We start from the raw sequence: 144,179 nt of genomic DNA, 5'->3' as shown, positions 1-144,179 counted from the left end.
ATATATATATATATATATATAGAGGACATTACCTTTACTTACTAGCATGAATTGTAAAATTAAGGAAACGGTCCCTCGTTTATAATGAGAGCATGCATATATCCTAAAAGTTCTCATGATACTAGAAATATTAAAAAATGGAGAAAACATAGGAAAAGAGCAAATGTGTGAAAATATGTATATAAAATACAAGGAATCTATCTAAATCAGCGAGTGGTAAATTCTCAATGAATGTCATCTGAAATTAAATAAAAGAAACTATGTGGATTTACAGAGATTATTATTGATGTAAAAAAAAAAAATAATAAATAATATTCAACGACAATGAAATACCACAAGTAAAGTTTAGTTTGAAAGGCCCTCAAGGGCATTCACAAACAGGTGGTTAACGAGAGAAACAAGTTGGAGGGGTAATTATGGCAGAAATTAAGATTGTGCCATGCAAATTGGAAAGACTAGCAAGTTATTGAAGCAAATGATCAATATCAAAAGCCTCTCAGATCATACGGAGTTAATCCCAGTCAGTGAAGTTAAGACGTAGAATGTTCAAGATTTTTATTTTTAGCATTTGGTGAAGGGGGGGGGGTGAGGGTAATGAAGCACAAGTTTTCATACCTCGTTTAGTGACAGTGTTGCCATATATGGGGATTTATCCCTAGATTTGGGGATTTTGGATGTCTGGTGGGGATATTCTGTACAAATATCCTTATAGAAGAAACAAAGATGAGTAAACCTTTATATTGTTGCATTTAGTTTACTTACACTTATATGATGTATAGTGAATAATTTCTATATTAGTAAAGCCTATACGATCAGAAGAAAATATATCTGTGGAAATGGGGATATTTGGGTTGTTTTGGGGATTTTTTATCATGAGTTTTGGGGATTTTTAGACTAACCCATCTGGCAACACTGTTCAGTGACGAAGCTGTCAGTAAACTCAGGAGTCAGACATCTTAGGTTTACAAGAATATACAGTGATGTTACTGTCTCTGGAACTACTTCGAGGACCTGCAGTTAAACGATCATCTCATAGCATTCATGGAATAAAAGAAAGTGAGTGAAAGGTCCATATGGGTTTAATGAAATTCAAACTTTAGCAGGGACAATAAGATTCTGGTTCTAAAACTTCCTTTGAATTCCCTGACCACATTTAGCGATGCGTGGTTCTTTTTTTAATATATGTTTGTGACGAGGCTCTTAACATAGAGTAGGCCATTAATTAAAATAAAAAAAAAACTTTGGTATTACTGTATTTATCATAGGGTAACCTTTTTTTTAGTAAAACCAACATTTCCCTATGGAAAACGGCCGTTTCGAAAATGACAATTTTGTTCCATGACAGTAAGTAAAACTTTACCAAAACCTTTACAGAGAACATGGAAGGGTGGGAAGACTTGTGAGAAATAATATTGAGTTCCGATTATTCATGTCTACTTGAGAGAGGTTGGCTTTTACGATGATAAAGCTAATTTGAAATTTAAGGTAATATTTTGAACCCATACGGAAATAATTTCATAATAGGAGGGGGCGACAAAGAATCTATTATAATTTTTAGGATAGATGGACAGATCACATACCACATGTGGTCTTCAGGGTATGTAAAACAAAGAAGGAAAGGGTAATATTTCATAACTGAAAATTAGGTTTCACTATAGAATAGTGCAATAGGAGTTAGGACATTGGAACTTGCATATTTGAATAGATCTTTCAAATTACAGTATTTTGAATCACATATAATACCGGTAGAAACCTCTATTAACCAAGTTAAGGTTTTTATAAAAAATTCCCTATTTGGTCCTTGGGTCGTCGTAGAGCATGGCGCAGAAACCTGTGTCCTCCTTGCAGTTTTGAAGTTACTTATTCAAACAGATTAAAGGGCTAAATTTTTTATGTTCTAAACCTCTTGTTTATATGTTTTCAATATTGGAATATACAGTTTATTAAAAAAAAATCCCCAATTGCTCCATGGGTTATCTTGGCACATGGCGCGGAACCTCCATCCACCTTGCAGTTCAGGTCGTGCTTCCGTATTAATTTACTTGTTCGAACAAAATGAAGGGCCCACATTTTTATTTCCTAAACCTCTTGTTTATATGTTTTCAATATTGGAATATGCAATTTAATCAGTTCCTATTATCTTTGTTAATAATGATAGGGTAAAAAATTGCTTTTGATATATTCAGTCTCATAATGGGAAATGGAGGCCTAGTCTATGGTCGAACAGAGTGCTGCGAGAAGCTGCAACCTGCCTTTTTGAATTCGCCCTCTCAAGTTTGTGTAGCAGTGGTTTTATTTAGTTGATTTTACAATATTTTTAAGTACTGTACTCTACTATGATAGAAATGTGGCATTATACATATCGTTGAATAATGTAAGTACCACTAATTTGTCTATGGTGATATATATTATAGTGAAGTCAATGATTTAGATTATTAAAATAACACCAAAACACTAGACCCACAGCTGGTGTGCTCAGGGCATCGATGTAATGCTTGCCAGAACAGAGAGCAGTGAAATAAACTTTGCCCTTGATATTTGGGTAAATTTTTAGAAAGAGGAACCAGCCCAAAATGACATAAAAATGTTTTTCTAGGTGATTTTGATGTGTTTTGCACGAATACCACCTTCATTTCCCTCGGAAATGAACGGTTTTAGACTTTACTCTATAACAAACCTAACCTAACCTAGGGCCCTCTACCCCTACCTAGGCCTAGCGGCGGGGCTGCGACCCCCTCTTAAGGCCACTGATTTTCGGGGCACTACCGAACCGAAGACAGTAAAATAACACCAAATTCTAGTTACAACCTAAACCTAAGTTTATATTTACCTTAAAAAGAAGGCCCTGGTTGGTCGATATCGCTGTCCAAAGATGAATTATCAGTTTCGGCCTATGGTCGTGCTCATGTAATTTCCCAGCTTCAATAAAAAAGTTGTTGCAACTGACCCTGTTCTTTATTGAAATTGTCTATAAACAAATATCTCGCTAAATATTGTTTGAGATATTGTTTTCGGTTACCATGGCGTCTCGACCACTCTTATATCACGCTACAGGCGTTCAATGTTTTGCGTGTGCACACTATTATCGTCTCTGTCGACAAATTGTTCGCTGTGATTGATCACTTTATGCGCGTATCCTTCAGCAAGTGTGCGATACGCTGCCCACCCATCACTAATCACAACAGAACCAGGTAAAATAAATTGTTTAAGTGGAATAAGCATCCCTGCACTTCTGTCTTGGCTTTCTTTGTTAAGAGGAATAACGAATTTTTTCTTAGAGATTCGCTGTATTCCCCCAAACAACCACACTTGGGTAAGTTGTCGACCACGATTGTATTTGCGATGTACGAAGAGCTTTTCGTCGATATCCACAATGAGGTCACGACCACCAATTTGCAGTTGGTTGGAAAACCATTGTTCTGTGACTTTGGAACAAAACGATCGCCAATCTACGCTTGTTCTACTTGACCACTTTAGGCACCGTATAATAGTGGTATGATCAAAAGATTTTCTTAACCAATGGTTTATAAACAAAGCAACTGCCCAGGGTTTCACATGAACACTGTCTTAAAATGTCCCCTTAAAAAGGCTAACCACACTATCTACTACCCTTCTGCTTATTAAACTTCCTTTGACGGCCACACGAAAATTTATACCTTGTTTCACTATATGTACAAGTTATATCACAGTGAGGACAAATTACTGCTGTAGGTAAAACCCCATGTGCCTGCAAAAATGTGATGAATTCGGAATCTTGCGAGTGATATCGTCTTATAAATTCAAAATAGTCTATATCACAACCACCACAAGTTATCTGAACGACGGCCATGCTTAGTACTGCCTGAAGCGCCAGAGTGGTAGGAATATTTAGATATAATTGGCTTTCGTTTGTTTAAAATGAGCCAATTATTTCAAAGTATCAAGTCACGTGGTGCGTGAATAAGTCACGTTGGGCAATCAAACGAAGTGTATAGGTGGAACAAAAAGAGGGGCGGAGCTATGAAGTCATTTTTTTGGCGGGAGTCAAAGGGTGAACATCTTTAAAAAAGTCCTCATTTTTTTGTAAACGTAACAAAAATCGATTACTTAATGTTCTATTCATCTCCTGGCATAACTAATGGTTTATTCCTAATCGGAAAAGTGCGATTTATGCGTTTCTGAAGTATTTATAGGTCGCTAAGCTGGTTCCTCTTTCTAAAATAATACCGATATTTGCGGGTTCTAACTTCGCGGAATTAGTCATTCGTGATACAGAGAACCGTGTAACCTATTAAGAATTCACTCGGCCTGCTTCATGCTTTTTCCCTCTACGCACAAGGCAATTTCGCAAAATCTGCCTTACTCCTGCATTGTCCCTCCTCTTGTGCATCTCCTGCTTCAGTGCTAATTCTGCAAAATGGCGTTATGTAAAAAAGTGATGTAAAAAAACTTTTACATATCCTGCATTGGTAGTGATTTTAGTATAGAGTGAGATGCATACATTACGCTACCCCACTCGTCAAACAGTCGATGCTTAAGTGGCCGGTGCACAATATCAGAGGCTTTTTTAATTTTACTTTCCTATTGTAAAATTTAGTACATTATTTGATATGCAGTACTGTACAGTAGTTAATACAACAATCACTAGCATATTACATAGTGAATACACTTACAAAATAAAAATAAAAACTATCGGTACAACAGCGTAACCGCATACATATGAATTCTACGCAGTAAGTCTTAACGCATGATGTAGCTCAGCCACCAAGTGGTTGGTGCATAGGGTAGCATACGTATCACATTTTACACTTTTCACCTTTTTTTTACATCAAAGCCTGATTTTCCACAAAAAGGGCCGAAACGGGAAATACACACGTGAAGAGGGATGATGCAAGACTGAGGCTGAGTGAGCGACAGATGGAGTTTGTGCTGTGTGGAGAAGGAAATTGTATGAAGGATGCCAAATGAAAAAGAGCGCAGACAGTTTGAAATTGTTGAGCCATGAAAGTAATTATTGCGAAACTGCAAATACATGAATTTTTATTTGATAGGTTATAAGGTTATCTGTATCGCAAATTACCGAATACGCGAAGATAGATCCAGGGCTGACTGTAATATACAGTACAGTATCAGCAAGTATTGTTCGATAGAATTTTTTTTATAAAGTATTTACTGGACACGTGTGCCAATTATTCATGTTACATGTAGTCTTTTGTACGTACAGTGCACTTGTGTGCAGTGACTGGTGTGTTCATACAGTAAAATCATACACTGTGATATAAACCATATAAAACAACATAGTGCAGTACAGTGGTACATGGTGTGTTAGTCGACCACGCGTAGGCAATGGGTAGCGAGTTGACTCGCCCTAGGGCAGCAAGCATTTGCATATTCTCTCTTTTTGTTCCTGCCTCTTTTACCTAACCCCTGCAAATAAGGACTGACTGTGATGTTGAATTGCTAGCAAAGCATGCCACGGCCAGGCAAAAACCAATTTGAACTAAGGGATTAATTAGATATTTACAATGACGCCAAAATACTAGCCAGGAGGCAAGGCATGCAGCGAAAATTATTCCTCTTGCCAGAACATGAAAACGATGTAGTAATGTTTTGAAGCGAGCTACGCCAGAACAAAAACCAATAAATAATTAACTTGGCATATCAACTCGCAGGTAAATCCCAAAGTATAGTAAGGAGGTTTTTGTAGTACAGTACCATGAAGATGGATACAAATGACTCCTTAGAAATTGGTCTTGAAAGTCTATTTCTATGTCAGGAAGTCCTGGAAAACAAAAGCTTCAGTTTTTTACGGCGTTTCATTACTACTACTTGTCTTTTATTGCGGTAACTATTTTTTTTTTCATTATAACTGGTGTTTGATGATGATGATGATGACTGGCAGAAACAAAGTTTAAAAGAATTAATTTTGATACAATATATACATGTAAGTAGTACACAGAATGTCTTGGGTGTTTCAAACATCATTGATGGTGATACCTAGCACACACAGCTTTTCAGTTATAATAGTTGACCTACCATAACTCAAAAATGGGATTTTTGCCAGAAATCCATACATACATATACCAGGGCACTTCCCCCAATTTTGGGGGTTAGCCGACATCAACAAATGAAACAAAACAAAAAGGGGACCTCTACTCTCTACGTTCCTCCCAGCCTGACAAGGGACTCAACCGAGTTCAGCTGGTACTGCTAGGGTGCCACAGCCTACCCTCCCCCGTTATCCACCACAGATGAAGCTTCATAATGCTGAATCCCCTACTGCTGCTACCTCCGCGGTCATCTAAGGCACCGGAGGAAGCAGCAGGGCCTACCGGAACTGCATCACAATCGCTCTCAATTCATTCCTATTTCTAGCACGCTCTCTTGCCTCTCTCACATCTATCCTCCTATCACCCAGAGCTTTCTTCACTCCATCCATCCACCCAAACCTTGGCCTTCCTCTTGTACTTCTCCCATCAACTCTTGCATTCATCACCTTCTTTAGCAGACAGCCATTTTCCATTCTCTCAACATGGCCAAACCACCTCAACAGAAATTAATATAATAAATGTTCCAAACACCACAAAAACATTACTGTGTACAAGTCTTATTTACTACAAATTGTTTATTGCACTATTCTATAATTATACTGGAATTTATTACATAATTTGAATAGTGGTCATAACATACCGGCTTTGTCACAAACTACAGTATGTAAGAGAGGTAGATATCATTTTTCGGCAGGATATTTGCTGTGAAACTTGCCAGACCCAGGTTTATGTATAATTTATAGGCAGGCCAGTGGCAAATAAAGTTGGAACGGAGGATTACCCACAGAGATATTCATATACAAACGTAGCCTACAAGTAAGAACATTGGTTAAATGTATGAGGCTTTGATTTATAGCAAAACTGGAATTTGCCATAAGAAATTGATGATTGCGGGTTAATTTAGCATTTTTTTTAATGGTGGGAGCTATGACATAACAATTTGAGTATCGATAGACTAAAATGTGGACACCACTTCATTTTCTAAGTTCATTGTTTACTTTTACATTCATTTTTGGCAGCAGTTCTGCTTTTTGTACAACATAATCATCAACTGGATTTTGATCCCACACCTATACAAACCTTTGGTTCATCAAGAAAATGTTTTTTTAGCAAGGTGGAACGGCCTGTGTAATCATTAATAAAGTAGTTAATGGCAAGTGGTGAGCAAGGGCAAGGAGCCACCCCACCCACCCCTCACATCTGTCAAAAGCTCTCCACTTGTGTTTTCAGCCACAACCAGCACAGATTTGGTACTGATGAGCCCATTAATAGAACGACTAATTTTATTTCTTTCAGAAAATTAATGCTGGCTATTGATTGTGACTATTTTAAAGCAAGAGTTTCATTTGTTCATGAAATGGTGGGCTTTATGTTGATTTTTGTTTAACAGGCTGTAGATCCACACGCTTACATGCTTCTTGCTAAGGCGGTGTTTGTGAGCAATCTTTCCCATGTGCCGATTTTAGGCCTGGGCGTCTGTGCAATGACAGGCATATGTTTTGAAGGAGAGGCTTCCTTCTGTTCATTGAGTGCATGTGCAACCCCTAATCCAACAATAACCACCCTAGCTCTGTACCTGGGGTGTATGCATCAGGAGTAAGGATCCCTCTGAGCTACGTTGGCAGGCTTAATTTAATTTTAAGGACACTTTTTTCCTGGCCCTATCACACATGGGAACCCTGTGCAGTGGACTGTAAAATCTGTTTGGTGTATACATTCTTAGGTATTTAGTCTCAAACTATGTATAACACATTGTCAAATCCATATTTATCAAAGCACTTGGGAAAACAGGAAATTCTTCAGCTTTTTCTCGAAACCCTTAATATCTTCAGACTTAGATATCTAGTGGGAGCTTATATAGTTTTGGGGTTTTGATAACTTGAAAGCATGTGTAACTAGTCTTCTAATGTCGACACGATTTGTTGGCTATACGATGCATAGCAATTCTCTTAAGTATATTACATGTCCAGTTGGGCTAACTTGAATCATTGCCCATATCTCACTCTAGTCTGGCTTTAATACCAGTGTAATTTAATTACTTAAGGAGTGTAATCCTTTCTCTGGGATGAGACACAGTCTATCATTCTTGCTCCTCTGATTTTTTATGTTAAGTAATTTCTTAAGTTTTACTTTGGGTAGATTGTAATAGATGGAGTTACTATAGTCAATCCTGGTAATAGCAGTTAACCATCAGTTTCTTTACAGACTTTATCCAGGTACTTGTTTTTAAAAGCAAGGATTTTTAGGTTCATATCTATCAAATCTTACTACTATTCATTTGAGCACAGAAATTAGTCAAGTGATACACCTAGGTTCTGGTGACATGTAAGGTTCACCTAGTGTCCGCTACACCCATCGGAGGTTGGAGGATCTTCGCGTTTTTGTCATACCACTGATGATGAGTTTTACCTAAGCAAAGCTTGGGCCTCCCAAGGTCTTTCAGGTATGCCCTCTGACTTTTTAAGGAGTATGAGCTAAAGCCACTGTCTCCACAACCCTTGAGTCTGGTGGTCCGAGGCCCAAATACCTCCTCCACTGTGAATGTACTTACCCCTACCCTGAGAGTGTGAAAGTGCCTACCACTCCCCTATGACAGTGTTCTCCGTTGTTCTAATTCCTATTGCAAAAGTGATGTGATTTTTCCTCGCAGGGGAGCATCATTGTCATCGGTTGTTTAGACCTTCACACCTCTGCCTTCAGAGCCTCGGGTGAGGGTTGGGATGAGGAATAAACTTGCTCATTCTTCTTCCTCCTCCTATTCATCATCCTAGTTGTCCTCTACGACTTCTGACATGCATTGTAAAGAGAGGAGGGAAGAAGAGGTAGTAGTAGTCTAAAAGGAATGTCTCCTTTCGACACACCCTCTCTTTCAGGAGGTGCACGGTAAGGGGACGGAACCACACCTACCTGTAACGGTCCCACTCCTTGATCCCCTGGAGTTGCGACTTGGGCCCCGACTACCTGGTGGTTTGGTTTCCTTATCTATCCCAATAGCCAGGTGGGACAGGAGTGATGGCCCCATACACATTTTGTTCCCCAGTTGAAGGAAGAGTTTTGGCACTTCATCTCCCTTTCTACATGAATATTGGACTCCTGTTCCTCCTCCAAACCATAATACATTGGTTGAGAGGATGGCACCACTTGAGGCTATCTTCGCACCTTCCACACACCAGTGATCAGATACAGTGAAGTACTGCACATGGCCAAGTCAATGGGGTTATCAACCCCCGGGGTCTTGTGAGAAGTAAAAGAGTATTGTGCTGTTGGGTTGGAAGGCAGTGACCTTCCTAGCACCATTCAGCAACTAGTGGGTCAACTGGGTTTTTGATGAGGAGGGATGCCTTGGTCTCCCCATTCTCAGATGCAACTTTGCTTTAGAACTCGTCAGTGTAGAGTTCGGAAAGGGAGGCCTAGTGGCTTCTCCTAGACCCTGATCAGGAAGGAGCTGTTGCACGCACAGCCCTTTCTAGCCATCCAACCTGTTCTTTCCCGGAAGTAGGGTGACAGAAGCATGTAAGAAGAGGTATGATCTGTTGCCAGCATTCCCCCTTTCTCTTACTGGGGAGATTAGGGTTTGCATGTTGTGCTTTTAGGTAATCAGACAGGCACACAGAGCCAAGTCTTGGGTAGCATCAGTCTTTCAGGATGGTTACTTTACTACCCTCTTCAGCCCTTCTGCCAGTCCCCCTTACTAATTTTACTAGGGGTTGGAGGCTGGTCCTTGACTTCTCGCCATGGAATGAGTTTGTGTCAAAGTTCATGATGGAAATAGTACGGTCCATGGCAAGTTCCAAAGTTCATGATGGAAATAGTACGGTCCATGGCAAGTTCCATCTGAGAGGAGGGCTTCATGCTTTCAGTGAATTTGAAGGACGCTTACTCTTGTGTACCAGTTCATCAGTCATTTCAAATAAACTGTACCTTCATTTCTCCCTATATGGTACGATGTACCAGTTCAGGACTCTGTGGTCAGGACTGTGTACTGCTCCTCATAGTGCAACTGATGTCCCCTAGTTGCACTTGGGTGATGAGTGGCATCACAGATCCAAGCATTGGGCTATTTAGCCCAATAGCATCAAACCAATCCATTGTAGTAGAAACTTGCTGTAAACTTAGAGAATGGATTTGTTTCAGAGTTAGAAATTGACTTCATTACATTTGGAAAAGTCAAATGAAATTCAACTTTACTGTACAACAAAGCTATAACATAGGTACTGTATATACTGCATAGTAAGATACAGTATAGAAAAATCAGATACTGAATTCACAATAGTCGTAAGGTTGAGGGACAGTAAGGCAGTAAATCCACTGCTGCCTCAGCCCCCAACCTCATTCCCCTTCCTGTTGGGTAGTGTGATTTAAGTTAGGGTTGGTAGAGTTCAAGAACTACATGTAGTAGGTGAACTGATCGATCCACATATGGAAGGTTGAGTTCAGGCCTCGAAATAATTAGAAATAACTAAAATGTCCACTTATATTGTCCTAAAGAATAGCTTTTTAACTTTTTTAACAAAAAATGTTTGACGCCTGCTAACCCCAAATATGTGAAAGGTTATACTTTATTTTCTACTGTAAATTTTAAAATGTAGCTTCATCAAAAGTATATCGATACAGATGGCTAGATTTCTTAAATTTACCAGTTCACTCACTTAACTGAACAGAAAAAGGATTAAATAGGGTGGGAATAACCGCTTATGAAATACTCTCTCTCTCTCTCTCTCTCTCTCTCTCTCTCTCTCTCTCTCTCTCATCCATGTTGTATAGTAAGAGTATTACTTAATTTAATCATTTAGTGAAGGCAGGGTTGAGATGAATGGAAGAGAAAAAATTGAAAAAAATAAAATAAACCCTTTCTCTGCTGCAAACCTTTCAATCTATTAGGATTGCATTGATGATTGAAGAATAAATACATATACTGGTTGGTCATCGTTGATTTTTCAAAGCTTTGGTGATGAAAAAGTATTCAAACCTTTCAATTCTACCAACATTTTTTTAATTCTCTTTATCTAGTTTATCTTTTATCTTTTTTATATAACTTTAGGTGTCAAAACTGTCCCTTTTTCAATCCTTCAGTACATTCTATATCCATTTTCCATCCTTCAGTACATTCTATATCCATTTATCTGAGGTGCTTGTTCCTGTGATGATAATCCCTGTTATATAACATTGATATTCTAATAATAAAAATGTTAGTCTTTTGAATTTTTCAAAGCTTTGATTGCTGGTTTTATTTTATTTACTGATGAGTTCCTTTTAATCCTTTTTAATCCTCATGTTTCATTTCAGAAATGCTGCAGGGTGATATGACGTAAAACATAATGAAGCTATAAATAACTAACTACATATGAATATGTAAGCTACTAATGGAGAGGATAAAAAAAAGCTTACCAGCATCTCTTGTGTTACTGTGGGTAAGAAAGTTATTGTTTTTAGAATATTTGTTCATGCATTTTTAGTTAATATTCATATGAAATTATCTCCATTATCAATTTCTAATTGTTCTTAATTTTCATTGCACCTATTAAAAATCTTGAAACTGTTGTATATTTACTTTGAATAATATCTACTTATTGACTAGATAGTGTATAGGCTACATTCATTTATAATATTTACTATTATAAATGTCATGGACATTCCTAGTTTGTCATTATTTTCAGTTTCATAGTTAATACATAAGAATATTTTATGTTCTTTACAGTTCATTATGCAGATTATTTTACTAAAAATATTGTCTTGATATTGAAGTGTAGGCTTCAGTAAAATATTTGAATAAGACTGATATACTGTATATGTGGAATTAACATCTTTTATTTATTTTTCAGACAAAGAAAATTAATAGCCGCCTGCTCAAAGCAGGAAATAAAACTGCACCAAGTATGATGAACTATTTCTACTGACATCAAGATGACGATCAGCATCTAGTAATTGGGGATTTACTACTGAAAGAAAATCAAGAATGTTTCTGATTTCAAAAGAAGCAACGGCGAATCGTCTCGACTGAAGTAGCCATTCTGTATTAAAATTTCTCTGGAGTATTAAATTGATCTTATGAGAAATATCATTACAGTGCTACAAAGATCTTGAAATACTCAATTGACCAGTTATTGAGATTTTAGCAGATTGTGTGTTACAATGGTTACTCCATTTATATCTCACAGGTTCATGTAACGAGTAACTGTAAATAAGTAATATAAAATTTTCAACAACGATTTTCCCAGGTTACTTCCAATGTAAATAAGTAATATAAAATTTTCAACAACGATTTTCCCAGGTTACTTCCAATGTAAATAAGTAATATAAAATTTTCAACGACGATTTTCCCAGATTATTTCTAAGTTTATCATAGTGATTATTTCTGGAAGCCATGAATTTAATTATTAAAGCTATTAACTTTTACTCAGTCCAGTAGAAAATATTTTATTCGCTCTTAATCTTTACAAAGTCGGTGCATATAACGCTATTATTAGTTAGTTTTTAAATCTATGCATCGGTGTGATAATATTTTTTTCTAGTAAATTCTAAATACCAGAAATTTAACTTGAAAATAGGTCCAAATCAACATTTTAGTTTTGTACTATGATTAATATCCAGTTTACAGTTTCCTAAGTATTATTTAATATCAAACAAGCACAATCATTTGTTTAGTTGCCTGCAAACTAGATGGTGAATACGAATATACCAAATAATAATGGATTCCTATTGCCTGTAAATAATTAGCCAGAGTTATCATAGTTGTTAAAATGATTAGTTTTATTAGTATTGTAAATTTGTTTGAAAAATTTGGGTAATGAACATTAAAAACCAATCAAGACCAACAAAGGTAAATGAGGAAGAACTTTCTCCTTAGAAGTTTGCTGCGCATGTTTGCAATTTACATTAACGATGTTGAGTAACTTGTCAATTTTCTGTTAACCTCGTAGCATACTCCTGAATCATATCATATTTGTTGAATTGTGTAAAGTACTGTAAATTTTATCTGAAGAAATTTATAATCATCTTTTTTTGTTAATTCAGATTTTCCACAATCTGTATTTTATATCCAAGTACATTAATTGCATGTGAATATAACCTACAACTAATTATTTTAACAATATCATTTCATTTTTAACTCTGTAAACTATTTTATCTCTTTTGTGACTCATCTAATTATTAGCAACTGTCATTGAATTTTCTTTTACACAATGTCAAATCTATAGTAGACCTATGTTGTCTTGAAGGTATTGGCACATATGCCTAACATAGTAGCTGTTGTACAAAAGAAAAATCTGGCACTCTTAATTAACCACCTCTTGCACTAGTTCTTTAAAGTCTCTCTCTTTTCTTAATGGGGTTGGATGCCACACACTTCTTTCACTTTTTTCAAAGTAAAACTTTTAATATGCTGGCCACACCACCACTTAATATATTCTAGCAATTAGCAGTCAGCATTTGTACAAGTACTGGTATTATAAATATACTAGAGAAGCAAAAAAAATACGTATTGATGATTTTGGCTTAATGTTCCAAAATAAATCATTAGTCTAGCAGTAGGTTCCTTGAAAGCTAGGAATCGTTTAATTCCCCATACAGATAAGGTTTGACCTAATACAATCATAGGGTAGACCCTCTGGAATATCCCTAGGCAGTTTGGGGTTCTAAGTTGTGGCATCACTTGAAAAATGTAGACAGATTTACAATAAAAGGGGAAATATTTAATACAGAATTACTTCATTTTGATAACAGGGATTAGTTATTTTGGACGAAAGATAAGTTATACGTCAAATTTCTTGTGCCTCATTTGTGATATGTTAAATGCAAGTGGGAAAAAAAGTTTTCATATATTTTTCATTCCTTTCATATACAGTAAAGTATATATTATTTCTTATGCCACCAAAAACTGTCCCTATTCTGTTATATTTTCTGAAAAAATTAGCAATATACACGTCATTACCAAAGAAGGGAAGATTAGCATTAAAAATCCAGTGTCACTATACCCAAAAATTACCACCTCGGTTATTAACATGGGTACACGTCTTCATTTGTGACCATGCCTTAACATGACTGTGAATGGCATGTTGTTTGCTTGGCATGTACAGTCTGCTCATGAGCATGCAGACTTAGGCAGTGGCAGACTGTAAGATCAAGGACATCTCTGGGTGTTGGATATTTCATCCTTAGCATGGGTTGGAGTGCTTTACCCTCAACTACTCAACCATGCCCAGCAGGTGGTAGCAAATTGTGTTGCTTCCATTGCTTCCTTCCATTCATGGAACTGATAGTTGGCTCTCTTCATTAGCTGCGGCAAACTTATCATTATTTTGGGACAAGCACTCATTTTTCCCGGTTCTTTTGATAGAACAAAAAGTATCTGATATCATTCACTTTCCTCTCTGCCGCCTTTGCTGTAGTGTAGACAGAACAATGAAAACCTCACAGGTCACCTTTAAGGAGAGTGTTCAGCCCATTCTGCTTTCTTGTACTGAAAGGGCACTGTTAGAATCAGAGCCAGTAGTGCTTGGAATCCAGGTAAGGCTCTGCACAGTTGTGGTCCTATATCTTGGGTAAGACTGTGCCTCGGCCGATACCTCGCTTTATCTCAAACTACTCATGTTCAAAAACAATTTTTTTGTAATGTAGGCTGCTGAAGTGAAATGTGTCTAGGGATTGAATAATTATACTGGTGTGATTACATGTTTGGCATGCAATACCAACCTTATGATAGCATCTTCATGATCTGACTTGAGGTTGGCTTGGTCTTTACAGAGCCGTTTTTATGACATAAGCTGACTTCATGGAATTTTTTAATCCACTACTGATGACAGGTTTTTGTCCATTAAGCAGATTGTCAAAACCCTTTCATTAGGTGTCTGCCAGAAAGCATATAGGTTCACCTTTTTGTCTTTGTTGTTTTGTGTACTTGGACCACTACTGTGGAATTGATATGTCTCGGCCTCGAATATTTACCTGTAAGCTTGCAGATGTACCACATTTCCTTTACTCCTCAGCCTTGATTAACAGGGTAAGCTATCTATCAAAGACAACATCGACAATGTGCCATCCATTGTGCTTAAGCGGTGTAATAAACTGGTGGTAATATTTTGAAACCATGACACCGAAGGTCACTACCCCACCAAACTTCATCTGTATTACTACCATTGCATCAAATAAGGTGTTGAACACTTCCCACTGGATACACATGGCAGATTAGGTTGAAATTTTCTTTTTTCCATTAACTGATAGTACTTTTTTTTTTCTCTTTTTCTTTTCCAGAGGCAAATGTTTTGATCTTCAGATTTAGTATAGCATAAACAATTCACTTAATTGGTATTTGGTCTTTCTTCAACAAATTTCATGATCTGAGTTAGTTTGTCATAGTAATTTGGTAGGCCTGCGACAATATCTGATGGCCTCATAACTCCAGTTGCAAGGTCTACTTTGACAAGCAGCTGAAATAAAATTTTCAGTACATTTGAACCACTCTGTCCAAAGAAATTTGTAACAGAAGGGTGCTTACCATTGCATTGTACTCTCTCATGGGTTGACGCATCCTTGTTGTCTTGAGTGAGTGGGTCTTTTTTTGTGTGGTTGGCATAGACACACTTATGGGTGCAGGACTGAACATCCCTTTCTGGAAGAGGATCATAGTAGTGGCGTGAGTTGTTAGCCTCCATAAAGTCTCTATAGATGACATTATATTCACCTCCAAAGAACTTTCTGTCTTGGTTTTAGCAGCTGACCAGTGTAACTACTACTCATTACTCGCATTCCCTTGTATCCAATTAGCTATGCTGGTGTTTCAACTGTTTTCCCATGTTGCAGCTCCATGGTAATCTGATCGACTAATTCTCTGAAAACTGCATCTTAACAAGTTTCTTGACGACCTTCATGGAATGCAGTTGACAAAAGGTTGGCCTTGCTGATGTAGAGCATAGAGCATGACAAGTTTCAAGATACACTACCTGAATTTAGTGCTAACAAGTCATTGTTGACAGCACATGCCCCACAGCAGGTCGTCATCACCCTTTACAATGGAGGTCTGCATTTATTTTCTTGCATGCGCCTAATGTACTAACCCTGAACATCTAAACCTTTTGTGTTTTTCTTATGAAAAATATACATTTGTTCTGGTCGGTGGTGATGCATTGGCCCCTTACAGAAAGTAGTTACTGGACTACGTATTTCCTTCCCCTCTTGCAATAATGACTTACTGTATTTTGCTTAACTGAGAATTTCATATAAACCGCTAGTATTTTACTTGTTAAAAAAGGCAGAACCAAGTAAGCTCTGTAAAGATTTTGCTTTTTAATAGGTAGATTTGCATTTTTTTGGGAGCAACTAATCCATTTATCTTGGGTAATGGGAATCAAGGAAAGTCGTGTATAGAATAATTGAATATTTATGATGGGAAACCTTGTATTTAAGGTCTCATAGTAAACTAAGCATTAGAAGGCTAATTTCTCTCTCTCTCTCTCTCTCTCTCTCTCTCTCTCTCTCTCTCTCTCTCTCTCTCTCTCTCTCTCTCTCTCTCTCTCTCTCTCTCTCTCTCTCTCTCTCTCTCTCTCTCTCTCTTTTTTTTTTTTTTTTTTTTTTTTTTTACCAAAGGTATTTGTAAGCTTAATCTCAAAACTTAAGCAGATGTTTTAGTAAATTTCATTAAAATCAGATGTTTTAGTAAATTTCATTAAATTAATTTTATTTTTCAAATTACCAGTATTTAATTATTCTGCTCATTTATAAGATTCCAAATGCTTGTTTGCTGTGAAAGGTCCTTATATTTTTCTTCAATCTAGTGAACAGGAATTTGTTTCAAAACATGAATAACAAAATTATCAAAACAAATTACTGGTTTTAAGCTTTGCATTATTCTTTATACAAAAGATGCAATTAACTGCCTCATACTATAGAAAAGAATATAGTTTATATAATTAGTAATGTTTGTAGTTTGGAGCATTTTACAAATTAAATTTATATTAGAAAATATTTTCAGTTAGTTATGGTAGTCAATAGTAGGAAACCGTTAAAGTATGAAAGCAACGTCTGCAGAATATTTAAGATGATGTCGTAAGATTGGGGTTAATGTAAAACTTCGAAATTATTCCTGAAAGGTTTGTAGTAGTTATACCTAATGAAAGGGTTAAGATTAATACAATATTTTGCAAAGTGAATACCCAGACACAGTTGGTTCTTGATACACAGGTTAAACTAAGAGATTTAGGCATTACATCTAAGGCACTAATATGGAGAGAAATAATTTATCATGATATTTGTCAACGGGAGGAATTGTTACCTATAGGAAAGCTCAATTAAAAAAAAAAGTTATGGGTTTCTTGAAACAATTTGGTGAATGAGATTTCTTGCAGTGTAGCATTTTTAAGGAGTATTTTAAAGGTTAGTACTTTTTAAAGTAAATTTACGGAATTAGAGGGGTATGTTGTGATTTGAAGTTCAATTTTAATAGAAATGTAGGTTATACCTTTTAAACCTGTCTAAGGGGGTTTTGTAGGTAGAATTGCTTTGTAAATATAAAATATAACTTCATATAAATAGGACGTGAATTGAAAATTATAGATACCAAATGCTTAAAACCAGTTGCATTTTATATACAATAAAACACTGTTTTGTCATTTATGAATTTATCAGATACAAATGTTAATCATTAAAACTCGGACATGAGATGACTGTATAACTCATAAAATGTACATTGATTATAATGATTTCAATTTGTAAATAATAGGTGCTACTCAATAATGTTGATTGCATAAGGAAAGTTTGGTTGGACAAAAATTCTTTAAAGATAAAAGAGTAAGGGTCCTGAATGATAATTTATGGCAAATAAGTAACATAACCAGTGCTAATGGTATAACTACGTAAAGGGAATAAGTAAAGGTAGAGTAGTGTTAGTATTATGTACTACTTTATTCACGGTCTATCATCATCAGATCTTGAAAGGTTTTATTCGTATTGAAAACGAGATTTGAATAGCTAATGAGAATAGACCTCTTCATCCATAACAAAAATGGCACTACTCAAGTTGAATAATCCTGAGGTTTAGCAAGGGTTGGCTATTTTTTAATATCCCCATAAGAAATGGTAAAGCTTAAGAGTTTAATTTCTCAAAACTGAAATAAAAATGCAAGACTAGCCTTACGTAAACGAGATTGATTCTCTGAACATTTGTTTATTGACCATTTTCAAAAGTATCTAATTTGATTTGCACAGGCTCACATTGTTGGTAACATTGATGCTAAAGTCAACAATTGACAGATTTTGTGCGCCTTTACATGTCTAATTAGGTATTTCTAGTAATTTACTAAGCAGAAGCTTTTCAGTGTCGAGCTCAATCATGCTAAACTGATCTTCCCTATTTATTTCAACTTTGAAAATAAGCAAAACCTTGGGCTCTACTTTTTATGGGTAATATTAAGAAATGACCTCCCCTTGCTAAACCCTAGGATTGCTCAACTTCAGATGTATCATTTCTGTTGAGTGAAGAAGTTAATTCTAATTATGTAGTGAAATATCTCGTACTCAATAATACGAATGAACCCTTTCCAGCTCGGAGTATAATGAGCCTAGAATATGACTAAAGCAGTCCAAAATGCCCATACTACTAACTGTTGACATCTAAATTCTGGACCATCTACCTTTACTAATTCAATATATGTAAACTTTATTTTGCTGTGATTATCTTTCAGGACCCTAGCTCCCGTATCTTCAAGAATTTTCGTCTATACCAATTATATAATGCAATAGACCTTATCAAGTAGCACTTATTACAGCAAAATATTTCTTATCATTTTGACTATCTAGATGTGTTCTCATATTGATTGTAATAAATCTTTTCTTATTTCAAAGCCTTTAACAGTGTGCTCATGTGGCTTTCTACAAAAAAAAAAGAAAACTGCTTCATCTCCTATATCATGTGTAACAGTTATGTGATTGTATTTTTAATATACCCTGTAAAGATATTAAACTACATTAGGCTATTCAGGATATATTTACCATATTCAAACATTGTAACAACTTGAGAACTCTGAAATAAAATGCATACTTGAAGTATTACAATCTTTTAATTTAGTTTCCCTGGTACACAAAAAGAAAACCTATTAAACAAAGAAAATGGGATAAAATTAAGAAAAAAGAATTTAAGGACACACTCGAGTATACTCCCTACGTTAAGCCTCATATGACAGAGTGTTCTCCCTAACCGGCCCCCTGCCCCTTCTAGTAACAACAAATGCCATATTCCCCACAAAAAGGGGCCAAAAGGCTCAAAAATAGTCCTTTCTCTTGACTAGCCACTTTATTCTGTGACATTAAACCCCCATATACAGTTTGTTCACCCCACTACTGAGTGATGAGAGCAGTAGTATCAATGTTTGAATGTATAAGTCAAGGTGGCCAAACTGTCTGGTATTTTATTTTAGACCAAAGTCCACTCCTTAATCCATCTATCTGTAAAGCAGGTTTTTTCCTGACCAGTCTATAAAAGTGGCTGTATTATTTCCATTAGACAATACTGTATTCCCCAAAAGCATCTTAAATTTTATTCAATCTTGAAGGTTAATAGATTTAAAATTTAGGTACAAAACTATACCTAAACATGTAATTAAAGCTAACCGTTAACACAGTATGGCTGAAGAAAAACTTTGAAATTCATTAGAGACTTTTATTGTGGAAGATTAAATGTCAAACGTGACAGGTTTCAATGATTTGAGTTCAGTTATATATTACTAGAAATACACACACTATGAAGTCAATGACATATATATGTATCAAATTCATACAACCTCATTTTCTGAAAGCTTTAAACACACTAGATTCACAGAAAACTTGATGTTTGTCATACATTAAGCTCATAATTTGACTAAGAAGGGCTCTTGGGCGAATCTCCCTTCATCAAATATGGTGCATGGACTGACAAATCATTTAGTTTTTTGTTTTTCTGGTCAGCGACCATCCTATTGAACCACTGTTGGTGCATTTGAAGCTTAGCATTTGAAGTTACTTATTTCATGATCATGTAAGTAGTGCTTTCTCTAATAAAGATAAAATTATTAATTAAAAAAGAAGGAAAAGGAAAGCCCACCAAGGCCAACCCCTTTCCCACCTAGTAACCAGACACTTAATGCAAAGTTTTCTTCTGAGGAAGCAATGTTACTAGGCCCTTGAATGCTTTCCTTTTCCTTCTTTTTTTCAATATTTTATTAATAATTTTACAAATAATGATATCAGGATTGTAATTTAAAGACTTCAGGAATAGTTTGGAGCTCTCCTGAAGTTAAATGGTAAAAAACTTGTCATTTACATTATAATTAGAGTTATGTTAATTCTTTAATGAAACGTGAAATTATACTTGGACATGAAGAAAAATATTTCTAGAATTGAAAACAAATAAAAAATCTACAGGAAGTAAGAGTCATTTTCAGGCCTTATGTGCATTTTCAAAATGATCCATTACTACAGATGCCTGAAGCTCGCTCAAAAGCAGACAAGATTCACAAATGCCAAGCTGCCTCCCTGTCTCGTCCCATCTAATGCACATGATTGAGTCAGGTAAAAGAGAAGAGCCGTGCAAGACTACTGCCCTGACCATCCTTGCTACTTCCCCCAGCAGACAGTCAGATCGGACCGAAGTACGCATTCATCTTACACGTGGACACCTGAATCACTTTAGCTGTGTAATAAGTTCTCAAATGCAAACCCTAGAAAATGCAACTGGAAAGCAAGTTTAACCTGAAACACTTAGCTAGCAACACTATTTAAAAAATAAATATCCTAATGGAAACGGTTTCCTTTTAACATGCAGATAGAGTGAGTTATTAAACAGGATTCTAACTAAATATTTACCTACAATTTGAGGTAGATTGAGTTTTATTTCAAAGCTGATATAACTCCTAATGACAAACTTAGGCTTACAACCAATATTGCAAAAAAATACAATACAGTACTCCTAAAAATACAAGCATGTCATATCATCTATAGAATGAAATAAAGTGAATCCCATTACTGTAGATACTATCCTCACCTTTAATATACTATCTTCAGCTTACAACCCTTACTATAGCATACTATCTTCATCACATAAACCCTTAATATACGGTACTATCATCATCTTGTAATTATTCGTAATACACTCCTTCCATTATAATATCTTACTGTGCTATTTTCTGCTCATCATCCCTTGCTATGCTATCACGAGCATATAATACTCCCTGACTAAGGCATCTTTAGCCAATAATCATAGATGATCCTCAATTATTCATTACATATTTTGCGCAGGTCCTGTGTAACTCAATACATCCTACAAGTTACAGTCAAAATAGTTAAGATTAAGCTACTCATAGCAATTAAAATAATTTGGTACTTTCTAGATTTTTGTCATGAACGGACTTTAGATTAACCCAAACTTAAATGAAGTTTAAAATATCTCTTTAAAGTTAAAAGAATGAACTCAGACACAGGAGGCAGACAGATGGAGATCACGTTCGCAGAGTAGGGTATTTATACTGACAACCGGAACAAGGTGAACAGATATTAAATAACATTATGTACATGATTTTAGTATGTTCGGAACACGATCGTCTCTGAGCTCCCAAATACCTTGAAAAAAACTTAACAACAAAGGCAAATATATCTTTAGAATATTAAATACTTAAATATCTATAATACCCATCAATTCACCAACACGGTGACATTTAATAATTCATTACGTTTTAATTCAGAATAAAAAAAAATTGAATATTTTTTGTAATAGAGATACACAGGACCAGAAATTATAACTTCTGTGCTAGTTAATTATTGTTACGAAAAAATATACTTATAAAGAGTGAAACATCAAACTCAAACCTCTATGAACAAAAGGACATTAGAATTTTCGATCAAATTTAACTCCTCGGTGTTTTTTTAAGACGCATTATCTCTGAAGATAGTTTAGCAAATCCCATAATTAATACCTCAAAACTTTAAAATCAAGAAAATAACTTGCTTTTTAAAAATATTTTTATATGAATTTATATAAAAAATTAAAGTTTTAAGTTAAATATATAGAGTGACTTTTTTACTAAATACATTTTAAAGTTATAACGTGGGTTATTTCATAAAATTGGGAATACCATTAATTCTACACTCTTAGAAAATACTTTTTTTGAAGAAACTCGAGTTTGAAACTTGCCAGTGGGTTTACTGACAGTGCTGTACTGTACTTGCTAAACGGATAGAGGATATCTTTCATCTTTTCATGTAGTTAAATTAATTTTCTTCACAAATCATGCTAAGTAAATTACTATGCAAAATATACCCTGATACATGAAAAACCTACAATCCTAATGTGTACCAATCTTTAGAATCCTGTAACTAAAATTTTTTCAGTGTGACTTCTTTAAGGAAACACTACCCCCCCAAACACTGACTTTCCTTGTTCACCTTGGGACAAGTTCTATTGGAAGGAATGATGTAAAAACAACCTAACTTCTCCATAACAATTTCACACCAATCACACAATACTAGTACAGCAATCAATCAATCCTTGCACTGGAATTCTTTACACTTTCCTAGCATCAAGTCCCAATATTCAATATTTACAAATTCTCATCAAAATTATATCAGGGACTGATATAAAGGGTCAAAATTTACATGGTTTTAATCAACTTCATATACTGATGTGCGATAAATAACCATCTTGAGAGAGTAAAACAATTGATCATGTATAAAAAAAGAACATTATATAACAGGGAATCCTGTGATTATCGTTTTTAACAGAGAGATTGGATTAAATTTAGGAATATAGCCGAATGCTTGGGCCTGTGTGGCAGGTGTACTTTGATGTAAAAGTTATAAGAACTTAAATGGCAGGACGGAAGAATGAAAGCAGGAAAGGTGAAGTTGAAGGCTATAAAGCTAGTGCAGCTACAGTAGGGCCTGAAGGAATGCTGCCACAGAGAGAGAGAGAGAGAGAGAGAGAGAGAGAGAGAGAGAGAGAGAGAGAGAGAGAGAGAGAGAGAGAGAGTGTGTTACCCTATTTCAGTATATTGTGGAACAAAAAAGTAATACTGAAGTAGCTAGGTTATGCAGCATCCAATTACCAATATTTTACTTTTCATTACTTTTACAGTTCTATCAATCATTTTTAATCCAATCTTATAACTCTCAATTTAATACTAAAACTACTCTAACTCGAGACAGCTCTGATGAACCCTTGAGTTCAAATAACTAAACCAATTGTATCCTCGAAGGGCGTGGGCGCAGTAGTAGGTACTTTAGTTTTTAGCGAGATTAAAACCTTAAACTGTAACTTTAAATCTTACTCTCCTTCAGTATAACAATTAGTAAATTTCTCATTACAAATAACAAATAAGGTTTGTTATTACTTTGATAAATATCTATGTTCTGAGTGCAAAGTATTTTAATCATCACTATGCTAATCAAAGCTCATGCTAGTTTCAAATCTACCAAATGAACGGAAGCTAAAATGGCTACACAAAAACAGGTAAGATATGAACCTGCCATAATCCAGTAAGATCTAATAACCTTACAATTTCAATACATTGTCAATCATAAAGACAGTTAAGGGATTAAAATGGAGTGAAGCAGATTATGAATAATTTATATTTACTGCTTTAACGAACTTTTGAGTACGACATTTCAGTCATTGTGAATTTTGCATGTGTAAAAATCCTAAAATGTCTCCTACAATGTTATGAATTTTTCTCAAAACAGGATACTGTTTAAAGACAGGCTTGTTTATGCACATCAGTATAGCACTTACCAAAAAAGCTACCCAGAAACTACTGTATCTTTAAAACACAGATCATGAGAATATGCAAACAAAGCAATTTTATGGAACTGGAACTTTCATATCTTGACCCATATAAAGAAATAAAAAATCTTTGCCGTGAAGCCAGGAAATTCTGCACTTAAAACACACAAACCTGATAAGATTCTTTGTCAACTACTCACAAACCTATTCTTCATACCAAATCAGTTTTCCCACACTTCAAACAACACACACACACACACACACACACACACACACACACACACATATCTGGACAGCTTTCACATCAATGACAAGATATTCAAAAACTTATCACACAATGTCTAAAAATGATTCTAGTGTAGTTTATCCCTTCTTTATTTCATGGGCACAAACGACACGAGACAAGAAACAGCCTGGAATTTATGAACCGAGCTGTGCACCTTTTCAGAGAGCCCAGGTATCTCGCCATAATAAAAAGCTCTGAAATGCAAGACCTAAAAATGATCCTCTTACCTAATTCCTTAAAGCACTTATGTTGAGTACACAAATCATTAATCTTTAATACAGTACAGTATTCTAATTATACTTGAACTTGAAGTTTTTATGAAAAATTTAGAAATGACAGTTACCATCAATTACACATTACTGTAACTTTAAAAGAGCATAAACATGTCTGGAGCACATTGAATTACAATCCTTTTACATTACATAGACTTTTCACTACTTACATAACATAATTCATAACAAATTTGATATTTTTTGTCATTGACACAAGTGCATAAAACTCTACTAGAAATGAAAATAAAAGTACCAAAACCTGTACATTTGACATTATAACCTCCTACAATGCAATATTCTGTAATATCTGATTTACATAAATTCTAAAATCTGATAAACCATCACAAACTTGAAGAATTTCAGGCTTTTGAGCAAGTTAATAATAAATAGCATAACACAGCCATAATATTTCTCAACTTTAGTGGTCAGGATAAAATCTGCTGACAAGACAGTGCTATCAATAAGAAGACTTAGGTCCAAAATGTTTACCAGAACAGGCTGTCGGCCTTTGACAAGTACAATACATTCAAAATAACACATTGATCTACAGCTCTAAAGCCACAAGTAAAAGAATGAACAAGTTCTGTACATGGGGGATAAAGTAAGTCTAAAAGAACAAGTGATTACTCTAGTTAAGATCAGGATCTACCTCATGAAGCTTTTAGCCCTTTTTGTGGTGAGGAATAAAATGGCAAATGCTGATGCTCAAAGAGGAAGGGGGCAGCGGGAGACTCATCTGCCATATGAGGCGAGTCTTATTGATATTTTATAACATTTCCAAATTGGGGATAAAGGAAGGATCAAGGATGGGGAGTGGGAGATCTGAAATTGCAGGTGAGCATCAGGTTGAAATAAAAGAGAACTTCTTCATAATTCAACCTTATTAGAAAACGTGTATAAAATCTCTATTTATCATATTATTCTTCAAGGTATATTCATGTAGCCCAGAGAGAGAGAGAGAGAGAGAGAGAGAGAGACGCTGTTGGTAAGTAATACAAAAGGTCCAAGGGAGGATGGGTATTGGGACAAAATTTTACAAATATTTAAGAATTAATCACACATTAAGAAATAAGAAATACAAGATACCAAACTATTCTTTATCTTTAACATCAATCAAAAGAAGGATTCTAGATAATTTTCATCCTTAGAAAAGAGAATTGTAAAAGGGAAATACATAATTTTTCATAAAAGGAAAGCAAAAGTTAAAAACCATACATGGTTCTGCCTTAGCAATATACAAGAAGTTTACAAAATATGCTTTTAATATTTTCTTATTTAAGAAACAAAAGGGGATGAAGCAAATCTCTCGCTAGTTTTATGACAAGTTTACCAGATAGCATAGGAAGAAAAACTAAGGTGCTACATATGAGCAATATACCTTGAATTCCATTGATACAGAAGTTCTCTTTTAAATATCACCCAAAAGATCAAAGTAAAATTATCAGAAATATGTATAAATCTTAAATTCATAAATTATAAACAGTTGTAAATCAAATCATAATTCACTTAGCAATGCCACATAACTGGAGTCTAAAGATTGACAAGACAACTGGAACTCTTAAAAAGAAAAAGATTGAAAAAAATGAAGCATGGAATTAACTCAATAGAAACAAGGAAACAATGAGTGACATGAAATAATCAGTCCAATAGGTGAACAAAATAACTCCTAGACTATAGCACATAACTCCAGACACAAACGATTGCTCTAAATAATTCCATAGGAAATATAGGGTTCCAAATAAACTTATAGATCACTTCACTATCCAATTAGTACCTAAGACAACCCCCTAGAAGGGTCCTAAAGACTAAAGTGTCCAGAATTACTTTCAAGACCAAAAAGGGTCATGAGTAAGTGAATGGACAAAGGAATAGGGCCCAAATAAGTCCACAAACAAAGTGGTGTCTTGAATAAACCAGTGTACGCTACAAAATAATTCTGCAAACGAGGGAATATTCAAAACGGGTAAATCAAATAAGTACCCTAAATAGCTAATTGAATTAAGAAACACATCAAACAACTTCATAGATAAAGGATTATAATATTACTGCATAGACTAATTAGTTTCCAAAATAATCTAAAAAAATAACTAGAGCCCGAATTTCCCCCCAATCCATGGCTAAAGAGTTCCTCAAATACCTCCATAGACCAAGGAGTGCTACAAAAGAAGTTCTAAGCAAATTGTAACTAAGGAGTATAATCACCAAAGCTTGGCAAACCAAGATATTACCCAATAGCCAATCTTTGCCGAGCTAAAAATTCATAAAATATGAGGAACATTTTTACACAGAAAGTGCCCAAAAAGCCTGAATAATAAAAAAAATTTAAACAGAAGTATCTGAAAAAACATCTGTAAACAATAATTGCTCACAGACAACTCCATAGAGCAAGAAATGGCCAAAATACAGTATCTCAACAGACCCAAGAACGAAGACACAAGATCTCAGAATTTACTCAAAAGGAGAAATTTTAAACCATGCTGTATCACCCCCTCACGAAATACAAGTCAAGGGAAAATTTTAAATCTCTTAAAACCAAACTGACCCTTTCAAAACTCCCAGCTAAAGAGGCCAAAAATTTCCTTACGGTAGACATAAACCTGAAACTTAGAAAAACCTTGTAAAACTTTGCAAGCCAAAGTGGTGAAGGAAAATATTTTGAATTGATGTTGGAAGATCAGAACCCTTTACATGAATTTCTTAAAAATGTTCACAACTAATAAGAAGAGTCCCAAAGAAGAAAAGCAGAGACATACTGATGTCCTTGGGGTGAATATCCCTGGAAAATAACATGAGAAATGATTACCATTATTAAGAACTACAGTAGTTATAGGTTGCTATTGGTTTTATCAAACCCTTCAATTCTCCAGATATCTTTAAATAATCTAAATTCAAATTCAATTTCAATACTTAGCTCCAGTAACCAATGGAGCAAAATGACATCTAAAGGAAACTAAGCTATGAAATAATCATTACATCTCCGAATGAGATAAATATTTTCTATATAAAAACACAACACACTAAACCTATCATGAACAGATATATAAATTAATATTGAGGCTTCTAGCAAATTTAGTATGACACAAGATAGCAAAAGAGTGAGATGGTGATCAAAGTTGTTGACGTGGTGATTCAGTGATATTTCAAGTTGCAAAAGTATAACTTAATTTTCCGCTTTGTTCTTTGTTGAAGTTTTCAAATAAAAAACTGACAGAAGCGTTTACGATAGTCAAGACTTAATTAGTATACTGTACTGTAAAATAAAAACAAATGGCACATACAGCAACATACTTTAGGATTTCTAGAAAAAGTATTAGTTTTGAAGTTGAATTCTAACAGTTAAAATGATATTTTAATTCTAAAATAAATTTTTGAATATATTTACCCGGTGAATATATAATAGCTGCTGCTCCAGCGGCTCGACAGAAAACACACACAAAAACTCGCGAGCGATCGCTATGAAGGTTGCGGGTGTGCCCACCAGCGCCAACTATCGGCCAGATACCGCATATACATGTAAACAGACCCAATTTTTCTCATCCCGCTGGGTCTCTATCGGGGAGGAAGGGGGGGCTTTTAATTTATATATTCACCGGGTAAGTATATTCAAAAATTTATTTTATAATTAAAATATCATTTTTAAATATTTAACTTAGCCGGTGAATATATAATAGCTGATTCACACCCATGGTGGTGGGTAGAGACCAGAGTTAATTAAGTTTACAGCGTATATGCTTAGAGTTTTTGACAGGTATATCATAACAAAACCCAAATATATAAAGGTACCTGGTAAGGAAGTTGACTTAGACGATTACTCTGCCTTATTAGTCTGTCTTCCTCACGAAGCCCAGCGATCCTCTTAGGATGCTGAAAGATTCCCAGGAGCTGAAGTATTAAGGGCTGCAACCCATACAACAGGACCTCATCAAACCCCTAATCTGGGCGCTCTCAAGAAATGACTTTGACCACCCGCCAAATCAACCAGGATGCGAAAGGCTTCTTAGCCTTCCGTACAACCCAAAAAACAATATTAAAAACATTTCAAGAGACAGATTAAAAAGGATATTGGAATTAGGGTAATGTAGTGGTAGAACCCTCACCCACTACTGCACTCGCTGCAACGAATGGACCCAGTGTGTAGCAGTCCTCGTAAAGAGTCTGGACATCTTTTAAGTAAAATGACGCGAACACTAACTTGCTTCTCCAAAAAGTCGCGTCCATAATACTTTGCAGAGATTTATTTTGCTTGAAGGCCACGGAGGTTGCTATAGCTCTAACTTCGTGCGTCTTAACCTTAAGCAAACATCGGTCTTTCTCATTCAAATGAGAATGAGCTTCTCGTATTAAAAATCTGATAAAATATGACAAAGCATTCTTTGACATAGGCAATGATGGTTTCTTAACTGAGCACCATAATGCCTCAGATTTACCTCGTAATGACTTAGTACGAGCTAAATAGAACTTAAGAGCTCTAACAGGACATAATACTCTTTCCAGTTCGTTGCCTACGATCTCTGATAAGCAAGGAATATCAAAAGATTTAGGCCAAGGACGAGAAGGCAGTTCATTTTTGGCCAGGAAACTAAGTTGAAGTGAACAAGTGGCTTTTTCTGTAGAAAAGCCGATGTTCTTACTGAAGGCATGAAGTTCACTGACCCTTTTAGCCGAAGCCAAGCACACTAGGAAAAGTGTCTTGAGGGTGAGATTCTTCAGGGAGGCTGAATGTAATGGCTCAAACCTGTCTGACATGAGGAACCTTAGGACCACGTCTAAGTTCCATCCAGGAGTTGCCAAACGACGTTCCTTAGAGGTCTCGAAAGACTTAAGGAGATCTTGGAGATCTTTATTGTTGGAAAGATCTAAGCCTCTATGTCGAAAGACCGAAGCCAACATGCTCCTGTAGCCCTTAATCGTGGGAGCTGAAAGGGAGCGAACCTTTCTCAGATGTAAAAGAAAATCTGCGATTTGGGCTACAGCGGTACTGGACGAGGACACAGATGCTGACTTGCACCAGTCTCGAAAGACTTCCCACTTCGACTGGTATACTCTAATGGTAGAAGCTCTCCTCGCTCTTGCAATCGCACTGGCTGCCTCCTTCGAAAAGCCTCGAGCTCTTGAGAGTCTTTCGATAGTCTGAAGGAAGTCAGACGAAGAGCGGGGAGGCTTTGATGGACATTCTTTACGTGGGGCTGACGTAACAGATCTACCCTTAGAGGAAGACTTCTTGGAAAGTCTACCAGCCATTGAAGTACCTCGGTGAACCACTCTCTCGCGGGCCAGAGGGTAGCAACCAACGTCAACCTTGTCCCTTCGTGAGAGGCGAACTTCTGCAGTACCTTGTTGACTATCTTGAATGGTGGGAATGCATATAAGTCCAGAAGAGACCAATCCAGTAGAAACGCGTCTATGTGGATTGCTTCTGTATCTAGGACTGGAGAGCAATAGATTGGTAACCTTTTGGTCAACGAGGAGGCAAAGAGGTCTATGGTGGGTTGACCCCAAGTAGCCCAAAGACTCTTGCCCACGTCCTTGTGGAGGGTCCATTCCGTGGGTATCACCTGACCCCTCCGACTGAGACAGTCTGCCAAGACGTTCAAGTCCCCCTGGATGAATCTCGTCAACAGGGAGATGCCTCGATTTCTTGACCATAAGAGAAGGTCCCTTGCGATCTCGAGCAGCGTGAAGGAGTGTGTGCCTCCTTGCTTGGAGATGTACGCCAAAGCTGTGGTGTTGTCTGAGTTGACCTCTACCACTTAGTTTCGAAGAAGCTTTCGAATATCATCAAGGCCAAGTGGACTGGTAATAGCTCCTTGCCGTTGATGTGCATGCTCTTCTGACTTGAGGTCCACAGACCCGAGCATTCCCGACCGTCCAGGGTCGCACCCCAACCCAAATCCGACGCGTCTGAGAACAACACGTGGTTTGGGTTCTTGACTGCTAGGGATAGTCCCTCTCTCAGACTGATATTGCTGTCCCACCATTTCAGGCATGCTTTTACTGGTTCGGAGACTGGGAATGATACTGTCTCTAACGTCCTGTCCTAGTTCCAGTGAGAGGCTAGATGGAACCGGAGAGGCAGAAGGTGTAGTCTCCCTAGTGAGACAAACTGCTCCAGGGATGAGAGAGTCCCTACGAGACTGTTCCAACTCCTGACTGAACAAACGTTTTCTTTTCAGCATTAGTTGGACTTCGAGCAGGGCTTGTTCTATTCGGTGGCAGACGGAAAAGCCCGAAAAAAACTGGACTGCGAATCTCCATCCCCAAATATAGAATAATCTGGGTGGGATCAGTTGGGACTTTTAGGTTGACCAAAAGTCCCAACTCCCTGGCCAGACTCAATGTCCGATGTAGATCCTGCAGACAGCGAAGACTGGACGATGCTCTGAGAAGCCAGTCGTCCAAGTACAGGGAGGCTCGGATCCCCGCTAGATGGAGGGATTTTGCCACATTCCTCATGAGCCTCGTAAACACGAGAGGAGCAGGACTGAGGCCAAAGCACAGGGCTCGAAACTGGTACCCCACATTCCTGTAAACAAACCTCAGAAACGGTTGGGAATCCGGGTGTATAGGAATGTGGAAGTATGCCTCCTGAAGGTCGAGAGAGACCATCCAGTCGCCTTCCATTAATGCTGTCAAGACAGCCTGGTAGACTTCATCGTGAAGTTTGTCTTGACAATGAACACATTGAGCGCACTTGCCTCTTACGTACTCCTGCAGTGAACATGGCTGCCTCCTGTCAGATCATTGGAGCCATCCCTGAAAGCCTTGTTTATGCATGACATAATTGTACAGCAAAACTTCAAACGCTCGAAAAAAAAAACTCCTAACAGGAGATGGACTAGCTCTGAAGTCAACCATAAAATCTTGGAGCGTCTCATGGCCAGGCGCCAGGGAGAGTCTATGAGGTTTGAGAAGTCTATCTGGGCAGAGGCAGGAACTCCCAAGCCGAGAACTTCTCCCGTGTCATATCAGACTCTCGCTCTATAAGCCAGCTTAAAAGTAGGGAAAGCAAAGGCTGTCTCCCCCAAACTCCTCCTGGTGATAAACCAGTCGCCTAGCAAACGTAAAGCTCTCTTAGAAGAGCGAGAGAGCACTAGCTTATAAAACAACGGCTTCGAAGTAGCTAGGCCTAGTGTAAACTCTGACGTTTAGGCGAACGAGGAGCAGCAGTTACAAAAAGATCCGGACAAAGATCCTTAAAAATCAGCATGATTTATTTAAAGTCCATAGAGGGCTGAGCAGCTTTAGGCTCCTCTCCGTCTGACAGAGTCCTCAAGGGAATATCAGTAGGAGGGGGAACAGCAACTTCCTCATCTGAAGGAACCTTGTCCGACAATAGCCGAGTCTCAAGCAAGGGAGAGACCTGCCGTGGTGGCAATGCTTGACAAGCAGAGTCCACACGCAAAGGAGCAACAGTAGCAGTCAAGGACGCTATGTCATGTAACTGCTTAAAGGACTGACCAGCAACAACCAACAGGTGCGGGAGGACGCTCGACGTCAACTCGAGACTGCCTTGACTGCCTAGACTGAGCAGTCAAAACAACTCTTGACTGCGGTGCTTGACGCTCAACGTCAAAACAAGTCAACTTCGCTGGTTGGCGAACGTCCTGAACGTCAACAAGAGCATGCGGCAGCGGCTGAACGTCCACAAACGGCTGAAAGTCAACACTGGACTGCATCGAGTGAGGCTCCACAAAACGTGACTGACGTGACTTTGTAACGTCAACGTCAACAGGACGAGCAAAGGTTCGTTTGGGCGGCTGACGGCCAGGATCTCGATCAGCTAAGCGGCGAGGATCATCGTGAACCTGCTCAGCAGAATAGTCCTCCATAAGCGAGGCAAGCTTATTCTGCATGTCTTGCCGTACAACCCATTTAGGATCAACGGGAATGGTTGCAGTAAGAGACGAGGGTAACGTCTGTGACTGCAAAACCTTGCCTACAAAAAGATTCTCGGAGCCTGTGTTACGCTTTTGTTTAGGCGGCGAGCAGTCTTCCGATGACTGCATAGGGTCAGAGCTGTCCTAATAGTTAAAACCAGGACGCTGGACCTGTCCTGAAAGGACTGACTTTCGCTTAAAGGGCCTCGAAACCTTGTTCCACGGTTTCTTATGCGAAAAGCCTTCGGATGACGAGGAGAAAATCGTCTCGCTCGTCTTATGGTAGGGGCGGTGTTGATGAGACACGCCTGAAACCATAGAGGGAACGTCTGTTCGCTGATCAAGTCCTCTCGAACCCATAAGTCGTACGACATTACTTCTCCCCTGGGCTTGGGAGCTTGCAAGAGGTCTCGGACTAGGCGAACGACAGGCACGAACAGACGAACCCTCGGTCGCAACACTGATAACACTTTGCGCAATATCACTTTATCACTACGATTTTCTGTTTTGCACTTATTTCACTGAAATCAAATTTTTTAACAATTCACATTAGGTATGAATAAAACTGATTTCTACCTGAAGCACGCAATTCTACCCTCATCAAAAGGTTATAATTGCGAAATCAGTCGTATAATGTAAGCACATTAATACAAGCAAAAAACAGCAAACATATTTTAAGATAAAAAGATCAGTGGCTGGGAAGGAGACTAAACACTAGTTCATTCAAAACTACGTTTTCAATCTCTCACCGAACAGTGCCTTGGGACGAGAATAAAAACTAAAAACGTTTTATCCTTTCTCCCCGTACAGAGACTAGGGACGAGAGTAAAACGTTACTCGCTTGGGACGAGAATAAAGATCGGAACGTTCTCTCTCCTCTCTCTCTCCGTCTCTATCTCTCTCTCTCTCTCTCTCTCTCTCTCTCTCTTGATTTCGCACCGAAGAGAAGAGCCCACTTACCTTTCGTCAATAAACAGGTTATTTGACCAAAGGAAAAAACTGAAAGGTTTTTCAATTAAAAAGTTCCTTTAAAATAGTATTTAAAACATTTAAGCTTTGAAAGAAGAATGAACAAAACGTCAGAATCGATTTACTCTTTCTGCAAAGTGAAACCGTGATACTCTCTCTCTATCGTAACGATAGAGCGCAAACTGCGTAGCATAAATAAACTAAACGTTAGTTCATCTTTGAAACAGTACGAAGACTATTCAAAGGAAATCTTTCATAAAATATCTACTAAAAAATATTCATTTAATAAGTTTTAAATCATTAGCTCTGTAAAAGTTATTTACGATTGAAAGGGCTCAACGTTGTTTAACTTCGGTTTCCAAGTTAGGACCGCCTACTCTCAGGAAAGGTCGCATATAAACAAATCATTAAAATTTATCTTGATGTTTATTATAAATGGAAAGCTAATCGAAGAGGCCTAATAAAGGCGGTTGAGATATAAAATATATAGAGGAAAATCTATTATTAATTTATAACGTGATAAGATAATTGCTAAAAGCCTAAAACACACTTCCGTACTAAGGGAAGGGTCGGCCATTTAAAAGTCAAAGAAAGTCCAAAAAACAATCCAAAGTCATCAAAAATTAAATCTATCCAAAAACGAGTTCAAGATTTAAGTTGAAGATAAAACACCTGCACTGCGAAAGCTCAAACCAAAAGGAAGTACTTCACCAAATATGTTGAGAAAACTCCAGGTTATACAGCGAGTATTGATACGTCTTGTCGTTAAGGCCGACAGAGAAAAAATTGGGTCTGTTTACATGTATATGCGGTATCTGGCCGATAATTGGCGCTGGTGGGCACACCCGCAACCTTCATAGCGATCGCTCGCGAGTTTTTGTGTGTGTTTTCTGTCGAGCCGCTGGAGCAGCAGCTATTATATATTCATCGGCTAAGTTAATATTTAAAATTTAACAGAATAATTAGGCACTATCAGGGTACTTGAAGCCTCATTTTAAATATATTTACACAAGAATTTTGAAAATTACTAGTTCTCCCAACACCTAAAAACCATGGTGTGCATTTTTTCTTGAAGTCACGGATCCTGAATTTCACTTGCACAGTAGAACAGAAGTTTTTTTTTGTGATTAATGGACATCACCATTACATCTGCCTTCAGTCACTTGTTAGTCTCAAACAAGCGACCAACTATTCCCTGAAAAAAGTATTTTATGAATTACCTCTCATACAATTTAGGACAAATAAAATGTTTTGATTGGCAAATGGAAACATATAATAAAAGATGATATATAAAAACTATTATAAGATGAAATTATGACAAAAAAAAAATGACAGTATTATGTTTTTCAACTCTTTCATGAAAATCATTAGAAACCAGCACATATATTTTAAAATCTATTATATTTTATATAAATAAAACATATTTGATTTCAGAGTTTGCTAAAAATAGTATTTCTGGGCTCGAACCTGTGCCGCCCAGTGAATAAGCTCCATTTAAGCACTTATTCTTAGGTAATTTACTGCTAAATATACCAGAGAAAAAATGTAAAGGAGTGCTCGGTTAACTAGCTCGCTCACCTATTGGTGTCGGTATAAAATTGGGCGTATATTCCAGAGGTCCCGCACTATTTAGATTAATCCACGACAGAGAACCCCAATAGAGGAGAGCCGTTCAACCTCACTCGGTACTACTACAATGCATCCGCTCAGAACTCAACTCCGTTTAGCACGACTTGTGCAGTAACCCGCATTTTTCAAGTGCTCTCGATTTTTGGATATTTTCTAGTGAATTATGGCTTCTTCGTCGGTTTCCCAGGAGACACCGTCCAAGTTAAGTACCAAGCTGGGTTTTACTGTGTTTTGAGCAACCTAGATCGTTTAATATTTATATTATAGGAGTTTATTCTCTTCGTTCATACCGATCTTGCTTGATTTCACTACAGTTGGTACTCCTGTTTTTGAGAGCTTTTAATTTTCACTTGCGGTGTTACTATGTGTATTATTTTTATTATCAAATATTATTTGTTATTGTGAATATTCATTATTTAGCGTTTAGAATCCTCGTGGTTCAATTTTTGGGCCGATATCATTTACGTATCGCTATGGCTGCCGACCGTGCTAAGGCGGCAATGTTATTTTAGCCATCAGGTGTGTCTTTTGCGATTTAATTATTTATGTTGCATGCCTTGCCCAAAAATTTTCTATGTGTTTATTCATATATTTAACGCTTTTATTATTATTATAATGAATATTTGTGCCATTACTCCGTTTGATCTGTCTGTTGGGGATCGTCAGTTGGTAGCCCTGCTGCCTCGTATCACGTGATCCTCCCCCACGCTCCCCCTCTAGCTAGGTGGGAGGCTAGGCTTCTCTCCCCTCCACTAAGGGACCGTTGCCTTCCCTCCTTTTAGAGGGGGTAGTTAAGTGTTTATGGACTTTGTCCTCCGGGTGGCCCGGCGGTTTAGTCTCTGTCTAGTCTGGTTGGCCACCGGTCTACAGAGTTGGATCCCGGTGTACCCTATTTTATATTCACTTTTCATTCTGGCTTATGTTATACGAAACCCTCCGGGTTCGATTGGCAGTTCTTAGTTACAGTTCCGCCCCCCTATTATTTTATAACATTTCCTATGATGATTATATATGACAGATCACTACCCCGGAGTCCCTAAAGGAATTGGTATTGAATATACCTTTATTTCCCGGCCCGGGGTCTACCCCACCCCGGGAAATCAGACACTATGTGTCTTAATTCCTTGTTTTTGCATCCTTTTTTATACTCCCGGCTTGACCGGAATGGATGGCTATACTTTAGTTTCAAGTTAGACTTATGTTTAGGCCCGGGACCCCGGTCCCGCCCCTATGTAAGAATATTATAGTTAAGCTCTAACCTTGCGTTAGACCTATGTTAGGCCCGGGTCCTCCGGACCCGCCCCTAAAAAAAAAAAAAAAAAAAAAAAAAAAAAAAAAAATTATTTTATTTTTTACAGTCTAATCTTGTGTTAGACCTATGTTAGGCCCTACTTAAAAGAATAGTACAGTTAAACTCTATTCTTGTGTTAGACCTATGTTAGGCCACTTATAGAATAGTACAGTTAGGCTCTAATCTTGTGTTAGACCTATGTTAGGCCCGGGTCCTCCAGACCCGCCCCTAATTAAGAGAATTACAGTTTCTCATATACTATTCTTTTTACAGATGGTGCATTGTCTGACGCCGGCCTGTGCAGCTGTTCTGCACCAGCCTTGTGGCCACTCCGTCTGCCGATCTCACGCCCCTTGTGGGGTTCAACTGGAAGACGTTGTGGTATGGCACCCGGATAACTGTGTGATTTGCTTCGACCTCATCACTACCCTTGGTTCTGACTCGGTGAGTCCCGTTGGCTATATTGCCTTCTTATTTTATTTACTATTAGTAAGATATCTATGGTCTTGAAGGACCATTGGGAGTTTCCCTTTTATAATTCCCACTATTATTTCAGGCATCCCCGGAGCAAAAGTCTGCGGCTCGGGCCACACTGAAGGTGTGGGTTGGTGGTTTTGCCCGGAATGTAAAGTCTAAGCGGCCGTACGTCCTATCTGAGGACTACTGCACCATGGTTTACCCCAACGCCAAGTCTTCAGCTGCTGTGGCTAGGCATGTGGCAGCTCCCATCATTGCCCACATTGATGCCACTATAACGGGTCTCATCGACCCAGAGCAAGATCCATCGGACGCCCCCGGAGGTCTGGAGGACAATGTTGCCTCCATGAACCTGGACGTCGAACCAATGTTGCTAGACGAGCCGGATACAGGTAGGGTGGTAAGTGAGGCAGGTGTGTCCGGCACTGAGATTCCTATCCTCAGCCCCGCTCTTTCTTCTTCTTCTGATCGCTCTTCCTTTCTTGGATTTTCTGGGGACCGTGATTCGTCTCAACGTTCATACCCGGTTCCCCCTAAGGATAAGTCTACTTCAAGGACCTTACCCAAAGCTCGCAAGCCTCACAAGACTTCTCATGGCTCTAAACATGGTACGAACCCGTCTTCAAAGACCTCTGGTTCCTCCTCTAAGTCTCACGACCCGGGAGTTCCTTCCGCCCCTCCTGCTGCTAGCCCGGGCCTTTCCGAATCAGCTATGCTTCGCATCGTGTCGGAGATGCAGGAAAAGTTGGTTTCGGAGATGCAGTCGAGGATGGATACGATGTTCTCTAACTTCGGTCAGAGAATTGGGGCTTTAGAGCAAGGAGCTCCGGAGAGAGTCCAAAGCTCTCTCATACCGGATGCCTCTAAGCTCCCGCCGTTTGCCAAGAACAACCCCTGGCGGATGGCTCTTCATTCCCCGTTCTCAGACGGAATGTTGACTCTGGAGGGCCTTGGCACTCGCCCTCTAGAGGACTTTGAATTCTTTCCTCCGGGTCTGGCATTTCCATTTCATGGTTATGCCAGACTTACCGAAGAAGCTTTAGTCCGATTAGACAAGGTCCCCAAAGAGACGGTCATCTTCCCGAAGGAGCAAGCCCAATCTGTTTGGGCCAGATTTTTGAATGACATCGGCTGCACTAACACCATGCTGACGCCTCATAAAAGCTCCTTTACGATGTTCTTAATGGACAAGACCACCTTGACTCCATGCGTCAATAAGGTGGCAGAGCTTGCCTTTCAATATGCTCTGGAGGAGAAGCCCTTGCCTCCCATCCGAGAGGTGGATCCAATCTCCCTCCTTCTTCCCTCAGGTATTGAGTGTTGGGACAACGTCCATACCACCTTTACCTCCGGCAAGCTTGCAGCAGACTGTGCCTCAGTCTTGTTTAGTGAGAAGCTTCCCCGTCTCCCGGAATCTCTCATTAAACAGGAATATGATTCCCGCCTACGTGTGGGCCGTACTCTAAACCTGGCCACATCCACGGAGTCGATAGCCTTGACTTACGATACGGAGAGTATTTTTAAGTCTCTCAACAAGGCTACGCTACAGTCGTTATATTATGACTTATATGACTTTGCTACTGCTAAACGCAGATGTCGCAAGCATGTTCTAGCTGAGGCGACGATTAGGCATGAACCTAATAAACTCATCCGGTCCTCCTGTTGGGGTTCAAATCTCTTCCCCGAGGATCTCGTAGAGGAAGTCTTGGCGGAGGCCACTAGGGTTAATCAGAGCCTTAAAGCCCGTTGGGGTTTGACCCCTAAACGCAAGTACGACCCCGCAAATTATCAAGCCCGGGGTAGGAAGAAGCTTAGACCATATACCTCCACCCAGTTCAGGCAACAACAGAGTGCTTCATCCAACTTCCGGCTGCCTCTTCCTCCATCTTCTGTTGCCCCTGCACAGCCTTCCACCTCTCGGGCTCCTTCGGATGACTATGTCACCGTTCTGCTACCTAAGAGCCAGCTTTCTGGTGCCTCCGCCACTTCCCCTGCCTTTAACCAGTCCTACGAGGCTCATAGCTCTTCCCAGAGTTATGGTAGAGGTAGAGGCTACCACCGTGGCTCTAACCAGAACAAAGGCAGGGGAAGAGCCTTTCGCAGAGGAAAGAACTTCCGAGGCGGACGTGGAGGCAACTCCTCAAACCAATACTGAGGTGCAGCAGGTAGGGGGGAGGCTCTATGCCTTCCGCAACAAATGGAGGTTCAGTCCCTGGGCGTTCAGTATCATCTCCAAGGGACTAGGGTGGAGTTGGATTCAAGGACCTCCTCCTCCGAACAAATTTCGTCAACATTCCACTCCGGACCTGGTCGAATTTGTCCAGGATCTTTTACAAAAGAATGCCATACAAGAAACGAAACATCTGAAGTTTCAAGGTCGGCTGTTCAGTGTCCCGAAGAAGGATTCAGACAAGAGAAGAGTGATTCTAGATCTATCCCTTCTCAACTTGTCCATTCAATGCGACAAGTTTCGAATGCTTACCGTCTCGCAGGTGCGGACCTTACTTCCCCGTGGGGCCGTCACCACCTCTATCGATCTTACAGACGCCTACTATCACGTCCCAATAGCGAGACACTTCCGTCCGTACCTAGGCTTTCGCTTAGGGGACAAAAGTTACTCCTTCAAGGTGATGCCTTTCGGGCTCAACATTGCCCCAAGGATCTTCACAAAGCTAGCAGAAGTCGCTGTTCAGGAACTCAGGAATCAAGGGATTCAAGTAGTAGCCTATCTGGACGACTGGCTCATTTGGTCAGACACCTCCCAAAATTGCCTAAAAGCCACTCACAAAGTCATCCATTATCTTCAATCTCTAGGCTTCCAGATCAACTCCAAGAAGTCCCGTCTTCTTCCAAAATCGAAGTTCCAATGGCTCGGCCTGCAATGGGATCTTATATCTCATACTCTGTGTCTTCCCAGACCCAAGAGGTTAGAGATTGCAAGAAACACCAAACGCTTTCTCAAAGACAAAGTAAGTTCCAGACGGCTTCAAGAGAAGATTCTGGGGTCCCTTCAGTTTGCCTCAGTGACGGATCTTCTTCTGAAGGCAAAATTGAAAGATATCAATCGTGTCTGGCGTTCGAGGGCGAACCGGAAGCTCCGGGACAGGAAAGTCCGCCTTCCTCCCATTCTACGGGAAAGACTTCTTCCTTGGACAAGAGCAAACAGTCTGTCAAAGTCAGTTCCCCTTCGATTTCCGCCCCCGGAATTAATCATTCACACAGACGCATCCCTATCAGGTTGGGGCGGTTATTCTCAGCTCAAGAAAGTTCAAGGTCTTTGGACTCCCTTGTTCCGCCATTTTCACATCAATGTGCTAGAGGCCATGGCAGTTCTTCTAACCCTGAAACGTCTCGCTCTTCCCAAGAAACAACACCTTCGTCTGGTCCTCGACAGCGAAGTGGTGGTCCGCTGCCTCAACAGAGGCGGGTCAAAGTCAGGGCCTCTGAACCATGTTCTAGTAGCCATATTCTCCCTAGCAGCCTCGAACCGTTGGCATCTTTCAGCTGTCCACCTGGCGGGAGTCCGGAATGTAGTGGCAGACGCCCTGTCCCGGACCTCCCCTCTAGAATCGGAATGGTCACTCGATCTAAAGTCATTTCGGTGGATTCTCTCTCAGGTTCCCGGTCTCCAAGTGGACCTCTTCGCCACGGAATCCAACCACAAATTGAGAGTATATGTGGCTCCCAATCTAGACCCTCAGGCTTACGCCACAGACGCCATGTCACAGAATTGGGACAACTGGGAAAAGATTTATCTCTTTCCCCCGGTGAATCTTTTGCTGAAAGTTCTAGACAAACTGAGATCCTTCAAGGGACAAGTAGCCTTGGTCGCACCCAACTGGCCCAAGAGCAACTGGTATCCTCTCCTGCGGGAGTTGAGACTATACCCTCACCCGATACCCAATCCGGTTCTGTCTCAGATAGTACAAACACGCGTTGTGTACGCTTTCTCAAACATTCAGAGCGCCCTAACTTTATGGACTTTATGAAGTTTGCGGCTATGCATGGTGCCAATATTGATCCTCAAAACACCTTGTTCCTAGAATCAGATAAACGGGATTCCACCATCCGTCAGTATGACTCTGCAGTTAAAAAGTTGGCAAAATTTTTAATAGACTCAGACGTGAACTGTATGAACTTGAACCTTACAGTCACTTTCTTTAGATCTTTATTAGAATCAGGTCTGGCAGCCAATACTATCACCACTATTAAATCGGCTCTGAAAAAGATCTTCCTAGTGGGTTTTAACATAGACTTAACCGACTCTTTGTTAGCTTCAATTCCGAAAGCTTGTGCCAGACTGAAACCGGTTACTCGTCCTACCCCGGTGACCTGGTTCCTTAATGACGTACTCAAATTGGCTTCTGATACCATTAACAGTTCTTGTGATTACATGCCCCTTCTCAGGAAAACACTTTTCCTAGTGAGCTTGGCTTCCGGGGCAAGAATTTCTGAATTGGCAGCCTTGTCGAGAGACCCGGGTCATATTGACTTTCTGCCTTCAGGAGAGGTCCTTCTTTCTCCTAACAAATTCTTTTTGGCTAAGAATGAAGACCCTCAAAACAGATGGACCTCTTGGAAAATTGTTCCCCTCACGCAAGATCCGTCGCTGTGCCCTGTCACTACTCTTAGGTCTTATCTATCCCGGACCTCCTCTAACTCCTCGGGGCCTCTATTCGTTAGAGAACAAGGCGGTACCATTACTATTAAAGGGATCAGGCAACAAATTTTGTATTTTATTAAACAAGCTAACCCTGACTCTTTTCCTCTTGCACATGATATCAGGGCGGTTGCCACCTCGGTGAACTTCTTTCACCACATGAATTTTACAGACCTTTCCAGGTATACAGGGTGGAAATCACCGTCAGTGTTCAAGAAACACTACCTTAAACATTTGGAAGCCCTAAAATTTTCTACAGTAGCCGCAGGGAGCGTAGTTACTCCCGAGTAACTCACAGGTTAATGCCTTGACTCTTTATCTCTCCCTCTTACCTGCCTCATTTATACCCTATTGTATTCGTTGGTCTCGCACCTGAATACTGTTATTATATTTGTAAATTTTATGCTCCTGAGTATCTGTATATATTATCACTCACGGCATTATTATACCTACCTTATTGGATTTATGTTCATATTTAAGATACCCTTATAATTGTTTTTTGGTACTCATCTCTGATTAAAGCATCCTGTATTTCTCTTACGCTTATGTTTTTTCCTTTATTTTGCAAGTTTGGTGACATTTTTCTCTTGTATAGATTCACTGGGCGGCACAGGTTCGAGCCCAGAAAAGGGATTTTGACGTAGGAAAAATCTATTTCTGGGCGAAGGACCTGTGCCGCCCAGTGAACCCTCCCAGCTCCTCTCCCTTGGAGTCCCCAAACTTTGGGTGCTAAGGAGTTGGGTTCTGAGCGGATGCATTGTAGTAGTACCGAGTGAGGTTGAACGGCTCTCCTCTATTGGGGTTCTCTGTCGTGGATTAATCTAAATAGTGCGGGACCTCTGGAATATACGCCCAATTTTATACCGACACCAATAGGTGAGCGAGCTAGTTAACCTAGCACTCCTTTACATTTTTTCTCTGGTATATTTAGCAGCAAATTACCTAAGAATAAGTGCTTAAATGGAGCTTATTCACTGGGCGGCACAGGTCCTTCGCCCAGAAATAGATTTTTCCTACGTCAAAATCCCTTTATTAGATGGAAACTACCTTTAAAAAACTGAAATTAGGGTACAGTATTAATAATTGGTATACACAAAATTGTCTAGAAATTATAGGAAATGCTTCTAGTAGTTAAAGGAGTAACATTTAGAATATTAGAAAAGTTAATACTTCTCAATAGGGAAGTAATTGATTTATTAATATCAATTAGTTGATTATAATATCCTATATTATTCTTTTCTTTTCAAATTGACTAACATGGATTAGTTGAATGTTCAATTTACACAAGATCTAAGTTATACAAATTCTAAATTTCAACATTAAACTGATTTTTTTTTTTATGCAACCTTTATGTAAATAAAATGATTTGCTTCAAAATTCCTAATCAGTTGCAAAATTTTCTTCAAGGTAGGTCTCATTTATACCCATTTCAAATTGTAAGAAGAGACCGTGAATAGATATAGGCCTATCTAGAACTGTTGTTCACTTCTATCAAAATTTTTAAAGAAACTAGTCTCAACTCACATAGATTTGTTATTTCATATACTGTATACAACTAATAGTTGAATTACTAAAGGCTGAAGAATGGTACCTAAATCACTGCGTCACTGAAAGGTTCTTCTCAAATGCCATGGACGTGCTTACGCCCTTGAAATCGCGAACTGTGGGAGGAAAGCGAAGGCTTCACCGCCCGGTCAAACTTCTCTGATCCATGCAGAGATAGCATTCTTGGTTACTTTCTTTTTATTCTTCCTAGTGCTAGCAAAAAGATATTTTAAGTAGGAACGAGCTCTACTTATGCATTTCAAATAGCGTCTTGATGCTCTCACAGGACTCAACAGTAGCCAACCAGGATCAGGACTGTGTTTATCTCCATTCCCAGGTATACCAGATTCTGTTTGTCTTCAAGAATTGACTTCTCTCGGTTCATCATGATCCCCAAATCATGAAAAACTCAAGAAACCTGTCTCACTGAAGAAGGGTTTCCTTTGAGTCCACCAAAATTAGCCAGTCTTCCAGATAACATAATAGATAGATCCCATTAGAATGGGCTCAGACTAATACGAGGGTGAAAATCCTGGTGAGGACTTACGGAGCTGTTGATAGCCTGAAACACAACACCTTGAACTAGTATACCTAATCTACCACTACAAATCAGAGGTACTTCCTCAAGACAAGATTGCTGGGATCTGGAAGAACACATCCTTGAGGTTTATTCTGATTATAAAGTCTTGCAACCTTATTGCCTATTTGATCATGGGTGCAGTCTGAATCTTGAATGGAGTCTGCAGAACAAACTCGGTCAAAGACACCTTTTTGACAAGAAAGAGACAACTATAGAAGCCTGCAAACTCGTCACAGGCCTACTAGAGATAACGCTTCTCTACCATGGTCCTGATCTCTGCTCAAGGAGCTCCATCCTTTAATGATCCGTGTATACGACATTGACCTCATTGGGGGATGCCCTGACAGAAGTATCCAAGTGATCAGAAAAAGAATATCTTCCTTCTCCAATGCCGCACCCAGATGGCATGAAGGAGAGTTGAACAGATTTTAATCATTATCATTGTTGACAGGGGAATGAGGCCTGGACAGATCTTTCCCAAAGTCCTGAGACAGAAAGCCTTTTGTGCAAAACTAGACATACCTCAGGACTCTCAGATCTTCCACGAGTCTTGAGGCCTGGTTCTTTGGGACAGTACCAGTAGCCTTGCTTTCTCTGAATACGGCCTGTTTCCCAGTAAAGGAAACAGGGACGCTAGATGCTTCCTTGGGTCTTATTGCCTCCGGCTGTGCTTTGACTTGGCGATCTTAAGCCCCTGTGCATCTGTGGGTGGAACGTATCTCTTGGGGGTGTGGTCACTTGTCTCCTTGGTCTACGCCTTCTTTGATCGAGTCTTATTGGGATAATGCCCAACTCCTCCCATGAGGGATTAATCTCTCTTGATTTAGGCTTATCTGTCTCAGCTTGTGATATTGGATTGTGCATGGAAACCTGCAAAGGTACTCCAGTTACATGATCCCTGCTTATAGCCACACTCCTATGATTCGAGGAAGAGGAAGCACAAGGTGCTTGTAAGTAAAACATCATTTTTCTGGTGGCACTGCAGAGCTGGTCTTCAGTCTTTCAGGAAAACCTGGAGCCATGTTTATTGAAGTAGCTCTCACTACTTGTTGAAAGTTGCTCCTCTCTCAAAAAAGAGAGAGAGAGAGAGAGAGAGAGAGAGAGAGAGAGAGAGAGAGAGAGAGAGAGAGAGAGAGAGAGAGAGAGAGAGAGAGAGAGCATGCCCAACGGGTTTTTGAAAGGCGTTCACTTTGGTTACAGGAGCACAAGAGACAAAAAGCTTGTACTACAGGAGTGCAATCACTGTCCGTGCATTTTAAACTGTAAGGGTATGCTGATGCAGTTGCCAACAAGAAAGTGGAAGCAAAATGGGAAACCGGTGTGCAAGCATTGTTCATTTGATTATTCTATTTAGGGTGTGCTGACACGGCTGGCAGTGAGTAAGTCCGAGCCAAAGAGGGGGTGAGCTGAAAATGTGTACTGATAGCCAACAATAGTGCTATTCCTGCCACAGGTAGCACAGGTGACTGAGCATGCTCAAGCAAGTGCGAGTCTCTTGTATCTACGGTACAGTATAGCGATGGTCCACATACTGTATTTCCTCAAGAGCTTGCTTGCAATCTCCAGGGAACTCCGAAGAGCTAGAGAGCTCAGACGAAGGAATATGCCGACGCTTTGAGCTACCCGGTCTGATAGATCACCAGATGAGGACAACAACTCGTGCTTGTGATTGTGTCCGCCAAAAAGCCCCAAAGGGTCAGCATGCTAGAGACAAGCTGCTCAACATGCGTATGCTGGGGATACACTTGTGCGAGTAACAATCAGCAGGTCCTTGGATGGGCAAACACTTGCAGTGGAGGTAGAAGGTCCTGAGAGCATGAGACAAAGGATGAAAAAATCCCTCCTCTAAGCTCTTGAAGGGGAAGAGCCAGTGGCATCCTTAGCAGGAGCAGCAATGCTCTCTTGCTGAGCCCCTCGAGCCAACACCTCCACTAGCCTATCATTCAAAGGGGAACCCTTCAAACACGGGAAAGCCAAAGAACATGCATAGCGACTTGTACGCTAGACTCCCCTCAAGAGGAAGCCAATAACATGCACCCACCACCTTTCACCAGGGAAACAGGAAGAGTTTCCTACCTCGAAGGTTGTCCCAACATTTACGGGCCACTGCTCTTACCCGATTGCCTTCCAGAGGAGGCTGACTGGGAAGATTCAAAGAGGAGAGTACCAGGCAACAAGGAGAGAAGTCAGGACTTCTTTGACTTTGAGGAAGATACCAAAGGTGAAGAATCCCTCTCGGACTTCTTTCTTCTCCAGCCTTACAATTCCCACTAGAAGGACGGCCACTCCTGACATTCATTGCAGGGAGAAGCCTGGGTGCTGGAGTGTCTTGTGCATGTAAGGCAAAGAAGAATAGGATCAATCTTTTTATTGGACATAAGAGTGCCCCAACTAAGGCCCAAAACTCCTGGGCATACCGCATGTCTGGTATACCTTACCAAGATACACACAAAAGTGCTACTTGAAAAGAGAGAAAGGGGTTGAAGTATTAATTTTAGCCAAAATATTCAGCGAGGTGAGAACGTCTGCTCACACCCACGGCTGAAACCAAAGTGATTTGTCAGTGAGCCAGAGGGGGAACATTGCTTCACTGGTACTGACTGGTAACAACCAGTCGATTGTTGACACCTCATTAAAATTCAACAACTGTGTTCAAGCTTCACTGATATGGTATCATACTCCTATATAAAGAAGGGGGGTTTGTATTCATTTAGGAATGATTGTACAGTATATTTTAAACCTTGATTGAGAACTAAGTAATTTTCCATTGAACCTGTTATATATATTACTACTTACTAGTATTTGGTGTTGGGTAAAAATGTTATTTTTATTAGTAAAATAAATTTTTGAATATACTTACCCGATAATCATGTAGCTGTCAACTCCGTTGCCCGACAGAATTCTACGGGAGGGATACGCCAGCTATCACTATACTAGAAGGGGGTGTACTCACCAGCGCCACCTGTGGCCAGGTACTACAGTACTTCTTGTTGACACCTCCTCAATTTTTCCTCGGTCCACTGGTTCTCTATGGGGAGGAAGGGAGGGTCAATTAAATCATGATTATCGGGTAAGTATATTCAAAAATTTATTTTACTAATAAAAATAAAATTTTTCAATATTAAACTTACCTGATAATCATGTAGCTGATTCACACCCAGGGGGGGTGGGTGAAAACCAGTGTACATGACTAAAGGATAGCTAAGTATCCCGTATTTCATATAATCAGTTATCTCAAAATAACAATGAAATAATAAGTACCTGGTAAGGAAGTCGACTTGAACCGTTACTCTGCCTTTATTAAGTTCGTCTTCCTTACTGAGCGCAGCGTTCCTCTTAGGAGGCTGAATCAACTCAAAGGTGCTAAAGTATATAGGGCTGCAACCCCTACTAAAGGACCTCTACACAACCTCTAACCCAGGCGCTTCTCAAGAATGAATTGACCACCCGCCAAATCAAAAGGATGCGGAAGGCTTCTTAGCCTACCGTAACAACCATAAAAACAACAATAAAAGCATTCAAGAGAAAGGTTAAAAAAGGTTATGGGATTAAGGGAATGTAGTGGCTGAGCCCTCACCTACTACTGCAGTCGCTGCTACGAATGGTCCCAGGGTGTAGCAGTTCTCGTAAAGAGACTGGACATCTTTAAGATAAAATGATGCAAACACTGACTTGCTCCTCCAATAAGTTGCATCCATTATGCTCTGCAGAGAACGGTTTTTATTAAAGGCCATCGAAGTGGCTACGGCTCTCACTTCGTGGGTCCTTACCTTCAGCAAAGCAAGGTCTTCCTCCTTCAAGTGAGAATGGGCTTCTCTAATCAGAAGCCTTATATATTACGAAACCCCGTTTTTTGACATGGGCCTCGAAGGTTTCTTGATTGCACACCATAAGGCTTCTGACTGTCCTCGAATAGGTTTTGACCTATTAAGATAATATTTCAGAGCTCTGACAGGGCAAAGAACTCTTTCTAGCTCGTTACCTACCATGTTGGAAAGGCTAGGAATTTCAAACGATCTAGGCCAAGGACGTGAAGGAAGTTCATTCTTAGCTAAGAATCCGAGCTGTAAAGAACATGTCGCAGATTCGGATGTGAACCCAATGTTCTTGCTGAAGGCATGAACCTCACTGACTCTTTTAGCTGTTGCAAGGCAGACGAGAAAAAGAGTCTTGAGGGTAAGGTCCTTGAAGGAAGCTGACTGGAGAGGTTCGAACCTAGGCGACATAAGGAACCTTAAGACTACGTCTAGATTCCAGCCTGGAGAGGGTAAACGACGTTCTTTAGAAGTCTCAAAAGACTTAAGAATGTCTTGAAGGTCCTTGTTGGAAGAAAGGTCCAAACCTCTGTGGCGGAGAACTGAAGCCAACATACTCCTGTACCCTTTAATCGTAGGAGCTGAAAGGGATCTCTCATTCCTTAGATGTAATAGGAAGTCAGCTATTTGGGTTACAGAGGTATTGGTAGAGGAAACTGCATTGGCTCTACACCAGCTCCGGAAGACTTCCCACTTGGATTGGTAGACTCTACGAGTGGATACTCTCCTTGCTCTGGCAATCGCACTGGCTGCCTCCTTCGAAAAGCCTCTAGCTCTAGCGAATCTTTCGACAGTCTGAAGGCAGTCAGCCGAAGAGCGTGGAGGTTTGGGTGCAACTTGTCTACGTGAGGTTGACGTAGAAGGTCCACTCTTAGAGGGAGAGTCCTGGGGACGTCGACCAGCCATTGTAGTACCTCTGTGAACCATTCTCTTGCAGGCCAAAGGGGAGCAACCAGCGTCAGCCGTGTCCCTTCGTGCGAGATGAACTTCTGAAGGACTTTGTTTATGATCTTGAACGGTGGGAACGCGTAAAGGTCGAGATGAGACCAATTCAGCAGAAAAGCATCCACATGAACTGCTGCTGGGTCTGGAACTGGGGAACAGTACAAAGGAAGCCTCTTGGTTATGGAGGTGGCAAAAAGATCTATTGTCGGCTGACCCCACAAGGTCCAAAGTCTGTTGCACACGCTCTTGTGGAGGGTCCATTCCGTGGGAATGACCTGATCCTTTCTGCTTAGGCGATCTGCTGAGACGTTCATGTTGCCCTGAATGAACCTCGTAACTAGGGTGAGGTTTAGACTTCTTGACCAAATGAGGAGGTCCCTTGCTATCTCGTACAGGCTCCTCGAATGGGTCCCTCCCTGCTTGGAGATGTAAGCCAAGGCTGTGGTGTTGTCGGAGTTCACCTCCACCACCTTGCCTAGCAGGAGGGACTTGAAGTTCAATAGGGCCAAATGAACTGCCAGTAGCTCCTTGCAGTTGATGTGGAGCGTTTCCTGTTCCTCGTTCCACGTTCCCGAGCACTCCTGTCCGTTCAATGTCGCGCCCCAGCCCGAGTCTGATGCATCCGAAAAGAGATGAAGATTGGGGGTCTGAATCGCCAACGATAGGCCCTCCCTGAGAAGGAGATTGGTCTTCCACCACAAGAGAGTGGTCTTCATCTCTTTGGTGACCGGGATAGAGACTGCTTCGAGCGTCAAATCCTTGTCCCAATGAGCTGCTAGATGGAATTGGAGAGGGCGGAGGTGGAGTCTCCCTAGCTCGACGAACAGGGCTAACGAAGAAAGGGTCCCTGTGAGGCTCATCCACTGTCTCACCGAGCAACTGCTCCTCTTCAGCATGCTCAGGATGCAATCTAGGGCTTGGCTTATCCTTGGGGCCGATGGAAAAGCCCGAAAATCCTGACTCCGAATCTCCATTCCCAGGTAAACAATGGATTGGGAGGGAATGAGTTGGGACTTTTCTAAATTGAATAACAGACCCAGTTCCTTGATCAAGTCCAAAGTCCAGTTGAGACTCTCCAGACAGCGACGACTCGTGGAGGCTCTCAACAGCCAGTCGTCTAAGTAAAGGGAGGCTCTGATGTCCGATAAGTGGAGGAATTTTGCAATATTCCTCATCAGATGCGTAAACACCATAGGAGCTGTGCTTAGGCCAAAACACAGGGCTTGGAATTGGTACACAACCTTTCCAAAAACGAATCTCAGGAAAGGTTGGGAGTCTGGATGAATAGGAACGTGAAAGTAAGCATCTTTCAGATCCAACGAGACCATCCAGTCCTCCTGCCTGACCGCTGCTAGGACCGACTTCGTCGTCTCCATAGTGAACGTCTGCTTGGTGACATAAGCATTGAGCGCGCTGACGTCCAGCACCGGTCTCCAACCTCCTGTCTTCTTGGCCACCAGAAAGAGACGGTTGTAGAAGCCCGGGGATTGATGGTCCCGGACTATAACCACTGCCTTCTTCTGTAACAGGAGCGACACCTCCTGGTGCAACGCTAGCCTCTTGTCCTTTTCCTTGTAGTTGGGAGAGAGGTTGATGGGAGAAGTGGTCAGAGGGGGTTTGCGGCAGAATGGTATCCTGTAACCCTCCCTCAGCCACCTGACAGACTGGGCGTCTGCACCTCTCTTTTCCCAGGCTTGCCAGAAGATCTTGAGTCTGGCTCCTACTGCTGTCTGGAGAGGAGGAGAGTCAGTGTTTGCCTTTAGAAGTCTTGGAACCTTTCCTAGACTTGCTCCTAGAAGAGTCTGGACGGGAGCTTCCTCGGCTGGGGGCTCTACCACGAAAGGGCGGAATAAACCTCGTAGCAGGAGTATCAGCCACTGGGGTGCGATAAGTCCTGGGGACTGAGGGAGCAACCTTAGTCTTACGAGCTGAAGAGGCCACAAGATCATGAGTGTCCTTTTGAATCAGGGCCGCAGACAAGTCCTTGACAAGCTCTTCGGGAAACAAGAACTTAGAGAGCGGAGCGAAAAGGAGTTGAGACCTTTGACAAGGTGTGATGCTGGAAGAAAGGAAGGTACAAAGTTGCTCCCTTTTCTTAAGAACTCCTGACACAAACATTGAAGCAAGCTCGCCAGATCCATCCCTAATAGCTTTATCCATGCAGGACATTAAGAGCATGGCCGAGTCCTTGTCCGCAGGGGAGGTCTTCTTGCTAAGGGCCCCCAGGCACCAGTCTAGAAAATTGAACCTCTCAAAGGCACGAAATACACCCTTTAGGAAGTGATCTAAATCGGAGAAGGTCCAGCAAACCTTAGAGCGCCTCATTGCTGTTCTACGAGGAGAGTCTACCAAACTTGAGAAGTCAGCCTGGGCAGAGGCAGGTACTCCCAAGCCTGGTTCCTCTCCTGTGGCATACCATACGCCCGCTTTAGAAGTGAGCTTAGTCGGTGGGAACATAAAGGAAGTCTTTCCTAGTTGCTGCTTAGACTGCAACCACTCCCCTAAAATTCTTAAAGCTCTCTTAGAGGACCTTGCAAAGACGAGCTTAGTATATGTTGACTTGACCGGCTGCATGCCCAGCGAAAACTCAGATGGCGGAGAGCGGGGGGTAGCAGAGACAAAATGGTCTGGGTATACCTCTCTGAAAAGAGCCAGGACCTTACGAAAGTCAATAGGAGGAGGAGAAGACTTGGATTCTTCCACGTCTGATGAGGGATCCAGGTGCGCAGCTTCTTCATCAGAAACCTCATCACCAGAGTGTAGCGAAGTGAGAGGTAAGGTATGCTGAACAGCAGAATCTGCACGAGCGGGAGCAAAAACGCTTGTGGTTTCATCCTCAAGTCTCTGTTGCTGAGGTAAAACCTGAGGTTCAGGCTGCAAAGGCTGGTCAAAAGGAGTAGCAGAAGGTAGGCGCATGGGTTGAGGAGGCTGACTCCTGGCATGAGTGTCTTGACTCAAGAGTTGCGCTTGCTGTAAGGGTAGCGGATGCGCAGTAGCAGGTTCCTGAGGAACGAGTTGAGGTTCCTGAGGTGTGAGCTGCGATAGTTGAGGTAGTGGCTGCGCAGAACGCAGTTCTTGTCTCGCGAGTTGAGGTTCCTGAGGCGCAAGGCTAAGGTGTTGAGGCTCTCGCCTTGAGGAGGGTTGAGGTCGCTGCAGCGAGAGCTGAGGTGTCTGCCTCATGGATGGAAGAGGTTGTCGTACCTCAAGAGAGTGTTGCCTCACTGGTGGAACCGCAAGTGGAAGCGGAGGAAGTAAGGCATAAGCTTCCTGTTCCCATTGCTGAGGTTGCCTTAAGGAAGGCGGAGGGTGCTGCACACCGCTGGAAACTGGCAACTCAGTACGTGGTAAGGTATCCTGAGGAGCCTCAACATCGTACGCCTGGCAGACTGGACTGCGGTAAGGCGGAGCGATCGCAGGAGGAGGTGTAACCTTCTCAGCCTGACACTCACGCATTAAGACAGCAAGTTGTGACTGCATGGACTGCAGTAGAGTCAACTTGGGGTCGGCAGACACTAAGGTCTGCTGAGGCAAAGCCTTAACAGAAGATGAGGTCTGTTGCGGCAGCACCTTACCCCTCTTAGGAGGAGTGCAGTCAACTGATGACTGCGGCGAGTCAGAGCTGATCCAATGACTGCAGCCTGGTTGTAGAGCTCTTGAGGTCTGGACTTTGCGTTTGAGAGGTCTTGAGACCTGAGTCCAACGTTTTCTCCCTGACAATTCTTCAGCAGACGAGTAAAAGACGGGCTCAATCGTCTGCGGGTGGGAGTGACGGTCTCTGGAAGACACGCCCGCAACCACCGAGGATACTTCTGTGCGCCGATCAAGGCCTGCCGAACCCTTTTGCCCTTCGACATTGCTTCTCCCCTGGGCTTGGGAGCTTGCAAGAGGTCCCGGACTGGGAGGACGACTGGCACGCACAGAAGTACCCTCACGCACCACACTGACACTGACACTAGCACTTGGCACTGCACTGACACTAGCACTTGTCACAGCACTGGCACTATTACCTCCCACTGCACTCTTGACCTTAAGTTCCTTGACTTCGGCCATAAGAGACTTATGATCACTAACCACCGATTCCACTTTGTCACCTAAAGCCTGAATGGCACGCAAAACAACAGACATATCAGGTTGAGGGCAAATAGTAGGTTCGGGGGTAGCCACTACAGGGGGAGGAAAAGGTAGGGGATCATGAGGTGAGGAAAAAAGTGAAGAGCGAGAAGAACTCCTCCTAACTCTCTCTCTCTCTAACTTGGTTGAATATTTAAGAAATCGGACAAATTCAAGTTCCGAAAGTCCGGCGCATTCCTCACATCGATCTTCCAACTGACAGGGTCTTTCCCTACAGTCAGAACAAGCGGTGTGAGGATCTACCGAGGCCTTCGGAATACGCCTATTACAAGACCTACATCGTCTATGGGGTGGGGCTTGTGAAATGTCAGACATCTTGAATCAAAGAGTTAGCCAAGGGGGATTCCAAATCAAGCAAAAAGATCGTTAACCATTAATCAGAACTAAATAAAAGCTATCTAAGCTAATATAGAAGTTTTCCAGTATAGCGACAGCCGAAATCTGAGAGAAATACTTCACCAAAAGCCGTGAAAAATACTCCAAGATCATAAGCGTATCCCAGAACGTCTTGCCGGAAGCACGACAGAGGAAAAATTGAGGAGGTGTCAACAAGAAGTACTGTAGTACCTGGCCACAGGTGGTGCTGGTGAGTACACCCCCTTCTAGTATAGTGATAGCTGGCGTATCCCTCCCGTAGAATTCTGTCGGGCAACGGAGTTGACAGCTACATGATTATCGGGTAAGTTTAATATTGAAAATGATAACATTTATGTAAGAAGTCACCTCTAAAAATAACTTGGTGAATAGATTGGATTGTGTTATCTTCCACTGAACCAGGAAGTTTAGGTCTCATGACAAAAATAGTTATACTTCAGTGCTGGAAGGAAAAGATTGATATCAATCAAATACAGTATACCATGTTGCAGTAATCAAGCAGCTGAACACAACTCAAACATCAAGCAAGGGGTCCCACGTCAAATCAGTTAATGAATAACTTTCGGACATATAGGTGGTGAAATACTATATTAGTCTTTTTTTTTTTGTTAAAATTTATAAATTTCTGGGCTATATCACAATTATTAATTACTCAACAAGAATCATACTATAAGTTTAAGATATATGGTATCCCTTAGCCCTAAAGCCGGGCGTTTCAAATTTATGACCCAAGAAAGTATGTTATCTAATGTTACATCAGCTACTATTTCACTGATAAAGACTTTTTAATTATTCCCCTTTAGAGAAAAATTTGTATCTAGAATGATCCAATAACATACAGACATAAAACTAACAATGTACAATATAGTAATGACAAAATCTATGACCATCTCACCAAAACATAATTTGGGAACAATCTCACTTTCAAGAGAATTTCTGCGATACTAAACGTTTTCAGCTAGTACATGCTCAACACTATATTGTACACTGTACATAAGTTACCTTACATAGATATTTATTACCTACTCTGTAACCAAACTGAGGTGTAAACTTCTGAAATAAAAGTAGATGAAAAGTTAATGTTAACTTATCTTTAAACTGATGTCAGTAAAATATTACAGCCTCCATCCTTGTTATCAGCTTTAATTTGGATATGAATAATTTAATCTTGTGCCATCAGCATTCCTTTGGCTTCCATCTCCCTATATTATTTGGGGAATGGAGTTACCCACTAGAAATTCTTGTTTACTGGCTTCGGCTTATGAATTTCAAATGAGCTGGTATATAAACATATCTGAAAGAAAAGCAAAATATCTTCACTGAAAATGTTCTTCACTTTCAAGTCATAATCTGATTCTTGACAATTAATTTGATACATAGGAGTAACTTTTTAGGATTATTCCTTAGAATAACTGACGCATTCAATTTCATTTTTTGAGATCAAGATTAACCCTTTTACCCCCAAAGGACGTACTGGTACGTTTCACAAAACTCATCTTTTTACCCCCATGGACGTACCAGTATGTCCTTGCAAAAAACTGCTTTTTGAATTTTTTTTTGCATATTTTTGATAATTTTTTGAAAAACTTCAGGCATTTTACAAGGGAATGAGACCAACCTGACCTCTCTATGACGAAAATTAAGGCTGTTAGAGCAATTTAAACAAAATATATACTTCAAAATGTGCTTGAAAAATATAACCCCTTGGGGTTGAGGGTTGGAAATTTCCAAATAGCCTGAGGGTAAAAGGGTTAACCATGCTAATATATTCTTAACAAATACATCTGAAGGAAGATCAGTGCTTATAACCAGATTTTGTGAGAAAAAAAAAATAACAAGAAGACAAAGGTCATCTTGGATAAGTATCCAAAACTATAGTAGCACCCATTTATAATACTGTATGTGGTTGCTGCTTCCATATCAACCATATCCTTTTAAACATTGGTTTTATAAGTACTGTACTGCACTATTCTTGATAAGGATAAAGTACCAGAATTGTCATTGCACTGGTAATATTGTAGAAGTAAATAAGAATAAAATCAAAGTTATATAGGTGTATAGATTATTAGGTATAATTATATACATGGACACTAAAATCTTTTAAAATACTTCACAGTTACCTGGATTTAAAGCCAGTGAGTTTTACTTTTCTTAAGGATAGTCGTAAGCCAATGATAGATAAATTGCCTTCTCTCAGCAACTACTGTATAAGACCTTACCTAGTCCTTGCTATCGATGTGTTGTCGACTAATCATTTCATGGAACAGATAAGGTATAAGGGTAGATAAGGTGTAAGTGTAGGTAAGGTAAAGTAAGGGTAGATAATATCTAAGGGTAGGTTCGATAAAGTAAAGTAATGTAAAGTAAAGTAAAGTATGGTAAGGGTAGCTAAAGTAGGGGTGGATAAGGTAAGGGAAGGTATGAGGTATGGTAACAGTAGATTAAGGCACACAAGGTATGAGTGTGAATATAAGAGTAGTTATGGTAATGGCAGGTAAGGTAAGAGTAGGTGAGGTTACAGTAGGTAAGGTTAGAGTAGGTAAGGTTAGAGTAGGTAAGGTTAGAGTAGGTAAGGGGAGGTTAAGCAAGATAAGACTAGGTAGAATGAGAGTAGTTAAATTGGTATTATTGTACTGTATTACAGGGTAATGCAACCTAGGGAAAAAGCTATTTTTTTCTATTTGTACCTTGCTTACCCATACTTTGTCTACCATCACTTTACCTAGTCTTACCTTACCTAACCTCACTTTACCTAGTCGTACCTTACTTTACATACCATTAACTTACCTAACCTCATGTTATATACCCTTACCTAACTCTTACATCACATAACCTTATCTTACGTACCCATACTTTGCCTGACCTTAATTTAATGGTAAAGTTTAACAGCATTAAGATAATGGACCTATTTCTATAGAAAAAAAAAAGTTTTTTCACCTACGTTACATAACCCTGTAATACAGTACAATACTACCTTTATTTTGTGAACTTTGTTTTTGTCATTGGTTTGTCTCTGCTTTACTGCCTTTTTAATCATATCTTTAAAAAAATAAAAGATACACGAATCTGTACTAGTAAGCCTACTCTGAAGGCAGGCCTAATCTAATATGAATTCGTTACATCTTATGAAAATAGGCCTAGGCTATAAACACGTCTGTCAGGTTGGTTTCACACCAAAAATGAATATCACTTTAACTGTAAAATCATTTGAATATCAATGAAATTATGATTACCTTCATAGTAATAATAAACAGAAGAATTTCACTGCACAGATCAATACATTGCAGAGTTATTCCTTATTGCCAGGGAGGAGTAACAAGTGACAGGAGACTCCAGGTTCTGGGGTGAGGCATAGCTTTTGCAACGGCGCCTCCAAAGTTTATCTTCTTATACTGTTTTGTCTGTTCCTCCTTATCAGGTTTAATATTTCTTTTTTCTCTTCTATATTTACTGTTCCAAACTTTCCGAAACAGTCTTCACCCTCAATAAGGTTCCAGCAATGTTCAGCCAAATTTAACACCCTTTTTCATTTATTTATTCCTTAATCTCATTCATCTTGGCCCTCCTATTTATAAACTGGAACTGGAACTAGCATTAGTAAAGTAACAAATGCTTGTTATTGAAAGGTCTATAGAAGAAGAAGAAGAAGAAGAAGAAGAAAAGAGAGAGAGAGAGAGAGAGAGAGAGAGAGAGAGAGAGAGAGAGAGAGAGAGAGAGAGAGAACGCACAAGTGACAGGAGTTTTAATATTTGATATTCAGTTAACCTATAAACATGCTAATAAAGTCGGTATCAAGATATATTTAAAAAATATTTTCATTAATTTCTCATACACACACAAACACACACACACACACACACACACACACACACACATATATATATATATATATATATATATATATATATATATATATATATATATATATATATATATATATATATATATATATATATATATATATATATACATATCCTATCAATAATAATAATTAATTCTTCTACTAACAACAAGAATTACTAGGCCTACTGCTAGTTCCAGTTGCAGTACTAAGCAAGAGAGAGAGAGAGAGAGAGAGAGAGAGAGAGAGAGAGAGAGAGAGAGAGAGAGAGAGTTTTGGGAGTTTATTATTTAGAAAAATACTGCCTTATATCAGTAGCTTACATTTCTCGCCTCAAAGTCCTGTAGAAAGCTAAAATAGCTTGTCAAAATTAGTGTGGACAGTTTGTCTGTTCCAGAGAGAGAGAGAGAGAGAGAGAGAGAGAGAGAGAGAGAGAGAGAGAGAGAGAGAGAGAGAGAGAGAGAGAATGTTTGGTAGTAATAATCTGAATATAGCAACTCTTTTATTTCTGATCTCTTCACTTAACGTCTCCATGACCGGGATAAATAAAAGCGGGCTTAATGCTGACCCCTTGTGCAATTCAACACTCAATTCAAAAGTTTCTGTTTCCCCAACTGCTGTTATTACTTTTGTACACCATCTCAACCATCCTAACAAAGTTCTCAGGGACATTCCTCTTCCTCAAACATCAAAACATAATTTCTCTTAGTATTCTATCATAAGCCTTCTCAAGATTTACAAAAAAACTGAAAAGCGTGTTTTCCCTTTAGCCTCTTTTCCTGCGGCTACCTTATTGTTAAGATGCCATTCACAGTTCCTCTCCCCTTTTTGAATTCATACTGCTGTTTTCAAATCTTTGCCATCTCTCTATCTTTAATCTAGTATCTTCTCATACATTTCAAACAATGCTCTGTTAGTTTAAGTCCCCTTGTAGTTACCACATTTCATAACATTACCTTTCTGTTTAAATATAGATACAATTAAACTCTCCTCCCAGTCCTTAGACATTACTTCCTTTTCACATATCACTCTTAATAAATCCCCCTCTGTAGCTAGTATCTTGACTTTTTCAATTTGAAACTGATGGACCGGGTGCTTTACTATTTTTCATTTTACTCAATAGCCACTTTACTTCTGAATTTCGCCTCTCAATTACTGCCCCTCCAAACTTTGTGCTTCTAGTTCCTCTCTCATCTCCATTATAGTAATTAATAGTTGTTCAATATATTCTCTACATCCCTTAATGTCTTCATCCCTATGCAATATATTTCCATTTCGATCCTTGATGACTCCCATGTGCCCCAAATCCTGTCTTTACCTTTTCCTTGACTTTGAAATCATAGATATCCTTTTCTCCTTCCCTTTCAATCAATTGCTCTGCCACTCTTTCGATACCTATATTTACTTTCCTCCTTGCATCTTTTTCCTCTTCTCTGTATCATTCCTCTGCACCCTGCGCATGCATTACTTTCCACTCCTTAATAACTTTGATTTTCTTTTAACAAACTCTTGCACTTCTCTATCCCACCACCACTTTTCTCTTTTCGATACAGTACACCGTATCCGGTGGTTATTCCCACTAGTTTCTCTTTTTTCCCCTAAACATATTTCTCTGTATGTCCGTCCAGATAATTCCCAAATGTTATCCTGTCCAATCTCAAGTTCAACCTTTCCAGTTCTCTCTCTCTCTCACAGAATCCCTTTAAACTGCTCACCCCTTTCTCAGTGGTAACATCGACATGCAAAGCCTCCACAGACGAAAGGTTACTAAGAAGTACATCATGGGGGGCTCATAGAGATACAGTATTAATCTTTTGAGTACTGTACTTTCCTATATCACACCCGCAAAGAAGGGACTTCTAATTGAATTCCAAATTTATATAGTTTACATTGTAATGATTTCATAAAATCCGAATATAGTAATAAAGAAGATTTTTGTACTGTACTATGTACAGTAGCTGCTCTTATATGGCCCCTACTTTCAATCTAAAAGTTCTAGGGATCCTTGTTAATTTATTCTATTACACTACTGTACAGCCAAATGTAATTCAACAACCTTAAACAAAATTGCACTACTGTATCTATAACAATTTTCTAAAACTCAGGATAATTAATCAAATATGTATATCAACAGATTTATTGTAAAAAGAAATATCAAACTGTTGTATCGGACACCCAAGCAATAAATGATCATTACCCATAAAGCATTCTGAACATGACTTACCGCAAGTAAATACTGTAATTCAGCTATATACTTTAGATTTAGATAATAAATAATTGAAATACAGTGCAACAAAACAATGCATGAAAATGTGAAACAACACTTAATCTATGCACACAACAAGTCAGGTTTTCCAGATCATTCACAATAATTTCCTTGACAAAAATGCTTGAATCAGTATTCATCCTTTTACATATAATATTGTTTTAAACAAAATCATCAGCAACAAGAAAATCATTAACAACTTTTCAATGTCTTATCTAAATCCACAACTAATGAAAAAAAATTTAGTAGGAAGCTAGACACCAATCCAAAATAATTCCAACATTACTGCTCTAAAGATAATATAAAAACAAATCAAAAGTATTTTATAAAAACCTATTATAATAAAAAAAACTTGCCAATAATGTTATTGGAACAAAGAGTCACTGACAATTGTCCAAAAGTTTAACAGTAAAAGCAAATTCATTTAGTGTAAGCATTATTTTCTTTTACAGCATGTCCATTCAAAACTTACGATAAGAACACAAAATTAATACTGGTAATACATTCTGGACGAAAGCATCCTTGAGGTTCAAACAACCAAGTGGCCTTTTCAAACAGTAAAAACAAAAAAAATTGGTAAAGCCAAGATACAAATTAATGACATTACTTTTCAATAATTACACAAGATTTTTCATAAAGAATAATACTCATTTTACTATTTCTAAACCTACCTTAAACAAAAACTTCGACAACAAATTCTAAAGCTGAACTAATTTAATTTTTTGATCAAACAGCCTAACGAATAGTCACATCTCTTCAATACACCATTAATTTCCTTCAAGATACAAAAGAAAAATACTAAAGATTTACTGAACTACTGGATTTGTCAACCCCCAACCACTACAATCAACCTAAATACTGTTCAATGCAGAAATAATTATGATATTCAAAACGTTTAGAGAAGTGCATAAGCAAAATTGTAGCGTGCCAGAAAAAAATCATACCAACCACTAAATATACATGAACAAATCGCAAAGTAATACACAGAAAAAAATAATAAAAACATTGTATCATTTACCAAATAAAAAAATGAAAAGTTTAATAAAATATATGTCAAATACCTCTTCCATTAGGAAATAATTTCAAGTAAAATCACAATAAAAAAAGTTCAAACAGACAAAATCATAATTAGTCCAGAAGCTAGTATCTCAATTGTTACCACAAAGCTATATCTATCCGAGATTAGATAATAATAACAAAAACTTAAACAATGCATTCACCTAAGCTATTATGGCTTTTACAAAATTAATAGTTTGGTAATTTGTGTAAACAACAATTCAAAATTCTCAAAATATTCAAAATTCATTTTTTAAATATTCCAAATTAATTTTTTACCCAAGGACCAATTTCGACTGTAGTATTAAACTCAATCTAGAACGTTATTCGCTCTTGAAAAACACTGAAAATTCTAAAATCTAGTGTATAAATAAATTAGTTATTTATTCAGACAAACTTGAAACCTTAAAGAAAAAGCATTGAACATAATTGACTGTCTAAATTTTAATTCTAGCCACTGCCCATTGCCTGCTATGAGTTTTCTTTTAACAATTGCAGTATACAATGATCATGAAATAATTAAAAAAAAAAAAAAAAAGTACTTACTGTATCAAAACTTTCTCTACCATAAACTTGCAAAACCTGTGAATGCATTTAGCTGTTAAGTACTCTTAAGATAGAATCTTAAGTCAATTATTATGATGCCTTTTTTTTACTTTTGATGCTACCGACCATACTGTCCAAAGAAAGGATGGGCAAAATGCAGCCACTGACCAAACAAAGATTGAACAAAATGCAATGTACTGTATTCCAAATTAAAGAACAACGCAACATAGAAATTTTCTATGGAAAAATACAAATCACCTTTCTATGATGATATACTATAAATAACAAGGAACATAGAGTGACACCACTTCTATCTGAAAGGGATTAAACAACAAAAGTTCTTGGTTCTAACATTATTTTGTGTGATTCTTTATAAGATACTTCAGGGAGCAGTACACAGTATATACAATACATGCTCCATTCACAGACAAATCGGTTATTTATCACTAATATTACCAGTATGATTATATAGCACGATAGGTTTACAACTCTAACAAGTATAACCCTTAACTCAAACTAGGACTGCCTGAAGGATCTGTTCTTGAAAGAGATGTAAAAGTCAGACCAAGGTAAATTTATAGTCTGATGATGCAGAGAAAAAAAAAGAATGTCTATTAGGGGACAATAGGGAGCTGAAAAGAATCTTTCCTACCATTTACAGGTAACACAGAACATTTATGCAATTATAACAAAAGCATTAATTGAAAATTTAAAAATACCAAAGATTTTCAAAAAAAAAAAACACTTTCTCAACTACAGTAATTTCCCCAATACAGTACTGAATATCATGATGGGTAACTAAAATCATTATCATAAAACAATTCAATCACTGTCTCTCACTAGACAATTCACAAGGCTCACCCCGAAGGGTATGTTAAAAATGCTCAAGTGAATAATGGAGTAAAATAGAATTAAAATAGGTGGACAAATCAGTAGTAAGAGACCAAAGGGTGTGGATGAAAACAGCATAAAGCACTGCTGCTTGGAATTTATGGATATTCAACAGCACCTCTGGTATCATCTACAGTGCCATGCAAAACAAGTTGACTAAATTAATTGATTTAACAATGGAAATTGGAATGACTATAGCAATTAACAAGGGAACTGAGATGATTTCAAAACACTATGATGGACATACAAAAAGTATAAACATTAAGTTATAGTGTTGCTGACCAGAAATATTAAAATATGTTTAAGGAATACAGTACTAAGTTAATACAGTATTTCACGTGCCTTAAATTGAACAGATTTTTCTTTACAGTATTTGTTTTTTTGATTTTATGACTGATATAATCCTTAATATATTGTACTCCTCATTTTAAACCAAAACCTTTTTTAACAAATTGGTTGTTATAAATTACTTACTAAAAATTATAAATTACCTTCCTAAAAATTATAAATTACCTTCCTAAACCTCAAGAAAGTCAAATTTAACATGTTTTTAAAGTAATTTACTACTTTGGATACTATTTTCTGTATAAACTGGAATTCACCACAATACTGTTTAGCCTTATCATCTTCAGCCACCACTATTCATAGCTACATGTAAGCTGTGATGATGGCAGCCACAATACAGCATAAAATAATTTACCTTGAAAATTTATACTTTTGAGCATTGCCTTGGGATGCTACCCAAATGCTTAAAACTATTAATTATAGTTGAGTAGTTAGACATTATCAGAAGGACAAACCTTTTCCTTTTAAACTTGGGCTAGGTCATTTATAAATATGAAGCAACATTGGTGACAACTTGTAACCAATTAGTAATATTCTTCCAGTTATTCACTTTACAAATAAAAAAAAAGCTCCTGAAGATTGGGTTTGCATCTCTTGACATATAAAAATAACTTTAAAATCTTTAATATAAACTGTAACTTTACATATGCCCTTCCACTACTGAAATGGAGAGATTCAAAGCCAACAAAGTCCCAAGTATATTAAATAATCTAAACTTGTTTTTAATATCTGATAAGAGCCTAAAATATTTTTCATCTTTCCAAGGGTCATTCTTCGTATGATGAAAAAACTTTTTGTGTCCGTAGCTATTAACCACTATAGACCATTGGAGCGATGCATCTACAGTACTCATTTAAGCTAGTACTGTAAACTTTATTAGGCACCAAATCAAACAGCTGAGAAAACTAAATTATGATATGAAGCCCTCACTTAACTAGCCATCTGACAACCAACAAAAATTCTTCGTAGGCATCAAGGGACTAGTTCATGTTGTTAATCGAATAAAAAGAAAAGAAATTGAATTGTACTTATAGGGGCTTATTTTAATCTTCCTATTTCAACCTGTTATAAAAGATTCTGATACAGCTTTCACCTCTAGTGATTATCCTTCCATGGTTGAACCTTACTAGTACTGGTTTTCTTGTGACATAATTTTGGAAATCAGTTTTGTTTTGGGAATCTTGTGACCAGTGAAAAAGTATGGGATTCAGATATAAATGCTTTAATAATGAAAGCTCATATCTTATTTATTTCCTTTCCTCACAGGGCTGTTTTTTCCTGTTGGAGCCCTTGGGCTTATAGCATCTTGCTTTTCCAACTAGGGTTGTAGCTTAGCTAGTAATAATAATAATACTAGCAATAGTGAATGGCTGATCAAGTCCTGAGCCATTATAAACCAAGTTAATTACCTGCTTCAGACTCTGGAATAGTAAAATTATTGAAAATGTAACCCAGACATTATAACTTTTAAATTGAATTTATGAATTTGGGCAATATGGCAAGGAGCTAGGGCATGTGAAGCATTTAGTGCCCAAGGGCAGCCTTTTCTTTATGAAATATTAGATAAATAGGTTGGAAAGCAAGATAAAAGTGGGAATGGAGGTACAGTAAACTAAAAGAATATAAAGAAAATGCTGCTATGGGCTGATGGAAAGCTCTGCAAAGACCTTGAAAAAAAGACACTGGAGGCGGATTGAAGGGGATTCCTCACAGCGACAGAAATATTGGATCCTGATGATGATACAGTATGAATAACAATAATAATTACTATAATTATTATAATTAATTTTGAAACTTTAGAAAATGCTTCTGTAGAGTAAAATAACCATAGGTAAAAAGTGAGGTACTGTAATCTGAAAATAATATACTTTCATACAAAAATGGCAATATCAAGCACAAAATCAAACAACTGATCTTGGGGCTTCTAAAGCAAGTGCTATGTTTACTCTTGACTTCATAATAATTATCAATAACAATGTCACTGACCATTCCAATGTTTTTCAGTACCAACCATGAAAGCCTCTTAGTACTAGGAAGTCTGGTAATACCATAACTTATAATGAGGTACTGTACATGCTGAAAGTCTATGAATCATATAGCATTAACTATTATTGAAGTGTCGACAATAACAGAAGCTTCCAATTTAAATACAGGTAATGCTTGTGGGAGCTGCAAAATCTAAACTTTCAAGCAATGGTCTAAATTATAATAAACATTGTTGGAAAAAATAACTGGACCAATAGTTATCACTCTTCTCTAAGGGATAAGTATCCAGGGAAGCTGTGGACATCTAAATATACAAATATACTGTAGGAGGTTGATGTCAGCCAAACGGGAAAAACATTTGGCATTAATATCATAAACTCTATTGATATAAATCATTACAAATAGTAACCAATTTTGTTAATAACATTTGTCAGAAAATATATTTCTTAGGTATTGTGGAAATAGAACTTAGTATAAAACATCACCAACTTTTGTCGCATCTTCAGAATCCTCAAGTACGGTGTTAAATATGAAATTTTTGGATGGAGTCCAGCCTCTTATTGCTCCCTTGCAGATCTGTTATGGCTAGCAACAAGTTCATTTCACATATGGTTCTCCAAGGTCTTATTAACTTCAATTATTAATCATTCACAGGTCATGATATGGAGAGAATTTCCTCTGAACTCCCAAGGAAGGATAATAGCCAGGACAGAGATAGTATAGGCTCCATAACATTATTGCTGAAGCCCAAAAGAATGAGTGTTATTCTTTTGGTAAGAGGTACTACTTTGGACAAAAAGAGAGGTTTTTGAAGCCTATTAATAAGACAAGGCATAAAATCTGATACTGATATGTCAAGTACCTGATCCACTTTCCTGCATCCCCTAAAACACAAGAAAACACTTCTGGTTTTTACAATGCTCCTCTCTCGAAGACTGGTTTTATAAATGTGCTGTATATCCTAAAATTAAATTTACCATGTTTTTCCTTTCAATAGTTAATCTCTAGTACATTATTTAAGGTAACCAGGCAAAATTATCAGTTAAAATGTCTGGTTTAGTGAACTGTGATCTTGACCAAGGAAAAGTAAGAATAGGAAAATAGGTCAAAGTCAAAACCCCTTAATCCACAGGGTATACAAGAAATGAAAGCTTGGTGGGTAAGATGGAATGCATGATTTACAAAAAAAAAATTACCCGCTCATTAAGAAAACTAATTAAAATGTACTAAAATAAGTACTAAAAACTCAAATCTTTATAAATGCTTGAGTGAGTCTTTCTATGCGAAATTATCTGCTTCATTTTGACTTTTTTTTTTTTCAAAATGCATATCTTAAAAGTAAATTCCACGTTGCTTAAATAGTTCAGTAGAACAAAAGAAATATCTGATTTTGTTTTAAACCAGTGAGGCTAACCTAAGTAATGAAAGAAAAAGAAATGTCCTATTTAGTTTTGAAACTAATTAGAAGAAAAAAAAAAAAGTTTGTTTTTTTCTTAAACCTGTGAGGCTTAACAAAACTACATAAAAGGACTTATCTTTCTAAACCAGATAAACTAACCTGATTATTGAAATAGAGAAAGAAATGTCTGATTTTGTTTTAAACCTGTAAGACTAACCTAACTAATGAAAGGGAGAAATATTTGATTCTATTTTAAATTTGTGAGACTAACCCAACTAATGACAGAGAAAAGTGTGCGATTGTATTAAATCTGTAAGACTAACCTAACTAATGAAAGTGAAAGAAATATATGATTTTGTTTTAGATCTGTGAGAGTAATTTAACTAACAAAAGAGAGAAAGATATGTCTGATTTTGTTATAAACCTATAAAACTAACCAAACTTATCAAGGAGAAAAAAAAAAAAAAGTTTGATTTCTTTTTAAATCTGAGATTAACCTAACTAATAAAAGAGAGACATACATATTTGATTTTGTTTTAAACCTGAGAGACTAACCTAAATAATGAGGGAAAGAAATGTCCGATTTTGTTATAAATCAAGAGACTAACCTGATTAATGAGAGAGAAAGAAATGTCTGATTTTGTTATAAATTCAAGAGCCTTCCCTACTTATGAAAGAGAAAGAAATATCTGATTTTGTGTTAAACCTTAGACTAACCTAAATAATGAAATAGAAAGAAACATCTGAGTTTGTTTCTAACTTAGACTAAACTAAGTAATGAAAGAAAGGAATGTCTGATTTTGTTTTATATCTATGGTGGATAATGTGGGAGGGTGGGCTGTGGCACCCTAGCAGTACCAGCTGAACTCGGTTGAGTCCCTGGTTAGGCTGGAGGAACGTAGAGAGTAGAGGTCCCCTTTTTTGTTTTGTTTCATTTGTTGATGTCGGCTACCCCCCAAAAATTGGGGGAAGTGCCTTGGTATATGTATGTATGTATGTAAGAATGATCTAACTACGGAAAGAGAGAAAGAAATATATGACTGTTTTAAAGCTGTGAAATTAACCTAACTAATGAACAAATTATAGGAATCTCAAAACACAATAAAGTGCTATAAATCATGGCTATCTTTAAATACAGTACTGTAAAACTTCACATTCTTCACTGGTAAAATAACAATAAATATGTCGTATTTCACTAGTAAAAGTCCACACTTATTAAAACTGGTTTGATGCGTAAAAAGGTTTAGCAATCTCTTTCAGGTTCTGCTCATTGCCAGAAAGAAAATTAGTTCAGCCTCCCATACTCCAAACAAAATACAAATCATTTTAAATTGTTAAAATACTCTATTATAAATTGCAAGGATTTATTTTGTTCGATTTTATCACACCACTGCTCTTCATTTAAACAATTTGAAATGGAAAGTCTACATTAATTCGTCACTTGACTTCAATAGAAATATATATTTCTGCTTAAAACTATCTCATAATATTAATTTTCTTATAATAAAGTCACCAAGTTAAACATAATTCAAGAATTAAAACATCGCAAAAACTTTTACTTCTCTGTAATTTCTGTAAAGAATAAAAAAACTTAATTATTCCCCTGCCTTCCTAACAAGCCATGTAATGATTTAATTACACTGTATAACAAAATTGATAAAGAACAGTCACTCATATTCATTGATTACTTATAACTTGCATCCTCCTTACATCGATCTAGATTTGATTTACGAATTTTGGCCATGTGCCCGGGCGCTGTAAGGCCATTCAGCGTTAATGTGCAATAGTGGGAAGACCCTAAAGAGGAATTTTGAAGCTGAAAAAGGATGGACAGTAAATTGTCCTTTAATCTTCATAGAAAATATCGTCACCCTCATAAACTAACTGCCTAAGTCATTTTCTCCACTTGTTGGGAAATAAAGAAAAATTTCTCATTTCCTAATTCTTTATATCATTGTATTGAGCTTCAATTCACAAATTCTAATTCACAAATTCTTCTGTTAAGAATTTGTGAATTGAAACTCAAGACAATGATATAAAGAATTAGGAAATGAGAAGATTTTTTTTTTATTTCCCAACAAGTGGAGAAAATGACTTCGGCAGTTACTTTAAGAGGGTGACGATATGTCAGTTGATATCTATAGTATTTAGATAACTCACTTCATTTTAAATTGTGCAAAACACTAAAGTGCACCTTGAAACTGCCAACCAAATACTGGGAAAAGTCTAAGACTGGGACTTGCATAATTGGCCTAGTAGATTAGTTAAATTGTTTTAGTATATAAAATTCACCCAATTTGAATGTTTTGGGTAATAAAAATATTGTAATTATCTTTCGAGAAAAATCAATATCTGGAATTTTGCAGTTGTGAAAAGGTAAATCTTCATAAATCTTCAAAATTCTGGAAGACAAACATTGGGCTGACAGACTAAGCACGAGACCAACAAATTCATCTTCCGTGAAATCACTTGAGATTTATATAATACATTTTATTTCGTAAGGAAAACTCTCCATAGAGTACCACACACTCCCAGTTGAACAGTAAAAAAAATTGGCATTACCAAATTACAGGAAAATCTCTTCGAGTATAAATACATAAGCATCCTATACTTTAGCGCTGTCACTATTTGTACTCTAACTAATCTTAATTCAAACTCCATCTTTAAATATATAGAATGGCCAAACAAAATCTTTATAATTGTCAGTCAATATGTATGACTCCTCTTAAATCTTGTCCAAAGTATTATTCAACTAAAAAATTCTAATCCTACTGCTAGCAAAAACTGATGTTGGCTGCAGTCGCAAATATAAAAAAAAGAGGAAATTTTTCAATGGAATAGTACTACTTCACAATAATCAATTATCTTCAAAGTACTTGTTTAACAAAAATTAAAGTAGTGGTTTGTTTATTACCCAAGCAAAGCTGTCCATTCTATTTTGTGCCAATGTCAACAATTCGAGGAAAAAAAAAAAGAGAGAGAACATACAGTACTTGAAATGAATAAGAGAAATTTTTTCTTCAATGTAGAGATCTGATTAGAGTTTTCCATTCTTCCCCTAATCCGTTTGTTCTTACAAATATTTTTCTTTGTGCAAAATGACAGAAAAAATAATTAAAATGTCATGCAAAAGATTGCAATACTTAACTATGATAAAACAGCTTTATTTGTATATTTTCTAAAACAAAAGACCATAATTTTTAAATCATTACAACTTACATAATGAACCAATCTGTCACAAACATTTTGCAGTACTTCAACCAGGACACACAGATTAATAGATTAACATACATAGACTATGGACACACATCAATCTAAGAGTCAGAAGTACTAATGTCCTTAAACTTAAGATACCGACAATGAAAGGTCTAAAACAAACTCGAAATATGTGCTTTTAACAACATAGTATTAAAAGATAAAGCAAAGCAAGACCTGTTACCTACAGAGTAATACAAACAAACTTAGTCAAGTAATAGCAATTAAGCACTAAAATGAAATCTCATGATAAAATACACATGAATATCAATACCTCCTTTGACCCGGAGTCTTTAAAAAATCAATTCAGAGTCAATAACTTCATAATCACCAATACAATTAGTGAAAACAACTGAAACAGCCAACAGAAATTTTTTCAAGGAAAACAAGCAACAAATGGACTATGTTTAATTGTAAGGAATTGAAAAGCAAACTGTACACTATAGTCCATTTCTTTTAGCGATGCATATTTGCACCGACTCGCAGCGGTGCCCTTTTAGCTCGGAAAAGTTTCCGGATCGCTGATTGGTTGGACAAGATAATTCTAACCAATCAGCGATCAGGAAACTTTTCCGAGCTAAAAGGGCACCGCCGCGAGTCGGTGCAAATATGCATCGCTAAAAGAAATGGACTATAGTTCATTTTCTAATGACCCTAGTATGACTACACTCATTCTTTATACTGTACAGTATATAGATATAAATCATACTTCAATCTAATAAATGTAGAAGCATTACAACCAACTCTTGTGCTGATTGTGCAAAATGGAACACAGTGTTCATGTTTAACTCCACGGTATAAGTACCTTTATTACCTTTTACAATGGGGAACAAAATAATACGTAAAAGAAAGTTATAAATGGCTAAGGCCAAACCCTACTGAAACTCATCAAAGTTTTGATATGTCTCCTATTTCCAGAGAGAAAGTCTTTTACACATATACTAAATATGCATCAATTATTCTTCAATATATATAGCTAGATAAAATTAGGTTCCTCCTTTTCATATTAAGTTTAATTAAAAACAGATCTTCCATAAATGCAATCTTAATTGGCATCAACTGCCATAGGTGGTAAAACACATGAGGTGCTTTAACTAATGTAAAGAGAAATCTGTACAATCAATAACACAGAAACGTAATGTAGGATGATACATGACAAGATTCACTTAATGATATATTACAACATATGTCAAGCAATATGAGACAACCCTTTGAAGACTTTCATCATAACTACGGTAACACACATTATACAATCACTACTATACTTCACTTAGCTTTATCTGTCCTTGAGGAGTTTGTATCGTCTTGTTGATCTTCCACAGAAAAGGCCAATAATGAAAATGATGCCAACAATCGTAATGAGACTGAGAATTATATAATTCCTCCCTGGCGAGACTGATACTTGTCTTACCAAGTCATCCAGGGAACTGAGTTTAGAAACCTGTTGAAAATTGATAATTTGGGTGAGTTAAACATCAATTACATTTCAGTGAACAATAAAGGTATGGAGGACTTCATATCTGTAACAAACATTAAACAAAAGCACTTTTAGGTGTAGGGTAAATAAAAAATTTCAAAATTTATTTCAGATGAAAACCTCCCATTATAAGACAGATGGCAGTTGAATCAAGTTAGTTCAAACAGCTACTGAAATAATTCTAGTTTTATAAATAAGGCATTTCAAACAGCCCATGACAGGGATATCCTACAGAGTGGCAATCACAGCACTTTGATGGCAGACCAAAAGGTTTCAACTCAACTGTACTGCTATTTGCAGCTATATCTTGTTTCCCTTTCCTCTCTTAGCATTTAAATTTCTAAATTCTTTCAGCAGACCAGAGTTTTGTGCTAATTAATTGTTCAAAGAAAGCATCAGAAACAAAATTCCAGTTTGTGTCTATAAAATCAAAGGTCTAAACATAAAGCTAGATAGGCAACATTTACCAAGCAAATACAGCATATTTCACTACATCTCCCTCCCTATGCAACCATGGACTGATCATTATTAATCTTTTCCAGAAATGGATCCCCAATAGATTTACCATCATACCACCACCCTACTCCTAAAGGGGCATTTTTGGATTGAAGCCTTTTTGGTCTAAAAAAATTGGCCGAACCTGAATATTCCCCTAAACTAAATGTTCATTTACTTTTACATTTCAAACAATTAAAGCAGTCAGCTATCATTTGAACATAACTCTAAAAAAGAGGAAATGTTCCCAAAGAACATTCCTCAAAATATAAAAACAAAACACAATCCTGTTGGCCAGCATGCTTTCACAAAGTTGCTTGAACTATCCTCATCCCTATTCATAACAATTCCAGATAAAGACATCCCCTATCAAAATATTACATAACCTAATATCATAAAGAAAAACCCAAAGGTGATCAAGAGCAGGAAAGATAAATAAATATATAAAACTCGTAAACGCAACTATAAAACTGGAAGACGTAGGAACTATGACACATCCATGCCCAATTACTTGCCATCAACCTCCAGATGGCTAATACTTACTACAGGGGAAGGGGATTTTACAAGGACAGAAATTTCTATTGTAAGGTAGATGTTGGCATTTACTGTAAATAGCCTCTTGAGAAAAGCAATATGAGCTTCAGGAGTTTCATATCAATAATTACATTTTCGAGAACTTTTTAGGAAAATTGTATTTAATTCACCTTTATAGCCACCTGGTACATTTCTCGTCGCTCTCGTAACTTTTCCCTACATTCGGTTTGCAGCGCACCTGAGTTTCGCTCCAGAACATCAAACAGGCATGCCAAGTCTGAAATTATAAGGAAAATGCAAGCACGTTATAAAATCTTTTAAATTTTAATACAATGGCAGTAGTACTCAACCAACAGGCCATTAGTTTTGTCCTTATTTTCTTTAACCCTTTTACCCCCAGGCTATTTGGAACTTTCCAGCCCTTAACCCCCAGGGGTTATTTTTTTCAAGCACATTTTGCAGTATATATTTTTTAAATTGCTCTAACAGCCTTAATATTCATCATAGAGAGGTCAGGTTGGTCTCATTCTCTTGGAAAATGCCTAAGTTTCTCAAAACAATTATCAAAATTGTGAAAAAAAATGTAAATAGCAGTTTTTTGCAAGGACGTACCGGTACGTCCATGGGGGTAAAGAGATGAGTTTTGTGAAACGTACCAGTACGTCCTTTGGGGGTAAAAGGGTTAATGCTGGACATCATGTAAAATATAACTAATGAAATAAGGGCTCCATTAAGAAAATATCACAGAGTAATAGCAAGGGAGAAAATGCAACTATGAAACCTATGAATACTTCATAAAAAGTAAGGGAGGGGGAACTTTCGAAATCAAGTCTTAATATAATAAGGAAAGAAAAAAAAGACAGTACTGGGTATCCAAGCCATAGTTATTACCATAAAGGCTTAATTGTTTTACTAATATATTAGAGGCCTAAGCCTACTGGAAGGAAAAAACAGGAAAATTTTAGTTTTTTGGGCAAGCATCAATATAACAATGTTTCGAAAAAAAAGTAATACGGTATGAACATCAGGGGAGGTTCATAAAAATAATACAGTATAATATCTATTAACCCTTTTACCCCCAGGCTATTTGGAAATTTCCAACCCTTAACCCCCAAGGGGTTATTTTTTTCCCAGCACATTTTTGCTGTATATTTTTTTTTAAATTGCTCTAACAGCCTTAATTTTTGTCATAGAGAGGTCAGGTTGGTCTCATTCTCTTGGAAAATGCCTGAATTTTCTAAAAAATAAAATATCAAAAATATGAAAGAAAAAAATTTCATAGCATTTTTTTGCAAGGACGTACCGGTACGTCCATGGGGGTAAAGGGATGGCTTTTGTGAAACGTACCAGTACATCCTTTGGGGGGTAAAAGGGTTAAAAGTTGTTCAGCCATCTCATGTGACATACGCCAAATTTAGTTACCCCATGTTGGATGGCTATCAAAGAGTCATGTTTTCAAAGCTCAAATGTGCAACAATCTTTATATCATGACAGCAGCCACCCTTTGAGATACTACTGCTAGAGAGTTACTGGGTCCTTTGACTGGCCAGACAGTACTACATTGGATCCCTCTCTCTGGTTACGGCTCATTTTGTCTTTGCCTACACATACACTGAATAGTCTAGCCTATTCTTACCACATTCTCCTCTGTCTCATACACCTGACAACACTAATATTACCAAACAATTCTTCTTTGCTCAAAGGGTTAACTACTACAATGTAATTTTTCAGTGACTACCTTCCCTTGGGAAGGGTAGAAGGGACTTTTTAGCTATGGTAGCAGCTCTTCTAAAAGAAGGACACTCCAAAATCAAACCATTGTTTTCTGGTCTTGGGTAGTGCCATAGCCTCTGTACCATGGCCTTCTACTATCTTAGATTAGAGTTCTCTTGCCCGAGGCATGCTGTTCTATCTTATTTTCCTTCATCTTGTTTTTTTAAATTTTTTATAGTTTATATTTGAAGCTAATTTAATGTTACTGCTCTCAAAATATCTAATTTTGATTGTTTATTCTCTCTTGTCTATTTACTTCCTTGTTTCCTTTCCTAACTGGGCTATTTTTCTCTGTTGGAGCCCTTGGGCTTATAGCATCTTGCTTTTTCAACTAGGGTTATAGCCTAGCATATTATTATTATAATAATGATAAAAAATAAAAATAAAATAAAATAAAAAATAAAATAAAATAATAATAATAATAATAATAATAATTCAAAATCATAGGTTGGAATGCCCTTGTTCAAGCATATTTTCCTTTGCCCATAAATTTCATGAGCTTTGATACATTTATTCTTATAAATCATATAACACCAATCTAGTTCTACTACTTTCTTTGTCTTAACCCTTTTACCCCCAAAGGACGTACTGGTACGTTTCACAAAACCCATCCCTTTACCCCCATGGACGTACCGGTACGTCCTTGCAAAAAAATTCTATAAAAAATCTTTTTTACATATTTTTGAAAATTTTTTGAGAAAATTCAGGCATTTTCCAAGAGAATGAGACCAACCTGACCTCTCTATGACAAAAATTAAGGCTGTTAGAGCAATTTGAAAAAAATATACTGCAAAATGTGCTGGGAAAAACTAACCCCCTGGGGGTTAAGGGTTGGAAATTTCCAAATAGCCTGGGGGTAAAAGGGTTAACTGAATGGACATTCAATTCCGTGAAAGCTTGGTTCGCACACTAATGGCCTTTTTATTTGATTTATAAAAAATTTCGCATATCAAGAATAATAGGTTTTTATTTGTTTTTAGGTGTCTATCAAGAATACTGGTAAAGTTATTTCAACTTACGGTGTCCTCTTTCTTTTCCTTCACAGAACTTGTTGTCATCAACAGTACAAGCAGCATTTAGAACAGGATCGACGTGTATATCTGCCCGTTGGGTTTCAATGACGTGAGCAATATGTTCTTGGCAATCAGGTTTCAACGCATTGGCATCAAACTTGAGTTTCAGGCATTCTTCCATGCGACCATGGCCATCATTGTTTAGATAATCAGGGCATAAAACCTTCATCTGTAAAAGTAAATGAGGAATCAAATATTTATATTCCATGATAATTAACAATAAATCAATATCAAAACAATTAAGAAAGTGTTTATTATGACCAAAATTGTTTATAGATATCACTAACATAACCCATTTTTTTAAAAAACCCAGTATTAACCATAAAATTAATGTCATCATACAAACCCATCAATTATATAGAGAACTCATTTGCAGTCTCAAATGTCCCCAAATTCACAGATTTTTGTTTACTATAAAGGAGATTAACCATTCTTGCATCTTCTTCTAACCTTATTAGTCCCACTGTATAGCTAGGTCAGTAGCTTGAAAAAACTTTCTCCATCTATTTCTATTCCTTGCATCTTCTTCCTGCAGTCTACTCCCACCCATATCCACCCCCACCACATCCATCCATCGGATACATTGATGCCCCACACTCCTCCTCCACATAAATGACATGATCTTAACTCTCTTGGTTGGTTCCACCTCCTCCCTTCCTATTACATGGCCATACTATCTCAAGACGAGCTTCCCAAGCCTATCTTTTACATTACATGTACCGCCCATTCTTCTTTTATCTTGACTCTCCCTCCTTTTCAGTATAGCAGTGATATTCCAACAATCCATCTCAGTTCTTTCCAACAGTCCCTTCTCTTTCCTCTAAAGTGCCCAAGTTTCTGCCCCATACAATACCACAAGACTGATAACTCTCTTACAGATCTGTTCATGAGTTTTTATGGCATTTTCTTTGCTAAAACAACTCCAGTTACTTCTCTCCATTTTTCCATGCTTCTTACACACTGCTTCACTGCTTTCTCAGTACTGCCCTCCTCAGATATTATTGATCCTAAGTAGTTTAACTCATTGTTCTGTTTAAGCAATGAACTATTTTCCACTTGAACGTTTACTTTTTCCTGTCCTTCTCTATTACCAATCATTAGTGCTGTCTTCCCAATGTTCGCTTTCAATCCTTTCCTTTCTAGAACTTCATTCTTGCTTGTCTATCTATTTACCATGGTACTTCCCCCCAACGACTGATATAAAAAAAAAAAGAAACAAAAGGGGATTTTTTCTCTGTTCCCCTCTGTCTGACGAGGGACTCATCAGAGTTTCGTTGGTACTGCTAGGGGGCTACAGCCCATCCTCCCCCCGTTTTCCACCACAAATGAAGCTTCATATTCTGACTCTCCTACTGCCGCTACCTCACCGATCGCCAAGATAACCCAAGGTAGCAGCAGGGCCTATCAGAACAGCGTTAAAATCATTCGCCATTCATTTCTATTTCTAGAACGCACTTTCGTCTTTCACATTTATCTTCCAGTCACCGAGGGATTTCTTCACTTCATACCTCTACTCAAACCTTGGCCTTCCTCTTGCACTTCTCCCATCATCCTTTGCATTCATCAACTTCTTTAGAAGACAACCATTTTCCATTCTTTCTACATGGCCAAACCACCTCAGCACATTCATATCCACTCTAGCTGCTAAATCATTTCTCATACCAGTTCTTACCCTCACTACTTCGTTCCTAACCCTATCCAATCAAGATACACCAGCCATACTCATCAGACACTTCATCTCGAACACATTCAATCTCTCTCTCTCTCCACCACTTTCATTCCAACAACTCTGATCCATACATCATAGTTGATACAATCACTTTCTCATACAGAACTCTCTTTACATTCCTCCTTAACCCTCTATTCTTTACCATTCTGTAGTATCCTAAAACCACCAATGGGAGCCAACAACCTTCCTTGTTCTTCATGTACTGATGATGAAATGCTATTAGATTTAAGGGCTCATGAGGTGGGAAATCAATAAAGGTATATGATTTATGGACTTATATAATAAACAAAGAAACTTAGTTTATTGCAACCACAAACTTGGAGCCAATGTTTTATGTTGAACAGGCTGACGAATCTCTCTTCATAGTTTATATATCACAGTTCTATTTGAGCTTTGTTACTGATCTTAAGATGTGTTATATTCATTACTTCTCATATAGTTTATTCATTTCATAATTTCCTTTCCTCATTGGGCTTTTTTTCCCTGTTGGAGCCTTTGGCCTTAAGGCATCCCACTTTTCCCATTAGGGTTATATAGCTTATCTAGTAACAATAATATTACTATATAAAGTAGTCAAATTTAGGTGGGATGTCAAAGAATACTTGGGGATTGTGAGAATCGGAAAAAGAGGCTCAAAAAACACCAAGGGAATGCTTAGAGAAGTTAAAAACCCACAGTGTTTGAGGAAAAGCATGTATACAGAGAAGGTATATACAATAATCAAGTATCATCATTCACTTACGACTGAAGTGACACAATAATAACCCTGAATGGCTAAGTTTTTCAATAGGATAAAAGATTGGATGAGGATAAATTAAGAGGAAGTAGCAGATGAAGACTCAAAATCTTCCCCTAAACCTGTGTAAAACTTGACATGAAAATGGAATTTCAATAATAAAATATGACAAATTTAGAAGTAATTTGTATTTTTCCTAACGATACAAACCTATAGCTATTTATACGGGATATTACTTTCGGTGAAGCTGAAAGACGAGCCATTAGATTTTTAGCGAGGGTTAACAACCCACCCGATAGTTAGCAGGGGCGTGGAGGGTAGTAGCTACCCCTCTTACACACCTGGGCTATGAGCCTCACTTTGCTTATTGTGTATAATAGGTGAATGTACAGAATTGGGGACCTTTCTCAGGGATGTGAATTGTGACTGTATTTGTAATTCAAAGATTGTTCGTAAAGTAAACTTTTGTTAACCCTTTTACCCCCGGGCTATTTGGAACTTACCAACCCTTAACCCCCAGGGGTTATTTTTTTTCAAGCACATTTTGCAGTATATTTTTTTTTTAAATTGCTCTAACGGCCTTAATTTTCGTCATAGAGAGGTCAGGTTGGTCTCATTCTCTTAGAAAATGCTTGAAATTTCTCAAAATATTATCAAAAATATGCAAAAAAAAAATGTAAATAGCAGTTTTTTGCAAGGACGTACCGGTACGTCCATGGGGGTAAAGGGATGAGTTTTGTGAAACGTACCAGCACGTCCTTTGGGGGTAAAAGGGTTAATCGTATAAAATAACCAGCAAATAAGTCAGAGTTTAATGCATCAGTTTTTTTTTTTTTGACAAATTTTATGAGGATCCACAATTTCGAGAAGTGATCAAGAAATCAAGCCTTAGTGAGTTCAGGCAACCATTTTGAGCTTAATGTTAAAAATTCCATGAGGGAAGAGGATGTTAAAACATGTATTAGTTCAACCCATGGTTAAAAACGATGTGTTACCTCAGGATGTGTTAGATACGATGGATAGGGAATCAGTGTGATCTGATTAACCATCTGTAGAAATTGAAAGGCTTAGAATAGATGCTCATTTTCGAGAAAAGGAGTTAAAAGCTCAGGCTGAGCGTGAGAAAATAAAATTAGAAGCAGAATTAATATGTGAACAGTTAAAAGCTGAGCGTGAAAGAAGAGAAGCATAGTTCAAGCGCAAGCAATTAAAATTTGAAGCCGACGAGAGCGCTAAAGATAGGGAAGCTCAGATAAAGCTTCAGGAGATTAATGTTCAAAAAGTTAGAACTTGAAAAGACTACGGACAGATATTTCTAGCCAAGATAAGAGTTGTGTCTCCTTTTAATGAAAAGGATTTAGATGAATATTTTGTCTGTTTTGAATGAAAAGATAGAAATGTAAGTTTAGGAGTTCAACAAAACAAGATAAGCCGACATACAGTATGTAGAATTTAGTAGAGACCAATCAGATTGTTTGATAAATAGTGTAAAGTTGCTGAGTGTATGTATGATTTTGATAGATTAAGAGATATCATTTTAATTGAACAGTTTAAATATTATGTTAGTAAAAATATTACGGTTTACTTAAATGAGAAAAAGTTATCTACCCTTCGTGAAACAGCTGTATGAGCAAATGATTATGTACTGGCTCACAAAGAGCCCAAGTCTAATTATGAAAGGTTTAATAGGGCAAAAAACTATATGGACACATAAGAATACTAGTACAGATGTTGTAGATCAAAGGTCTAATTCTGATTCACATGTCACGTCTCAAAGCAGCAGTTTTAATAGCAATTCTATTATTATTATTATTATTATTATTATTACTATCCAAGCTACAACCCTAGTTGGAAAAGCAAGATGCTATAAGCCCAAGGGCCGCAATAGGGAAAAATAGCCCAGTGAGGAAAGGAAATAAGGAAATAAATAAATGAAGAGAACAAATTAACAATACATCATTCTAAAAAAGGCAACAACGTCAAAACAGATATGTCATATACAAACTATTAACATCATCAAAAACAAATATGTCATATATAAACTATAAAAAGACTCATGTCCGCCTGGTCAACAAAAAAGCATTTGCTCCAACTTTGAACTTTTGAAGTTCTACTGATTCAACTACCCGATTATGAAGATCATTCCACAACTTGGTAACAGCTGGAATAAAACTTCTGGAGTACTGCGTAGTATTGAGCCTCGTGATGGAGAAGGCCTGGCTATTAGAATTAACTGCTTGCCTAGTATTACGAACAGGATAGAATTGTCAAGGGAGATCTGAATGTAAAGGATGGTCAGAGTTATGAAAAATCTTATGCAACATGCATAATGAACTAATTGAATGACGGTGCCAGAGATTAATATCTAGATCAGGAATAAGAAATTTAATAGACCATAACATTTCTGTAATATGTAATTATTGTAAGAGACCAGGTCACACAGTGTCTGAATGTTTTAAATTGAAAAGGAAAGAAGAAGCTAAAACTGTGGCTCTCGTAACTCTACCAAAGTCTCGTTATAATGTGCAACCAGTAGAGGTTAACACTATAAATGACCAAGTTTTTTTACAGGAAGCCTGTCAAGTCCAGTATTTGTTCCAGACCTGTTGATAAGGTTTTCCAGCCAAGGCAAGGCAAGGCAAATTTTATTCTATCGACCCCTTCCGGAGTATGAGAATTACAAAATTACACAAATATATATATTTTACACAAAAACTACAAAAAGAAGAGACCAATAGATTACAACTATATTTATGTACACATATATTTAGCAAGTACATAATTAAAACATAAAAGGTATTCTGACAAAGGAAAGTACATACATTGAAAAATAATACCAGAATAATGAAAATCCTAGAAAGTATTAAATCTAAAATAAAGACATTATAAAGTTAACAAACTTTGCAAGTCTTTTCAGTTCTCTAGCACTATACTGATAAGGGGTTTGTTGCTTTTGATGGTGGTTCACTGGACCGTGTTTGTATCATGTGTGATACTGGTTGTGCCCAATCACTTGCCTTGAAGGAAGTTGTTCCTGTGACTGAGCATTTGTTTATTGGGAAATATGCTCCCTTTCATGGGGTTTTAGGTAGCCATTTTAGTGTTCCCTTGCATCGTATGGATCTTCATTATGACTGGTTATCAGGGCCTGTTGTTGTTGGTGTGGTTTCAGAGTTGCCTATTAACCCTTTTACCCACAGGCTATTTGGAAATTTCCAACACTTAACCCACATGGGGTTATTTTTTTTTCAAGCACATTTTGCAGTATATTTTTTTCAAATTGCTCTAACAGCCTTAATTTTTGTCATAGAGAGGTCAGGTTGGTCTCATTCTCTTGGAAAAAGCCTGAATTTTCTAAAAGAAAATTATCAAAAATATGGAAAAAAAAAATTTTATAGCATTTTTTTGCAAGGACGTACCGGTACGTCCATGGGGGTAAAGGGATGAGTTTTGTGAAACGTACCAGTACGTCCTTTGGGGGTAAAAGGGTTAACTCGTCTGGTCTGAGACATTTTTGTTTGATCAGTTTAATAACGATTTGTCTTATTCCAGACGTGTCGGAAATAACTGCTATTTTGTTATTCAATGAATTCTGTAGTCCTGAGACTGATTCAAAGTTGATTGTAGTTGAGAACTCTGAGCGTAACACCAGGCAAGTATTGATGTATCCCGAAGTCATCGTAGCAAAGGGGATAAGCATGTCTCAAACTTAAGGACAATGTCCCAAGATGCTATAGTGCCACGCCGGGAACAAAGTTCAAGAGTACCGAAGTAAAATGCTTAAAATAACTTGATTGATTGATTGATTGATTGATTTAAAGTTTTCAGGCATCCTGACATCTAAGGTCATTGACGCCGGTAACATTTAATTTATGTATACAAAAATAAAATAAAAAATAAAAGAGTATTCAATTAAAATCATAAAAGTTGAATGTCATAAAAGTTAAATAGTTTTCAGAAGACCTGCTTCTGAAATAATAAAATAACTTGAAATTCTGCCAAAATCTGTGGGCAGTTGAAGAACAACAGTCTCCACTGACAGCTGCTAGCAAAGCGACTATTCGGTGAACAAACGGGGGGAGAGGAGGGGGGTCCCCCCGCTTCCAGCCAGTAACCACCGGCCAGTTACCTACACCTCGTTATAAAATTTTAACTACTGTATTCCAGTGTGACGGCCGAGAGAAAGGTTTTGACTCAAAGGCAGGAAGCAATCAACTGAGTAAATTTATTATAGAACACTCTCCTTTATATACAAAACCTCAAGGCAACAGGCTTTTTCATGTTCACAAGACAGACAATGTTACAGAGGAAAACCGGAGACATGATTATTCAGGTTCCTTTTAGTGCGAGGGAAGAGCGCAGATACAAGCATAATATATACAAAATAATTTATGTACGATCGTGTGACACACGGTTGGTACACCAGCTTCACTGTTATCATTCTCCTATGTAAAGGATTGTATTTATGCCGGAGCAAATACCATTAAAGTTTACACCTCTATATTCATCAAGGTCCATCAATTATTTGTCCCTGGACATAAAATCCTATACGGTTTATCATGCAATGCTACATATAAAGAATATACACTAACATGAGTTAATATGAAAATCTGAATCTCCCTCAGGTATTAAATCTGAATGTAAAACATATCTACACGCAACTTTCAATATAAAGCTTATACCATATAGAAAGACTAAATAAAAACTAATATGTTACTTACATCATCTTCACATTTAGCCACAAGTACTGGATCCAACTTGTAGTCTAGAGCAGCATAACGTACCATTGATGTGACCTCCTTTCTGCAATCTGAGCTAAGCTTACTTCCAGGAAGTTGTTCCTTCAGAAACAAAATACATCTTCAGTAAAACTCTATTCTTAGTAAAAACTGAAAGAATAAGTCAGCTCCTTAAGTATCAAAAATGGAATTTGGAATTTTAATCATACAGTATATGTTTTTACTACTTGATATTCATACTGCTTCTCTCTTGAAGCTTGACGAAGCCACAACGGAAACCTCAAAAAGTGCTAGTGCTACCGGCACCATGCAAAGAAAATATTTACACAGAGAGAGAGAGAGAGAGAGAGAGAGAGAGAGAGAGAGAGAGAGAGAGAGAGCTGGCGGTAAAACCGGTAGCGATGCACTCACAGAAATTCCAGAATCTACCATACCTTGAACCAACTTCATATTTGAAAGAACTATATACCCACACAAGGCTCAAAGATTTTTCTTCAAATTTTAAAAGAAAACATCTAAATTATGAAAAATAACATATCTAGGATGGCACCAAAGGAAATGGGTAAATTTTAACAGACAGAACTAAATGCAACTAGGGTTCAGCTGTTGCTGTGTAAATTACAATACATACAGAGGTATAAATTAAACTCACCTTTAAGCACTCTGTAAGTTTTCCATTAAGATCAAGTTCGGTTGGGCTACGCTGCTGTTCTTCAAAAATAGACAAGCAGAATTTAGCCATATCTTTCCTGCACGCTTTACGAAGTTCAGGGTTCAATCGAGAATCTGTTGTCTGCTCAACCATACGTCGCATCACTATAAGACGACACTTTGTATCAGAAGGTAGATCATCCATGTGACTCTGGAAAAATAACTGTCGATATAATGCACTGAATTTTATTTGTAACTTTTAAATATAAATAAAGCTTTCACAATATGGAATAACTAGAGAGCAGGCCAAATCTTAACAGTTTTATAACATGCCAGCTTATGTTGTATTACCACATGATATAATCAAAAGACAAAACCCTTCTTTTTTCTTATCTCCGAATAAATAAGTATTGTATTCATATCTAATCTGCTAATAAAGTAGCTAAAATGCTGTTTAAAAATGATAAATTCGTAAATAATTTGTATTTTTCCTAACCATACAAACCTTAGCTATTTAAATAGGGTATTACTTTCGGCGTAGCTGAAATGACGAGCCATTAATTTTTAACGAGGGTTTACTACCTCCTCGCTAGTTAGCGAGGGGGTAGGGGAGGAGTAGCTAGCTACCCTTCCCCCCTCACACACCGGTGAACTAGTTCACTTTGCTTAGAGGTAGGACTTATCCCGGGGGACAGGGCTGGCAGGCAAGTATGATTAAATAGCTAAGGTTTGTATGGTTAGGAAAAATACATATTATCTACGAATTTGTCATTTGTTCCATAACCGAAATACAAAACACGCTATTTAAATAGGGTGACTTAACCCTTAGGAAGGGTGGTAAGTCCCAGCCGTACTGGCTTTGGCTTTTTGCCCGGGGACTCAGTATCCGAGTAAGTAGAACTCAAGATAAGGAGTCCCTCCACCTCGCTAGAACCTTGCTACGCAAGGATCGCGGCCTACGTAAGCTGTGTGTGAAGGTATAAAGTGTGACTCGTCCTAGGAAGTTGACCTGGAGTCCTTTAGATGGAATTCTAGGTTAGGACGTTCCCAATACCACCTCGTAAGGGTATGGGGGACGCGACAGTATTATCTTAATACTAGGAACACAAGGAAGCATTGTTTACCTGCAGTGGTTTGAGGTCAGCTGTGCAGAGAACCCAGGATGCTGTTTTCCCCAAGAGAGGGGAGGATGAAGAAAAGAATAAGGGCCAGGCATACCTTTTCATTCATGCAGACTAAAACCGGGTAACAATGCCCTCAACCTTCTGCTACTTGTCCATTAAGGAGCCTGAGGTTTAGACCAGCTGTTGTGCAGCCACCACAGGGCCGATAGAGAATGTATCGAGCCTCATGTGGGTCACGTCTTGCAGGTAGTGGGCTGTGAAGGTGGTCTGACGCTTCCAAACCCCTGCTTGTAGAACCTGCGTCACTGAGTAGTTTCTCTTGAATGCCAGGGACATAGCGATGCCTCTGACATCATGTGCTCTAGGGCGACGTGACGGAGGAGGGTCTGGATTCAGGGAATGGTGGATGACCCTGCGAATCCACGCTGAGATAGTATTCTTAGTGACCCTACTCTTCGTCCTTCCTGTGCTCACAAACAATGCTTGCACTCGAGGACGAACTGCAGCTGTTCTTTTAAGATAGAGCCTCAGACTCCTTACTGGGCAAAGTAGGAGATGGTCTGGGTCATCTGTTACAGAACGGAGACTCGAAATCCGGAAAGAGTCGAACCGGGGGTCCGGCACTCCTGGATTTTGAGTCTTAGCTACAAACTCAAGGACGAACCTGAACGTTACCTCCCCCCATCCCCTTGAATGGGCGATGTCATACGAGAGAACATGAAGTTCGCTGACTCGCTTGGCCGAGGCCAAAGCAAGTAGGAACACCGTCTTCCAAGTTAGGTGGCGATCAGAAGTCTGGCGTAATGGTTCGAACGGAGGTCTCTTAAGAGCCTTGAGGACTCGAACCACGTTCCATGGAGGAAGTCTCACTTCCGACTGAGGGCAGGTAAGTTCATAACTTCGAATGAGTAAAGAAAGTTCTAGCTAGGAGGAAATGTCCATTCCTTTTAGCCTGAAGGCAAGACATAAGGCTGAGCGATAGCCTTTTACTGCCGAGACTGAAAGGCGCATTTCTTCCCGCAAATACACAAGAAACTCCGCTATTGCTGGAATAGTGGCATCGAGGGGAGAGATACCCCTTCCACGACACCAACCACAGAAGGTTCTCCACTTCGCCTGGTAGACTCCTGCGGATGACTTTCGCAGGTGTCGAGACATCCTTCCCGCAACTTGTTGCGAAAAGCCTCTCTCAACGAGGAGATGCTGGATAGTCTCCAGGCGTGAAGCCGTAGCGATGCTACGGCTTTGTGGAAGATGTTGGCGTGTGGTTGCTTGAGTAGCTCGTGTCAAGGAGGGAGTTCTCTCCGGAGTTCCGTCAGGAGCAGCAGAAGGTCCGGGAACCACTCTGCGTGATGCCATAGCGGAGCTATTAAGGTCATTGACAGGTTGACCGATATTCTGGTCTTGTTGAGCACCCTTCTCATCAGACAGAACGGGGGAAAGGCGTAAACATCGATGTTGTCCCACCATTGTTGGAAGGCATCTTGCCAGAGTGCCTTGGGGTCCGGGACTGGGGAGCAGTACAGCGGGAGCTTGAAATTCAAGGCTGTCGCGAACAGATCCACCGTCGGAGAGCCCCACAAAGTCAGGACTTTGTTGGCTACTAGAGGATCCAAAGACCACTTGGTACTCACTATCTGGGATGCTCTGCTCAGACTGTCGGCGAGCACATTCCTTTTGCCCGGAATGAAGCGAGCTCATAGTGGAATCGAGTGGACTTCGGTCCATCTCAGTATCTCTACTGCAAGATGGGATAGCTGTTGTGAAAAGGTACCTCCCTGCTTGTTGATATAAGCCACTACCGTGGTGTTGTCGCTCATCACCAACACGGAGTGACCCGCCAGGTACTGTTGGAACTGTTGAAGAGCCAAATAGACAGCCTTCATCTCTAGCAGGTTTATGTGGAGGCACTTTTCTGATTCTGACCATAGGCCTGAGGTCCTGTGGTTCAGAACGTGGGCCCCCCACCCTTCTTTTGAGGCGTCCAAGAACAGCATCAAATCCGGGGGGAGGACAAGAAGAGCCACTCCCTTTTGGATGTTTTCGTCTGTCACCTACCATTGAAGGTCCGTCCGTTCCGCAGGACCCATAGGGACCAAACTGTCCGGGGAATCGTAACCTTGATTCCACCGAGACTTGAGCCGCCATTGCAGGGATCTCATCCTGAGGCGCCCATTTGGAACTAGACAGGATAGAGAGGAAAGGTGACCGAGGAGACGTAACCACGATTGGGCTGGGAGTTCTTCTCGTCTGAGGAAAGGTTCTGCGACCCTCCTCAGCCTTGCTATCCTGTCATCTGATGGAAAGGCTTTGTGGAGATTGGTGTCCAAGATCATGCCTAGATATACCAGTCGTTGAGATGGAAGCAGAGAAGACTTCTCGAGATTTACCATGATCCCTAGATCTTGGCAAAGTCCCAGAAGCTTGTCTCGGTGTCGAAGAAGGGTAGACTCCGAGTCTGCCAGGATCAGCCAGTCGTCCAGTTCTAGTTTTTCTTCCTCTTGTTTTGTTAAAAGTTTTTATAATTTATATAGGAAATATTTATTTTAATGTTTTTAATGTTCTTAAAATATTTAATTTTTCCTTGTTTCCTTTCCTCACTGGGCTATTTTCCCTGTTGGGGCCCCTGGGCTTATAGCATCCTGCTTTTCCAACTAGGGTTGTAGCTTAGCATTTAATAATAATAATATTTATAATAATATTTATAATAATAATAATAATAATAATAATAATAATAATAATAATAATAATAATAAAGCAAGATATAAATGTTTCTGCAGTACATGATATAACTCTCAAAGTAAAACTGCTGACACTATACGGAGGACACAAAAAAATGCTAATAAAAATAATTTAACATGATGTAACAGCATGATAGTTCAAGATTAATATACTACATTATATGACCAACCATGCAGTGGAAATTTTAGGTTTACTAAATAACAGGGAAAAAATACATTCTTGTGCATTTTCCTAGCATCAAAACTTGCTCCAATAACTCACCCTTAAACAAGCAAGTAAATTTCCAGATTCTTCGTCACTACAGTGTTGTTCAATCATCTTCCTACAGGCAGTAACAAGAACAACATCTGTCCCAGGATCCAGGTGCTCCTCCTGTTCCCTCAAGAATATAAGCTTGTGGCAGACAGCGGTTAAATTACTACGATGATCCCTCAGGCATTCCAACACCTGAAACATTTGTGCAAGATGATATGCAGAACGGGGAGAAAACTTACAAGGAACATTATGTATAAGAATTTCTACCTCAGGAATATTTATAATTGTACTATAATGTATAGAATCAATCTAGCAGAGAATGTTTTCATGTTGAACAGGCTGACATACTGTGTAAGTCTTTTTATAGTTTATTTGTAAAAGATCTATTTTAATGTTACTGTTCTTAACCCCTTCGCTACAATGACATCGTTTGACATAAAATATGCCCTGTGATATTGATTAGATTAGATTTTATCTACAAAATAACATACAAATCATACATTGGTACATAAGAATAATATATAAATATTTTGTCCAACATACAGCTGATATTCAAAAGCTAATCATTCTATAATACAATATTTACTTCATGACATAAAGGAATTCATTAGAATAATGATAATGATTATATGTTTCATTTCGAAACATGACAATAAAAAACCATGCTTAAAATCTAACATTCATAATTTGATCTAACAACTCCCGCAAATGCCAAAGACAAAATGTCTATTCAAAATCATGAAATGAAATATAGGTGAATTGCATTACAAATGAATTACTCTATGTATAATATGATTAAAATCTTAAGACCCGGGTATCTTGCAATATTATAAGTAAAGTGTAACAAAGTTTGTACATCAAAACCCATTTTTTCCTTTTCCTTTTGTAAAATGTTTTGAGATTAAATAAAATTGTATATTGTCACCATGTGCAAACTCACATTTGACTATGTATGAAAAATTTCTCTCCAAATAAACAGCATGATATTCTTAAGTAATTTAGTTTGACATAAATGTCAATTTACCATAATTATTTTGTCCACACTCCATTATTAGATTTGGTTTATTCAAGGGCACTTGTGTTTTTAACATTAACAGTTCAGAAAGGGCAACTATATAATGCATCTTATAATACTATTCGCCTTCTGTACCTCTTTACCATGGTCTTCCACTGTCTTTGGGTAGAGTTCTCATGCTTGAGGGTACCCTCGGGCACACTATTCTATCTTATTTCTCTTCCTCTTGCTTTTGTTTTAAGCTTTTATAGTTTATATAAGAAAGATTTATTTCATTGTTGTAACTGTTCTTAAAATATCTTATTCTAATCGTTAATTACATCTCTTGTAGTTGATTTAATTTCCTTATTTCCTTTCCTCACTGGGCTATTTTCCTTGTTGAAGCCCTTGGGTTCATAGCATTCTGCTTTTCCAACCAGGGTCATAACTTAGCAAGTAATAATAATAATAATAAAAGCTACTAAAAATTAGAAAATATAAATATAGTTACTTACAGCCCCTCCACCTCGCTGGGCTATTTTCCTTGTTGAAGCCCTTGGGTTTATAGCATTCTGCTTTTCCAACCAGGGTCATAACTTAGCAAGTAATAATAATAATAATAAAAGCTACTCAAAATTAGAAAATATAAATATAGTTACTTACAGCCCCTCTGCCTCGCTGGGCTATTTTCCTTGTTGAAGCCCTTGGGTTTATAGCGTTCTGCTTTTCCAACCAGGGTCATAACTTAGCAAGTAATAATAATAATAATAAAAGCTACTCAAAATTAGAAAATATAAATATAGTTACTTACAGCCCCTCTGCCTCGCTGGGCTATTTTCCTTGTTGAAGCCCTTGGGTTTATAGCGTTCTGCTTTTCCAACCAGGGTCATAACTTAGCAAGTAATAATAATAATAATAAAAGCTACTCAAAATTAGAAAATATAAATATAGTTACTTACAGCCCCTCTGCCTCGCTGGGCTATTTTCCTTGTTGAAGCCCTTGGGTTTATAGCATTCTGCTTTTCCAACCCGAGTCATAACTTAGCAAGTAATAATAATATTAATAAAAGCTATTCAAAATTAGAAAATATAAATATAGTTACTTACAGCCCCTCTGCCTCGCTGGGCTATTTTCCTTGTTGAAGCCCTTGGGTTTATAGCGTTCTGCTTTTCCAACCAGGGTCATAACTTAGCAAGTAATAATAATAATAATAAAAGCTACTCAAAATTAGAAAATATAAATATAGTTACTTACAGCCCCTCTGCCTCGCTGGGCTATTTTCCTTGTTGAAGCCCTTGGGTTTATAGCGTTCTGCTTTTCCAACCAGGGTCATAACTTAGCAAGTAATAATAATAATAATAAAAGCTACTCAAAATTAGAAAATATAAATATAGTTACTTACAGCCCCTCTGCCTCGCTGGGCTATTTTCCTTGTTGAAGCCCTTGGGTTTATAGCGTTCTGCTTTTCCAACCAGGGTCATAACTTAGCAAGTAATAATAATAATAATAAAAGCTACTCAAAATTAGAAAATATATAAATATATTACTTACAGCCCCTCTGCCTCGCTTCACACTTTTACAAAACTTTTGGGCATCTCCTTCACACCCATTCTGAAGCCTAGGATCCAGTCTGAAATTTTCATGGCGTTGGAGTAATTGCTGTCGAAGTTGCTGACGACATGGTTTGGACACCTGGTGGCGATTGTCTCCTAGGATGTCATTTCGAACTTGCAAACTCAGGCATTCAATAACATCCGCTCTAAAAAGACAAAATTATGCAAATATAATTTTACAATGGTATCCATCCAAAAACTCCTAATAAATCCTAAAATAAAAGTTGATTTTCTCAATACTTAGAGTGCTTTTACTAGAAATACTTTGCTAAACTGGCATTGGAGTACTCTGATCAAACTTTTTCTTAACTTGTATTTGGTGATGACTTTACACAATGTCATGAATTGTACATTAAAAAAATATAAAAAAAAATAGATGTTCATACAAAAATCACAAATTTTAAGTAATTTGTATTTTTCCTAACAGTACTTACCAAGAACTACTTTCTTAGGAGTATCTGGGATCTCCTCCCAACCGACCAGAGTTTTGTGTAGTTTACCCTAGTCCCGTTTTCTATGAGGGGTAACCTCAGGTGGAGTGATACGCGCCCTGAGGCTAACCCCGGGTCAGAGAGCATGCTTTGTACTCCATGTTGGAACAATCAAATATCTATCTCTATGGGGAACTGTACAGTAGTTGAAACTTCATGAATTCATAAAACTAGGCAAACAGCTACACTATTCAGAATTACAAATTGCTGCCTCAACGGTGCTTTAATATTTAAAGGATGTCAGAAAGCTTAAGATAAAGAAGTTTGATTAGTCTAAAAATTTCACTTTCTGTTTATGCTGAGGAATGAAGAATTTTTAGCCTTACAAGACTTTGAAGGGATTGGGCATTTAATAACCCTTTTACCCCCCATGGACGTACTGGTACGTTTCACAAAACTCATCCCTTTACCCCCATGGACGTACTGGTACGTCCTTGTAAAAAACGGCTAATTACATTTTTTTGCATATTTTTTTATAACTTTTTGAGAAACTTCAGGCATTTTCCAAAAGAATAAGACTAACCTGACCTCTCTATGATGAAAATTAAGGCTGTTAGAGCAATTAAAAAAAAATATATTGCAAAATGTGCTTGAAAAAGAAAATGCCTGGGGGTTAAGGGTTGGAAAGTTCCAAATAGCTTGGGGTAAAAGGGTTAAGTTGCCTAAAGTACATGTTTAATACCTTCACAGTATATTTTATCATCTTTTTCTCCTTATAATCAAATCATTTACTACAACTGAATTGTTTTTAGGAACTTTCTAGTGATATAAATACATCATTTTACTTAGCAAAATAAAATACAGTAATCCTGAAGCTATTGTAGGCGTTATATTACAAATCACATTGCAAGATGAAAAAACGCAAAAAAAGAAACGGTACTGTGCAGTACTGTACGCTATATATTTCATCTTTATTTCTATTATTTTCTATGTTTTTTAGACTTATTTTTTATGTTGGTGCATTTATCATTCATGCCTTCTGATTGTACTTCCAAAGCACTGGCAGCATTAAGAAAGTCTGTGGTGGCATCCGTTTCCAAAACAACCAAAAAAAATTCACCACCAAAAATCTTTAAAGCTAGAAACAGTAAGGACAAATGTCATATACTGTATCTGTAGTACTGTATTAGAGTTCTGTACTTCACTAACCCTTTTACCCCCAAAGGAAGTACTGGTACTTTTCACAAAACCCATCCCTTTACCCACATGGACGTACCGGTACGTCCTTGCAAAAAAATGCTATAGAAATTTTTTTTTTTCATATTTTTGATAATTCTTTGAAAAATGTTATTTTGATTATAAAATAAATTTTTGAATATACTTACCCGGTGATTATATAGCTGCAACTCTGTTGCTCGACAGACAACTCTACGGTAAAAACTCGCCAGCGATCGCTACACAGGTTGCGGGTGTGCCCAACAGCGCCATCTGTCGACCATATACCCAGTTCTCAGTGTAAACAAAGACTCAATTTTCTCCTCGTCCCACTGCGTCTCTATTGGGGAGGAAGGGAGGGTCATTTAATTTATAATCACCGGGTAAGTATATTCAAAAATTTATTTTATAATCAAAATAACATTTTTCAATATTTAACTTAGCCGGTGATTATATAGCTGATTCACACCCAGGGGGGTGGGTAGAGACCAGCAATATATGTTTACACTTTTATGAGCTAAGGGTTTTTATTTCATTTTAGAAGTTATCAAAATAACAAAAACAAAATAAATAGGTACCTGGTAAGGAAGTCGACTTGAACAATTACTCTGCCTTTTAAGTACGTCTTCCTTACGGAGCCTCGCGATCCTCTTAGGATGCTGATCGACCCCTAGGATCTGAAGTATCAAGGGTTGCAACCCATACAACAGGACCTCATCAAAACCCCTAATCTAGGCGCTCTCAAGAAATGACTTTGACCACCCGCCAAATCAACCAGGATGCGAAAGGCTTCTTAGCCTTCCGGACAACCCAAAAAACAACAATAAAAACATTTCAAGAGAAAGATTAAAAGGGTATGGAATTAGGGAATTGTAGTGGTTGAGCCCTCACCCACTACTGCACTCGCTGCTACGAATGGTCCCAGTGTGTAGCAGTCCTCGTAAAGAGACTGGACATCCTTTAGATAAAAAGACGCAAACACTGACTTGCTTCTCCAATAGGTTGCGTCCATTATACTTCGCTGAGATCTATTTTGCTTAAAGGCCACGGAAGTTGCGACAGCTCTAACTTCGTGTGTCCTTACCTTCAGCAATGCTTGGTCTTCCTCACTCAGATGGGAATGAGCTTCTCGTATTAACAGTCTGATAAAATAGGATAAAGCATTCTTTGACATAGGCAAAGATGGTTTCTTAACTGAACACCATAAAGCTTCAGATAGGCCTCGTAAAGGTTTAGTTCGTTTTAAATAGAACTTAAGAGCTCTCACAGGGCATAAGACTCTTTCTAGTTCATTGCCTACCATATTCGATAAGCTGGGAATATCGAACGATTTCGGCCAAGGTCGAGAAGGCAGCTCATTTTTGGCTAGAAAACCAAGTTGTAGTGAACATGTAGCTTTTTCTGACGAAAATCCGATGTTCTTGCTGAAGGCGTGAATCTCACTGACTCTTTTAGCTGTGGCTAAGCATACCAGGAAAAGTGTCTTTAAGGTGAGATCTTTCAGGGAGGCTGATTGTAGCGGCTCAAACCTGTCTGACATGAGGAATCTTAGTACCACGTCTAAATTCCAACCAGGTGTAACCAAACGACGCTCCTTCGTGGTCTCAAAAGACTTAAGGAGGTCCTGTAGATCTTTATTGTTGGAAAGATCTAAGCCTCTATGTCGGAAGACCGATGCCAACATGCTTCTGTAACCCTTGATAGTGGGAGCTGAAAGTGATCGTTCTTTTCTCAGGTATAAGAGAAAGTCAGCTATTTGAGCTACAGAGGTACTGGTCGAGGATACAGATACTGACTTGCACCAGTTTCGGAAGACTTCCCACTTCGATTGGTAGACTCTAAGGGTGGATGTTCTCCTTGCTCTAGCAATCGCACTGGCTGCCTCCTTCGAAAAGCCTCTAGCTCTCGAGAGTCTTTCGATAGTCTGAAGGCAGTCAGACGAAGAGCGTGGAGGCTTTGGTGTACCTTCTTTACGTGTGGCTGACGTAGAAGGTCCACCCTTAGAGGAAGACTTCTGGGAACGTCTACTAGCCATCGAAGTACCTCGGTGAACCATTCTCTCGCGGGCCAGAGGGGAGCAACTAGCGTCAACCTTGTCCCTTCGTGAGAGGCGAACTTCTGCAGTACCTTGTTGACAATCTTGAACGGTGGGAATGCGTATAGATCTAGATGCGACCAATCTAGGAGAAAGGCATCTATATGTATTGCTGCTGGGTCCGGGATTGGTGAGCAATATATTGGGAGCCTCTTGGTCATCGAGGTTGCAAAGAGATCTATGGTTGGTTGGCCCCAAGTGGCCCAAAGTCTCTTGCATACATCCTTGTGGAGGGTCCATTCCGTTGGAATTACTTGCCCCTTCCGACTGAGACAATCTGCCATGACATTCAAGTTGCCTTGGATGAACCTCGTTACTAGTGATATGTTTTGACCTTTTGACCAGATGAGCAGGTCCCTTGCGATCTCGTACAACGTCAGTGAGTGGGTCCCTCCTTGCTTGGAGATGTACGCCAAGGCAGTGGTGTTGTCCGAGTTCACTTCCACCACTTTGCCTCGAAGGAGAGACCTGAAGCTTTTCAAGGCCAGATGTACTGCCAGTAGCTCCTTGCAGTTGATATGCATTATCCTTTGACTCGAGTTCCATAGTCCCGAACATTCCCGACCGTCTAATGTCACGCCCCAGCCTACGTCCGATGCGTCCGAGAAGAGAACGTGGTTGGGAGTCTGAACAGCCAGGGGAAGACCCTCTCTTAGGTTGATACTGTCCTTCCACCAAGTCAGGCAAGACTTCATCTTCTCGGAAATGGGGATCGAGACCGCTTCTAGCGTCTTGTCCTTTTTCCAGTGAAATGCTAGATGGTATTGAAGAGGACGGAGATGTAGTCTTCCTAATGACACAAATTGTTCCAGGGATGATAGCGTCCCTATCAGACTCATCCACTTTCTGACTGAACATTGTTCCTTCTTCAGCATGTTCTGGAAGCATAACTGGGCTCGGCTTATTCTGGGGGCCGACGGAAAAGCCCGAAAAGCTAGACTGTGAATCTCCATCCCTAAATACACGATAGTTTGGGATGGGACCAGTTGTGACTTTTCCATATTGACAAGGAGACCCAATTCCTTGGTCAGATCTAGAGTCCACTTTAGATCCTTCAGACAGCGACGACTGGAAGAAGCTCTGAGAAGCCAGTCGTCCAAATAGAGGGAGGCTCGGATGTCCGCTAAATGAAGGAATTTGGCTACATTCCTCATCAGCCTCGTAAACACAAGAGGAGCTGTGCTTAGGCCAAAGCACAGGGCTTGAAACTGGTAGACAACCTTTTCGAAAACGAATCTCAGAAAAGGTTGGGAGTCCGGATGGATGGGGACGTGGAAGTAGGCGTCCCTTAGGTCTAAAGAGACCATCCAGTCTTCCCTTCTGACCGCTGCTAAGACTGACTTTGTGGTCTCCAAGGAGAACGTCTGCTTTGTGACAAAGACATTCAGAGCACTGACGTCTAGCACCGGCCTCCACCCTCCTGTCTTCTTTGACACCAAGAAGAGTCGGTTGTAGAATCCCGGAGTTTGAAGGTCCGAGACTTTGACCACCGCTCCCTTCTCTAGTAAAAGAGACACTTCCCGTTTCAAGGCTCGTCTCTTGTCTTCCTCTCTGTACCTGGGAGAGAGATCGATGGGAGACGTTGCTAGAGGGGGTTTCCGTACAAAAGGGATCTTGTACCCCTCTCTGAGCAACTTCACAGATTGTGCATCTGCGCCTCTCTTTTCCCAGGTCTGCCAGAAGTTCTTGAGTCTGGCTCCCACTGCTGTCTGAAGAAGCTGGCAGTCAGACTCTGCCCTTAAAGGACTTGGTTCCTTTCTTCTTTCCTCGTTTCCCTTCGGCACGAGCACCTCCTCTGCTGGAGGCTCTGCCACGAAAGGGCGGAATAAAACGGGACGCTGGAGTGTCCATCCTTGGTCTAGCTGACAAGGTAGGCAAAGGGGTAGCTTTGCGAGCGGAGGACGCAACAAGATCATGAGTGTCCTTCTGTATCAATGAAGCGGCTATTTCCTTAATCAGGTCTTCTGGAAAAAGGCACTTGGAAAGAGGAGCAAAAAGGAGCTCGGATCTCTGGCACGGTGTAACACCAGCTGAAAGGAATGAGCATAGGTTTTCACGCTTTTTAAGGACTCCGGACACAAATGATGCAGCAAGCTCATTAGACCCATCACGTACGGCCTTGTCCATGCAGGACATAATGAGCAAGGAAGTCTCTTTCTCTGTCGGAGAGATCTTTCTGCTTAGGGCTCCTAGACACCAGTCTAAGAAGTTAAAAACTTCAAAGGCCCTAAAGATACCTTTCAAAAGGTGGTCCAGGTCCGAAGATGACCAACATATCTTTGAGCGTCTCATGGCAAGGCGGCGGGGAGAGTCTACAAGGCTTGAGAAGTCGCCCTGGGCAGAGGCAGGAACTCCGAAGCCGAGAACTTCTCCCGTGGCATACCAGACGCTCGATCTAGAAGAGAGTCTAGCAGGGGGAAACGTAAAGGCTGTCTTCCCTAAACTCTTCTTGGAATGCAACCATTCTCCTATCACCCGCAAAGCTCTCTTGGACGAGCGTGCGAGGACGAGTCTAGTAAAGGCAGGAGTGGTAGACGGCATGCCTAACACAAACTCTGACGGAGGAGAACGAGGAGCCACAGAAACAAACTGGTCCGGAAACATCTCTTTGAAAATGGCCAAAACTTTCCTAAAGTCCAAAGAGGGTTGAGTAGACTTAGGCTCGTCCAATTCTGATTGTGGTTTATCTATGTGTGCAGCAACATCATCATCAGAAAGTCCCTCATCCGATAACTGATGAGGAAACGGCAACGGAGTGGGTAACGGCTGGTTCGCTGAGTCCGGTCGCACGGGTGCATGCGTGACTGAGCCGGACGCAACGTCATGGAACTGCTGCCCAGTCTGTGAGCTGGCAACAACCATGGCAGCGCGGGGACGCACAGCGTCTACTCCAGACTGTCTGGGCTGATGTGGGTGCGCAGTGGAAACCACACTGGGTTGCGGAGGTTGACGCACCGCGTCAAAACAAAGCAACTCTGACGGTTGTTGAACCTCCCGAACGTCAACGGCAACCTCCGTGCGTCGCTTAACGTCAACATGCGGCTGGCAGATCACACTGGAACGCATGGGTGGAGGAACTCTCTCAACAGGTGTGCGTGGGAAGGTTACCTCAGCGTCCACAGGACGCACAACCGATCGTGTGGAAGGTTGTAGGCTAGGTACTGCACTAGCTGGTGCGGCAGCAACCTTCTCCGCACGAAAGTCCTGCATTAGAGACGTCAGTTTAGACTGCATGTCTTGCAGTAGAGACCACTTGGGGTCTACGGGAGCCGGTGCGGCGACAGACGGTGTTACTGTCTGAAGCGGTACCGCTTTGCCTCTCTTAGGAGGTGAGCAGTCATCGGATGACGGCAGCGAGTCCGAACTGACCCAGTGGCTACAACCGGGCCGTTGGACTTGCGCTGAAGGGACCGACTTGCGTTTTAACGGTCGTGAGACCTTGGTCCAGGGTTTCTTGCGAGAAACACCTTCCGAAGACGAGGTATAAATGGGCTCTCTCGTCTTAGTTAGGTAGGAGCGATCTTGGGTAGATACGCCCGATACCACGGAGGGAACGTCTGTTCGCTGATTAAAGCCTCTCGAACCCATTTGTCGTACGACATTGCTTCTCCCCTGGACTTGGGAGCTTGCAAGAGGTCCCGGACTAGGAGGACGACAGGCACGAACAGACGAACCCTCAAGCGCAACACTATCCACAACACTATCACTCGGCACTTTAGCACTTCCCAGTGCACTTTTGCACTTAAGCTCCTTCACATCCGCCATGAGCTGATTACGGTCACTAGCAAGGGACTCAACTCTCTCACCCAGAACCTGGATGGCACGCATCATATCAGCCATCGAAGGTTCCTGAGTGCCAGGAGGGGGGTTAGGAGCAACCACTACAGGGGAAGGAATAGGTTGTGGGGCATGAGGAGAGGATATATCAATAGAACGAGAAGAACTTCTCCTAACTCTATCTCTCTCTAGCCTACGTGTATACTTTTGAAATTCGATAAAATCGAATTCCGAAAGGCCAACGCACTCCTCACACCGATCTTCCAATTGACAGGTTTTATCCCGACAATTGGAACAAACAGTGTGTGGGTCGATAGAAGCCTTCGGAAGACGCCTTGAACAGTCCCTAGCATTGCACTTCCTAAATTTGGGGACTTGTGAAGGGTCAGCCATTTTGAATTGGTCAAAGGGAAATTCAAAAAACTATCAAAAAGTCATCAACAAAGAATCCGTTATCAAAAAGAGTTCAAGGATTTGTGTGAAGAGAAACCCTGCACAGCGAAAGCTCAAAACTAGAATAAAGTACTTCACCAATTAGATGTGAAAAAACTCCAGTTTAGCAACAGCGAGTAAGTACGTCTTGTCGACACCTCGACAGAGAGAAAATTGAGTCTTTGTTTACACTGAGAACTGGGTATCTGGTCGACAGATGGCGCTGTTGGGCACACCCGCAACCTGTGTAGCGATCGCTGGCGAGTTTTTACCGTAGAGTTGTCTGTCGAGCAACAGAGTTGCAGCTATATAATCACCGGCTAAGTTAAATATTGAAAAAAATCAGGTATTTTCCAAGAGAATGAGACCAACCTGACCTCTCTATGACAAAATTTAAGGCTGTTAGAGCAATTTAAAAAAAATATACTGCAAAATGTGCTGGAAAAAAAATAACCCCTTGGGGGTTAAGGGTTGGAAATTTCCAAAGAGCCCGGGGGTAAAAGGGTTAATGTTAATATTTCAATATTTTTTTCAGCAAGAATAGAGGAACAATGTATTCGAGGTGATAAAAGACTCAAATTAAATATTCTAAAGAAGCTTAAAATACAAAACCTAGAAAGAAACTTACTTATTCTTTGGTTTTGGTTTATTACAGAACTTGGCAACATCAGCGCTGCAAGATTCTTTGAATCGTGGAGAGAAAGTGTAGTCTTTCAGTGCCAACAACTGCAAAATCAAACAAATTTTATGATAATTTTTTTGTTCTAATAAAAAAATCACTAAAAACTTACATCATTTCATTGAATTGAGTACAAAATTCCAGCAGTTTTTTTTTTTTTTTGTAGTAGTAGTAGTAGTAGTAGTAGTAGTAGTAGTAGTAGTAGTAGTAGGGGATTCAGCATATGAAGCTTTATTTGTGATGGATAATGGGGGAGGGTGGGCTGTGGCACCCTAGCATTACCAACCAAACTCAGCTGAATCTCTCATCAGGTTGGAAGAAGCTAAGAGAAGAAAAGACCTCTTTTTGTTTTTTGGTTTTTATGTTGGCTACCCTCAAAAATTGGGAAAAGTGCCTTAGTAGACATAGATTTTTTATCTAAAATGGATACTGTATCTTATCAATAAAAGAAAATACTAACTTGATAAAGAAAAATTAGTTCAATTCAATGAGAAAATAAATTATTTCTATTATTTCTAAGGATATTTGTCCTATTAATGTACTATTTCAGACATACTTGTGACGTCATCACAGTGAAAAAGTGGTCGTAAAGTTGAACACTCGTATTTCGACAACTACCTGTACTACAGTTTGAGCACGCAACAATTTATGACAACAACAGTTTATCAGTAGAGCCTTTGTGTTTAAAACAAATGCAGATGATCAAATAACAGAAGAGATTACAATAGGGGCACAGAAACATCTAACGAAAACAAGAGCTTGAGAGACCTGTATCGAAATTAAATAGGTAAAGTTGGTGCAGACTGTGCTGAAATGAAGTTAAGTGATTAGCAAAAATATAATATTGGTGCTGATTAGTCATTTTGACAATGTGTGTTATGGGAAAACGGAAAGTCAATGGAAAAACTCTTCTTTTGCCATATAAGTTACAGTACGCATGAGAAAGTGATTCAGCAAGAGTATTGGAAAGACAAGTATAAATGTTCCTTCATACTCCAGACTCTTAGGCTATTCTTTTTATTCTAAGCTTTAAATCATCCGACACAGCACGTCATTATTCCAAAACATAAAATTTTGTGGTGGATAATGTGGGAGTGTGGGCTGTAGCACCCTAGCAGTACCAGCTGAACTCGGTTGAGTCCCTTGTTAGGCTGGAGGAACGTAGAGAGTAGAGGTCCCCTTTTTTGTTTTGTTTCATTTGTTGATGTCGGCTACCCCCCAAAATTGGGGGAAGTGCCTTGGTATATGTATATGTATGTATGTATGTATAAAATTTTAAACATAAGGATTTATAGAGTTAACTAATTCAAATAACTCACTTGGAAATGTTCTATTACAGCTTTGCACTTTGGGTATGGTCCCATGACTTCCACATTTTTGTGACGAATCAAGCAATCCAAGAGACTTCCATCTTCACTACCAACGGGCTGCTGAGACTCAGTCTTGCATATCTAAAGGGAAACATTTTAACCAAGCATAAATGCTAGAGTCAAATCAATGCAATGTATATCCTAATTTGCAGTAATAAAACAAAACATGACTCGATGCAAAACTATGACACAAATAACACTGAATGGTTAACCCTTTTACCCCCAAAGGACATACTGGTACGTTTCACAAAAGCCATCCTTTTACCCCCATGGACGTACCGGTACGTCCTTGAAAAAAAATGCTATACAAATTTTTTTTTTCATATTTTTGATAATTATTTGAGAAAATTCAGGCATTTTCCAAGAGAATGAGACCAACCTGACCTCTCTATGGCAAAAATTAAGGCTGTTAGAGCAATTTAAAAAATATATACTGCAAAATGTGCTGGGAAAAAAATAACACCCTGGGGGTTAAGGGTTGGAAATTTCCAAAGAGCCTGGGGGTAAAAGGGTTAATATAGTTATACATTTTATGAAACAGAAATCCCTTGAAGATATAATCTAAAATATGCAGAATGATAGCAATATCCATTGGCACATTAACCATTTATTTAAATAAATTTAACCTTCTTGAGATTCTTATGGCAGGCAAAGTTATTCTTTAAATTCCAGTGATGTTATCTATGTAATATTCCTTTCAAATCAATCAGAAATATTCATTTGACTTCAAGTAGCAATGAGATGAAGTCTGATGGGTGTTGGGGATAGTATCAACTCCACTTCCCTGAAGGTAGGGATAGTCTGAGAATCATTATAAACAATCATAATAAAATTTCCCTATTCTTCCTTACATTTTGTATGCAGTTATAGGTACTAATAGCAATAATATATGCTGTAAAGGTTATCATTGAAAAGGAAACTTAGCTATTTCTCCCAGGAGCAAAACGTCTTTGTGATCTACATCATTTTCTGCATTTATAAAAATTAAAGACAATTTTGTTCTTTGGTAGCTTTAAAGTCACTGAGAGTTCAAAATTGTTGTTTTTCATTTTTAATACACTACAAATCGGTATGCCACAACCAAGTTTACGTTTATTTAAAAATGGTATACAGTATGTGTAAAAACCATTAATCCTTTCGTCCCTAAAGGACGTACCGGTACGTTCCTGCAAAACACTGTTATTTACATGTTTTTGAATGGTTTTGACAACTTTGTGAGAAACTTCAGGTATTTTCCAAAAGAATGAGACCAACCTGACCTCTCCAGGACAAAAATTAAGGCTGTTAGAGCAATTTTAAAAAAATATATATAGCAAAATGTGCTCGAAATTTAACCTTATGGTGGGGGTAAAAGGGTTAAGACTTAAGTTATTCCTTACCTGGGGAACGACGGATGCACACTGAAGAGTTAGTTGTGCATTAAGCCCAGTATCTTTAGCCTCTGCTGCGGTATAGTTTCCAATGACCTCTTTACAATCCTGGTTTAATCTGGTGATTTAAAAAAAACATTAAATGAACTTCAATACAATATTTAACAGCATAAAAAATGTCTCAAAGTAATATAATCGTTGCATAAAATTTAGAGACTTTTATATCTAATAAAAAGCATGATAATGATCACTGCATATTCCAAAATATTTTTCAACGGAATTCGCACAAAAATAAAGCATTAAAGATACATTTGTATCAGATTCTGCATAGATTTTATTTACATAAGATTTCATGTCTAAACCTTACTTATAGTGGATTATACGCTCAAGTATTTTTTTACAAAAAGGCCATTAATGAGTTGTTATGCAATGATAACATTCCTTAATACTAAATATTGAGATACTGATATTAAAAAAAAAATTGTAAAAGTGATATAGGTTAGTTTCAATATTAATAAGTTACAAAATACAAATTGTTCTATGACATGAAACAAATTTTCTCTGATCATAATAAGCCTTTGGCCAAAGTTCACAAGGTCTTCCAAACTATCAAACTTTTTCATTTTTTATAAACGTGGAGGCAGAATAAGAAGAGCACCCTCTCACAACACTAGCGCTACCTGGACCCTCAGAAAGCAATCCAGGACTTCCTCAAATGTCATGAACTGTAGCTACAAGATTCGTTACGACGGAGAAAAAGACAGTCCAAAAAGGATTGCTGGATTCAGGAAAGAAATTAACCAAAATTTAATTTATTTTGTTATTGAAACCTGGTTTTTATCAAGTCTATACTAAGTATATAAGCTTGATATTGCTATTTTGTTATCCAATACCTGGTTAATTATTAGCATTAATTTCTTCATCACAAAGTCACTAATTATATCATTAAGCCCAAACTGAAATATGAGCAGGAGGGTGAGATACTGAATATCTCGGATTTCTCGCAAAGAGCTGGTGGAAACATCACAAACTTTCAGAGCAAGAATATGAGCAGGAGGGTGAGATACTGAATATCTCGGATTTCTCGCAAAGAGCTGGTGGAAACATCACAAACTTTCAAAGCAATTTGTATTTTTCCTAACTATTCAGAAAAAGATGCCCCTATAACCATACAGGCTGGTTTAAAATCGTGATATGTCAATATACTCGGACCTGACAGATGTGCGGGAGTGTTGATTCCTACCACCTCTTGTGGGTTGGGCTAAGGTTCTGTCAGCTGACAGCTGGTCGAGGAAGAACCTATATCCTTGGAAGGATATGATGTCACAATGTGTGGCCAATTAGGAGTACTGTATCCTACATTCTATCCATCCTCCCCCTCGTAAGGAGGGGGGGTACACACTTCTACAAATGAACAGCTGCTCAGGTTGGAAGCTCTCCCGCAGCAACGACTGATCCAACGAATAAAGGAATAACCACTGCACCTCAAAAGAGGAGAAGGAAAAGAGAAATAGGGACAGACACTCTACCTTCCAATCGCATGATTCCCAATCTCTATAACCCATAAGTTTTTTGACTGCTGTACACAATTGTCAGGTTCTTGAGCTAGGGAAATGATCATATGGGTCACAATTATTGTACATGAATGTAAAGTTCCAGATTGCAGTAAATGATCGTAGAGTTACCAATTGCAGTAAATGATCGTAGAGTTACCAATTGCAGTAAATGATCGTAGAGTTACCAATTGCAGTAAATGATCGTAGAGTTACCAATTGCAGTACCTGTATGTGATTGTAAGTTCTCAATCACAGTAGGCAACCACACACTTCCAAATCTCGGTAGACAACCATAGAGCCCCAAATCGAATTAGATGATCATAGAGTTCCCAATTGCAGTAGACGATTGTAGAGTTCCCTATTGCGGTAGACAATTGTAGAGTTCCCCATTGAGGTAGACGATCATAGAGTTCCTAATCGCGGTAAACAATCATGTTCCCAATCATAGTAAACAATCGTAGGTTTTGCGATCACAGCACAAAGGCAATCCATGGAAAAATGCAATTAGTGGAGAGAAACCGCGAGGCAATCTGTCTTCAGGGAGTGAACATAATTGGTACGTTCGACTAATGACGAAATGCAAAAGGAAACCTCAAGCTCCTGCAGGTAAGATAAAAGGAGGCCATGCAATCATACCAGTAAGATCACAATGAGAACAATCCTAGGTTCGTATCATCCTCAGAACATAATCTGTATACAACTCACTCAGATGGGTGAGGGGCCTTTTCTCTAATCAAAAATAACCAAAGCTAATCATACAAAGCTGAGTGCTAGCAACAGGCCTGCGAGAACTTGTATCCCAAGCCACTTAGCGCTGGGTATGCTCTTGGTATGAACCACTTGGCGTTGGGTATGATCTCAGTATGTACTGCCCTCATATACTACAAAATTGTCAGATACATGTAGCTACATTGATAGGACCTATTTAGACAATGTCTTCCCCATCAAGTCTAGCAATAGGAGAAGGACACTCCAAAATCAAACCATCGTTCTCTAGTCTTGGGTAGTGTCATAACCTCTGTACCATGGTCTTCCACTATTTTGGGTTAGAGTTCTCTTGCTTGAGGGTACACTCAGGCACACTATTCTATCTAATTTCTCTTCCTCTTGTTTTGTTAAAGTTTTTTTTTAGTTTACAGTCAGCGCGGATCGGTCTGTCCGGGTAGTGGGCCGGACACAGCGTTCCGCGTAAATCGGAGGCATGGGGTTTATCGGGGAAAAAATCGACTGGGACAAATTGACTAATTGGCATCTTTTTATACAAGTTGGCATCTACATATCTGCGTAGGTGGAAGCTAGTCAGTGTGTTTCCTGTAGTTGTGGAGTGAGGTTGTGTCAGGTTGAGAGGGCCGAGTTGCAATCGTTCTTTTGTGAGTTCGCGTGGCATTTTTGTCTATCAAACCCCCCCAGTGATGTCTAGACCCCGTACAAGTCACGATGACATTGTTAGAGTGATAACCTGTCATAATTTAGGTCTGCAAACGAAAGAAATAGTGAAGAATACTGGCGTGAACGAGAGAACAGTGAGGCACTTGGTGGCCAAGTTCAAGGCAGGGGGTAGCGCCGAGATCCCTTCTCATTCCCAGGCTGGTTCCCCCCCTCCCCCCCCGGAAGATTCCTGATCGTACTTTAGTTATTTTAAAGCGAAGCCTAGAAGAAAATCCAACATTAACGGCTAAGCAACTGAAAGAACAGAACCCTAAATTGTTGAGCGACGTCAGTGTTCGTACGATTCAGGAAAACCTGTCGAAGCGCCTCGACTACGAGAAAGTGATCGCGAGAAAGAAGCCCGCTTTAACTGAGAAACAAAGGAAGAGGAGGGTTGCTTTTGCCAAGACATACAAGGATTGGACCTTGGAGCAGTGGCGAAGTGTCTTGTGGAGTGACGAAGTGACCTTTTGTGTGAGTGAGACGACCGGGAAAAAAGTGTGGAGGCGAAAGGGGTCAGATCCTCTTAAGCCTAATCTCACGGCCAAGACAGTTAAGCACCCTGCATCGCTTATGGTCTGGGGTTCGTTTGCCTACAGTGGTGCCCCAAGCCTTGTTGTTTTGCCTAAAGGCATAACGGTTAATGCTGACCGCTATTTGAGCATTTTGAAAGACAATTTAGCGGATTGTTTTGCGGCTACAGGAGCTGAAATTTTTCAGCAGGACGGTGCCCCTTGCCATACGGCTAAAAAAGTGAAAAAGTGGCTGGAAAATAGCGAAGTGAACTATATTCCTGATTGGCCAGGTCAAACTCCTGATATTTCGCCCATTGAGAACCTTTGGGCGATGTTTAAAGCCCGCTTTCGTAAAGAAGTGACGACAAACGTGACACTTCTCGAGGCGGCGCTCCATAAGGTGTGGGCGGAAATATCTGCCGAAATACTCCAAAACCTCGCCGACAGTGTTCCTCGACGACTTTTGGAGGTCAAGAAGAGGAAAGGCTACCCTATAGACAAGTAGCAGGGATATTGGTGAGTGTTCAATTAAATTGTTATTGATTTATATTGTGTATTAGTGTAGATATGGGGGGGGGGATCAAAATGAATGCACGGCGGATGCTGCCCGGACAGACCGACCCGCGCTGACTGTATATAGGAGATATCTATTTTAATATTACTGTATTCTTAAAATATTTATTTTTTTTCCTTGTTTCCTTTCCTCACTGGGCTATTTTCCCTGTTGGAGCCCCTGGGCTTATAGAATTCTGCTTTTCCAACTAGAGTTGTAGCTTAGCAATTAATAATAATAATGATAATAATAATAATAATAATAATACCATTCTGTTGAAAGCAGTGCATTCGTTGTGAAATGGTTGACAAACTACGTGTACCAACGTCTGTTTCCAAAGGTGAGAACGACTTTGGTATGCATCTTTTCCCTCACTCTCCCAAAAGCTACATGGCACTTTTGTAGAGAAGGAAGAGAAGGGCGAGGCCCTTCCTCTTACCCCATGCTCGTTCTTATGAGAAAAAATGGTTAGCTGGTCTATGAGCACTTGTATCGCCACAGGGATACTGGAGAGAATCTTTAAAGCCTCTGGATGCATTCCACATACTCCAAACTATGTTATCAATTTAAAGAGGGAGAGAATGAAAGTTTTGACAGATGGGATGGGACATCACTACCATTGTAAGGTAAGTTCTCATTCCTATTATCTACCTACCACTTTGTTTAGTTAATAAGCCTATTGGCACATGGTTACTTCACCGTTAACTAGACATGATGGTATTAAAAAGCCTACTTTTTTAACACGAACATTCCCAAAGTTTATCACATCAATCCCCTTTTAAGGATCAAATGAAGTGAGGTGAAGATGAGTCCTGTATAAAATAAATAAATTCCATCAATCCATTCATTCATCCATCCACCCGCCACCCCCACCCACACAAGAGGCCTGTAATTAATCAAACAGGGTCTCTTTCTCTACATTAGACACTTACTTTTCAAGATTATCTTGAAGACAGGCAATTTCTTCACCCGGACCAGTGTGAGTTGAGCAAAGTTGAGCAAGATGTTCCATACAAACCATCTCAATTTCTGGAAGTAGATCGACGTAGGCTGCTCTTTCATGCATTACACGCTGCACTTCATGTATGCAAGAAGTGGACAACTACAAAAAATAAGAATAAAAATTATCATCTTACATTTACTTAAAAGATCGAATACTGTATATATGAACAAATGTATGAAAATACTGCAGAGCTGAAATTTAACACCTTTGGGATGAGCAATAGAATGAAAATAACATTACAACATGAAACTGATCTACAGTCAGATTACATAACAACATTAAGTGACTTACTCTTAAATCTTTCTTTGGGTGGTATACATAACGGAAAAGGCAGGGAAGCACATGAACTCCTCTCTCTGCATTTGATGTTGTGTCGGCCCAATCTCTCTTGGCATCGCATTTCTCCACAGCTTCTTTACCACACGCACTTAGCAACTGTGGGTCCAGGTTCCATTCCCGAGAAACAAAATATTGTATTTCTAGTAAGGCTGCTTCACAAGGAGAAGGCATTTCGGGGGAGTTCAGATGGCGCATCAAACACCGCAACACCCTGTAAATACATATATAGGCTACAATTAATATCTTGAAAACAGAGAATACTCAAAATTGGCTACAATTAATATCTTGAAAACAGAGAATACTCAAAATTGGCTACAATTAATATCTTGAAAACAGAGAATACTCAAAATTGGCTACAATTAATATCTTGAAAACAGAGAATACTCAAAATTGGCTACAATTAATATCTTGAAAACAGAGAATACTCAAAATTGGCTACAATTAATATCTTGAAAACAGAGAATACTCAAAATTACAAGCATAAATCCTGAAACGTTCCCCTTTTAAGTCCTCAACACAAAAATTTTATTAGTTACACTGTAATTACTTTTTGGTCAAATAGATGAATATGAAAGTACCCATTTGGTAAACACCTTTCTTCAATAGTATTTTGTGCAAAAAATAAAATGGAGAGTTTTAGGCAGACGAAATCCTACCTCGCATTACCACCCCTGATATCCTTACAAGAGGATTCAACCATAGGAAGACAAGCGTCATAAAGAACAGGATCAGCTCTCCAATCTTCTCCGACATCAGCTTCCTTCATCAAAGTTCCCATCTATGTAGAATAGTAAATTAAAGAAAAAATAAATCATAAATTCAATAAGTAAATGGAAGTTCTAACAACAGTGCTACTTTAAACTTCTGACAGTTAAAATGTTTTTTAAAGTGAATAAACACTATACAGGCTTAAGATATATAACAATAACATGCCTCTGAAGTTACTTAAACTCGATATAAAATTCCAAAAGACGAACAAAGAATTTCTATTGATGCCTAAAATGTTCTAGGCTAAGTATACAATAAAAATCTGGCTTTACAGAACAACAATACTTTCAGCAACAGCTATTCATGCACTCAAATCATCAACAACTAAAAATAATAGAGTTCTAGAGCCTGAATTGTATCTTTTTCTAAAGTAAGAAAGAGAAATTCTTTCTATCAATAGACTGTACAGTAACAAACCACCATATAAGCCAGATGCGATCCCAGAGGGCGGTCGGAAGCGGTTGAGTTCGGTAGTCCAACATTATTAGGAATAAAAAACTTGTAAACTACACGCAACTCCTAACCCTCCACTGTTATCAATCAGCTGATCCTATTGCTAGGTAACTAGGCTAAGAATATACAGTAGTACCCCTTAAGTCGGTTTAAAATACGTCAAATCTGACTTTATGTTGCTCAATAAATACAAAAATAAAACCCAAGTTATGTCGTTTAACCCAACATTAGATCTATCTCCAAGTCCTAAAATGATATTTTAATTATAAAATAAATTTTTGAATATACTTACCCGGTGAATATATAATAGCTGCAACTCTGCGGCTCGACAGAAAACACACTCAAAAAACTCGCGAGCGATCGCTATGAAGGTTGCGGGTGTGCCCACCAGCGCCAACTGTCGGCCAGATACCACTCTTGCATGTAAACAAACCCTTCAATTCTTCTCGTCCCGCTGCGTCTCTATTGGGGAGGAAGGGAGGGTCATTTAATTTATATATTCACCGGGTAAGTATATTCAAAAATTTATTTTACAATTAAAATATCATTTTTAAATATTTAACTTAGCCGGTGAATATATAATAGCTGATTCACACCCAAGGCGGTGGGTAGAGACCAGAGTTAATTAAGTTTACAGCGTATAAGCTAAGAGTTTTTTCATTTTGACAGTTATCAATATAACAAAACCAAAATATATAGGTACCTGGTAAGGAAGTTGACTTAGACGATTACCCTGCCTTGTAAGTCTGTCTTCCTCACGGAGCCCAGCGATCCTGAAAGACTCCCAGGAGCTGAAGTATCAAGGGTTGCAACCCATACAACAGGACCTCATCAAACCCCTAATCTGGGCGCTCTCAAGAAATGACTTTGACAATCCGCCAAATCAACCAGGATGCGAAAGGCTTCTTAGCCTTCCGAACAACCCATAAAACAATATTAAAAACATTTCAAGAGACAGATTAAAAGGATATTGGAATTAGGGAAGTGTAGTGGTAGAACCCTCACCCACTACTGCACTCGCTGCAACAAATGGACCCAGTGTGTAGCAGTCCTCGTAAAGAGTCTGGACATCTTTTAAGTAAAATGACGCGAACACTGACTTGCTTCTCCAAAAAGTCGCGTCCATAATACTTTGCAGAGATTTATTTTGCTTGAAGGCCACGGAGGTTGCTATATCTCTAACTTCGTGCGTCTTAACCTTAAGCAAACATCGGTCTTTCTCATTCAAGTGAGAATGAGCTTCTCGTATTAAAAAAAAAATCTGATAAAATATGACAAAGCATTCTTTGACATAGGCAATGAAGGTTTCTTAACTGAGCACCATAATGCCTCAGATTTCCCTCGTAATGACTTAGTACGAGCTAAATCGAACTTAAGAGCTCTAACAGGACATAATACTCTTTCCAGTTCGTTGCCTACGATCTCTGATAAGCAAGGAATATCAAAAGATTTAGGCCAAGGACGAGAAGGCAGTTCATTTTTGGCCAGGAAACCAAGTTGAAGTGAACAAGTGGCTTTTTTCTGTAGAAAAGCCAATGTTCTTACTGAAGGCATGAAGTTCATTGACCCTTTTAGCCGAAGCAAAGCACACTAGGAAAAGTGTCTTGAGGGTGAGATCCTTCAGGGAGGCTGAATGTAATGGCTCAAACCTGTCTGACATGAGGAACCTTAGGACCCCGTCTAAGTTCCATCCAGGAGTTGCCAAACGACGTTCCTTAGAGGTCTCGAAAGACTTAAGGAGATCTTGGAGATCTTTAATGTTGGAAAGATCTAAGCCTCTATGTCGAAAGACCGAAGCCAACATGCTCCTGTAGCCCTTAATCGTGGGAGCTGAAAGGGAGTGAACCTTTCTCAGATGTAAAAGAAAATCTCCGATTTGGGCTACAGAGGTACTGGACGAGGACACAGATGCTGACTTGCACCAGTCTCGAAAGACTTCCCACTTCGACTGGTATACTCTAATGGTAGAAGCTCTCCTAGCTCTTGCAATCGCACTGGCTGCCTCCTTCGAAAAGCCTCTAGCTCTTGAGAGTCTTTCGATAGTCTGAAGGAAGTCAGACGAAGAGCGGGGAGGCTTTGATGGACATTCTTTACGTGGGGCTGACGTAACAGATCTACCGTTAGAGGAAGACTTCTTGGAAAGTCTACCAGCCATTGAAGTACCTCGGTGCACCACTCTCTCGCGGGCCAGAGGGTAGCAACCAACGTCAACCTTGTCCCTTCGTGAGAGGCGAACTTCTGCAGTACCTTGTTGACTATCTTGAATGGTGGGAATGCATATAAGTCCAGAAAAGACCAATCCAGTAGAAACGCGTCTATGTAGATTGCTTCTGTATCTAGGACTGGAGAGCAATAGATTGGTAACCTTTTGGTCAACGAGGAGGCAAAGAGGTCTATGGTGGGTTGACCCCAAGTAGCCCAAAGACTCTTGCCCACGTCATTGTGGAGGGTCCATTCCGTGGGTATCACCTGACCCCTCCGACTGAGACAGTCTGCCAAGACGTTCAAGTCCCCCTGGATGAATCTCGTCAACAGGGAGATGCCTCGAATTCTTGACCATAAGAGAAGGTCCCTTGCGATCTCGAGCAGCGTGAAGGAGTGTGTGCCTCCTTGCTTGGAGATGAACGCCAAAGTTGTGGTGTTGTCTGAGTTGCCTCTACCACTAAGTTTCGAAGAAGCTTTCTAATATCATCAAGGCCAAGTGGACTGCTAATAGCTCCTTGCCGTTGATGTGCATGCTCTTCTGACTCCAGGTCCACAGACCCGAGCATTCCCGACCGTCCAGGGTCGCACCCCAACCCAAATCCAACGCGTCTGGGGACAACACGTGGTTTGGGTTCTTGACTGCTAGGGATAGTCCCTCTCTCAGACTGATATTGCTGTCCCACCATTTCAGGCATGCCTTTACTGGTTCGGAGACTGGGAATGATACCGTCTCTAATGTCTTGTCCTAGTTTCAGTGAGAGGCTAGATGGAACCGGAGAGGCAGAAGGTGTAGTCTCCCTAGTGAGACAAACTGCTCCAGGGATGAGAGAGTCCCTACGAGACTGTTCCAACTCCTGACTGAATAAACGTTTCGTTTCAGCATTAGTTGGACTTTGAGCAGGGCTTGACTGCGAATCTCCATCGCCAAATATAGAATAATCTGGGATGGGATCAGTTGGGACTTTTAGGTTGACCAAAAGTCCCAACTCCCTGGCCAGACTCAACGTCCAATGTAGATCCTGCAGACAGCGAAGACTGGACGATGCTCTGAGAAGCCAGTCGTCCAAGTACAGGGAGGCTCGGATCCCCGATAGATGGAGGGATTTTGCCACATTCCTCATGAGCCTCGTAAACACGAGAGAGACCATCCAGTCGCCTTCCATAAATGCTGTCAAGACAGCCTGGTAGACTTCATCTTGAAGTTTGTCTTGACAATGAACACATTGAGCGCACTTGCCTCTTACGTACTCCTGCAGTGAACATGGCTGCCAAATCATGGAGCCATCCCTGAGGGACTTGTTCCTGCAGAGAACGTGGCTGTCAGATCATTGGAGCCATCCCTGAAAGCCTTGTTTATTCATGACATAATTGTACAGCAAAACTTCAAAGGCTCGAAAATAGCTGTGAAGTCGACCTGTAAAATCTTGGAGCGTCTCATGGCCAGGCGCCAGGGAGAGTCTATGAGGTTTGAGAAGTCTATCTGGGCAGAGGCAGGAACTCCCAAGCCGAGAACTTCTCTCGTGTCATATCAGACTCTCGCTCTATAAGCCAGTTTAAAAGAAGGGAAAGCAAAGGCTGTCTCCCCCAAACTCCTCCTGGTGATAAACCAGTCGCCTAGCAAACGTAAAGCTCTCTTAGAAGAGCGAGAGAGCACTAGCTTATAAAACAACGGCTTCGAAGTAGCTAGGCCTAGCGTAAGCTCTGACGTTTAGGCGAACGAGGAGCAGCAGTTACAAAAAGATCCGGACAAAGATCCTTAAAAATCAGCATGATTTATTTAAAGTCCATAGAGGGCTAAGCAGCTTTAGGCTCCTCTCCGTCTGACAGAGTCCTCAAGGGAATATCAGTAGGAGGGGGAACAGCAACTTCCTCATCTGAAGGAACCTTGTCCGACAATAGCCGAGTCTCAAGCAAGGGAGAGACCTACCGTGGTGGCAATGCTTTACAAGCAGAGTCCACACGCACTGGTGCATTATTAGCGGACCAGGACGCAACGTCATGTAACTGCTTGACAGTCTGTGAACTGTCAACAACAACAGGTGCGTGAGACCAGGACGCAACGTCATGTAACTGCTTGACAGTCTGTGAACTGTCAACAACAACAGGTGCGTGAGGACGCACAGCGTCCACTCGAGACTGCTTTGACCGCCTAGACTGAGCAGTCAAAACAACTCTAGAATGCGGAGGTTGACGCTCAGCGTCAAAACAAGTCAACTCCGATTGTTGGCGAACGTCCTGAACGTCAACAGGAGCATCAGCAAGTGGCCTAACGTCCAAAAGTGGCTAAAAATCCACACGAGACCGCATCGAGTGTGGTTCTAAACAACCTGACTGACATGACTTGGCTACGCCAACGTCAACAGGACGCACAAAGGAACGTTAGGGTGGCTGAAGGCCAGGATCTCGATGAGATAAACGGCTAGGCTCAACGGACTTATCGGCAGAATAGTCTTCCATAAGGGAGGCAAGCTTATTCTGCATGTCTTGCCGTACAACCCATTTAGGATCAATGGGAATGGTTGCGGTAAGAGACGAGGGTAACGTCTGTGACCGCAAAACCTTGCCTACAAAAAGACTCTCGGAGTCTGTGTTACGCTTTTGTTAGGCGGCGAGCAGTCTTCCGATGACTGCCTAGGGTCAGAGCTGTCCTAATGGTTAAAACCAGGACGCTGGACCTGTCCTGAAAGGACTGACTTTCGCTTAAAGGGCCTCGAAACCTTGTTCCACGGTTTCTTATGCGAAAAGCCTTCGGATGACGAGGAGAAAATCGTCTCTCTCGCCTTATGGTAGGGGTGATCTTGGTAAGATACACCTGATACCATAGAGGGAAACGTCTGTTCGCTGATCAAGGCCTCTCGAACCCATAAGTCGTAAGACATTACTTCTCCCCTGGGCTTGGGAGCTTGCAAGAGGTCCCGGACTAGGCGAACGACAGGCACGAACAGACGAATCCTCGGTCGCAACACTGATAACACTTTGCGCAATATCACTTTATCACTACGATTTTCTGTTTTGCACTTATTTCACTGAAATCGAATTTTTTAACAATTCACATTAGGTATGAATAAAACTGATTTCTACCTGAAGCACGCAATTCTACCCTCATCAAAAGGTTGTAATTGCGAAATCAGTCGTATAATGTAAGCACATTAATACCAGCAAAAAACAGTAAACATATTTTAAGATAAAAAAATCAGTGGCTGGGGAAGAGACTAAACACTAGTTCATTCAAAACTACGTTTTCAATCTCTCACCGTACAGTGCCTTGGGACGAGAATAAAAACTAAAAACGTTTTATCCTTTCTCCCCGTACAGAGACTAGGGACGAGAGTAACTCGAGAACAACGTTACTCGCTTGGGACGAGATAAAGATCGGAACGTTCTCTCTCCTCTCTCTCTCTCCGTCTCTATCTCTCTCTCTCTCTCTCTCTCTCGATTTCGCATCGAAGAGAAGAGCCCACTTACCTTTCGTCAATAATAAATAAACTAAACGTTAGTTCATCTTTGAAACAAGTACGAAGACTATTCAAAGAAAAAAACTATCATAAAATATTTACTAAAAATATTTCATTTAATAAGTTTTAAATCATTAGCTCTGTAAAAGTTATTTACGATTGAAAAGGGCTCAACGTTGTTTAACTTCGGTTTCCAAGTTAGGACCGCCTACTCTCAGGAAAGGTCGCATATAAACAAATCATTAAAATTTATTTTGATGTTTATTATAAATGGAAAGCTAATCGAAGAGGCCTAATAAAGGCGGTTGAGATATAAAATATATAGAGGAAAATCTATAATTAATTTATAACGTGATAAGATAATTGCTAAAAGCCTAAAACACACTTCCGTCTAAGGGAAGGGTCGGCCATTTAAAAGTTAAAGAAAGTCCATACTCTCTCTCTTGTCATCAAAAATTTAAATCTATCCAAAAACGAGTTCAAGATTTAAGATGAAGATAAAACACCTGCACTGCGAAAGCTCAAACCAAAATGAAGTACTTCACCAAATATGTTGAGAAAACTCCAGGTTCTACAGCGAGTATTGATACGTCTTGTCGTCAACGTCGACAGAGAAGAATTGAAGGGTTTGTTTACATGCAAGAGTGGTATCTGGCCGACAGTTGGCGCTGGTGGGCACACCCGCAACCTTCATAGCGATCGCTCGCGAGTTTTTTGAGTGTGTTTTCTGTCGAGCCGCAGAGTTGCAGCTATTATATATTCACCGGCTAAGTTAAATATTTAAAAATAACAATTAACCCTTTTACCCCCAAGGCTATTTGGAACTTTCCAACCCTTAACCCCCAGGCATTTTTTTTTTCAAGCACATTTTGCAATATATATATTCTTTAAATTGCTCTAACAGCCTTAATTTTTATCATAGAGAAGTCAGGTTGGTCTCATTCTTTTGGAAAATGCCTGAAGTTTCTCATAAAGTTATCAAAAATATGCAAAAAAAAAATGTAAATAGCATTTTTTTGCAAGGACGTACCAGTACGTCCATGAGAGTAAAGGGATGAGTTTTGTGAAACGTACCAGTACGTCCATTGGGGGTAAAAGGGTTAAGTACTGTACAGTACAGTGCTTCCCATGTGTCAGTTTCTGGTTTTTATAAAATGATAGCAGATTGTAAATTTTTTCTTTTTTTCAGTATATGTATAGGAAATGTATGTCACTTGATATTGCAGAAGTCCGACCTACATCCTAATTCGATTTACATTGGATTTCTTGGAGCCAGTTAACGATTTAGGTCGGGGTACTGCTACAATAAGCATATCTGGAGAGACCCAGAGTGGCTTCTTACCATTAACTATTAAACTGTCTCATTACTTTACTGGACGCATGATTTTATCAAAAGGAAAGAAAATGGGAACTTTTTAATTTTAGGGAAATATGTCAATAAAACTGCGCTTCCTGAAAAGAAGTAATATGAACATCAGATGAGCATAGAAATAATAAATTTTATCATAAAAATTCTGTTTTTTTGCATACATTGTACTGATGGAAGTGTTAGTTAATTGTTCGTATGGTGAAGAGTTACTGTACATAAAACTATTGTAAGAGATGTAAAAATATAAGTGATAAAAATTACACCCTTTGATTCAGGGATCAATTCCACACCCTTACCTCTCGTTTGCAACCCTCAGTTATTTGCTTGCGGTGACTATGATGGCGCATCTGTTTCATGAGACAATGTAGAGTACGACCACCCGTTTCAACTCCACCTCTGCACCAAGTCTCGATTTCATTTTTACAATGTACCATAAGATTTGGTGACAGTTTGTAATCCTCCATTAACAATCGCCTATGAGATAGCATCTCTTCTTTGCAGTTGTTTTCAATACTTTTTCCTGATGATGATGAAATACAATTTTAGTGTGGTTGAATTTTATATACCGAACAGGACTCCTTAATATTGAAATGTTATTTTCCTTAGTAAAATAAATTTTTGAATATACTTACCCGATGATCATATAGCTGTCAGCTCTGCTGCCCGACAGAAAAAACCTACGGGCGGAATACGCCAGCGATCGCTATACAGGTGGGGGTGTACATCAACAGCGCCATCTGTCAAGTAGGTACTCAAGTACTCGATGTCAACAAAGAACCAATTTTCTCCTCTGTCCACTGGGTCTCTATTGGGGAGGAAGGGTGGGTCCTTTAATTTATGATCATCGGGTAAGTATATTCAAAAATTTATTTTACTAAGGAAAATAACATTTTTCAATATTAAACTTACCCGACGATCATATAGCTGATTCACACCCAGGGGGGTGGGTAGAGACCAGCATTACATGTTGACATTATTATGAGCTAAGTATTCCGTATTTCATTTTAGCAGTTATTCAAAATAACAAGCATAAAATAAATAAGTACCTGGTAAGGAAGACGACTTGAACAATTACTCTGCCTTTTTAAGTACGTCTTCCTTACTGAGCCTCGCGATCCTCATAGGATGCTGAGCGACTCCTAGGAGCTGAAGTATGAAGGGTTGCAACCCATACTAAAGGTCCTCATCAAAACCTCTAATCTAGGCGCTTCTCAAGAAATGATTTTGACCACCCGCCAAATCAAGTAGGATGCGAAAGGCTTCTTAGCCTTCCGGACAACCCAAAAATATTTCAAGAGAAAGATTAAAAAGGTTCTGGAATTAGGGAATTGTAGTGGTGGAGCCCCCACCACTACTGCACTCGTTGCTACGAATGGTCCCAGAGTGTAGCAGTTCTCGTAAAGAGACTGGACATTCTTAAGATAAAAGACGCGAACACTGATTTGCTTTTCCAATAGGTTGCGTCGAATATACTTTGCAGAGATCTATTTTGTTTAAAGGCCACGGAAGTTGTGACAGCTCTAACTTCGTGTGTCCTTACCTTCAGCCAAGCTTGGTCTTCCTCATTCAGAAGGGAATGAGCTTCTCGTATTAACAGTCTGATAAAATAGGATAAAGAATTCTCTGACATAGGCAAAGATGGATTCTTAACTGAACACCATAAAGCTTCAGACGGGCCTCGTAAAGGTTTTTAAAATAGAACTTAAGAGCTCTTACAGGACATAATACTCTTTCTAGTTCATTTCCAACCATACGATAAGTTTGGAATATCGAACGATATTGGTCAAGGCCGAGAAGGCAGCTCGTGTTTGGCTAGAAAACCAAGTTGTAGAACATGTAGCCGTTTCGGATGAGAATCCGATGTTCTTGCTGAAGGCATGAATCTCACTGACTCTTTTAGCTGTGGTTAAGCATATCAGGAAAAGAGTCTTAAAGGTGAGATCTTTCAGGGAGGCTGATTGAAGTGGTTCGAACCTGTCTGACATAAGGAATCTTAAAACCACGTCTAAATTCCAACCAGGTGTAACCAAACGACACTCCTTCGTGGTCTCAAAAGACTTAAGGAGGTCCTGTAGATCTTTATTGTTGGAAAGATCTAAGCCTCTGTGACGGAAGACTGATGCCAACATGCTACTGTAACCCTTGATAGTGGGAGCTGAAAGAGATCGTTCTTTCCTCAGATATAAGAGGAAGTCAGCTATTTGAGTTACAGAGGTACTGGTCGGGGATACGGATACTGACTTGCACCAGTTTCGGAAGATTTCCCACTTCGATTGGTAGACTCTAAGGGTGGATGTTCTCCTTGCTCTAGCAATCGCTCTGGTTGCCTCCTTCGAAAAACCTCTAGTTCTCGAGAGTCTTCCGATATTCTGAAGGCAGTCAGACGAAGAGCGTGGAGGCCTTGGAGTACCTTCTTTACGCGTGGCAGACGTAGCAGGTCCACCCTTAGGGGAAGTGTTCTGGGAACGTCTACTAGCCATCGAAGTACCTCGGTGAGTTATTCTCTCGCGGGCCAGAGGGAAGCAACTAGCGTCAACTTTGTCCCTTCGTGAGAGGCGAACTTCTGCAGTACCTTGTTGACAATCTAGAACGGAGGGAATGCATATAGATCTAGATGTGACCAATCTAGTAGAAAGGCATCTATATGAACTACTGCTGGGTCCGGGATAGGTGAGCAGAGTATTGGGAGCCTCTTGGTCATCGAGGTTGCGAAGAGATCTATGGTTGGCTGGCCCCAGGTGGCCCAAAGTCTCTTGCATACATCCTTGTGGAGGGTCCAATATGTTGGAATTATTTGTCCCTTCCTACTGAGACAATCTGCTATGACATTCAAGTTGCCTTGGATGAACCTCGTTACTAGTGAAAAGTCTAGACCTGTTGAACAGGAGAGGAGGTCTCTTGCGAACTCGTACCATGTCAGAGAGTAGGTCCCTCCTTGCTTGGAGATGTACGTCAAAGCAGGGTGTTGACCGTGTTCACCTCCACCACTTTGCCTTGAAGGAGAGACCTGAAGCTTTTCCAGGTCAGACGTACTGCCAGAAGCTTCTTGCAGTTGAAATGCATTGTCCTTTGACTCGAGTTCCATAAACCCGAGCATTCCCTACCGCCTAATGTCGCACCCCAGCCTACGTCCGATGCGTCCGAGAAGAGAACGTGGTTGGGAGACTGAACAGTCAGGGGAAGACCCTTTCAAAGGTTGATAAAGTCCTTTCACCAAGTCAGACCAGACTTTATCTTTCCGGAAACCGGGATCGAGACCGCTTCTAGCGTCTTGTCCTTTTCCAGTGAAAAGCTAGATGATACAGAAGAGGACGGAGGTGTAGTCTTCCAAGTGACACAAATTGAACCACGGATGACAGTGTCCTAACCAGACTCATCCACAGCCTGACAGGGCAGTGTTCCTTCTTCAGCATCTTCTGGATGGATAGCAGGGCTGGGGGTTGATCGTCTTGTTCAGCAATGTCCTCATCAGAGGGTTCCTCATCCGAAACTGATGAGGAAACGGCAACGGAGTGGGCAACGTCTGACTCGCTGAATCCGGTCGCACTGGTGGATGCGTGACGGAGCCGGACACAAGATCATGGTACTGCTGCACAGTCTGTGAACTGTCAACCATGGGGAAGCGAGGAAGTACAGCGTCAACCCGAAACTGTCTAGACTGTCTGGGTTGTGCAGTCAACCCCCTACAGGGTTGCTGAGGTTGCCGCACTGCGTCAAAACAAGTCACCTCTGCTGGTTGTTGAACGTCTTCCTAGTGACACACTGAACGTCCACAACCACCTCCGAGAGTCGCTTAACGTCAACGTGCGACTGGCAACCCACACTGGGTCGCACCGGTGGAGGAACCATCTCAACTGGCGGACGTGAGTAGGATACCTCAGCGTCAACAGGGCGTACAACCAACCGGTAGGAAGGTTGTTAGCTAGAAGGTTCTTCTCTGTAAAAAAATCCTCTATCAAGGACACAAGCTTGGACTGCATGTCTTGCAACAAAGCCCATTAAGGTCTATGGGAGCAGGTGTGGCAACAGACGGGGTTAGCGACTGAAGCGAAACCATTTACCATCCCTGGAAGCCTTGTTATGCTTTAATTAAAGTCCATAGGAGGCTAAGCAGCTTAAGGCTCCTCTCCAAATGACAGAGTCCTCAAAGGAATATCAGAAGGAGGGAGAACAGCACTTTCTCATCTACAGGAACCATGTCCGAGAAAAACTAGGTTATCTCAGTGAGGGTCTCACTGGTGCAAAAGCAGCAGACCAGAAGGCAACGTTATGTAACTGCTTGACAGTCTGTGAACTGTCAAAAACTGAACTGTCAACCACAACAGGTGCGTGAGGACATACAGCACTGGTGCATTAGTAGCAGACCAGAAGGCAACGTCATGTAACTGCTTGACAGTCTGTGAGCTGGCAACAACCAAAGCTGTGTGGGGAAGCCTCAACTCCTGACTGACTAGTCTGCTGCGGGCGAGTGGCTGTAACCACAGTGGGTTGCGGAGGCTGACACACCGTGTCAAAACACGGCAGCTTGTGGTAGCTCACGCACGGCAACGGAGTGCTCCGTGTGTCTGTGGGAGTCAGCATGCGTCTGGCAGGGTCGACTGCGCATGGGTGGAGGAGCTCTCACAACAAGAGTGTGGGAGCAGGCAGCCATGCTGGGCGCACAACCGTGGCAGGTTGTAGGCAAACGGGTGCATCGTCAACCTTCTCCGCAGTCGGAGTGTGGGAGCAGGCAACAACCAAAGCGGAGTGGTGGTGCGTGGTGGGGACTGCCGTGGGTTGCGGAAACTAACGCATCGCGTCAAAACACGGCAGCTTGACTCCACCTTCCCACTGCTGATGCGGTAGCTCACGCATGTTAACGGAGGGAGCCGCACGTCGGCTAACGTTAACATGCGTCTGGCAGGGTCGATTGCGCATCGGAGGTGGAGCTCTCCGCAGCCGGAGTGTGGGAGCAGGCAGCCTCAGCGTGAGCTGGGCGCACAACCGTGGCAGGTTGTAGGCTAACGAGAGCAGTGTCAACCTTCTCCGCACGAAACTCCTGCATAACCGCAGCTAACTGAGTCTGCATAGACTGCAGTAAAGACCACTTAGGGTCTACAAAAAACGGCAACAGACGGAGCTACTGTCCGTTGTGACTGAGGGTCTAAAACAGCTGGTGCGGCAACAGACGGAGTTACTGCCTGTTGCGGTACCACCTTGCCTCTCTTGGGAGGTGTGCAGTCGTCGGATGACTGCAGCGAGTCCGAACTGACCCAGTGGCTACACCTAGGCCGTTGGACTTGCGCGGAAGGGACCGACTTGCACTTAAAAGCTGCAAGATTTGGTCCATGGTTTCTTACGAGAAACCTCTTCCGCAGACAAGGAATAAATGGGCTCTCTCGTCTTTGTGTGGGTGGGGCGATCTCACGTCGGCTAACGTGTGTAGATACGCCCGAAACCACGGAGGGAAAAACGTCTGTTCGTCGATCAAGGCCTGTGGAACCCATAAGTCGTTCGACATTACTTCTCCCCTGGGCTTGGGAGCTTGTAAGAGGTCCCGGACTAGGTGAACAACTGGCACGAACAGACGAACCCTCGGACGCAACACTGTAACACTTTGCGCATATCACTTTATCACTTTTGATTTTCTATTTGCACTTATTTCACTGAAATCAAAACTTTAACTGATTTCTACCTGAAACACGCAATCCTATCCTTCATTAAAAGGTAGTAATTGCGAAAACAGTTTTACAATGCAACAGAAAAACATAAATAAAGATAAAGAATTCAGTGGCTGGAAAAGAGACTAAACACTAGATCAAATAAACTACGTTTACAATCTCTCACCGCATAAAGCCTGGGAACAAGAATAAAACCCTAGAAACGTTTTACCTTCTTCCCCTACAGCGACTAGGGAGAAGAGTAAAAAACGAGAACAACGTTACCCGCTTGAACGAAACGTTTATTCTCCTCTCTCTCCCTCCGTCTCTATCTCTCTCTCTCTTCTCTCTTGATTTAGCACCTGAGAGAAGAGCCCAATATATATCGTTAAAACATGTTATTTGCTAAAGGAAAAAACTGAAAGGTTTCCCAAATAAAAAGTTCCTTTATTTAGAATTTAAACCATTTAAGCTAAGAAAGAATGAACGAAACGCTAGAATCGGTTTACTCTTATTGCAAAGTGAAACCGTGATACACTCTCTCTCTATCGTAACGATAGAGCGCAAGTTGAACGTTCTGAACGTCAACAACTGCGGAGACTAAAAACTAAACGTTAGTTCATCTTTGAAAACAGTACGAGACTATCAAAGAAATTCTTCCATAAAACATTAAAATTTAAAAAGTATTAAATTCTTTAAAGGTTAAATACGATATAACGGGCTCAATGTTAATTAACTTCGGTTCCAAGTTAGGACCGCCTACTATTAGGAAAGGTCGCATATAAACAAACATAAAAATTTATTTTTTATAAGTTTATAATAATTGGAAAGTTAACCGAAGAGGCCTAAAAAGGCGGAGAGATATAAAATAAATGGATCTATAACGTGTTAAGCAAAATTACCAAAAACCTAAACACACTTCCGTCTAAGGGAAGGGTCGGCCATTTAAAAGTGAAAGAGAGTCCATACTCTCTTCGTCACCATAATTAAATCTATCCAAAACGAGTTCAAGTTTTGAAATGAAGAAAAAACCCCTGCATAGCGAAAGCTCAAAACTGGAATAGTGTACTTCACCAAATCGTTGTGAAAACAAATCCAGTTAGGGACGGCGTATTTAGTAGGTCTTGCCAGTGGCACGACAGAGGGAAAATTGGTTCTTTGTTGACATCGAGTACTTGAGTACCTACTTGACAGATGGCGCTGTTGATGTACACCCCCACCTGTATAGCGATCGCTGGCGTATTCCGCCCGTAGGTTTTTTCTGTCGGGCAGCAGGGATGCAGCTATATGATCATCGGGTAAGTTTGATATTGAAAAATTACTTTTCATATTTCACAATCCTCATGTTTCATTTACATTATTTTTATAGTTTAATGCAATGTATTGTTAGCTGTCAACTGAGTCACTGAATTGACAATGAATCTTTTAGCGATTATACCAATTGTTTGATGCATACGACCTATTCACAATATCCATCTTAAAAGTTTACTGCGATCATAAAAAGTATATATCTATTAACTTCTCCATGGTGACTACCTGTAAGATCAGAAAGTACAGCTCTTTGCATTCTGTACAATAGGAAATTGATAAAGTTTGTATTGAGTTTATAATTATACTGTATTACCAAATGGGACATCAATACACTCAACTACAAAGTCCAATTTGCATATCATAACAGTGCTATACCAAGAGAATCTATTTCTAGGTTAAGTGGAAATTGAAGTATAGAAAAATTTGAAAGCCATTGCAAAGCCAGTGGGGATGTTGGAAAAGATATAGATGCCTAATACAAAAGACATAACTGTATAAAAAGGTATTCTTCAGAAATTTTATAAAGTAACCTAACTCCAAAATCAAGAAATATTAGGCGTCATGGTCCGATGTAAGGTTAAGTTTTGCGGCGTTAAAAATTTTCATGCCCAGATGTACGGTCCCAAGGGTTTAAGTAGGTATTTTTCATGTTAGTATTAACCAAACTCGGATGAGTTCCTCGTCAGGCAAGGAGGAACAAATGGGAAAAAATCCCCTTTGTTCTTTTGATGTCAAGCTACCCCAAAAAATTGGGTAAATGCCATGGTAGATAGATAGACAAGATAAACTTTTCATGGCATTCAGGAAACTGAGCACAGTAAAAAAGATGAGGCCCAACAAAACCTCAAGATCATCAAAAAGTTTGGTATAATTAGCATTCTTACCAAGATACATCAGTATACTTTATGTTGTATGAATGAGTCCTTTACACACTAAAAAAAAACTAATTATATGTTAAATAAAAAAATGTGAGGCAGAAGTCACCAGCATGTGAAGACACCCCCCCCCCCCCCACCCCACCCCACCCCACCCCACCCCAACCCCCGTTTTGGTGTAGCTAAATTGTTCTTACCAAAATGTATCAGTATACGCAATCATAGGAAAGAATCCTTCATATTGTTCAAAAAAATAAACTACAAAATAAACTGCAAAAAACAGAAATTAGTTATTACAAAACAAGGAGATTAATAACTGTGAAAATTGGAAATTAATTAGAGGATTTTTAATTTTATTACTAGTCAAGTTGTAACACTAATAACTAGGAAAGCAGAATACTAAAAGCCATAAGACCCAAACAGGAAAGCAGCTCAGTGTGAAAAAGAAACTGATGAAAAGTAAAGAATATACTTTACTTCAAGTTCCTTTGGAAAAAGCAAATAGATTAGTCTGATACAAAACTCCTCCACTAAGGCTAAGATGCAAATGACACAACAAAAACTACGGCCCGGCACTTACCATTCTTCATAGCATTCTCGAGGCAAAGTAAGATCCTTGAAAGTTTTATATCATGGTTGTCGTCTGAGCTTCCCCTACGGCAAGAGTTTTCCGTTATTGCACTACGACAGGCTCTAACCAAGCCCCGACTAACATGATAATCTTGAGCTATGAGCTGCTGGCGACGTGATAGCTGATCTACACACTGTACAACAACAATTCAAATTAATAAGAAATACCTGTAAATATATATAAGACAGAACATTTTATCATCAACAATTATCTACTTTCATTTTTTTTTTTTGTAATCCCAAATTCCAACCAACTGAGGTATTTAATCTGCAAATGTAAAACTATAATCAAATAAGAGAACTCCATTAAAATCTTAATGCTAAAAATCAAACAAGACATTTTTCTCAATGAAGATACAATAGTAATTTGACTCTCACATTCTAGGTCTGACACCATGGGCTCTTAATATTACTATAAAAATTTTATCAGATCAAAGAGTTTGCCTGAGGGATATGTTCATATAAAAGGAATAACCACTGGATCAAGATGTATAAGGATAAAAGCACTGCCAAACACACATATGATAAATGTACTTTCCCCCTGAAAAGTATCACAACCTCTCCAAGCGTTAGTTACCGCAGTCATTTCGTCGTCGGCGCCCACTCGTGACCGAGTATTGGGTTCTGTCGTTAGCCATCAGCCTCCTATGATGAAGAAGGGTGAAGGAAACGACAGAATGCCAGTAGCTGGGTATATTGTTTTGGATGGTCGTGGCTTTGCAACGGCCACGCACACACACTTGGCCCACACCGTTTTCACCGCGGCTCAAGACATATGAGACAGGCGGCTTCTCCAATGTTGGTTGCATCGGGCTGCCGGGTTCTTGTTATGTCAAGGCCCGCCTTGTTGCCTGCCCGACAGGCATTGCCCTCTTCCGCCGGCGCTGGGAAGCTCCGCCGTTGGGGTCTTGTTTGGTTTGATTTTGGAGTTTTCCTTCTCCTAGCCTTTGCCTATCTTAAATAAAGGAGAAGGCCTATAGGGGTCCAGTCTTGGTCTGGTCTCTCAGAACTGGCCTTAGCGGTATGGTTGAGCCTGCCAGGATGGATAAACTACCCCACCGCCATTGCCCAGCCCATCATTAAGACACTCAAGCCCCTCTACTGCAGCAAAGTGCTGGACCATCAGAGGGGTAACCGCATTTACTTCACTAATAACTACGTAATAATCATTTACTCGAGAGAAAATTTCCTATATGGTTTCATACTTTTATTTCCAAAATTCCAGGACCCACCAACATGTCTTCATCCATTTATTTCCATATCTACTACTTTTCTATCTAACTGTTCCTCATTTCTTTTCAGGATAAAGGCAAATCATCTCTATCTTTGAATTTTTTTGTCTTTTTCCCTGCCACTTGACAGCATATAACTATTATCACACCTTTTCAAATTCTCTTCTTTTTCTCTTTACTGGTGTAATATCTTTATTTACAGTACAAGCCTTTAAAAATATCACAAATATTTAAAGTAATTAATATTTCCCTAGCTATAAAAACCTATCCTTTAATAAGAGTATGATTATAGTATACTGTAGCTGGAATTTGGTAGTTAAAATTACAAGTTGTCGGTAAGAAGCTCTAACCCCCTCACCAGCAAACTTAAATCTGAACATCGGAGGACTAAAGGAGAGAGGCCCAAGGACTACTTCGGCTTTGGGGAAGACTCTGAAGCCGAAGAATCCCTCTCGGACTACTTCTTCCTCACATCGTACTTTGACCACCACAGATGACCAAGCCTTGAACTCATCAAAGGGAGATAACTGGAAACAATCCTGCCCCTGTGAATGGGCACAAAGAGTGGGGTCCACCTCCCTCTGGGACAATTGCAGCCAGGCTTACCAGGGCAGGACAGCATGCCTACACATGGAGCCTTCATAACAATAGCACAGAAACACTAAAAAATACAAATATTCAAAAACTTACAGTTGCATCCAGACAGTATGATATTCTTTTGTGCTCAGAAACTTTGGTTTCGAATACAATGCACTCATCTGAGCTCCTTATAACTGGTTTTAGGAACCCCAAAAATTTTGAAAAAGGATGCCATTCCTAGGGCCAGGGGAATGACAATGTATATTAGGACTGAATACCCTGCTTCTCATAAGTCCAGCTATGAATGTGGATGTCATGAGATTCAGGTAATAAAAGTTGTGGCAAGTAAAACAACCATTTGTGTTCGATCTACCGGAATCCAGACATGGATGATTCTATCTCTGTCTTCTTACCATTATGACTAAGATACAAGAGGATGATAGAAAGGCCTCTTTTGTTTTTGTTGGTGATTTCAATGCTCACCATAGGGAGTGGTTAAATTCTGTTTCTCCTATTGATCGCCATGGCTTAAGAGCTTTGGATTTTGCCTCTGAATCAGGCTGTGAACAAATCATAAGTGAAGCTACTCACAGCTCTAATAACAGCTTGGACGTTGTATACACCGATTCCCATGGCATTATAAAAAACAAGGTTGGTTCTCCAGTTGGGACATCTGATCATGCCTTGATTTCACTACCGGTGAAGACTGAGCAGTCTGTCCACAATGTATCATACTCATGTAAGGTTTATATAAAATCTCAAGCAGATTGGAAGGGAATGCCAAATGATCTTGTGGGCTTGAATTGGTCACAATTATATGAAATGCTGATCACGTTGTTCCTTTGACACGTTGTTCCTTTGAATAAGAATCTAGTTAACATAACCGATAGGCGTATCCCTTCTCATGTGCTAAGATACTAAGTAAAAGAAAAACCACAGTTAAATGATGATTATAGACATGCTTATTTGAAGAAGCAGGAGGCCTATCATCTTTGGAATGGTATCAGATCTAATTTGACCCAGAACCCAGTTACCCAACTGATGTGCCATAAAGGTTACTATTTTCACATCAAACAGAACTTATTTTCTGTACCTTCACAACATCTAAGGAACTGACAAATCCTCACTAGTGGTGAAGTAGAAGACTCCATCAGACCAAAATCAATTCAGGTAGTCTCTCCAAATTCATTGTTATCACAAAAATGTGCAAGAACATTTACAAACAAAGTGTAAGAACATTTACAAACAATTACTCAGTCTCAGGATTTTGAGTCTCCGGTGAATGTGAACTGGAGTTGGGTGCTGTTAGGATGTTGAAAAGAAGAGACCTTCCCCCCAGGTCTCATCACACACCTTATGAGATAGTTCTTTCCTCTGAGAGTATGCACAATCCAGGCTGACAGAGAGACCGAGAGTGTGCCCTGAAGAGGTTGAAGTGAACCCTGACAGACGATCAGCTTTCCCTTCAGAAACCAAACTGCCTTTAGCCATTGCACCCCCAGACTGACCAATTACCACATACTTTAGTCTCGATGGCATGTAGGGGTGAGCGCATTATCAGGCAACGTGATGGGTGCCGAAGAATTTTACCGCCAAATAAGACTACACGATGGGGCATCTAGGTGCTCATGATAGCGCTAAGAGGGGTCCTGGGTGGTCAGTTTGTCTTATTCCCATTTGCCCGAGAGCATAGGAACACCTGGCCATGTGGGGAAGGAACAAGTAACAGGTGACCTCGTTCCCCCATGACCAAGTAGTTATAACTACCCTGATAATTTTCAAATCATTCCAGCTGCTCCAAAGTACTCCTATTACAGAAGGATGGTTTGTATTCTTGTATGAACAAACAGCAGTACAATATAGAGTTAAAATAAATCTATCCCACTGAAGATAACTTTAATGAACAATAAAACTTACTTCTTTACTCATCCTTCTCTCCATTTTATGTTTCATGAGGCACTTATAGACACGTCCTTCCCCAGCACGAACATTATCACAAAATTTCTCTCGGTCCTCACGACACGCAAAAAATAAAGGTCTGTCAAGGTGAAAATCATCAGCCTGGATTTCAGCTAATCTGTAAAATGAAACCACACTGATGAGTAGCCAATTAAAAACCTTTTGGCATATAACAATGCTGCTTTCTCATTCATCATCAACATAGGGGATACAGTATGCCTTTCAGGTCTAATTATTGCTAAAAATTACAGATATGAGTTGAGACTGTCATCTCTAGTTGGGAGACAGAAATGAACTTCGGTAAGATTCATTGCAATAATAGAAACTTTACATTTCTTCAGGGTGAGTGGAGAATTAGTATTTTACCCTTTCAGTGTTTCCTTTTCTCATTTATGCCTAGTAATTATTAGCAAACCTTATACGTATTATCTAGCTTAATATTTCTTTTCTCAAAGTAAAACTTTATCAAAAGAGTATTCCCCGTAAACAAGAATGGTACAAGGCCTGATTAGAAAAGCTGAAAAATATAAATCTTCATTTCAATACCACACTTACCTCAATATTTGTTTATGGCATTCACGACCAAGCTCCCTGGCATTCTTGGTAAGGCACTCGATAGTTGACCCTTGTGAGTGAGGGCTAGCTTCCTGCAGCTTTTGTACTCTTCCACACTTGAAAGAATCAATCTCATCTTTGCAGTCATTGACCATGTTTTCCACCAATCGATAGTCACTAAAAACTATGGCTGCCATGCGTAACAGATATTGTCTACATCTATCGTCCTGAAAAGCAATAAAGATGTTTGTAGCAATAAAATAAAACTGAGGCAAATTATAGCATCAGCTCAAACATTTAGAGATTAGAAATTTCATAAATTATTCCTAAGTTTTGTGTGTACAGTCATTTTGAGTCTTCTTTCAAATGTTGAAGTGGATATACCTCGTTTTTTTTTATTAACAACAATTAGCAATAGACTAGGTTGGCAAACAATGTATTCCCACAATTACATTTGACTGGACTGTATTTCCAAAACTACTATAGCAGCATCAGAAGCGGCTCCAGTCTCCAACAAATTGGCAACGTCATTAGAATGATACTACCAGTAAAATAAACTGCCCCTAAAAATAAAAGTGTATTTTGATATGTTCAAACCTTTATTTCTATAAAAAAGAAAATAGATTTTTCCTAGCAATTCCATTGCTTGTGGTCTCCAAATCTCTCACACAACAAAATCCTCTTGTTGAAGTATTCCAGGTAAAACCCTGTTTCCAAGGATGGTATTCTTTGAAAGTTCAGGAATGCTCGAAGAAAATAAGAAAGGGAATAATATATAACATGGATATCTATGAATATAAAAAAAGAGACGAGAATCATAAACCACCTAGATGATTTCCAACTACTGTACTATTTAAGGAGCTAACCAGTTTTTAAGGACTGTACTGTAAGTGGGGATAACTGAGGCGGGGGGCAAGCCAGCCTCAACATGGTGCCGGTCCCAAGCCCGGGTAAATGGGGAGGGTTGGCAGCCGGAAGGGTATCCGGCCATGAAAAATTAGCCAAAACAAATATGGGCAATGAAAATTGTGAAAATGAAATTAATGCTAGGGCATTCCCCGTAGGTAACGCGCTGGGACCTTGCCTGATCCTGTATCAAGGATGACCTTCGATCAAAGGGATTAACTGGTGATGAAATGTGGGACAGAGGTAGATGGAGAATGCTGGCCAGAAACATAGACCCCACATAGAAGTGGGAAAAGATGTAGACAAGGAAGAATGAGAAGTAAGGGATTAACCGGTGATGAAGTGTGGGACAGAGGTAGATGGAGAACGCTGGCCAGAAACATCAACCCCATATAGAAGTGGGAAAAGATGCAGACACAGAAGACTGTAGGCGGGGATATCGGTAAAGATTAAATCAGCCCTAAACTTGGGTATTTGCTTGAAATGACACTCAAAAGTCATTGAACTATCAACATTCTACTTGATAGGGAAGGTAAACCTAATGGTACCCAATTATAAGGAATGATAGTGGATATCTGGAGTAAATATCATTAACCTTAACAGTAACTTGTCACAATTTTTTTTTTAAAATACCAAAGGCTTACAAACAGTATTGATTTTAATTTTTTTCCAAAAAAATTGACAAAAGATCATAAATTCTTACTCTCAATTGTTCAACAACTTCACTGAGGCACGATATTGTGTGACCTGGAGTAGAGAGCTGCTTGCAATCAGGATACTGGTTTAACTCTCCTTCACATACGCTTTTGGCTAAATCTTCAATTCGGCCACTTTTTGTTAAGTTCACCTTATAGTTCCATAAAAGCTGTAATAGAGAGAAAGATATTGTAATTCTTAAAGGCAGTAAACAAAATATGTAAAAAGCTGATTTAACAGGCTGACATAAGTCTTTTTATAGCCATATATGAATTATCTGTTCTAATGTTGTTTTTTAAAAAATTTCATCTTAATTTTTCATTACTTCTTATATCGTTTATTTATTTCCTTATAGCATCTTCTTTTCCAACTAGGATTGTAGCTTAGCTAGTAATAATAATAACAATAATAAACTAATATTTCAAAAAATTATCATCGAAGCATTCATGGTCTAGAGACAAAGCAATATAAATACTTATATATAATATGCTGTATACAAATTTTTCCACAATATATAATTTTGTGGACACAGCATCTTATATATTAGAGCCATAATTTCCTTCTCTACAATTTTATCTTTACCCTTTCATGGAAAAACAGAAATCATTACTATACTATCATTATATAAATTAGTTAAATTCATATCAATCCAGATTTTAATTATACTACAGTACAGTATATCTTGAAAAATAAATTCTATTTGAAATGGTTTAGTCTACTATGTAGCCAGAGTAAAACACACAATGCCTATTAAACAAAAACTATGAACAAAATACTTACATGACTGCATTTATCACTGACAATTTCCTGTATGTCCCTCTGAAAAGAAAAGTCGATGTCGATTTAATTTCCACGAGGCAAACGAGACGATGAGTGTCTTGAGTGTAACATAAAAGCTATGATACACCAACATATAAAATACAAGAAGAATAATGTAATACTGGTTAGATGATTACCAGGCATGACCATACTGTAAGGTAAACAGTTATATTCCCTTTGCTCTCTAAAACCTTCAAAGATACTTTACTGCATTGAAATAACAACTATTTGTTTTCACAAGGAAATAAAATTTCATTTACTTAGGAGCATTGAACAATTTTGGAGTTTTGTTTACATTATTTAGAACAAACTCCATGTTAAAGACAATTGTAGATCCACATTATGCTAAAATATCTACTAGAAATTTTCAACCTGTCTTAAACCTGTACACTACATTCTTATTTTTCAATCAGCTCATGAATGAACATACTGTACTGTACACATTATCATCACAATACAGTAGTATTATAAATAAACAGAAATTCATAATTATCACTATATTATTACTTGTAAAACGCACTGTACATATAGTTTACGGTGGTAATTTAAAAGAAAAAAAAAACTAATATGATCACATTAAGCAAACAGGCAATTACAGTATGCTGCATTAGGCCTAAGAACAGATACAGTTCTTTTACTAATATACTGAGAAGACTTTATGTACTCTTGATGTAGCCTACATCAGTATGACTCATAGTTCATGATCAATTTTCAGAAAAAGACTAAACATGTGAACATATGCTAGAAAAAAAAAATCTTCTCCACTTTCAAATTAACACTAGTAATTAAGATAAATTTACGTCCTTAACAAGATAGACTACGTGGAGAGCAGTTTGGTGCCAGGTGTTAAATGTCCAATTAGTTTGAGAAATAGCCAGGAGAAAATTATATACAGCAATAAAACAAAATACATACATATGAATAAGAGAGAGAGAGAGAGAGAGAGAGAGAGAGAGAGAGAGAGAGAGAGAGAGAGAGAGAGAGAGAGAGAGAGAGAGAGAGAGAGAGAGAGAGAGAGAGAGAGTGTGTGTGTGTGTGTGTGAAAGCATTTGTATAACCTGTTTACAAATATGAAGAACAATGACTCATGAAATATACTAGTCACTTCGTAATGTGAAAATTCATCCACAGTAGGAAAAATATGATCTTATGAAATTTCCAGCTCTTAAAAGTAGCAACAGATCCTGTTCTCACAATAATAAAGAAAAGACTTGAAATTGAAAGTTTACATCGCTCTAAGCTAGCAATTATAAGCAGGTAAAACACCAAGAGAATAACATGACATATCAAAGACTAGAAGGGCAGGATCTGATAGAAAGAAATTTATAGTCTTAACTACATGAAACTGGAAGCCTTATCAATGTTTAAACCTTATGTTGGTTGTATTTATCGAGACATACTTCCAGTTAATACACTAGATGAGAGACCTACTCAGAAGCAATGCCTATTGGATGCCATGGACCAAAGCATGGTTACGGACAAAAGAAAAAATATATTAAGGTCAGTTAGAAAGAAACACTTAACAATCAGAATAGATATAACAGTGATACCTTTGGATACAAACGTTTCTGCATACGAAAATTTCATGATGCGAAACGAGATGCGAAGATTTTTCCGACTCATATTACGTAAAATAATTTCATGATATGAAAAGAAGTACAGTAAGAGATCTGCCCGACCCAAAACTAATTTTAAAACTCACGAGACGTCAAACTGTAAACTCGCCACCCTTCTCCCGCGCTCCCATTGGTTATCTCCCTACTCTGATGCTCGTTACCACCATAAGATCCAGCTCTCCTATTGGTCAGCATCTATCCCATCATGAATCCACACATAGGCGTTCCTAGACCATTTTGTTTCAGAAGCGCTATCGTTCACATTGAATTCATGTTTGTGATTTCGCTATCGAGCTTTTAATTACTGTACTGTATCGTGTTGTAATATTAAATTCATATGTTATTAGCCATGGGTATATCCCTATAACTTCTTTAAAACTCAAGAACAAGCAAATGGCAAACATAGTAGCCATAGAAACCATGATTGAAATTCCCATTTTCTAGACTGAATACTATCTCCAACCTGTTTGGAAATTTATAATAATACAGCTGTTTATGTTGATTTTGCAATCAAGGACAAGTTTCAATCATACCCTAGTGGATATGTTTTTTTAGGAGTTTTATATATTTTCAAGTATTTTGGTCAGTTTTGATCATTATATTCTACTGGAAATTGACGTGGAAAATATGCCCTCGCTATAAAATAAAACCTATTACTCCCCAGTACAATTGGATCTTAAAATTGTCTGAAACACATGAAAAGGCATCAGAAAAATATGACATGGTTACTAGGCCTGGTGCATAGGTACATATTTAACCCTTTCAAACCAATCAAAGCCTCGTGTTTTCATTGGGGTTAATTTCTATTAGATATGGGGAGGGTAAACTTGCATATTAGTACGCTAACTCTAATGAAAAAAATAAGGCATACCTGATGTAGGTTATTTATAGATACCTTAAACACACCTGATGATATTTGTCGAAAACCAAAAATTTTCTAGTTACTTTATAAAAACTGAATTTTGACAGAAATAAATACAAATAAAACAACTTTACCTATACGGTGCCACCTAACCTTATACGTTATGTACCCTCTGCTTATTCCACCTAGGGCTCTGCGTCCTTACCTTAACCAAAGCTACGTCGTATCTCTGTTTTATCTTCCCTTGTGAAACATGAATTTTCAAATGTAACTCTTTGTGTTTCAGCCATCATTATAACTTAAAGAAGGGTAAGACTTTCCGACAGTTTACGACATCAAAACTCTATGTATGCAATAGTAACACATCATGTTTGCTCCAGTAGGGAATCTATATATATTTGTTATGATCCCAACAGTAGGCTTCTCCCCCACCGAGCAACACAAAAGAACCACTTTAAAATTTCTGGGCTAGAATCTCATTAAAAGTGAAGGTAGGTGATTGGCCAAAAAAAAACCTAGAAAAGGATCTAATTGGCCACTAAGGGTGTGACTACAAATGGCGACTTATTCTAATAGTAGGAAAATTTAATGCTGAAGCACTAGGATTGTGATTCTTTGATTAAATTCATTATCTTGGTTATCAGTTGATGAGTAGGCCTACTATGGGGTTTCAAAACGGTGCGTGTGATGAGATCTAGGGGTAACGTAGTTCAACGGGAGAGGGCAAGCTAAGAATACGGTAGCCTAAGTTGGGGGGGAGGATTTACAGGCCCCTGGAAAGAATGAAAGGTAAGGTTATGGCTCCTAGTTTAGGTTAGGTGGGGAACCTTAAATTAAGTTGTGTTCTTGTATCTGTTTCCCTTGAAAAATTAGTTTTTTACAGTCAATCCCATTGAACAAAAAATAGCTCTGAGATCTATTAGATTATGTCAGTTCTAATCTCCTAACTAATATTGCACTATTTAGCACTAAAAAAGGGGAGGGGTATGATGTGTTACCCAAGTATTCTCAAAGGAAATAAAAAGGTCTATCAGTCTTATCACAATCAAAAAAAGAATATTTTACATCTTAAAATTAGTATTTACTAAAACCTTACCAGCTAGTTTACATATGCAGGTAATATTACGGTAGAGTCCCACCCAGCGCCATTATCGCTTGCCAGTACATAGCAGCTTGATGTTTCGATCGCGTACAGCGTGGCAAATCCCATAAAATCTTGGTAATATTTCGATAAATTCTAATGGTTTTTGCTCGGCTGTGCGGGAGCCTTTGTATATCAGCGGCCAGTTCCTCACGTGTTGATTGAAAATGGGTATCAAATAACCTAGTTTCCCTACAAACCTGACCTATAAGCCGTGTCCTTACCTACTTACCTAGCGAGGGGGGGCTAACGCCGCCCCACGACCACCCTTACACTGCCGTATTCTAAGTTAGACATAATAATACATACAGGTGGCCGCTATCATACATACACCTCGCTGAGCGCTAGCTTCTCTCAGGAAAAAAATCATTAAGCTTTTATGTACTGGCAAGCGGTAATGGCACTGGGTGGGACTCTACCGTAATATTACCCATATGCATACCTCACTCATACTTTGACACCAAAGAAATTCAAATAACCTACCCTGCACTAGATGGTTATAACCTAAAATATTAGAAAATATGGCACCGGTAGATCAATTCGGTCAATATTTACTGTAGTACAATGTTCTTAGTAGAGAAAGCAAGTGCCCATGAAATTACACGTTGCAGTTAATTAAAATGGCCTAACCTAACCTAAGCCTAACACAACTTAGGACATTCCTTACCCTTTCGTTCTGAAAGCACTCGAGAACAGCAAAATTATTGCGGACATCATCTTTGCAAATGCGTTGAATGTCACTTTTGCAGTCGGGTTCCTCGAATATTTTCACGACAGTACTTCTACCGGTCACTTTCGAGGCAACTTGTCCCACAGGATTGCCGGGGACGTTCGTAGGGGTGTCCGCAGATTGTCCCGATGGCTTCCTCGCCTCTACACAACGTATGCCTACTGGCAGCAGTAAGCTTACAAAACAGACAAACAACACTGCCTGGCGTGATGTGTCCATGACTGTTGAATTAAGTCTAATTTTCCCCGGAAGTATTACTGAATAGGCATCCTGCCATAAGCAAATACGTCACCACTCGATTGTTTTGATATGACAGCCGCGGTGATAACAACACCACTGTTGCCAAATCTTGATTAAGGTCTTTCCTTTCTTATATCAAATTTACTATATCAAATTTAGTACTCGAATAAAGAGGGTACGCTCTCAAAATATAAAAATTTAATATATTAAACCGTTAATACTCTTCCTTGTGTAATGTAAAACTTATTTTTTTTTTCAATTTCGGGAAGGTTTGAACGAAACTGGCACCACTGTAACAGACGACGTGTTGGGAGTTTCAAAACAAGGATAGTACAACCCAAGGTCGAGGCCTCTACCCATATTACAATCCTTCCTAAATTTCCAATAAGAGTTTTTTTCTTGTAGGATACATATATCTTCTCTACAAAACGTGGAAACCCATCTATGCTAAAACATTACAAATAAGTAACATCTCTACCATGAGAGACGAAATTGGTAAAGTTTTATTATAATGTAATGAAACATATGGTTTTATAATTTCCATGCAAATTAGGTATCTTTGGTCGGCACAGATGCACAAGTGCCAACTTTGCATATGCGAAAAGTTGTCACCTGTAGACAGAACATCATTATCCTGCCACGTGCAACTTGTCCGGCCATACTTCATTCCTAAATAGAGCCACTTCATTTTTTGGGCAAGCTTAAGGTGTCCATACACGATCAAATTAGACTGGCATCTGCTTTGTATTGCATGAAATGTCTTCAGCAAAGGCAATACAATATATGAAAAAAGGCTATCAATAATAATGAGCTCGAGGGTCAGATGGGGAATTTGTCGTCATTTATACGGCAACGTAATTACTCAGTACGCCCCCACAACATTCCAAAATCCTCAGCCCCCAATAAAATCAAGATGATTCCCATCGTAAAATTTGCCACGTATGATAGTTCCCAGCATCAAAATAACCTTTGTATTCTTTTCTAACTTCAAATAAATATGTACAAGCCCATTATAAAAATGGGCGGGGGATAAAAGATTACATGATTTATCTTTCTGATAATTTCTCATGCCTTTTAAACTGGCTCTGTTGGTGCCATAGCTTTTCTCATGACTGTTTCTTTTAGAGACAGTGGAGTTGTGAGAAATTTTCTTCAATCTGTTTTTTTTTTTTCCTTTTTTGTATTTTTTCTCTTTTTTTCCCCCTTTTGCTTAGGTTTAATGTAGTATTGTTACCCTTGATATATTTCTATTTTCTTTTCCTACATTTACGTTTTCTTCTACTATAATACGGGTAGACTATTACAAAGTCTACGTTTTACATACGCTTCGACGTTATCATAGTTAGTATTATTACTAACCAAGCTAGGACCCTAGTTGGAAAAGCAAGATGCTATAGCCCCATGGGTTCTAACATGGGAAAATAACCAAGGGAATAAAGGAAATTAATAAACTACAGGAATAGTAATGATCAATTAAAATAAGATATTTTGATATCAGTAACAAAATTAAAGGGATATATCATATACAAACTATAAAAAAATAAGAAAAAAATATAATAGAACAGCGTGCCTGAATGTACCCTAAAGCAAGAGAACTCTACCCTAAGACAGTGGAAGACCATGTTACAGAGGCTGTAACACTAACCAAGTCTATGGAACAATTATTTGATTTTGGAGTGTCCTCCTAGAAGAGCTGCTCCCAATACCTAATGATCTTCTTCTACCCTTACCATGAGGAAAACAACCACTGAACAATTACAGTGCAGCAGTTAATTCCTTAAACAAAGAAGAATTGTTTGGTAATGTCAGTGTTTTCGGGTGTGCGAGGAAAGAGGAGAATGTGAAAAGAATAGGCCAGACTATTCGGCGTGTGTAGTTAAAGTAAAAATGAGCCATAACCAGATAGAGGTATCCAATGTAGTATTTTGGCCAGTCAAAGGACCCAGTAACTCTAGCAGTAGTATCTCAATGGGTGGCTGGTGTCTTGGCCAACCTACAAATTTTAGGTTTTCAAACTTGTTGCTTGTAGCAAAATAACATAAGATGATTGATAACCGGTCAGTTGGTGTGATAGTTTTTCTAATGGCTGTCTCTTTTCTATCAATGGGGTCACCACAAATGATGACTCCTCAAAACATTCATTGGTCATCCTTAAAATTAGGCTTACTTAATTTCAAGTGTGTTAATATATCTCCATGGGTATAGGCTACGTATGTCTCCCCCACTTTTTTTTTATCCTGACAAAATATCACTGCAATTGAACTACATATCTTATCCAAAACATAAATGTTGCCTGTATAAAGCCAATGGAGGAACTAAAGAATGACAATTGAAATTAAACCGTGTGATGGTAAACCGTATATGGTTGACAATCAGTATTGCAGACAAACCACTTTCGTGTCAAACGATCGATAGTTTAGGGGAGCCTTTATAAGTCCTTAATATTTAGTACTTTGGATTCAGCCCCCTGCAGCTTTACAAAGGTGAATTCCAAACTGGCCACAATTGGTTGCTGAAACTCATGATAGCAAGGTGTTATCCTATCTGAATTAAAGGTAGAATGAGATAATAGATAATTTCCTTTAGTTTATTTGTGGTACAGGTAAAGTACAGTAATAAGTTTGGAAGCTTTTTACCTATCCATAAGGCGATAGAGTGCCCGCAAACTTATTTTGCGGTGCGAGCAATTAGGAACCAAGAGCCAGTAAATAAGTGCTCCTCCTTGTTTCTCTTTGACCAACATAACTCGCAGCTTAAATCGTCTTCACTCAATTTTTAAAATGGGCATTTCAGCTATAGCATGTTGAGCATAGTTCTCATAGTTATATGGGGTCCTTTGCACTAAATCCTTCATAATAGGACCTATCCCTTCTGCCCTCATCTTCCGTGAACCTGAACTTCATCTCCCTAGGAACCTTCTATTTCCTTGTTTAGATTGTCTTTCATTTCCTCTAAGTTTTCTTTCCAATACGTTTTTACTTCTACCATCCGTGTTATTTTTCATATTTCTTTCACACTTTCCCCACAACACTCTTCATAAGGTTTTGTTACTTGATCTTAAGGGTTGTTCAACTAGTCCTATCACACAGGGGAACCCTACAGACTACAGGACCTAAAATATCTTTTTCGTATAGGCCTACATTCTCAAGGTCCTTCCACAAGAGTGTAGATGACGTCATAGGCGAGTAAGTAATAATTTTATAATATCCATAGACTTATACCACTATGGTACTGAGCCATAGTATAAAAACACACCTAGGGCATTAACGCTATTGCTTATTGGCACTAAATCTTCATTAAAATTCATATGAAAGTCGCCTAAGTTTAAGTTTTCACCATTACTATGAAGTTTTATTTTTTCAGTTTGTATCCTCAATATAATTTATGGAGAAACAATATAACCTAGAACTGCTCAAATCCTTTATGACACTTTTTACAGAGCTGTGTAGTCCACTTTCATAGGTTTCACGAGATGAATAAAAAAAAATCTTATCCCTAAAATGCTTAAAATAGCTCCGCCATTATCTATCGACCCTAATTTAAGTAGCAAAGTTCATGCATAACCATATCAAAAGTTTGAGTAAAATCAGGATGTCATTTATCTAATAACTTCCCAAAGATTATTTACAACAGAACATCCTGTAATTTTCATAGTAGAATATAGTTGCATGAATGTTGCCTGGTATTCCAGCAGAGCAAGCTTAAATTCTTTCCAAACGATTAATTGTATTAATTCAAGTCTAGTTAATACTGTACTGCAAAGAGCCCATTACAGAAATACTTTGGTTATATCATCAGCCGATCCTCTACGTCTATTGACGCAAAGGGCCTCAGATTTCGCAAGGAGTCTCCATCTTGAGCTTTTAAATCTATACATATCCATATATCATCAAGTAATTCACGCGACATAGTCCTCAGCTATATATGCCTGGGCCTTCCCACTATTCTAGTACCTTGTAGACTCGGTTGAAAGTTTGGTGAACTAATCTCTTGGAGTGCGCGAAGAGCATGAGCAAAACCATCTCCATCTACCCATCACCATGATCTCATCCAAATTTGGATATATTCACCTAATCAATTAGGAATCTTTCATTCATTAACAATAGAATTTATACTTTCTAAAGTTTTATAATTAAGGCTTTATTATTCTTACCTCAGTTATTGGCATCTGACCAGTTACACAAGTCCGTTTTCTTAACCTTAATTTTCTAATGAAGTAACATCAATGTTTATATGGTTAACTAGTTAAGCTAACATCTATGATTCCGCACTAATATAATTCAGTTCGGTTACCACCAAAGAAACAATCTTAGATTTTTATCACTATAACGATCAGGACCCTTCTTTTCCATTAACATTTTTATTAGACCATTAAGAAATAGCTATGCACATGGTATCTAAAATTCATAATTTTATTAGCATATATTTTTTTTTATTTTCTTATGTATCATACCTGTTGACTAGAATTATCAAAGTCGCGTAGCACTAATCTTCATAAATTTCCTTAAGGCCCTGCATACGAGGGTCAAATACACGGTGAGCGGACAATGTTACCAATCTTCTTGTATTGGAGACGATCGATTGTGCAGGCGACTTCACAGATGAGCAAACATGCAAATCATTTAGGTGCCCATGCCCGTTGTTGAGCCACTGGATGGCCGCTTGACTATTGACTATTGTCCGACAACTCTGACTGTACTCTGCCTGGCGTCTGGCCCAAGTCATACGTTCACATTGGACCGTTTGATCTGGTAACACTTTCAAAGCGAACGAGTTACAGGCAAATTTAGAGTGCCTACCCGGCATTTTCCCACTACGGGCTGCAAGATTGTAAAAGCCCATGTCTGGCCAAAAGGGCCAGGTAATCTTCAACAACAACAACAACAACATTTTCCTCTAGTGTGGATGGGGCTTTACAGTAAAAATCACTCACATTAATTTGAATCATTTACAATTCCTAAACTTATTTATTTCTCATCTTTTACTAATTTCTCGTAAGACGTGCGTACATTTTTTTTAACTTTGGCATTTAGTCCCACAAGCTTTAGTGTTTTCTTCTAGATAAAGATTTAACAGAATGGATCAAATTGGATCATTCTATGAATTTGGATCAATTTGGGGCATAGGTGGTCATTGAATGTCCATATAAACAAGATTCCCTCCGATCTCAATGGTCCCGTCTTTAAAACCTCAGTGGTTTAGATTCCTGAAAAATCACGAACCATCGGATAACGAGATAAGTTGTGTTTATCATGTTATCCATAGTTATCTATAAAGCAATAAGTACCTACCTAAGCTAAGGTGTAGCTGGGAGGAAAGTAACAGTTGCCCCAAGAAATTAAATTTGTAAATTGGTTGGGTAGGAAGTGGAACTGGAGGTGAAGACTAGGGTTAAAGAGTGGATTTAGCTAGGGACTAGTGTAAAGACCTGCAGTGCACCACTTGAGCTACACTAACGGCACTACACGCTATGTTTAATAACTTCAAATGAAGAAAGTTTTCTAAGACAAGGGACTTCTGTCCCTAGCAACGAGGCGAAGAACCCTTAATGCCTGCAGTGCAGCACTTGAACTACACTAACGACACTTCCAACTATGTTTAATAACTTCAAATGAACAAAGTTTTCTAAGCAAACGGGCATCTGTCCCTAGCAACGAGGCTTACAAGCTCACAGTTCGAGTAACTTGAGGGACAAATACACTTCAAAGCCGGGCAAACAGTGATACCAGACCACAATAGTTAGTAAGAACGAGGGTTTATGACGTCAGAAGCGAGAAAATCACAGACAGTGATCTGGCATCATACAGTGTTGCCAGATCCCTACCTTTAATTTTCCGCTTCTGACGTTATCAACCCTCATTTTCACTAACTATTGTGGCCTGGTATCATTGCTTGCCCGTCGGGCATGCTCAATCGTGAGGAGAGGGCTTAAAACTTCATGTATTTCACCAACATTCTTACCACACGACTACTTGTAAAATAATGAATTTAAAAAAATTATAACCTCATTGATGGGTTTTGAAGTCTTGCACTATAATAACTACCATTTCTCTTCTGCAGCTTGAGACAGACAGGAATTTAGCTTTTTATCAGATTGGTTTTGACATATTTGTCCAGATTTTCATCACGGTTCTAAGATTTTTTAAGTTTTCTTGATGCCTAAGAGTTAAAAACTTCGTAGAAATTTTGTTGGAGAGGTTATAGAAGAGAGAGAGAGAGAGAGAGAGAGAGAGAGAGAGAGAGAGAGAGAGAGAGAGAGAGAGAGAGAGAGAGAGAGAGAGAGAGAGAGAGAGAGAGAGAGAGAGAGCTAGTTTATAGGGGCTTTCCTATGGACAATTAGTTACCTTTGTTCAGGATAATTCAATGTTACAAATTAAAATTTTTAGGCCAAAACACTTATTTTTTAGCATATCAATTTTAAAGGAAAATTAGTGATTATTCTGAAGAAGAATGCAACTTTCACCATGAATTCCATTAATTCATCTAATAAAACAAAATCTTAAAAAATAATTTATAACAAGTTTGCAGGCAAAAACTAAAACTACTAACAACTTTAAATTTAGAACATAAAAGTATATAAAAACCAATAAAATCATATATACATTCCGATATAACTTACAAAGTAACAGTGGTAAAATAGAAAATACAAAAAAAAATTTAAGAGACCATTGTATCTTGACCCCGGAAATTCCGTTAGGTCCCTGGACATTCGGTTATGACCCTATGACATTCCGTTATGACCCTAGACATTCTGTTAGGTCAGGACATTCTGTTAGGTCAGGACATTCAGTTAGGTCCCTAGACATTCATTAAGACCCTCCATTAAGACCCTGGACATTGTTAGGTCCCTGGACATTGCATTAAGACCCTGGACATTCTGTTAGGTTCCTACACTGTTAGATCCCTGGAAATTCCATCAAGTCCCTGGAAGTTTTCTTAGGTCCCTGGAAACTCTGTTAGGGACCTGGAAATTCGGTTAGATCCCTGGATATTCTGTTAGATCCCTGGAAATTCTGTTAGGTCCCTGGAAATTCTGTTAGGTCCCTGGAAATTCTGTTAGGTCCCTGGAAATTCTGTTAGGTCCCTGGAAATTCTGTTAGGTCCTTGGAAATTCTGTTAGGTCCTTGGAAATTCTGTTAGGTCCCTGGAAATTCTATTGGACGCTGCCTCCATGGATTCAGACTATACGTTGCCACTTGATAGCACGGCTTCAACAGATTCGTGGAATCTATTATCTCAAGTGGAAGACTTTGTATCTTTTCCAGTTCTGGAACGTTGTTGCACAGAATCCTTGCAAGAGTTACTTTGTGCAGCTGAGTTAACTGTGCTGTGAAAAGAAAGGGAAGAGTCAATAACTATCACTAGTGTATGCGACCCGTCAGAATGACTGGTAAATACTTAGATAATCTCACAAATTCAACCTTTCCCATTCTCTCCCCCTTTCCGGACTACAACTCGGCAGTTTCGGCAATTTTGTGGGAAATTGTGGTTTCCGAATGTACCTTCCAGATACCCTCTCACCAGGGTATGACTACTCTATTCAAGGTGGTTAAGACCAAGTAGTCAAGTGTTTGGCAATACGTAATATATATATATATATATATATATATATATATATATATATATATATATATATATATATATATATATATATAATATATATAATATACAATATACATATATATATAATTATATAATTATATATATATATATAACATATATAATATACAATATACATATATATATAATTATATATATATATATATATATATATATATATATATATATATATATATAATTATATATATATATATATATATATATATATATATATATATATATATATATATATATCCATAAACTTTCCTTTATATAGGGGAGATTTAATGTATAGTGCAACATTTATAATAAAATTTTACCTCAAATTACCCATTAATATTTTCAGTTACTAAAAAAAAACAAGTCTCAAACCTTTAGTGAATGGCGCTGGGCTGCCTTTATATTCAAACCAGTATCTGTCGCCTTTTTTGATTCTCAAAAATTGGTCTGCGATTAGGCAGGTAAAGGTGGGACCAAGCAACCCCCCGAAGACCGGACGCTCCGCCAGGCCCCCAACAAACAAATCTATGTCGTGAACACTCCTGCAATGTGATAAAATCCTTCAGCAAACTGTTCAACCCTTTCACTGCTAGTGGTGAATTCAAACTGTTTAACCCTTTCACTGCTAGTGGTGAATTCAAACTGTTTAACCCTTTCACTGCTAGTGGTGAATTCAAACTGTAACCCTTTCACTGCTAGTGGTGAATTCAAACTGTTTAACCCTTTCAATGCTAGTGGTGAATTCAAACTGTTTAACCCTTTCAATGCTAGTGGTGAATTCAAACTGTTTAACCCTTTCACTGCTAGTGGTGAATTCAAACTGTTTAACCCTTTCAATGCTAGTGGTGAATTCAAACTGTTTAACCCTTTCACTGCTAGTGGTGAATTCAAACTGTTTAACCCTTTCAATGCTAGTGGTGAATTCAAACTGTTTAACCCTTTCACTGCTAGTGGTGAATTCAAACTGTTTAACCCTTTCACTGCTAGTGGTGAATTCAAACTGTAACCCTTTCACTGCTAGTGGTGAATTCAAACTGTTTAACCCTTTCAATGCTAGTGGTGAATTCAAACTGTTTAACCCTTTCACTGCTAGTGGTGAATTCAAACTGTTTAACCCTTTCACTGCTAGTGGTGAATTCAAACTGTTTAACCCTTTCACTGCTAGTGGTGAATTCAAACTGTAACCCTTTCACTGCTAGTGGTGAATTCAAACTGTTTAACCCTTTCAATGCTAGTGGTGAATTCAAACTGTTTAACCCTTTCAATGCTAGTGGTGAATTCAAACTGTTTAACCCTTTCACTGCTAGTGGTGAATTCAAACTGTTTAACCCTTTCAATGCTAGTGGTGAATTCAAACTGTTTAACCCTTTCACTGCTAGTGGTGAATTCAAACTGTTTAACCCTTTCACTGCTAGTGGTGAATTCAAACTGTTTAACCCTTTCACTGCTAGTGGTGAATTCAAACTGTTTAACCCTTTCACTGCTAGTGGTGAATTCAAACTGTTTAACCCTTTCACTGCTAGTGGTGGATTCAAACTGTTTAACCCTTTCACTGCTAGTGGTGAATTCAAACTGTTTAACCCTTTCAATGCTAGTGGTGAATTCAAACTGTTTAACCCTTTCACTGCTAGTGGTGAATTCAAACTGTTTAACCCTTTCATTGCTAGTGGTGAATTCAAATTGTTTAACCCCTTCACTGCTAGTGGTGAATTCAACAAAACCTGATAACACAGCAAAAATTTTCAAAACCACAAACCCTAGCTTGTTGCTATTTATTGGATAGCTCACATGAAGACCTTTCCAATGAATATCAACTTTAGGCTATATGTTATAGGTGATTTTGAAAAATATTTCACCTTTTTTTATATTTTGACTTAGTCACTGATAGCAGTGAAAGGGTTAATATATGAAGACACCAGTAAAGAAGACAAAGTTGTTTCCAACGTTCATAGTTCGCATAATAGACACCTTCATCAAACTGTTTAATATATGAAGACAACAGAAAGAAGAAGTATAGCTAGTTCGTTGTAATTTTTGTAAAACCTATGAAAACAACTTAGATTTATCGTTTTTTAAAGTTTGACTTGAAGTTGCTTATATATTGTGTTTATGCCAGTAAGTGGTTGGTAATGTCAACAAGTGGTTCCAGTAAGTGATAGGTAATGTCAATAAGTGGTTAAGTCGCACTTAATTTGACCGTACGTGTATTTCACTTTAAGTTCAAGAGTTAAGACAAAGCGCAAGAAAACTGTATTTTGGCTATGTCAGTCATCCAATTTTTTAAAAAATTACTTTGAACACATTCTGGCACACTTAAGATCGTACATTACTTGCGCAAAATTACGTACCTTACATTTGCAACATAAGAAAAATAATTGCATGCAGGTACAAGTAGTAAATGGTAACCAGAGAAAAAAAAAATCTGCATTTTTACACTGAAAATTTTATCACAAAGAAAAAAAAAATGTACGTACGATGTCTCATTTAAAAGTAAACTAATCCCTATCTACTAGATTCAGGTAAAAAGGCAAACTGTATTAAAATCAGCTCGGTTCATACCTATAAATGCTCCGAAAACCTTCAATGGCGTCATCCTTCATCACAGAGGAAAGATCTGAAAAAGAATTGATAGGATCCAGACGACAGTGAGTCCTCCACTCTGTATAGCCTCTGATACCATGGTCTCTGCCTCGCTGCAAGTTTAGAGCAACCAGGTCCAAACCGAAGGGCAGAGATCCTTTGAAAAGGTTGCCTGCAATCTGTGTAAATTTGTTTTAATTCATATTGTCTGCTGGAGTGTTTAAGGTGGCAATGTGTGTATATTTGCCGGTTTCTACCTAACGATTGACAGCTTGTCTTGGGAAACTCAAAACAAGAACAAGTGAACTACAACTAGCAAATTTCCGTTATGTATAAGCTGATTTTTTATTAGCAGATAAGATTAATATTAGTATATTCGAATTAAGAAAGGTCCTAGAGAGAGTAGGGTTCCGCTGCAGTATAGGACTAGAGAAAGCTAGCCTTTATAGTACTATATTGCAGTAAGTTATTATTTAGGTCTAGGGATCTATCGTGTACACAGTCTCCAAGATAGGTTCCCGTATTTTACTAATGAAATATAGATAAATATATACATAGAATATTGGTAATTATCATAAAATTTAAGTAATTAGCTCAAACCTCCTTTGAAAAGTAAGTATCCACGTTTGCAGACGGTTGAGAAGTTGCACCTCTGGCCAGGTTACCAACAGTGTCTTGATCATATAGTGAAAACGGGTAGAAGAAGAGCGATGACAACTCTTCAGTGCTTGGAACGCCATATCTGTTTATTTTAAGAATTATATCCTGAAAGATATAACGAAGAAAACAACTCAGACGGAAAGGGATTTGGGTAATGTGATGAAAGTCTGGATAAAAAGTTAACTCAATTACAAACAAGTGAGCAATTTCCAGCCGTGATTTTAAACCCTACATGTCACTGCCAGTTACATTGCACACACAACTGCACAGTTGAAGGTCTTCATTACTGAAAACTGTTACTTAAGCTTGATCAAATTTTAACTACACAGTTGAACGTCTTCAATAAAACTATGTTACTTATTCCTTGATCAAATTTTGTTAGTTACACCTTTCCTCAC

The 144,179-nt window shown here is 38.9% G+C and overlaps 2 protein-coding genes across 2 annotated transcripts in view; both read right to left on the bottom strand.

Annotated features, from left to right (window-relative positions):
• Positions 1 to 69,285: 69,285 nt before the first annotated feature.
• Positions 69,286 to 133,048, bottom strand: LOC137635008 (Golgi apparatus protein 1-like). The gene is made up of 20 exons (XM_068367610.1): positions 132,640 to 133,048; positions 128,315 to 128,353; positions 127,542 to 127,703; positions 125,933 to 126,159; positions 125,336 to 125,495; positions 121,558 to 121,741; positions 113,449 to 113,672; positions 105,559 to 105,680; positions 104,855 to 105,113; positions 104,493 to 104,662; positions 99,518 to 99,626; positions 98,088 to 98,219; positions 96,718 to 96,815; positions 88,078 to 88,285; positions 85,538 to 85,723; positions 81,412 to 81,621; positions 80,742 to 80,861; positions 73,502 to 73,724; positions 70,880 to 70,986; positions 69,286 to 69,644 (listed from the first exon to the last, which is right to left on the bottom strand). Exons 1-20 carry the CDS (start codon positions 132,919 to 132,921, stop codon positions 69,480 to 69,482), a joined length of 3,387 nt encoding a protein of 1,128 aa, XP_068223711.1. The 5' UTR covers positions 132,922 to 133,048; the 3' UTR covers positions 69,286 to 69,479.
• A 6,886-nt stretch (positions 133,049 to 139,934) lies between these two features.
• Positions 139,935 to 144,179, bottom strand: part of LOC137634738 (peroxidase-like) — a 28,237-nt gene continuing 23,992 nt past the window's right edge. The window contains exons 17-20 of the mRNA XM_068367229.1: positions 143,722 to 143,886; positions 143,101 to 143,300; positions 140,914 to 141,083; positions 139,935 to 140,269 (exon numbers count right to left, since the gene is read on the bottom strand). Coding sequence (XP_068223330.1) covers positions 140,079 to 140,269; positions 140,914 to 141,083; positions 143,101 to 143,300; positions 143,722 to 143,886 — 726 coding nt within the window. The 3' untranslated portion in view covers positions 139,935 to 140,078. The remainder of the gene's footprint in view (positions 140,270 to 140,913; positions 141,084 to 143,100; positions 143,301 to 143,721; positions 143,887 to 144,179) is intronic.

This window comes from Palaemon carinicauda, chromosome 45 (genome assembly GCF_036898095.1).
Source record: "Palaemon carinicauda isolate YSFRI2023 chromosome 45, ASM3689809v2, whole genome shotgun sequence".
NCBI lineage: Eukaryota > Metazoa > Arthropoda > Malacostraca > Decapoda > Palaemonidae > Palaemon > Palaemon carinicauda.
The sequence above is the reverse complement of the archived record's forward strand: the minus strand, read 5'-3'. Positions and strand labels throughout refer to the sequence as shown.

Coding starts and splice junctions, on each gene's coding strand:
- LOC137635008 (XM_068367610.1), bottom strand. CDS start 132,921: ATGGACACATCACGCCAGGCAGTGTTGTTTGTCTGTTTTGTAAGCTTA. Junction 80,862..81,411: donor AACTTACAGAGTGCTTAAAG/GTGAGTTTAATT, acceptor TTGTTTCTGAAG/GAACAACTTCCTGGAAGTAA. Junction 69,645..70,879: donor TGTACCAGGTGGCTATAAAG/GTGAATTAAATA, acceptor AATTTTCAACAG/GTTTCTAAACTCAGTTCCCT.